This window comes from Amphiura filiformis, chromosome 20 (genome assembly GCF_039555335.1).
Source record: "Amphiura filiformis chromosome 20, Afil_fr2py, whole genome shotgun sequence".
In the NCBI taxonomy this organism is placed as follows: Eukaryota; Metazoa; Echinodermata; class Ophiuroidea; order Amphilepidida; family Amphiuridae; genus Amphiura; species Amphiura filiformis.
Window position 1 is genome coordinate 14712267 of NC_092647.1, and position 105435 is coordinate 14817701.

The 105435-nt window shown below is 37.6% G+C and overlaps 4 protein-coding genes across 4 annotated transcripts; 2 read left to right on the top strand and 2 right to left on the bottom strand.

The window, feature by feature from the left end:
• Window positions 1–3398: 3398 nt before the first annotated feature.
• On the bottom strand, window positions 3399–19473 carry LOC140142865 (alanyl-tRNA editing protein Aarsd1-like). The gene is given in 13 exon segments (XM_072164887.1): window positions 3399–4374; window positions 6095–6189; window positions 7268–7337; window positions 7339–7412; window positions 7565–7631; window positions 8250–8380; window positions 9363–9479; window positions 10457–10613; window positions 11600–11657; window positions 13114–13255; window positions 14454–14471; window positions 16177–16305; window positions 19375–19473. Coding segments are annotated over 13 exon segments (1254 nt in total). The 5' UTR covers window positions 19432–19473; the 3' UTR covers window positions 3399–4235.
• A 158-nt stretch (window positions 19474–19631) lies between these two features.
• On the top strand, window positions 19632–62253 carry LOC140142139 (uncharacterized). Its single transcript, XM_072164104.1, is given in 11 exon segments — window positions 19632–19771; window positions 33867–34417; window positions 35334–35704; window positions 39204–41192; window positions 41194–43258; window positions 43294–46478; window positions 46529–46855; window positions 49942–50135; window positions 52200–52312; window positions 58294–58369; window positions 58792–62253. Coding segments are annotated over 10 exon segments (8610 nt in total). The 5' UTR covers window positions 19632–19771; window positions 33867–34205; the 3' UTR covers window positions 58870–62253.
• A 9523-nt stretch (window positions 62254–71776) lies between these two features.
• Window positions 71777–79015, bottom strand: LOC140142804 (kelch-like protein 25). Its single transcript, XM_072164809.1, has 4 exons — window positions 78915–79015; window positions 75695–76377; window positions 72387–72647; window positions 71777–71965 (listed from the first exon to the last, which is right to left on the bottom strand). The coding sequence occupies exons 2-4, from the start codon at window positions 76322–76324 to the stop codon at window positions 71777–71779; spliced, it is 1080 nt and encodes a 359-aa protein (XP_072020910.1). The 5' UTR covers window positions 76325–76377; window positions 78915–79015.
• Window positions 79016–79019: 4 nt separating this feature from the next.
• On the top strand, window positions 79020–100717 carry LOC140142805 (enhancer of polycomb homolog 1-like). Its single transcript, XM_072164810.1, is given in 17 exon segments — window positions 79020–79385; window positions 81660–81702; window positions 81705–81815; window positions 82098–82243; window positions 82831–82924; window positions 83264–83304; window positions 83306–83386; window positions 83388–83449; window positions 83947–84027; window positions 84675–84798; window positions 85222–85377; window positions 86583–86666; window positions 87129–87277; window positions 88603–88800; window positions 90529–91067; window positions 91523–91910; window positions 92367–100717. Coding segments are annotated over 17 exon segments (2514 nt in total). The 5' UTR covers window positions 79020–79232; the 3' UTR covers window positions 92431–100717.
• The last annotated feature ends 4718 nt before the right edge of the window (window positions 100718–105435 follow it).

A 105435-nucleotide genomic window follows, 5' to 3' on the forward strand; every position in this document is an offset into this window, starting at 1 on the left:
TTCAAGCCTTCTTCAATGCAGTTGTAGACATCAATAGTAACAAGCTTGTACTTGCTGTGTCTACATTTATCCAATATGACTGGTTCACATGCTGTTCAGATATCTACTCAAAGATGGGTGAGCTGATGATATTTCCGATGATGGAGATACTAGGAATTGACAAGAGGGGTGACGAAAGAAATGCAGATAGAACATGGGCAGGAGTGAAAGGTTTCTTTGACAGCAACTGGTGGACTTGAATGAGTTGATGGTTGAAAGAAATGAACATCCAAGATCAGGGAAAGATAGGCTTGAAGGTGCTGTAAATGAAGAAGTCATTGATGCAGTGAAAAAAGTTAGCGCTGCGCAAGAAGGAGGATCTAAAGAAGAAGAGAGCAAGCAAAACTTTGGCTGTTCTGGAAAAATGCAAAACGCATTGTTGGTCCCATGACTCCCAACAACTTGGAAGCATTATCTGAGCTGAATGAGAATCAGCTATTAGCTGAAATTTCTTATCTGCGACTGACAATTGCCCCAGACATTCGACAAATGAGACGTGTGAAAGCAGATGGCAAGTTCAAAATGGAGAAGTTTAGTATGGATGAGCTGCGAGCTTCAATAAGAAATGCCCTGAGACCAGAGGATAATGTTTCCACTGACATTGACACTCTCTTGATGAATGCATTGTAACTGCTGTGATTTTCATTACACTGTACACTACATACTGTATATTGCCTTGTAGGTAAAACACTTACCAAAAGAGCTTCTTAAATGCTAACTCCATTGTGTGGCTCATGTAGGTCATCATTGTTCTTTTGGTAAATGTTTGCAAAAACCCTTGCTCATATTATTATATTCTGTTTATGTACATGCATATCAATGCTTTGTAAGTACGATTTTGAAGATTTTGTTTTTAACTTTGTGCATATTACTGGCAATTCAAATGCTTGAAACACTCTGGTTAGTTTATATTTGAATTCAGTGACCTCAAAAACCTATAAAAATACTTATTACAAGCTATGGTTGTTCATATTTTGCTATTTTGGGGGCGAAATGTCGAAAAAATGGCGTTTTGGCGGCCATTTTGAATTTTTTTGCAGATTACTGGCAATTTGAATGCTTGAAACACTCTGGTTAGTTTATATTTGAATTCAGTGACCTCAAAAACTTATAAAAAGACTTATTACAAGCTATGGTTGGTCATATTTTGCTATTTTGGGGCGAAATGTCGAAAAAATGGCGTTTTGGCGGCCATTTTGAATTTTTTTGCAGATTACTGGCAATTTGAATGCTTGAAACACTCTGGTTAGTTTATATTTGAATTCGGTGACCTCAAAAACTTATAAAAAGACTTATTACAAGCTATGGTTGTTCATATTTTGGCATTTTGGGGGCGAAATGTCGAAAAAAATGGGGGTTTGGCGGCCATTTTGAAAAAGTCCACTGAACCAACATATATATACATTTTACGCAAAAAAGCTTTCCGGATTCGGTTTCAGCAGCCAAAATGGCCATAGAATCCACTCGTCTTATAAAAGATTTCCAAAAAATGTTCTCATTTGCCCACCCCTACTCTTAGAGTGCACATAATGTTCTGGTCACTTTTGGGTGGGATTCAAGTTGGGAAAGCCACCAAACTTGATCTTGTCCAAAAGTTATTTTTTAAAGTACATTAATAAAAGAAACTGCAGTTTGAAGCTTGGTGTACTTACTCTATAATTTATTTCCAGAATAAATCACAAACATTGATATGTTATCTTATGTTAAGAAAAATAAATACTCATTTTATAAAAACTTGATGGATACTTAAAATTGCATGACATATAATTCATGTCATCTCCTCATTATATAAGGCATACGCCACTTTTACAATTAAAATATATTTCACCTAAAATATTTGTTTGTGAATATAAAGATCCCTTAAAGTATCTAAATATTTCTATGTTGTGAATATCAGCAGAGCGGATCCACAATCAAAGAAAAGTAATGTTGGCACACTCTGGCATAATAACTGTAAATCACTGCCCCTCTCCCCCAATTCAATGTTGATGAGAGCAATTTTGACATTTGTCTCTCCAGTCCCCTCAACATTGGTTGAGGGGGAATGGGGGAGGGAAAGGGGAAGGTTTGTACTTCTCATCAAACATAGTTTTGTATGTCTTCATTGATCAGAAGTGTATGATTTATAGTGTATTAATATCGGATCTGTGCTTGTCATTGGTAACTTACCATGCTTACGCATTGCCAATGGTCGATTAAGAATATTAAAATTACTAAATTTACAGAAACTCTCGCTCTCACATCCCTAGAGTTTATACATCTATTTTTTAAATGTAATTTTAACATATTGAGGCCAAAATTCAAGCATATTCTTATGAAGAATCACGTAAATACATATAAATTGCCATATATGTGTACCCTGGGCCGTTAAACACACATAAGCACACACACAATCTTTCAGGAACACACATCCCAAGCACCCCAACACTCCCCACATACACCCCACTCACAAAACGATGCACACTGAAACCATCCCACACCCCCATACACCCCACTCCAACCCACCCCCACACACCAAAGCAAGTGGTATGGCTTATACCGTTTCACTATTGCCGCACATACCGGCTCCTTCAAGTAAGTAAAATTATAACTTTGACGTGCGAGTGCTAATGTACCCTCTTTCTATACCTATGCAGCCAGGTCTTTAGAGAATAGAATATTGAGAGAATGACAGTCAGACTGATGTTGTATGACTCAATGTGCAAATTCAGGGATGAAAGTCAACTTTTGACAAAAAGCATAACCAGCATAAAAATTACCATAATGGCCCTAAAACGGGCTGAAAATAAAAGAAATTGAGTAAATCTAGACAACAAACAAGCCTGAATTCAGGCAAAAGCATGAAAACTTACATCCCTGAATTTTAACTCCAAATTTGGCAATGAAGCCTCAAAGTAACCATGATGATGGGACAGGGAGCTTGAGTGACAGCATGGCTTCAGCCATGGGACATTTCTGATTTCAGTGAATTTTGGTGTTAAAAATCTCTATTCAAAGCATACTGGATTGGTTAGATGGCGGCCAAGAGCCTATACTTTATAATAGAGTTGGTGTATTAGCTAGCCACCTGTCCGTCGTTTTAGATGGGGAATTTGCTCCTGGGATGGACAAAATGAATGCCTTTGACAGATGCAACATTATAATTATAGGTGTTGAGAAAGACTATTGACCTTTTTAGTAGACCAGATTTGCAAAACAATGCCATAGCAACACATATTTGAACTCTTTGAACCCCCAATGGACTGTAGAAGTCTGGTAAATGTTTTAAAGGTCAAATTAGGACAGGCAATTTTATTCAAATGATGGGCAAACCTCAATTTCTAGATAAGACCCTGCCTATTTTGTGTCTTGTCTCAAATCGTAAGAGTTAACCTACTCCTGCGGGGCGAAATACACATGTGATTTGTCAGTAAGCCACCGATGCAACCACATATAAACGCACTGATTCAAATCTTGAGATGAGACACACATTTGTGGAAGATATCCTATATGAGGAGGTACAGATGTTATTGGTAATACATTTTTTCCCCTTCATCATTATTTACAATTTTTTGTATACATCCGATTTTGCCAGAAAAAAAATGGTTGAGCAATTACTAATTCTAACAAATATCCCTTTGGCTACACCACTCTGTACGCTTTTCTGATTTTCATGCTTGAATTGTACACATCAAGTGTGACTGAAGCTAAAGAAAGAGTAAGGATGGGCAAGATCAGAGTCTAAGCTAGGATTTTGATAAGTGCCCATCATTATCAAGGAAACTGCCTGTCCAAAATTTGACCCTAAAAACATCAAACAGATCCCTACCCTTTCTGGGGGTTCAGTCAGTTCAAATAGCTGCCTTGATTTATTTGTCTGGTCTTGTTTTGAGTTCACAGAACTTATTCAAGCATTATTTTTAAAATTTAGCATAATATCCCAGGCATTAATTTTGCCTGTGTCGCAGGAGCAAAAAAACTGGCCAAAATGATGGGTGGCTAGCTAACACCCTGGCAAGAGCCTATTGTGCTCTGAGAAGGTCATAATGTTAAAAATGCTTATCAAATGAGTTAAATAATAAATAATAATAATTACTCTTGCATTGATGAAGTTGACCATGTTATAAGCATTCTTCATTTTGTCTTCGAATTAAAATTAATAAATAAAATGTAACACCATTGTTACCATTTTATGGAATGTCATTGTTCTAAGATTGTTATTGTTCTGAGGTTTGCATTCTGTTGACATATTCTCGGAGTATTTCTTCCGCTTTGGGTCGTTTTGCCATCTTGCATGCTTTCCCTTGGTATCGTCCATTCTTGCATGCGCCTTTCCCTTCCAACTCCGCTGCAATTCTGTATCATAGGAGAAAAAGTCAGATTAGAAAATGATCATTTTTTAAGGCATCAGTTATGTGCTACCAGTGCTAAATCAAAAAATCTAAAAAAATTGTCTAAAATCAGATTGATGTATTTTTGTAAGCAAGATAGGCCCATCATGTTGAAGTATACGGGATGTGCCAGCCAAATGGGGATCTTTTTCACAAATCCCTAATTACAGAAAATCCACAGACATGTTTGAAAAACCATCCAAAAAAACTGCAAAAATGGGGTTGATTTTTACCAAAGGTCCATACAAATGCTGAAATGGGTCCATGTTTTGCCCAAAAAGAGCACAATTTAGCAATTTTTTGAGGAAAAACTACCATTCTCGATAGGGTTTTGAATCTGCCTGTCAAAAATAATTCAAGTATCCCCTCCTGAATATTTGTATTCTTTCAGAAGGATCACTGATATGATGGTGCCTTGCCAGACTTTTTTTACTCCCTTAAGGGAAGGGGTATGAACGTTTGGACAGTATTTATTGTGGAACATTAGAGCATATCAGACATATCAAATTGCATTCTGAATACGAAGAATGTCCTTCTGATATCAAATAATTTTAATTTTTGAAATTAGCAATGTAATACACATTTTATGGCAAATCATTAAAATTGATATTTTTGATATTTAACAGTACTTGAAGTAAACTCTATAAATCTGATGATTTATACTTAAAGTGTATGTAGGTGGGATGAAAAGCCGACGATCAATTGAAAATTTTGACCTTTTCGTATTGAAGATATGGATTTTTTCCCAAAACACCAACAAAAAAAGGTCTTTTGGGGAAAAAATCCATATCTCCAATATAAAAGGTCAACATTTTCAATTGATCGTCGGCTTTTCCTCCCAGCTACATACACTTTAAGAATATATCATTAGATTTATAAAATTTATTTCGAGGACTGTTATATATCAAAAATTTGAAAAATATCAAATTTTAATAATTTGTCATAAAATTTGTATTATATTGTAATTTCAAAAAATGAAAATTATTTGATATCAGAAAGACATGCTTCGTATTCAGAATGCAATTCGATAGGTCTGAGGTGCTCTTATGTCCCACAAAAAATACTGTCGAAACGCCATAAACGCTTATTCTAGATCCCTTAAACATGTGCATTTACTTTGTATAATTATGTATCCTATACTATATAGTAGTGTAACGTTTGATGCTACTCCATTGCAGTAGTGACATAGCTGCGTATTTCTCTGGTCGCAGTATCAAATGCAGCTAGAGTTAATTGGGCAGATAGTACATGCACGCTATATGGCGATTTATCGGGACGCTTGTGGCACAAATGTAAAAAAAGAAGCATTGACGTCACGACCGAACTTGAGGGCCAACCAAAATATAAGCATTCAGTATATTTTACTGAAGGTTGAAATATTATTCTAAATTGAACTCTTTTGTCATCCCTTTAATTATTTGGTAATAAAAGAGGGCAAGACACAGGCTTTCCAAAAATCACACATTTACTGACATATTGAACCCAAACGTTCAAAAACTCACTCAAAATACATGTTTCTGGCCCTTCTTTACAAACATTACTTTATTATTGCATTTGATTACAATTGAAATCTTACTTACCTGTATGGTAGGTTTCATCTAGGAACACAGAATAAAATTATTTATCATAATAAATAATAACTTTTATTAATACTTTATATTGGAATTGAGATTAGCCTTACTCACCTAGGTGCAGCCTCTTCCACTATTTCCTTGGGACCACCTATGAGAAAGAGACCAGCTCCTTTCTCATCTCCCGTTGTTAACAACATCAATGCATTCTGCAATTTGGGGGAAAAAAGAAGAATGGATTCAAATAACTATGCCTTAACATATTATTATGGAGCATACATGTTGGCAACTATTCCATCTGCAGTATTTCCTCTATACGCCGGGGGATTGCATTTTCCAAAAGGAGTCGATTTTGGATGTTTGTTCACTGAAATTCACTTTTAATAAATGCCCCCATCTGGAAAAATGCAATGCCCCGGGGTGATTATACAAACAAATTAACAATATGGTATTCTCTATTACTTTTTATATACTGCATCTAAAGATTCCCGTCATCTGATTGGTTAAAAGAGCGGGCATAGTTTTGACTATGCCCGCAAAAGTAACTATTCCCGGGGCATAGTTTTGCGTGTGCGTTGTTCCCAGCGTAAAATGATATTACGACGCGTGTTAATGTTTTCGCGCTATAATTACGCAGATATCGCAGATTGTAATGATCTGTGCCGTTCGCCTTGAAACTATTAATTTCTCTTCCCAAAATCGATGCTTTTAACCAAACAGATGGCAAGAATCTCAAGATTTGGTATATAAAACAAATATTGACTGCTTAATATTCGGGACACAGTTAAAATTATAGGCCCTCGATGATGTCAAAACCATGACTATGCCCTCAGCTTCGCTTCGGGCATAGTCATGGTTTTGACATCACCTCGGGCCTATAATTTTAACTGTGCCCCTCATAGCAGTCAATATTTGTATACTGTTTAACAGAAAGCATATGAGAACATACTATACTTTGGACCTCGGAATATCCTTCGGGGCTGCGCCCCTCAGGATATTCCTCAGTTCCAAAGGCAAAATGTTTAGATTTTCTCACAACGCCCTCCATATAACCAATGCGCAGTTATTAACCTCTAATTGGTCAACTTCAACCTTCTACACTCGATATTGGCCGTTATGAATATGGTGGAAAATAAATAGCTTTACTTTTAATACATATATATCGAACTTTAAAAAAAGTACTTTAGGAGAAAAATCTATACTCTCGTATTCTTTACTGATTCCCATACAAAATATGAGAAAACCATACCAGTTGGCAACCCTTGGATAATCATTATTATTACATACCTCTGTTCCAATCTCATTGGCTACCATGTTAATGAATTCTGAATCTGCTTCTTTTTATGTAAACACAATACTGGTCTCTATTAGGCTGAGTCTTGTACCTATATGCTTCCAAGACAGCCAGCTCACGCAGTAGTAAGGTCTTTTCCTGTATGACAAAGAACATGATTATTGATCCAGATACTAAAGCGGCAAAAGAAACATGTATCGCGTACTTAATAGACCTTGGAAATATCCTGCTATATCAACAAATGCCAGGGTTTGAACCCAGGACCATGTGCTTGGTTTTCATTATCTTACCTTGTTGGTTTGTTTCAGTGTTTTCTGTATTCTTTCAACAGCTTGGGGATGTTCATCAGGACCACACCTGAAAGGGCAAAAGGGACAGATGAGCAGATGCAGTAGGTGCAGTCAGGACAGTTACCATAGGGTACTAAATAAAAGACACTAAATTTAATGCCCATGTGACCCATGGGCGCCACCATACCAAGACCACCAAGTGACCAAGTAGATGTGCTACAATGCTAAGAGATAGGAATTTTTCAGACAAATATCATCAAAATCATCCAATAATCATGAAAATTTAATAAGCAACTTAATTATACATGGGGATTCTGTTTATTTAGTATGTTTTCAAGAACTAAATTTTGTTTTGGTCGACGGAAAAAAAAGTTATCAACGGAAACTCTTACAATAATACTACAAAGTTGCAAAAAAATGACAAATTTGGACATGCATCCCGTGTTTCCAATTGAAATACACAGGAAGACCACCCGCTGTGCCAAAGGTCCCTTTTCCAGACATCCTGTCTAGACGCTGTAATGTCAGCGCCCATCTGGTCACGTGGGCATTAAATTAAGTGCCTTTATTTAAATGCGACTGCAGGAGGGTGCACGTGAGATTTCATACGGGCAATGAACATTTAGCTTTATTTTAAGCCCTTGGTATAACTATAAGAAACTTTAAAACCCTATTGAGCACTTACTTAAGGTAACTTGTCAACTGCTTTTCATTGTTGTAACTCTTGGCCAAGTAGTTGAGTAATCTGTCACCAGCAAGAAAGTACAGGTTCGTCTTACCCTTCTTCCCCTTTTCTGCACCTAGCAGCTTGATTGCCTGCAAAATTGATTACACATTAGGCCATCTTAATTTGATAGTTCTTCTCAAAACCCCCGCATGCATTAGTAGAATCGCCCCGCTTTTTGCGCATTATTCATTTTTTCCGCTATTTATTTGTCTAAATCCACCACACAAAAATCTCAAAATAACCTAAATCGTAAATCTCAATAAAATTCTTCACCTTGACCACAGTGTGACCTCCTTGAGAGATGAAAAGGTTGTCTATTCTTGTCAAAAAGCTCATCCCACAGATAAAAAAAAAATTAAGTAAAAAAAAACAACACATTCCGCATTAGGTTTTTAACTTAAGGGCTTTGAGACGAACTATTAAATTAAGACCGCCTTATACAAGTACACTGCTATGAGATGTGCCGTTTCTAACTATAGGCCCAAGGCCCAAGGTGACATCAATGGTGCTATTTTCCCGACAGTGTCCACCTAAATTGAAATTGGGCAAGGAATTAACTGCTCATTGTCTTTGCACATTACCCCATTGTACTTTCAATTATTCAATAATAAATCCCCGTGTTTTGTTGACTCAGATAGTTATGTATTTCGGGGATTTAAAAAATTTGGTGGGTATGTTTCACCTGAATTTTGAGGTGGGTCTTTGGGAGCTGATGGCGTATCGGTAAAAGGGGGTCTTTTGGAGCTGCGAACAAGTAAAATGGGGACTTTTAGAGCTGCGAACAGTCAAAATCAAAGGTCTTTATTGGCTTTCTGGTTGAAAATCACCTGGAAAAAACCAGAAATATGAGGAATGATCAGTTTTGGAGTCTTTTAGCGCTGAAATGATCAAAATCAACAGTCTTTCTGAGTTCTATTTTGGTCAAGGTCTTTCGGAGCTGCGAAATCCAAAAAGAGGGGTCTCTCCGAGGGAACATACCTGTATGGTCATTTGTGTTAAGTGCCCCCCCCCCCACCCAGGTGTATTTTCTGTCAACAACAACACACCAGTCACATCTATTATTTTTCTCACCTGTAAATGACTAAGGTTTGAGACATGAGTTCCGCAGCACATATTGGCTTCTATACCTTCTATATCAACGATTCTAACCAGACCTACATGGTCATCTGGTAAACCTCTGGTTCTCACCTGCACGTGAAGATGGCAAATCGAACAAATAAAGTTTAAGATGCAAAAATTAGAATAAAAGATCCGAGACATAAATCCTACAGCAAATACTACTCGAAGACTAAAATGATTCTTGTAAGATAGTTGGTGAGCATCAATTTTGTTTCACACATAATTTGACAAAATTACACCCCTGCACAGGCCCTTACGCAGGATTTCATTTTGGTGGGGGGGGTGCTGATTTTGAAAAAGTGGACTTTTTTCGGGGCAAGGGGGCAATTTTGTGAAAAGTGGATTTTCTTCCCAAAATGTGGACCTTTTTTGTCCAAAAAAGTGTAAAAAACGTGCGTACAGGTCTACCCCTGCACATAATCTTCTGGTAATCCGTCGTTCTAACCTGCAGGAGAAGATGGGAAATTCAATAGCACATATTTTTGAATCCATACATTGTACTGTCACAAACCCCTCACGGAAATATCCTGCGCCTCTCAAGCCACTACCGGTCCTGCCGGGACTCGAACCCACGACCCTGGGTTTAAGAGGCGAGCGCGCTAGCGTATAGACCAAAAGAGGACTTCCCCGTCAGGTCTATAACACTAACGCACTTATACCTCCGTGACATGCTCCCCCCTCCTCGTAAGGCGCGTCCTCGCCGCCTTACTTCCTCTCTGTTTAAACTGGTCGTCCTTGATACAAGGCATACTCGGCCAGACTGGTCGTCCTTGATACAAGGCATACTCGGCCAGCCATTTTGTGAACGCCTAACCCTTTCCGATGGGTGGATCCCCCCCACCATTTTTGTCACAAACCCCTCACGGAATATCCTGCGCCTCCTCAAGCCACTTCCGGTCCTGCCGGGACTCGAACCCACGACCCTGGGTTTAAGAGGCGAGCGCGCTAGTGTATAGACCAAAAGAGGACTTCCCCGTCAGGTCTATAACACTAACGCACTTATACCTCCGTGACAGTACTTTCAAACTTTATTAGTACATTCCTACCTCAGCCAGTTCAGGTGAGCCAACTTCAACCCATCTTGGAGTCATTGGTATGGCTTTACGTATCGCCTCGTTCACTTCAGGTTCAAGCTCACCAAGCTGCTTGCTGTCAATTTTGGCTGTGTCTAATTCAATAAAAGACTTATCTTTTCCTAAATCCCTGGTAGAATTATGAAAAGGCAGATAACACAATATTTAAGAAATAAAGGGTAATGCTTTATCCTTTACACCCAAATAATGTGTCCGAGGCAGTAAAAGCGTAAATAATGGGTGAGGCGCGGCCGAACCCATTATTTAAACGCTTATACTGCCGAGACACATTATTTATGTAAAGGATAATGCTGCACCCTTTATTTCTATTCTATTACCATAAAATAGTGCGATTTATAGAGAAAATATCATTTTTTGGCACAAATATTTTAAGTTGTTTACTTCAAGGTGGAGCGCGTGCTCGTAAGTGACAGCGCGTGTCGCTGAAATATTGCACGCGTAACCAAAGCGTGATGCTGTGCGTAGAATGTGTTCGGCGCTTTCGACCCATTATTGCAGAATAATGGGCTCTCACGTGACGCGTTCAACAAATCACAGTGCGCGATTTTGAATAATGGGTCGTGGAGGTAATAGAATAAAAATTAAAATCCCCAATAATGATTAACTTTCATGTATATGTCAGCTCTAATTCAGTTATGTCTGAAAAGTCGAACATTGTTCTGATACTGAGAGAAGAAATTAGCTCTATCAGTGTTTTTACACAAATTCAACAAGAGGCTTGGGGATGGCTTTAAAATCCAACTCCCAGTTGACTACCATTACCGGGCCATCACCTTGGCAGAATTGGTGGTAGAACTCCAAACAATAGAAACCAGGAACAACAATAGAAACAAGGCTCAATTATCAGTTCTGTCAGGGTGCTGGTGAGTGACTGGTGGTTGGGGTCTTGCTGCATTGAGATGGTCTAGTTGTGTCCAAATTGACCCTTTTGATCGCATATGTTATTTTAAAAACTTCAGAGCGCGATCTTGCCACAACGGGCCGGTAGGCAGTCGCACTACGGCACAGAACCAAAGTTACGTGAGAACCACAGTCGCCACAACAAGCATAACACCAATACATGCGCAGTATTATAGACAAACTGATGACACTTACCATGATGTTGTTTTCCATCCATATTTGTTATATGCAATAGCTGTGATGAGATGTTGACCTGCAAAACACATAGCAATTCAAAAGCATAGCATTTTATTTGTTATTTATCTTTGTGTCTATTATACAATTTATGATACGCATCGGGAAGTAGTCAAATCACCCAACACATCGTGGCTAGTAGTTTTGACTACCTGGTACTTCCCCTCAAAACATGTTGTATTTTATATACTATCCCCAGTTGGCTTGCAAATGTTCTCACTTTGGCGTGAACTTTATCAAATTTTGTCTGACAATTTAATAGGGATGTTTTGACAGACACATGCAACTGGGGAATCACACTTGACAGGTGTAATAGGTCAGGGGTGGGTATGTAGGTGTGAGGGGTGTGTGTGGGGTGCACAAGCAGGGGGGAGGTGCGTTTGTAAATGCCGTCAAACGAGGACCTACATATGGATACACACCGTAAAAAACGAGGACACACCTCCAAGCGAGGGGCGTCCTCGGTTTGAAACTATGTCCAGGATGACGTAAATGATGCAAATATGCATATAAGATAGCATATAAGATAGGTCCCCCATAGCGGGTATAGGACAGGTCTCAGTTGGATAGTAAGTTGTCTGGTGTGTTTGCGTGGTCCTCGTTTGAACGCATTTACAAACAGGGGTGCGTGTGTAGGGCTGTACCTGGACATTGAGGGTATTCAGTACAAATGACCATGATACAATGATATGCTGCTGCCATTGCAATTTCTGCAAACATGGAGAGGGGAGGCATTCTCAGCCATTTGGTTTATCAATGTCCCTTCTTTCAAGGTCATTTAGTGGTGTATGGATGGGTCATTTTTCAAAAATGTTTAGACCAATAGCCCAAATTTGCTTCATTGTAGCCAATATTTTCAAAATTTATCAACAATTCCTGGACATTTTATCAAAACTAGACATTACCTTTAAAATTTGTTATGATTTGGGCTCCAGGTATACTGATGTGTCCTATTGCCCCCTCACCCTGACCTGCCCGCTTGCACCCCAATGGTGGATTATTTTGCATTTGGCAAAACAGGAATTTTTTTAATCCAAAAAAATTAGTGCTGTATTTTTCTGGAATCGGGAGTGATGAGTGTCCAACCCCACCTCCCTGGTGATGGAGAATTACAAATAAAACACTGGTGGTGGTTAACCAGTTTTTCTGGTACAAAAGGTTATAATTATGTGGCATGATCTGGTCCATGGAGGCCAAATGATGCATTTTTGAAAATTGAGTTACTATAATTACTTCCATATAAACATTATGCTATCATATACTGAAAAAACTTGGTTTTTAAGTTTTTAAGTTGTGTGATGTCTATTTTCTTATGTATTCTATTGTTTTTTTAATCCTTTATTATAATAATAATAATATTTTTGCCTTTATCTCAATTTCAAATTTGCCGCCTTTGGCCTCCATGGACCAGATCGTGTCACATATTAACAGTTTTAAAGTTTTCTTCTGTTATGTACAAAATTAGCAATATTTACCTGAGTGTTGCTGCATGTGATCAAATCGTCTCTGCCAATCTAAAACCTGCTTGACTGTGGTACCTGCTTCAAGTGGTGTTTGCATGAAAAAGATAGCATCACTCCCACGCCTTGTTATACGCAATACTTCAATGTCATTTACCTGTTGTTTAAAGAAATATGAAGAGCTTGGTTCTAAAACGTGTTAAGTCCACAAACACATGTTTCTGATTTACCTGTGCGATATTGCAATGGGTTGTGATGCTAAATGTACAGTAATTTCAGTTGGATACACCATTTCAAAGCAAACAGTGGAAGGATGCACGGTAACAATACTGTGTGAGGCCTTTGGTTCTCAAATGACAACAATTATAGTCTGCATATTGTTAAGCAGAATTGTTGTGGTAAATATAAATGGCTTGCTGATAGTACAACTCATTGTTGCTAATGTCAAACTTAATTGTCAAAGTAATTGTGATTGTATCACACAAGTAAATGAGAAACATGTGGTTGTGGACTTAACATGGTTTGGAAACAATCTTTTGATATTAAATACAGATTATAAATCACCTCACACCAACATACAAACATACATGTATACCATGCACAAAAATTATCTGAAAGTTTAAAGATTAAAATTTGTTCACAAAAAGTATGTACACAAAACAAAAGCAATATCTTAAAGACATAAAACTAAATTACCAAATAAAGTACATGTAGTTGATAGATGGAGAATTGTGTTCTATTCCCAGGCATTTAAAGCCATATTATAACATTTCCATTAAAAATAGAATTGTATTTTTTTGGTATAAAATGTAAGTTTTCACTGTCAGATATGTCCTCTTTTAATTTGGCCCAAACAGAGAAGGCAAATACAAAGAAAATTGTTATTTAATACCAGCTCATTTGAACGTGAGACGTGTCAGTTCTTTTGATATGTCACGACTGCCCGCACAGCATGTATGTGCTGTGTTATGCACATTGTGTACGCGTTCAACTGATATTTCCATCGTAATAATAAACCGTCTTATTAAGACAGTTTATTCAAAATCTTGGATTTTGACAAAACTACAGCAAAAGTCTTGATTTTTGCAGGGTATGTTAGTTTACTAAAGTACATAACAATTGTGTAAAAAAAACCCAGAATTTTGAATGTTATAATAGCAAATGTTATAATATGGCTTTAAATGTTTAGTATTGCCAGCTTTATAAATGAATCAAGCCCCTGGATCAAGCCCACTTTAATAATTCCATAGGAAGCCAACATAATTCTTTCAGTTTGACATTGACTGAAATAATTCAAGTTAATAATAACAATATTGAATGTTTAATTGTACTGAAATAATAAAAATGTTACTCACAGTGCCTCTGTCATCTGGCTGCATTTTCCGATGTTTATGCAAAAGATAAACAAGAAATGAAGTTTTAAAATAATTGATAATAATTGATATTTCATGTTGAAATATTAAAATATATTAAACTATTATTATATGCAAATATAAACAGGTTAGTTTGTACTGATTTTGCAGTAGCATAGCCAGCAAGGGGCAAGGGGCCCTATAGACCCTGGTCATAGGCCAAAATAGTGTAAAATACAGAAATATTGGGCGTGTAGTCCCAATAAAACCCTTATCACCGCAATCATGGTCCAAATTGTGTGAAATACATGTACAAAATATTTGCATGCACATTGCCCCAATTGCCCCTCTCTAAAAACAATGGTATGTGTGTATATCCCACCGATAATTCTAGGTAAATTTTTTTTCATCTCTGGTTCCGAAAATTTTATTATCCCTCCCCCCCCCCAAAAGAGAACTAGCTACACCCCTGTTTTGCACAATGTTACATCACCAATATTCCCCAAAATTAATCCTTTTTGCTATTCTGTTCTGCACTTCAAAGTTGAACATCTCACTACCTGCAGACTTTTTTCTTGTCATTTTGCACCTAATTAAGCTAATTGGTTGAATTTTACTTTCCAAGAAAAGAAGGGCATCATTTTTTGAATGTCCCACCTAATTTTTCCATGGGGGACATCCCTTTTAAAAATCCTATAGAAGAGGAAAATAAGCAATAATGCCTGTGCATCTTCCTTTTTAGCCCAGAAAACACCCATGTTTTGGGCATTGGGCCAAAATAGGGAAAATAAAATAGTAAAGATTTTGGGCTGTTTGTAAGCACTAGCCCATCAAATAACAAAACTCAACTTCATATGGTCTAAAATAGCATTAATTAACATAGGCTTCAATCTAGGAAAATTCATGTTATCTAACCCTAACACCCAACCCTGCTTTTTGCTATCAGAAAATAAAGAAGAAACGAAAAATGGGAGAAGATGAAGAAAGTTAGAAGTCACATGGCGGGACCGGGATTCAAACCTAAGACCCCCCCCCCCATGCCACACACACGATCACGGATCATGACGGATGTGTTAGGGTTAATTAATGAGGAAAAACAATGGAGTTTATTCTTCAAATAATAAAAAATTATTTTTATTTATAAATGAATATCTGTCGAGAGAATTCTTTAACATTACAACAAAAAAGAATCCATTGGAAAATGAAACAAAAAACGCATGAAACGAAGGCTGGCATTAGGCTAATGAAATGAAATGATTCGTTTCCTGTCACAATTTTTTTAGTGAAATATGAGGTCATGGTTTCATTATTCATTATTTTGGAAAATTTCATTATTGTCAAAACTTTCATCAATATTGTTGATGAAAGACCACCTCAAAAACAGGTATTAATGCTTATTGCTTAAGAAAAGATTTAAATTCGTTTTTATTAAAATGAAAAGAAATTTGCAATCTTTGTAATCACTAGAAACATGATGAAGTAATCCTCTACCCCTACAACTAAGATAAATGGCTGAATGATCAGCAGGGGATCTCAGACATTTTGAGAGTTTCAATTTTTATTATTTCCATCTCAATTTTCAGATATTTTTTTAATGAAAATAATGAAAGTTTTGGTCAAATTGAAAAAGGGGTGTGGGAGGAGGATGGGAAACTAAGAATCAACTTTCAGTAGTCTTATCTTTATCAATACCGGTACTCAAATCTTTTCATCATGATATACTTACCTGGCCTCCCCCTTCTGGGAATAGTACTGTATCTTCTAATATAATTTCAAACCCTTTGATGATTTCTTTCTTGCCATTTGTAACTATCTTCAGCTCGGATGGTGTACATGATACAACTTTTGTAGTGAACTATGAAAAAATAAACATGCTGTTCTTTAACTTTATATATTATAATTAAATTTTAAAATTGTGATTGCGCCAAAAAAGAAATGTCTCAAAGTAGTCCAGTCAATCTAAACAAATTAATGGTGTCACCCACCACTAATTGCAACAGAATTTTTTTCACTTTTATACAAATTTAAGAGATGTCCCCTGAACATCATACCAAAAATATACTGAAATATACTTGGTGGAAAGGTAGTTTTTGGCGGGAAAAGGTCATACAGGGTCAAATTTCAAAATTGCTTTAATCTTTTTTAAAAACTATACCAAAGCATTCCTCTAGTCATAAGGATTCAGAAAAAGTATAGTTTGTCATATCTGCGATGTACCATTCTCCAGTTATAAGCGAAAAGGTCAAAGGTCAAATTTTGGGCTCCACGTGGGTCAACTTTGAAAAAATGTTCCGATCTCCTTAAAAATGGTCTCAATGTGTTCGTCCTTTAAAAACACTCCAAAATAAGAATAGTTTGCCATATCTTGGATGTTTCGTTACCTAGGTAGCAAGGTAAAAGAGGTCATTGACCATTGAACTCTATTGACCCCGACCTAGTTTTCGATGTTACGCATGTAATTAAACAACCTAAACAGTGCAAATATTCTTTAAATGAATTATGTTTGCAAGCCGAACAATTTGAGACCATTTTGGTTAAAATCAGACAATTTTTAGTTTTTTGACCTCTGTTGACCCCAACATAATTTGACTTTGACCTTTTCGGTTATAACTCAAAAACCGTACATCACAGGTATGGCAAACTATACTTTTTCTGAATCCTTATGACTAGAGGAATAATTTGGTATAGTTTTTAAATGATTAGAGCGATTTTGAAATTTGAATCCTGTATGACCTTTTCCCGCCAAAAACTACCTTTCCACCAAGTATATTTTAGTATACTTTTTGTATGCTGTTCAGGGGCCATCTCTGACATTTATATCAGTGAAAAAATTTCTGTTGCAATTAGTGGTGAATCAAAACCCACTTTGACTGGACTAAAGCCTGCACGCGGATTTATAAAATTGTAAGATTTGAAAAAAATAGAACTTCAACCCACAAAAGACTGCTACAAATACTCATTTATCCCAAGAACCGTCATAGACTGGATTGGAATAATCTAGTGCCGTACGGTAGGCCTACTATTACGCTGACTTTCGTATTCGGCGAGGAGGACATTTTCGACCTCCTCGTTTGTTTACAAACAGAGAGGTAGACAAAGGGCCTGTCAAAACTGTTCCGCTTGTCCAAATACTCAAGTATCTAAAGGATGGTCCACAATAGAGTGATTCACGCAACATGAATACCGGTAGGGGATTAAAAAACTGTGAAGTAGGACCATGTGCTTCTTTTGTCAAATTTGCCATCAAGATTTCGGATGAAAACAGTTCAGACCCAGAACACGATTATGTCAGAAATTAATATTTTGTTCTGGGTCTGATTATTCGGACTAGGAATAATCTACCTCAAGAAATAACCAACATCGAAGATCCCAAAGTATTCAAGAACCAGCTAAAAGACCACTTCACCTTTTACACTGGGTTTCTGAAGAACGACAGTCCCTTGCTCAGATTGACGCAAGCGCCCACTGCGCCCTGAATGAGTGACATACGCGAAGAGCGCCGACCAACGATTTGACGCAAAATCGGCCAATCAGATTATCGGTCTGTTCACTGTTGTTATTATGATTGTCAGACGATTGATTCAGCCAATCAAAACCCCACTTCTGTGTTTACGCTCTGCACGCTCTCAAAATGTAAACAAGTGCCGTTCTTCTTTGACAAAAACTAAGCGAACTATAGTGGGAATTCCAATTGAATGAACGCAGCTTTTAATAGTGTGACGAATTTTTGCGTACACTGCGTGATGTACGCCAGCGTGTGTGACTGTGCGTGAGCATGGTGAGTAACGCGAAAGTGAATCCAACCATGCCAACGCACTCATGATTGGTTAGCATTGTATCCAAGGTTGTGCGTTCGCGTTGTAGTTTGAAATACGCGATATACGATCGCGGTTGGATCGAGTGCAGCTGTTGAAAGCTGCGTTCATTCAATTGGAATTCTTACTATAGCAGACACCACACCCGATTTCGTCTTTCCCCGGCACGGGTGTTGAATCATACCCAACTAGAACTAGATCCCGGGTCTATAGAGCTAGGGACTTTTGTCCAGCCATTTTAATAAACACGGAAGTATGAAAATTCCAACACACTCACGATTGGATAGTATTGTGTTGTATACTATTCACTTCAGGTAAGTTTTATGCGTTTTAACCATCTAGTAAATCGTAATCGTATAAGGCCAAGTAAAAAATAAAACATGTTTCACGTCCGGGTTTTCGAAAAAAAGGAGGAGGAGGGGGCTTTTTATTTTCTATTTTTTATCGCAAAATTGATGTAAATACCCATATTTAGAGCTGTTTTAGCGTATGCAATAATGCCTGGAAAAAGGAGGAGGCCCTTTTTTATTTGTTGTTCTGAGAGTTACACCCCTCCAATTGGCAATGATCACAAAACCTTCCTAAAATGTTTCTTGTATCTTAACAAGGCTATAGAAAGCATTCCAACTTCCTAGACATATTTTTTGAAAAGTTATAACTGAATTTCAAAAAATAAAAATATATTTGAGGAAACCTCAAAAAGGAAGCGGAGGGGCGTGAAACATGTTTATTTTTTATTTTGCCTAATGCTTGCTGCTGACTTCAATCAAGCGTGGAATACCTTGACTTGTCAAAATAATACGCGCTGAACAAGTCGAAAACTTTATCTTGAGATCACGTACAGCTGATGGCAGCTGTGTTCAATCAAATGAAATTATTTACTGTAAACAGCAGAAGTTCTGGGATAATACTTCCGAATTCTGCACTACAAGGAAGTATACACGGCGTCTGCTTTTTATTTATGTTTGTTTTAACCTCTCACAGTATATATATTGTGCAGTTAGAGTAAGGTCTGCCACAGAATTTAAAATAATAAGTATTAGTAAAAATTCTGGGTAGATTTTGTGGGCCTTTCATGAGCTAAAACATGTTAAATCGTAGGATTTTACCTCTGTTTCGTAGCTGCGCTTCTGACAGTAGAACGCCATTTTGGAAAAGTGCATCATGGGTAAACCTATTTTTACTAAATTTTAAGAATAAAATTTAAAGAATAACAGGTTATTGTAAAGAAAATTATACATAAAGAAATTTTATTCAAGATGAAGAAATTAAAGATGACTCAATCAAATATAATATGATTTATATCTGCAAAATGAACAGTGCATTGTGGGTGTCAATCTCATTTGCATAATGTTTTATTTTCAGCCCTGGATATGAATATGGTGAAGACCACGAACTTGTGGCCAAAGATTTAGCCAAAGTTAGCCTTATTTGGATCAGCAATATAAATCGGGAGATTCCTTGGTATTTCAAGTATATTGTGGACATATTTATGTATTAATCTAGGTAAGTGTGCTCTTGTTCTGAATTTATAATGATGGGTCATTTCGCTCATTTTGTCATGTACACACACAATTGCAATACAATTTCCCATTTGATCATGTTGTACATGTACAGTCATAACATAGCAATGATAGCATGTTGTTCTTGTGTTAAGCAGCCCATTCATTGATTCAGAAATCATGTAGTTGAAAATAAACACGATTATGATGAACTTCAAAGACTAGAATATACAGGGATGTTGTTGTTGTTAATAATGTATTTTTTGTATTTGATCATGATGATGACACTGCACTGCACTGACAAGACTCGGCCGGCTATTCTGTCGGTCCAACATCCGGGCTATCTCTAGTCTCGGGCCCAAACTGCATGTGGCTCACGGTTTGTTATGAACAACAGAAACCGGCTGTGAAGGAGGCTACATAGCGATGTTGTTGGAGTGACATTCAATTTCGGGAAAAACAACACTCGACCATGGAATTTAATTTAAAGTTTGTCAGTACGGTATCTAAACGGTAAATCAAGTAAGTTTCTTCCACTCTGAAGACTTAGAAAAGGTTGTTTGATTCCACTGACTATTTGCGATCGAAATTTACATAACACCAATGACAGAAATCATCAACAAAAATCGAATCGGGGACTTGTTTTCACTCGACCTTGAGTCGCATCATCAACCGGAAGTGACGTGGCACGGACCGACAGAATTCTGTCGGTCCAACATCCGTGCTATCTCTATTCTCGGGCCCAACCTGCATGTGGCTCACGGTTTGTTATGAACAACAGAAACCGGCTGTGAAGGAGGCTACATAGCGATGTTGTTGGAGTGACATTCAATTTCGGAAAATAGGAATTACCTTGAAAAATGTCAAAAATACAAGATGCCAGTTATATTCCGGTCTGAAAGTATCAGACAATATTTTTAACATTAATAGCATCACAAATTCGCAACAAACCCAAATTGTGAAAAAATCACTCGGGCAGATTTTTGGCTATATACGCGCTATTTCTCCATATTACGATCCTGCCCCAAAGTGTTTCCTTTTGACATGACACGGATATTATTAATGCTGGTACTGCACATGAAAATTTAATTGCATGGTACCGTATGTCATTTATTTTAGCACATAATTTGTGCGGTACAACATTTATGATTTACTTAAGATTAAATTGATTGAAACATTAAATTTGACCAAGCGATTCTCAAGTTATGACTTTTTAAAGATTTTCCTAAATTCTGGTTCAAATTTGGGCCATTCTTCAGAAAATGAAACTAATTTGAAAAAAATCAAATTGTAGTAGGCCATGCGTTTTGAGTTGGGCCTGTAAATAGGTGGAGATGTTACTTACATGCGCGCGACATTTTAGGGTTCATCTTTTTAATTTTCTCAGTTAATATGCATCCTATGTAGTTAAATTTGGTGTCAAATTAAAGCTTGTGATGAGACCAATACAGTAAACCTTAAAAAAGTTATAAAAAGTTATTAACATTTGAATAATTTGCATCTAATTAGCATAATATGCGGGGTGGAGGAGAATCAGGAGGAGGAGGATCAGGAGGAGCAAATTTAATAAAAGTGACCTCAGGTCCATTTCTTTTTTTCACATTTTTACAATTCACTTTAAACTGCATACTACATGTATAACACCATACAATCATATTCCAGGTATTTTAATTTGCTTTGAGAAGCAATTTTGCATATTTTATTTTCCGTTCTGGTTACACATTGAAGTCAATGGGAAAATATGCCTTGAAAGAGGCTGGCGCAAAATCATTATAATTGTATTGAACCCTATGATGTTATATATGTATTTAAAGCTCTGACTGAGAGGAATTCAAATATGGAACTTTTAAATATGTGGGGTGAAGCTAACTTTTTTTTTAATTTGTCAAATTTTACATTTTTTCCCAAAAATATTTGGTATTTTCAGTTTCATAACTCCTTAGTGTTACACCCTGTGTCATTTTAAAGTGCATTTTTGGATTCCTTGGTTCATTTGCAGCCAGAAAATGTATACTTTTATATATGTTGGGTATAATATGTGAAAGATATTCATATCTAAACGAAAAAACATGCAATTTTCATCTCGCGAAAACATGTAACACATTACCCGCCCAACTTAAAACGCATGGCCAGTAGGTATCATTTATTTTCAAACATTTTTGTGAGAGGTACATTTGTAGGCCTACAGTTAGTTTTAAGAACTGTAATTTTCATGAAAAATTAATCGCCGAATGCCCTAATTTGAATAAATTAACATAATCGTTAGTTTTTGGTCTAATGTAAGGTTTTTAAGGCCATTTTAACACTTGCTGTAGTTTTAACTTTGTATTTTATGTTTTTTAATTTCATGACAAATATGCTGTTATGACTCCACTAAAACAAATCAGAACTGTTGAATTTTTTTTTCAAACAACAACAATAGCGTAATTAAAACAAATGAATTGTTTTTGTATGTCACACATGTGACCAAAAACATGCATTTTGTTTTTACCATCAGAAAAGATTTTATTAACTGAACTTCATATTTTATGTCAAAATGTAGACTGATTATACTAACCCTCCATTCCAGCTTCCTAAATGGAAATTATTATTGTTAGTTTTTACGTAATTCATAGGGCTGGTGTCGGCACCAATTTTTAATGTCGATATAACATATGAAGTCGAGTTTTTGCGAGTTTAAACCAGACAAAAACTGGCAAAAACAGGTTTTTGCCAGTTTGATCAGGTTTTTGCCACCGGCAATGACAAAAGCCGAACCCTGAAAAACACAAAGTTTTAGCTCAACATCACCTGAAATATTCTTATAAGAGCAAAAACTGACCTGTTTTACCCCTACCCCTAAGATTAGAATATGGATTTCTGTGTCACCATCCATTTATTTCAGTTTTAACGGAGGGTTTGTATGAAGTGATTGGTGACATTGACACCATTGTTTTTCCCTAAAAATACATGTAGTTGGTTATAGGGCATATAATAAATACATTTGGAAACAAATTTACCTTTATAAAATACGTTTATTGTTCACCCAAAAGTTTGGTAACATGTGTGACATTCAGACGAACAAAACCAAATGTCACACATGTTTATTATACAATAACAATTAACACAGCTACTGTCTGTTCAATTAGCTTAGATTCTTGAATTTTTAAGATATTTGAAAAAATAAATAATTGTGGCCAAAGTCATCAAAGAAAAGTGTTAGCACAGCCTTAGACCTAACGTGGTTTATACTTTTCAAATTCCAAAGTTCAATTTAAAGCCCCATTTCTTTTCAATTTTGCCTCATTTTAGGCAGTTACTTGGGTCCACCATAAGGGTTCGCGACCTTTTTACAAATCGAGTGGGACGGTCCATTCTCAACTTAGGGCATAGACCCTATCCAATTTGGCAAAACAATCTGTCCACCAATCTGTCCTGCCATTCCAATTGTTATATCCAGCGTTCGAAATTTTGGTTGTCCGGTTGCCCGGGACAACTAAAAAAAGTCGCCGGACAACCAAAAATACTGATTCGGTTGTCCGCCGGACAACCATAAATCGAGCCAAAAGTCACATTTGTAGGCCTACAGACAACCAAAAACTTAGACGGACAACCAGAAATTGTAATCTGGTTGTCCGTGGGACAACCATTTATTTTTCCTAACTTCGAACACTGGTTATATCGTTCCGGTTATTGGATAGGTTCTATAGGTGATGATGGTCCACCGGTTTTTGTTACACGAAACTATAATTATGGCGCGATTACGTTTTATGCATAACATTATTCTGAGCATTATGTTTTCCTAAACAATGACATTAAAATTATGGATTTCGTTCTTATTTCAACTGGTTTACAATGTAACTTGAGTTTTGTTTAATACCATCATTCCTTCCCAAGAATATCAGCTTTAAACTTGACATTTTCAGATACAGTGACTTTACAAGAATTGTTTTCTGTAACCTGATTGTTTTAAATAATATTTTCTGATGCAAAAATTCTTTTGTTTCCAAAATGTCCTTCTCATACAAAAAAACAACAACCCGGAATAACAAATTGAAAATAAATGTGTAATTTTATAGTAGGCCTATACCTTCTCAGACCAATTCGTAAAATAAATAAATAAATAAATAAATAAATAAATAAATAAATAAATAAATAAATAAATAAATAAATAAATAAATAAATAAATAAATAAATAAATAAATAAATAAATAAATAAATAAATAAATAAATAAATAAATAAATAAATAAATAAATAAATAAATAAATAAATAAATAAATAAATAAATAAATAAATACACAAGGAATGTATTTATATATATAAGCTGGGCATATTTTAGAACAGCTTAGTTCATAAATAATAACGTAATGTTTCAACAGTAGGGTTTCAACACAAATTATGCATACTGGCAAATATAATAGCTATTTTGCTGGACAATACTTCCTGATACGGATGGTCGAATAAATATATACTATCTCAGCGCATTATGACATTCGTCCCCATTGCTCTAAATGGATTGATTCAAAAAAGTTTATGGTACCCGACGTTCTACGGCTTTTTATAAAAATATCGCGGGAAAAGACCAAAATTGAAAAGAAATGAGGTTCTAAACTGAACTTTAGAATTTGAAAAGTATAAATCATGTTAGGTCTAAGGCTGTGCTAACACTTTTCTTTGATGACTTTGACCACAATTTTCTATTTTTTCAAATATCTTAAAAATTCAAGAATCTAAGCTAATTGAACAGACAGTAGGCATGAATGTTTCTTGTCAATGTTGGTATCATTGTAATTGCAAGATATCAATGCTTAACTCTAGGGCTGCTAAGAATACGCAATTGCATTTGCGGCACAATTTGCATATTTTGTGTATGTGAAGTGTGTGTGGGTCTATACGTCACATTAGTGGGTATAAGATGCCTTCAATGTATCCGGGGTGGGGAAAGTCATTAATTTAATGTAACCGTACAAAAGATGATCTCCCGGCTCCCTCCTCACATATCTGAGGGTAGGGGTCATAATTGAGCTCCCTTAATAGTGCACCGTAATGCATAAATTAATACTCTACATTGTATATGTTCTGTCATTCTGTGCCATTTAATGATCACGATTAAGACCCCTACCCTCAGAGAAACAAGGAGGGGGCCGGGTGGTCATCTTTTGTACGGTTACGTTAATGACTTTCCCCACCCCGGGGATACATTGAGGGCATCTTATACCCACTAATGTGACGTAATAGACCCACACACACGTCACATACACAAACCCACCCCAATATGTGACTTGACCTTGACCGTGGTGACGTTTGAAAAATGGCTTCAAAATCGAAATTTTAGCCTCCATTCTTCCCCCCCCCCTCCACTCACGATGTGAATGATGGCGGATATTTGTAAAATGGCGGTATTAGTACTGGGCCAGTGCCAAAATTCCTGCTTGTGGCAGGACGGAATTTTGATAGACCTTTTGATTTGTAGCTCTGTGCCTGTCTATTTTATGGATAATTCATGTTCTTTATTATGGCCACGCGTTTTGAACTCGCCACCCAAAAATGGTGGTTTTGTTACGCTTTTCCAAATCGAGACTCCTTCAAATTGTTATATCTCTGCTTAAACAAAAGGTATTGAAGTGTGTTTGGTGTCATTTTATAGCTATATCAGTGCCCTAACAGACCTCCAAAGGAGAATTGTTTATCAGCTAAGATAGTTGAGTTACAGTTGTTTGAGTTCAGAATGGCCGAGGTGGTTGTTGAGGCGGTGGCGGTTGAGGCGGTGGCGGTATGTGCAAAGTCTATGGGAAATAAAGATTTTGTGTGTGCGCGTTGAATCAACTGATCATATCTTTGCATCTATATGGGCTACAGACATGGTTAAGAGCTCTTTTGAAAGATTATTCATTCTGCTAATTGTTTTAAATCATTTTGAACTCATTATGATTGGTTTAGTCTATAAAATGCAAACTTTTATGTACAAAACTACCCGTTTTCACATTAAACACTGTAGTAAGCAATGCAGATGTCTTCAAAATCTAAAAGTTGCTGTAAATTTTTAATTACTTATCCTATCATAGTCAAAGTTTACATTTTCTGAGAGGAAATTTGATGAGGAATCTAAATATGGACTTACTTTTTCTGTATGGGTTAGGGGTAAAATGTTTCAGTTCAAAATATGTTGAATTGTAAAAAAATTTGAACATATTTTGGGACACCCTGTATTCGAGATTACCAAACAGCTGTGATTTTTTTTCTTCCAAAGTCAGTAGGCTCCCCCTAACCTCTAACCAAATCAATGTTGTTTACTTTCAGTTTATAACTGCAAGTTAGTAATAAGCAATGCATTCAGTGACCCATTTTTTATTTGGATTTTTTTTATTCCACCCTGTATAACTTCAAGGTCACCCTGTACAATGAGTTGAAATGTGTATATTTAAATTGCTTTTACCTTCAGCTTTCCAAAAATGTATACTTTTGCTGGTTTAGGGTTGATAGTTGTGCCAATATTCTAATTTGAAACTTGATTGGTGTAAAAATTCATAATATTTGTGATGTAACGCTAAGGGTGGCGAGTTCAAAACACACGGCCACATAGAAACAAGTTAAGTTTGTGAAGATGTGGTAACCTGGCGAAGTATTTCCTATCCTTTTTCTACGATCGACAATAGAAATCTTTTATGGCAAATCAATAGGCGTAATTGCAAATTGATCGCATCATCACTCAGTGACTCTGTTTTAGGGGGCACACCACTAAATCAATGCGCCATTTGTGCAACCCTACTAAGTTCCGGTAAAATACGGAAAGTTTTTGAGGTATTTTGGGCTGGTCTTTAGACTAATTAACCAGAAAGAGTGGCGAATTATAGCTTAAATAAAAGTGTGAAGCCTATACATAAATTTGAGTCGCCAAAAAAATCGCATTTTATAATTATTGAGAAAATAGGTCCATAAATTAAAAAATGGCAGAATCGGGTTTGCAGTCTTGAGAGCATGTCAAAAACAGTGAGGCGCTGTTCACGACCTCCTAAGCGGGAAAAACGAGGTGGAAGAACCCCATACATTGAAACATATGTTAAACTTTCATCGATTTGCAATCGACTGGTCATCATAAAATATTTTAAAACGAGCCCAAAAGGCCTCAAAATGAGCAAAGAAAACCGGTGTTTTTACACGTATTTCAATGGGAAGATTATTTAGTAGTGTGCGCCCTTTTACAGCATAACATTAAGGGCACACTCCACTAACTGATGATTAGCTACATTTTGTATAATTCATAACATAATAAACATATACGATATTTGGATGAAAACAGTAAAAAAAATTTGATTTATCACTTCTCATCACATCCCCCCAGCAATAAGAGTGTGTCACTGTTTTCAAAGCTAGCAAAAGACAAATACGGTACTTCAAATCCATGAAACAAGATGTTTGAATAGAGACAATCCGTTTTTAAATTTCCAAAATTTGAATTTTCTCCAAAATTTCTTTAGGATTGAAAAAAAAATGATTTACAAAATTTTGACACATGATTGAGTTGTGAACTGATTAACAATGTGTATAATTTTGTTTTGATACATTTTCCCTTTTTTTAAAAACATGTTAAGTTTTCTTGAACTTTACTAATTCTACAGTTCTTGTCCATTCATTATGCTTTGGTGCACAGGCCTAGAAATCAGTTGCAGTGCGGGCGAATCCATTCGGATTTTCGCAAGAGAATTTTGCGAGAATCCCTGATTCGTGCAAAACTAAATCCCGCTCCCGCTGCACTATGATTGAAAAAATACTGCCCTCATACGGTCATAACAGTCTGATTTAGTCATCCAAGATGGCGGCTCTGGCGAACGACACATCGGCACGCAACCGATGCAGGGGTGGAATTTACGTTAAGTGTCACGGGGAGTCCAAGTGGATTCTCGCAGGAGATTTTTGCAAGAGTCCATGGATTCCTGCAAACGGATTCTCGTAGTACAATCTTGCGGGAGTCAAAAATAAATTTTGTTCACCAAAGCGTCTTAAGGTTTTATGTAAAATGCATTCATAAATGTATTACTATAACTAGGGTGTACAGAATGCAAATAAAATGATTGTCAAATAACACACTCTGATTGTATTTGTACCAACTCTTAATTAGCCAATGTCATTATCAGTCACCATTTTATTTTAGGTTTATAGGTACTAATGATACGCCCCACATGATTGGCTGATTATCAGGTTGTGGGTGGGTACTACTGGGTAGATATCCACTCACTGCATTGGTTAGAAATTTGTATTGATTAATCGGTTGTAAGTATTGATTTAAATTAGGCTAAAAAAAAAAATTGTTTGTTTGTCCTCCACAACCATTTGAAAATTGGTGCGGGCGGGCGGATTTTTTTTTTTTTTTTTTTTTTTTTTTGAAATGCACATATCTGAACTGCAAATCGGCAATGGTAGCCACTGTTTCAGTAGGAGAAACAGTACTCCACGGTCCATTTCTTTTCTCCCCCACCGCTCTCTCCAGGCCGGTAAATTGATCATCAGCAGTAGCGGAACATCTGACATTACATTATTAAATAATTCCCGTAAATTTAGGGATATAGGGGCACTTACAAGGCGATCTACAATCACTTTCCTTTCACAAGCAAAAACACATACGCAAACTGCGTGAGGTCGCCATGTTTGGACTGCATCACTTGAACGTTGTTATGCAGACAATATAAATCACCACGTGAAAATATAAAAAAAAAAAAAAAAACTATTACATATATCATTCAAATATGTATTTCAAATGTATAAAAAATATTATAATACAATGTATTTAGTAAATATATTAAAACTTGTGAGAAAAATCGGTATATTTACACATTTTCACCCTGCGTTTTTGTCCACAAACAACGCTAGCTATAAGATATAAATTCAGTTCTTTTAATAGTACGATCGCCGAGTACAAAGTTCACAACGAAATATAGATTTGTATAGTGAGTTTGGACATGCGGCCACATGTATGATATGGTCTGCGTAAATGCCTAAATCAAGACGTAAAAGTCGTAGAAAGGTAGAAAATCCAACAAAATCGATGTTTTTAAATTACAGTTTTGGGGAAAATGTTAAAAAAAAAAAAATAGAAAAAAAAAAAAGTTGTAGGCGCTGGGCGTAAAAATAGGTGCGGGCAGTCGAGGAAAAACAAACAATTTTTTTTTTTTAGCCTTAGTTAAAAATCAGTGGAGCTGAGAGCTGGTCAAGTTTTCGCGATGGCGAGTGTTGAACTTGAACGTAAGTCCACAAGGACTCGCGCAATAGGACTTTTACGGGAGTCTCTGCGAGAGTAGACTCTCGGACCCTCGTCGAAATTCCACCCCTGCCGATGGCTGTTTTTGCTGTTAAAATGCCCTCAGTATTACAAATACAAACTAGTGGCAAATGGTGGTCATAGACCACAAACCTAGCTGGGGATGTTGGTGTTGTGGAGGTATCTGACCCCTGCAAAATGTTCCAAAAATGTTCCCCTGGTCATGAGGTTTGTTGTCACCGAGTTTGAGTCCCGTATTCCTTACAGATGTCCAGAAAATGCAATTTTGATATTTAACCCCAGATGACCTTTGACCTGACCCCTGCAAAATGTTCCTAATATGTTCCCCTGGTCATCAAGTTTGTTGTCACTAAGTTTGAGCCCCATACCCCTTACAGATGTCCAGAAAATAAATTTATAAGATTTGACATCTGCATGACCTTTGACCTGACCCCTGCAAAATGTTCCCCTGATCATGAGATATGTTGTCACAGAGTTTGGGCCCCATAACCCTTACAGATATCCAGAAAAAGAAATTATAAAATTTGACCCCAGATAACCTTTGACCTGACTCCTGAGGGCGCTGTTCGAAATGTAAATGAGTTGTGACCTCAATTTTTTGGATATGCATTGTATTTATCCTATAGCATCAGTGATAACAAAAAATAATTAGCCTGACAAAAAATGTGAATTTAGGGGGCTAAACTTGCCAGTTTACAAAACATTACATTTTTTCTTGCATATTTAATGACCCCGTGACACAACGCGCAATTTGGTCGCATGTCACAAATAGGTCACCCAAAAATGGAGGAGCCGTAACATGAAAATGCTTTCTTCACACTTCAAGTTTGGTTTATTCTAAAAGTATAGTACCTATTGTGGAAAGTTTGGTGTCATTTTGTAGATAATTATGTTCTTTATCAAATACAAAAAAACCCAAGTCAATTGGACAACTACTTTGAGATTTATACTTCAATATGTAAGATTTGTCAATGGGGGAGCCGGGGCGGGGGAGCCCCATAGAGTTGTACACAAAATTGTGAAAATATGGCAAACTTCAAACCTTTGTATCTTAAAAAGTACAACTGGCATGGACCACAAATTGCATATCATCCTGGATTGTAGATCTACCTCATAGTAGATCAACTTTAACAAAAGATGTAACTAATTAATTGCCTAATTAAATGCTAATTAAGACAGTTTTTCCTACATGTTACTGTACAAAGTGTACACGTAATGCTCTGACATTTCTAAATGGCCTATCTTTGGCCGAATCATCCTGCTTATTCAAAAGTACACATATTTTTAAGGAAATTTGATGAGGAATTCAATTATGCTATTAGTTTTAGTGCCAGAAAAGGAGGAAAAAAGTTTTGATTGATAAATGTCATAAAAATTGTAAAATTATTTTACAATTTTGACCACCTGTATGTTTAACACAAGGGATACCAAACTCTTTCTTCCTAATTTGTTTGATGGGCCCATGAAATGTCTTTCTGAATCCATATTTATTTTGAGCTACATAGCTTTCAGAAAAGAAAAATATGGGGTTCACTGTGACAAGAAAGACACTAATTTTGTTGATGTTCCACCCTGTATATTTCTTACCCACCCTGTATTATGATGTTATATTTTGTTGATTTGGCATATAAGCTTTCCAGAAATATATACTTATATAATGGTCTAAAATGTATTTATTAAAAGTTGTGTTGAAGTGAATCACAATTGGTGATATTTTCCTCATTTTACATTATGTTACACAAAAGATGACCAATTCATGACATGCGACCAATTACAGAAATTTTTTATTTTTTATTTTTTGACAAATTGGGCGTGCAGTTAGTGTGTATACAAAGTTTCAGACCTCTCTCTCGTTTTATAAAGAAGGCACAGACTCCCAAAGATGAAATTTATTTAAAGGGCAACTTTTGGGTCCAAATTTAGGCCCCCCTACTCCAACTTTAAATGGCTGCCACAGAAAATCCGTAAGAGCTACAGACCTCAAATTTGCAGGTTTTTAATATTTTTACAGGTACATGTACAACATGTTTTAAAGTATAACTTCTGCAAAAAAAGTCCTGTGTTGTATTGCCTTAAAAATCAGTATCTTGACACCTTGAAATCTTGTATAGAAATTCACACAGTCACTAAATGCACAAATTTCAAATTCAAAAATTGCACCAGGTGAAACCAAATGATGTTGTGTAATTGTTATATTTTTAAGATAAATGTTTATAAATTTCACATACATTGTTTCATCTAGCATGACTACTGAGGATTAAGATTATGTAGATTGTTATGCATTCATGCATGTAAAATTGTGGATGACAAGCCGAGTGTGTTTACCAATATGCATGCCTAGCGTAATTTACTGTCGGTAATCAGATACATCACATTGAATTATGTGTGAACAAAGTGATTTTGGACCCTCTAAGGGGTCCAGGGGCCTGCGTTAGGGCCCCTGGTGGGGTCCTGTCCTGGTGGAGCCCCCAGAAGCTCCTGGATTTTAGCCTTTTCTATAGTTTGATCAGCTCGTAATCGGCGGGAATTGTTAGGCTTTTATCAATACGCCGAAAAGTAGACCCACATTAAAAGTGTCATAGTTGACCTGTGTATTCTCTATTGTGCGTGTTAAAGAAAACAGACAACGTATCGGACTTGAATGAATAATTTGTGATGCTTCTGGCAAGATGTCACAAGACATTCTCGAAATAAAATATATAGATATTAATCCGCGATGTTATAAGGTCCACCGATTATGAGCTGATCAAAGTATAGGCCTTTTGGAAGTCCCCCCAGCCAGGTTTTAGGGCCAAAATCAGACATGCTGTTTCATCATGGCCTAATCCATTTAAAACGACTCCATGTCTCTTCAAGGTAAATTTGACTACAAACAACAGGTTTAATCTAGGGCTGCTAAGAATACGCAATTGCGTTACTTGCGCCGCAATTTAAATATTCGGCTCCAATTGCGTTTTTTTTTTTTTCGATTTTTAATTATTTTTTTTTTCAAAAAAATTTGTTGTGTCTCTGGACCTAACATCAAGTGCTACCATCATTAAAAAAAAAATTGGAAAAAAATTGGAAAAAAGATACAAAAAAATTACAAGTTTGTATCCAAATGGGACCAATTTCATTTGTAACTTGTGTTCACTTCAAAATCTATCTAAGATATAGACTTGTGTACAAAACCAATGCATTTTTCAGAGATGTCACATTTCGGATTTATCCGGATTTCCGATTTTGGGGATTAAAAAAAAATTCGGATTTTCAACAACAAAAAAAAAAAAAATTTTTTAATTTTTTTTTTAATTTTTTTTTTTTACTTGGAGTGGCCCTATTGTCTTATCTTTCTGCTTCACATATATCAACATCAGCCATATTGTCCATGTAATAAAGCACAAAAACTTTTAAAGCATGTTTTCTGGAAGAAGGAAGCACTTTTTATTAAAAGTGTAGAACAAGCCAGGAGCTTTGAACTGTTCTTTTTACCCTCTGAAATGGCCTTTACTGTGGTGCTAAATGTGCAGAAACCATCTGGCTTTGGGGGCTTCGCCCCTCCACCCCCTACCGGGCTTCGCCCATGGACCCCACAGGGGCCCTTAACGGCCCCGGACCCCCCGGCCGTGTTACGCGAGAGCTTCGCTTCGCAAGTTCAGGATTTTTTGGGTCAGCCTGTGACATCTCTGATTTTTATATCTTCAATAGACTATGCAGTGAACACAATTTAGAAATTGGTCCCATTTGGATACAAACTTGTAATTTTTTTGTATCTTTTTTCCGAATTTTTTTAAAATCAACCACAAATGATTTACTTTCTAGGTCAAGGGACTCTCTAAATCCGCAGTTTTTTTTTTTTTAAAATCTATTTTATTTTTTTTTTTTTTTTTTTTTTCTTTATTTTTTTTATATTTTTTAATTTGTTTCAAAATTTTTTTTTTTTTTTTTTTTTTTTTTAGATTTTATGCGTTTTTTGGCGGAAATCGCGTTTTGCTTTTTTTTTTGAAAATCGGGTGCGTTTTTGGCCTCCAAAATCGCGTATTCTTAGCAGGCCTAGTTTAATCTAATGATTTGGCATTTTTTCAATGCATATATATAGTACCGTGTGAACGTTGTAGCACAGGGCGATATATATTCAAAAATTGCTATGGTAGTTAATCCGATTATTACATCACTTGTAAATAATGAATAATGGGTACATACTAGCATTAGACGGATTAGCAATCCTTTGGCTTTTATCCATTCTTCGGGATCTGGAGATGTGCTGTAAACTTGTTGTATTGTTTTTTGTGTAATATGCCCAACTGTTTCACCGTAGATTTGCTATTAATTATATCTGTCAATTTATATTTCAAATTTGGTGTCAAAATAATTGCACAAGTTTTCTCTGTGCAAAGATACCTTCATGTTTATGGACAGTTGCTGTATGCTAGAGTTATGATTATGAACATTTAAAATGGTAATTGGTATAGATACTTTTGGGACGCCCTGTACATGAGAGGATGTTTTATTTAAAAATATATATCTCAGAATTTGAAAAAAAAAGCGAATTCATTGCTTTTGGAACTGCATCGGGACCATAAGTCACTGTTTTTGATTGGCAACCTTGATCAATATAAATAAAACCCATTTCTGGGTCGTGCATTGCATTATGGGCTGAGGACTTCAGAAATATTAAAAACCATGTTGTAGGCATATCGTTGACCCCCGGGATCGTTGACAGCATATTACAAGCGGGCGAGATTGTACAAATGCAGGTATAAATTCAAATTGTATACCATACTCACACTGTACAGGTAGGAACTGTATTTAAAAAAATCAATAATTTTAATCAGATTTTTTTTTGCAATTTTTCAATTTTAGATTTCCTACAACTGGATAGCCATCAAACCATTGGAGGCAGAGACAGGGAATCATGGAGAAGTACACCTTCATTGGCATCCATTGTGTCAAGCAAAATCTGGATCTCATACTGGACGTCAAATACCACAAACCTGTTGTGCTTTTGGCAATATAGATCTGAGGAGATGTACAAAATCAGGGGGAAATGCCAAAGTGTACTAAGTGAGGAGTGCTGTGTGTTGCTGCCGCATTCCTATCGTGTGGTACGGATTTTATCGGCAATTTTACTGAAGCCCTAATTAACTCACGGGGAATTTATTTGTGGATGGATCAGGTGATCTTACCATTATAAGAGACAATATGGCTGACAAAGCATCTCCTTCAGCTCAGAACTCTGCCAGTCCCTCGTCGGTGATAACTGTATCTTGTGCGGTGGCTGCTCCCCCTGTGACAACAGTGACCATGACTACAGCTGCGCTAGCTGCCACTGGTGTTAGTGAAGCTGTGGACAATACCATTGTGCCTGTGGGGTGGAAAAGGAGTGTCCAAGGAGGGGTAGTTGTTTACATAAGGTAAATTGCACAGTGGATTTATCATAATTCATAATTTAATCTACTTCTTAATATATAGTACTGGTTGATTAATATAGGGCTGTTGTCGAATGTCGACATGACTGTTGTCGACAAAGCAACGTTCCTGATTGTCAACAAGCATGGACTAATTGCCGACAAAGACGAGTCATTAAAAATATTTGAGATGCGCATAAGATCACAATTATTTACCATGAAATAACTTCTAGGTATATAAAAGTAATAATTGAGCACAAGATGACAATGATAGGGTGGAATAGACTTCATGTTGTAACTGTAAGGGAAAGTTAATGATATGATTATATGCGTAATTGACAGTAATATTTTGATGTAAATAAACAATGCATAACATATGTGGTCTCTCCAAACTTAATATTTGGACTTCATTGATGTATTGCTTTGTTGACAACTTGCCGACGTCGGATCTTGAGATTTGACAAATGTTGACAATGAAAATTCTACTAGACAACAGCCCTATTGATTATTAAAGTAAATCCATTTACATATACAAATTCTTGTTGCATTAAATTTATGTAATGTATGCACAAATGTACTTTGTTTGTAATACAAATGATGAAGTATAACATGTACAGTTTGGAAACAGATGGTTGACAAAAACACATACTTATACTGGATCTATGTAGATACACTCCTGTGAAGTAAAATCAAAACAAAACAAATGGAGATGGGAAACAGTTTATACTTATGATGCAAATTTCCGGTACCAAGTGTACCTTCTTCAGGCTTTATTACAAAATGACACAAGAAATACAATCTAAAAACAAACAAAAATAATAATCAGTTGCATTTCACCAAATTGAATTTGAAAGTATTGAAAATATGTTTTTGTTAACATTGAATTTTAATTATTTCTCCACAAATGTTTGTTTTACTGCAGCCCTAGTAACTGTATGCTGCACAGTGAAGTCGAAGTGCGCCAGTACCTTCTCAAGGATGGCACCTGCAAATGCGGATTAGAATGCCCACTAATTGTGCCCCGTGTCTTCAACTTTGACCCCAAAGTGCCTTCTCGATCACGCACTGTTCAAGAGGCCATGAGCGATGGCGCATTGACTAAACTCTGTAATCACAAGAGGAAAGTCATCGCCATGGCTGCGTTGCAACAAAGTGGTATGGAGATGCATCATGCACGGCCAGCACGACCTACAGCGCCACCAACGTCCCCACATGGATGTGCTTTTCACGGTGCCATACTACCTCCTCAAGTTACTCCAACACATGTACCACATAAAGCTGCTGCAAAACAAGGTACAGTCATTAACTCTGGTATTTAATGATAAAATTCCACATACAAACTGCAGTCAATGAATTTTAAAAAAAGCAGGTGTGCTACAAATCGCACTCCTGGAAATAGTCAGGCGAGCTACATGTGTGCTGTTAATTGCACTCCGTAAGGATTTTAGGTGTGCTATCATTTGCACTCGGTAAGAAGTTTAGGTGGGCTATTTGAATTATTGCACTTGATATTCAGATAAGAAGCATTTTATGCAAATTTCCCAGCACTGCCCCACACACCCACTGCATGACATCACGTGCACAGAACTGACGAATCGTAATGCGTAGGATCGGTGAAATTTTGTAAATTTTGGTAAGAAACACCTCGTGCATATTGTCTGTGTCTCCGTTGAAAAACTGGATCCTCCGCAGTAAAATCCACCATGACCACTTGAAATAAGCTTCCAGCAAAGTCAGAAAAAATATACCATGTCCAACAAAAAATTATAACTAGGCCGGTAAAAAACACAATTTTTGTCTCGCCTGATAAGGCAGGAGACTATATAATCACTTTTCCGTATGTAGGGGTGTGTGTGTGGGGGGGTGTGTGTGTGTGTGCGTGTGTGACAAATTTGATTAAAGTTTTGGTTTTCGCCTATTTTCTCGGAGACTAGGAGTCGCACGTTTCTCAAACTTGGTGGGTGGGTGCATCTTGACCCGAGACATAACCGGTTTGTATTGGTTAGTGGGTCAAGGTCACTGAGGACCTCTAGAGGTCATCTGAGGTCAAATTAGTAAAAACTGTCGTATGGGCATGAAACTTGGTAGGTACAGTCAACATTTCAAGACAAATTTTTATGAAGGTCATTTCAAGGTCACCAGGGGTCATCTGAGGTCAAATTAGTATAAACTGTCGGATGGGCATGAAACTTGGTGGGTACAGTCAACATTTAAAGCCAAATTTTTGGAAGGTCATTTCGGGTTCACCAGGGGTCATCTGAGGTCAAATTAGTAAAAACTATCGGATGTGCATGAAACTTGGTGGGTACAGTCAACATTTAAAGCCACATTTTTGGAAGGTCATTTCGAGGTCACCAGGGGTCATCTGAGGTCAAATTCGTAAAAACTGTCGATGGACATGAAACTTGGTGGGTACAGTCAACATTTAAAGCCAAATTTTGGAAGATCATTTCGAGGCCACCAGGGGTCATCTGAGGTCAAATTAGTAAAACTGTCGTGTGGGTATGAAACTTAGTGGATACAGTCAACATTTAGAGCCAACGTTTTGGAAGGTCATTTCAGGGTCACCAGGGGTCAAATTAGTAAAAACTGTTGCATGGGCATGAAACTTGGTGGGCACAGTCACCATCAGTCAGATAATCGTGCCTAGCCGATAACCGCCAAATTCATTTACCTCGACCAAAAGTAATCACAAAAGCAGGCGGTTGCGAAAGCAGGCGAGACTCGTGGTTCGAGAACCGCCTTGTTTGAAGTAAAAAACGAGATCCTAAATTTTGAAAAGCTAGATTTCCCCCGAAAAATGGCACAAGAAGCTTTAAAAACGCCCGAAAATACGAAAATGCAAAAAAAAAAAATCCAAAAGGTTGCCTGCCCTCTGTTGTTCAGATTAGGTCAGTTTAAATATAAACAAGACTCACTGAACTGCCGGCGTGAGTCGAAGAAAAAGTGACCAAAATTTGACCTTGAATTATGTTTTATAGCCAAAATATTACAGTAATTCGATAAATATAATGATATTTGGCCTAAACTTGAACTCATTTGAAATGAAATAATGAGTAAAGTATGACTTTTCCACTCGTCCATTAAAGCTTGCAATGCTGCTGAATTCTGCACTTTGGCGAAAATGGACGAACTTTTATGGCATAAAGCAACATTTTTACAGTAAGTGCACTGCTTGGAAACAAGGTGCGCTATAAATCGCCTTTCGGTAAAGTGATTTAAGGTGAGCTCTATGCGCGCGATCGCACTCGCGCGCCTTAAAATGCATTGACTGAAACTGCCATTTTATATATCTTCAAATTTCTCCTGAATACAAAGATATTGCTTTTTGCCATCAACTGCATGATTTGTAATGCAAACCCCATTAAATCAGGATTTTGAAAGTGTAAAAGAGATGGGCATTTCAGCCTGTGAGTATTGCTCCAGCATGACCTTTCAGTTTAATTAATAGAGTGTCCCATATTAGGGTAAAAATGGATGCAAAACTGCGTTAAGTTCAATGACCATAGTGATCATTCATTAGCTTTTAATATTTCCATATTCCAGTCAGGTGGTTGTCCTGTACAGTTGCAGTCAGTCAGTGAGCACATCAAGGCACACTGTACTAGCTGTACAAGGGTGATCTAAACAAAAGTATGACTATAAGATTGTGTGAAATAAAGAAATTTTGTCAAAACACTGCAAGGGGTTGCACTACAGGCATTGGGGGGGGGGGATATAATGTAAGTGCGCTGAAATGTTATGCAGATTATTGAAATCTGAAATGCCAGGGCAATCCTTTATTATCTTTATAATATGTACAGGTTCTATATGTGTACCTATATGACTATAGTGCTGTTGTCAACATGGGTTATGTCAGAAAAAGGTCTAGTTACTGGCCAAAGAAAACTTCAGCCTGCAGTGCTGTATGATATTCGTACTATAACGGTAGGCCTATGTTGCGGATTAATTGTTGGTATGTCTAGCTTTGAATCTACACTGGATGTTCAACCAAATTACAGTGGATTTCTTTCATTTTGTGAATAATGAAGTGGACCAATTTGAACGCCTTCAGTCCAACTACCGATCCCAAATTTATGTAGACATCAGGATCTCATTATTCCGACATTTCAACAACATAAAAAAATCAACTTGATAACAGCACTATATGACTGTGTGCATTTACATGTAAAAGACATTCAAATATAAAACCACTTGGAGGGCTAAAATTTCGGCGTGCATCTAATAATCAATTTTTGCAGAGATTAACAGAACTAAATTTGTGTGAATCAAACTTGATTCTTAAACTTTGACACTTCCACAGCAAAGATTTGGTGAATATCAAACAGTTATAAGTTTCTCGCACTGTGCAACGAAATACAACTCCTGCTGTTGCATTTATGAGTGTTATCCCAAAGTTTTATTTAGGCCAATCCTTTTATGTTTTATAATTGCGCTATCTTTACAGCTCCATCAGCCTCCATGTATTTTGAAACATTTTCCCAGTGTTTTCTGGAGTTTGATGTAATTTCTGCACATAATTAGCTTATTGTCAAGACTTGGTTGAGGTATTAAACAGCTTTATTCCATAAGCTTTATAATCCCTCAATAAAGACTTAATATTATGTTAAGACTACTTATGTGCAGAATTACATGAAGCAACCACCTCTATCTGGTAATTTGGCTGCAATTTTTGTATTGTGTATTTGCATCTATAGTTAAATAACTTATGCTCAACAGTTACTACTGTATGTTGAAAGACACAATTTCTGATCTGCCCTCATGTCTTGTCTTTTCTTGTCTTGTATTTCAGGCACAAAGCGTCCACGAGGCAGACCTAAGGCCAAGACTCAGGATAAAATGATGGAGTTACAACACCACCAGAATCTTTCGGTCTCTCAGCTTCTCGCATTACGAGGTGCCGCTGACAGTAATAATAGGCAAGCAATGGCTTTCAATCCAATGGGCCCTCCGTATCCACCTCCAGCAGAGCATATGCATAACATGGACTTACATCAACAGCAGCAGCAACTACAGCTGCATATTATGAGATTACAGCAACAGCAGCATATGCAGCAGCAGTTACACCTACAGCTTCAAATGCAACATCAGCAACATTTACAGCAGCAGCAGCATCATCAAGGTGACATGATACCACCTTCTGGTATGCTATCACCAAATAGTATGGCACCACCTATTAAGTCGCCTTTGAACTGTAGCCCACCCCCAATGCCCATGATGCACAGTCCGACAATGCCCCCACATAGAAGTCCCTTATCACGACATGGCACCCCAAGTCCTGCACATTCAGCAAACTTTTGCAGAAGTCCAGCGCACAGTGACTTGAGTTCACCGAGCCCAGGTATAGCCACACCCAAAGAAGGTTTCTTTCCACCAGCAGGTATACCTTATGCACAACAATTAGGTGAGGTGTCTCCCGAATTTATGGGTCATACACCAATGGTGGTGCCATTAGCAAGCAATGTATTGCATTCGTCGCATAGAGGTAATAAGACCACTACACAGACTGTAAGCAGCTCCCATACCTCGCCTCATTCACACGGGACATTATCCGTCGAACAGGTGCAAAGTCGACTCGCGGATGGCAGCGTAGCAACGACAGCGACTCATTCTTCCCAGCAGATGTCAATGGGTCACATTCCAGATCCACAAGCAAGACATCTACCAGAAGATGTTCGGGCAATGCTTGCTGTCAGCAGACTAGCAGGTTTGCCGGAACAACAAGTGAGAAATGAATACATCCTTCAAAAAGAACACCTTGATGCTGTTGTTGCGCAGTCCCAACAACAACAAAAAGCTGCCCAAAAGGAGGTAGCAAAGACTAATAAGGAACAAATTCGTGAAAAAATGCCTTCAATAGAGCAGATATTGGGTCCACCTGATGCGGGTGCCTTTCCTGCAAGTACTTTACTCACAGCAGCTGCCAAGGCTCAATTGGCTAATCAAGCTCAGCAACAGCAGCAAAACCCAAAAAGTTCAGCAGCTCAAAGTATGATGGCAAACCAAGAGCCGGTTTTGTCCAAGATGGGATTGCTGACGGATAATAACAATAGCAGTTCTGTTTCTGTTGGAGGAATGATGGGTGATTTCAACCCTATGTTGCATCTCAGTCAAGTTGCTGCTGGTCTCTCCCCTTGTGCAATACCTAACAAACGAACTACCAGTAGAAAGAGAAAGAGCCCGGCTTCGAAATCGGGCAAGACGAAATCTGTTCGTGATTTGTACGAAGAAATATCGACGCCAGAAAGTACTAGTCAAAATGCTGTAGTCGAGGATGAGGGGAGCACGTCTCCTCACCCGGCTAAGAGGAAAGCTAGCAGCTCCTCGCCAGTGAAATCTCCTATTGAGTGCCTTGAAAATGCAGTGCAGAGCATAGAGACAAACCAAGATGTGCAGAAAAGGGAGCAAACTTTGTCGCCATCTGTGCAAACATCACCAAATCCAGCTCATGAAAATGTGGACAAATCATTGGCTGAACAACACAAGGGTGCTGATTCTGCCCATCAGACATCACAAAGCAAAGTTCACAAGGCAGGGGAAGGAGAGCAAGGCTCACATACAGAGGCAATTACGTCCCCTGCTGTTGTGCCGTCATGTGTGGCTACCACGACAGTTTCCACTAGCACTACCGCACACGCCAACCCAATGCTGCAAATCCAACAAGCAGTACTACCGGTGGCGGAATTGACGGAAGAAGAAAAAGCAAAACAAGAGCAAAAGTGGTACTTGTCAATGATTAAAAACACAGCTCATTTTACGAATGTGGCAGGCGTTGATCCGTGATTTACACCACATGGGTCTGGCAGCATTTCCACCCGGGGCTGTTCCGGCCGGTGGTGTCCCGCCAAATGTGGCGCAGTACAGGCAAGCTTTGCTTGGTATTGGGGCTGGTATCGGAGGACCTGGAATGGTACAAGGAAACCCAGCCCTAGAACAATTAAATACCGGTGGTCCTGCCGCACAGGGTGAAGTTCATCCACCAGGTCACGGTATTCATGCATTAGCACAAGCAGCGACTAATCTAGAAGGGCGGCATCCTAAGAGAAGTAGGGTGGAAGCATTGGCACAGGCACAGACTGCTTTAGGCTTACAGCATAGAATAGACCTCCTTAAAAACCCGGATGCTATCATGCAGGGCTTCCACATAGCTCAACATCAACAGCAAGATGCTGCTATGTTACAAATGCTGCTACAGCAGCAGCAGCAGCAACAGCATCTTCAACAGCAGATGGCAAACTTCCATGCCCAGAACCCTCTTCATGGTGTAGCACCCAATCAAGTCAACATGCCCAACAGCATGGATACGTTAGCAGCAGTAGCTGCTGCGCAACAGGCGGCTCATATCACGAGAACATCGCAGCAAAAACGAAAACGGGGTAAATCAAACGATTCTGGACACAAGAAAAGTGCCTCAAAGTCCAAATCTCCATCAAGATCAAGTGGTGTGAAGAAAGTCAAGGACATTCTTGCCGAAGCAAGAACAGCAAGAGAGCAGTCAGAATCAAGTGGTCAGGTTGATGCCATCTATAAGGCAGTTGTTGATTCAGCGTCAGGTGGCGGTGTCAATGTCATGATAACAGCTGATGAATCAACCAAGGCTAGGACAGCATCATTGACTGATGATAAAAATAGTGCAATGACTTCACAAGGTTCTACTGTTCAGAACATAGCAAAAATACCTCCAGTTGTGTCCTTACCATCAGCACTGCCTAGTTCAACTGTGACATTGGGAGATCGTGTACAAGTAGCACTGACAGACCAGGCATCCAAACCAGGTCGAGATTCAGAGCAACACCTTGCGCACGTTTGGCCACTCAGTGAAGTTGAAGCTATCAAATCTGCCCCTGTAAATGTTACAAATCAAAGCACTTCCAATACCAATGTTGTTACTGAAGCTGGTCACGATGAACCGTCTCAGGGTAGTTCACAACATTTGCTTGGTAGTAATAATGCTCCGCAAGTACCTGCAAATCAACAACTCAATCCATCACCTCTCGCTACTGCCTCACCTTGTCCGCCACCTCCACCCCCTCCAGTCGTTGTTTGTCAGGCATCTGAAACAGGTGACCAAAATCCAGGAAATGATGGTGCTATGCAGGATACTCAGGGAAATGTCGACAAAGAATCCGTTGTATTACCATCTCATAACCAGCTGCAAGATTCAAGTAGTAACCAAGCAGTGTGTGATTCAGAGAAGCAATCAAAACTTAGCCAAGAAGATGAAATACTATCAGGTATTCCTCCAAATGAGGAGACGAGCAGAGATAATACAGAAACATCGATTCCTGTGATGAACAAAAACATTGATCATATCTTGAAAGTTGTACATGCTGATATCACCTCTGTTAATGAGGGAGAAGGCACAGTTAAGTGCGAGGAATCGGTTTCAGATGAAACAAGGACGAAAGATTCCCAGGGAGAAAATCAATGTGAAAGTGATTCACCAGCTACAAGCAATTCACAAAGTCTACAAACTGAAGCCAAAGATACTGAACAAAGTACTGTCCCTGAAACCACGTTATCAAATGTCAGCAATTCTAACTCGAAGCAACCGGAACAAAACTTACCCCATGATGATGACGATGATGATATGAGCAAAGAACATGTTCAAGATGATTTACAATCTGAGAGTGAATGTCTGCAGTCAAAAATAACCACAGGGAGTGATCGAGTAGTAGATGAAGTATCGGCAAATCAGGAAGCACAACAGCACAGCGGTGAAGATAGGAGTGACTGTGATGGTCAAGTCCAAACGTCATTGAGACCGGATTTGGCATCAAAAATGATGATATTAAATGTGAAGAAAGCAAGCCTCTTCAGACAGAAAGCACAGATTATGATCAACAGGTAGTGTCTGCTGAGTTAGACATTGTTTCAAATAGAGAATCTGTCCCTTTGGAAGAAGGGGCTAGTCCAGACCCAGTTCCAGTTGGTGAAAGTGTCTTAATGACACTCAAAGAATCAACTGAGTTGTCAAGGGAAGGGGATGTTGAGGAATCATCAAGAGACAAGCATGAGGAAGTAGCTCTTACAAAGTCAGATGCAGGAGGAGAACTAGCAGGACATGGACAGACTGATGATGGTAATCATGTTAACATTGCAAAGGAATCAAAAGAAGAAGCAGATACAAATATTGAAAACATTGGACTTGAATCGAGTGACAGTGGAAACATGATGAAGTCCCCTGGACCTGCTCTGCCATCGGACAAACTCTCAGAGTCTATAGTTCCACACGAGGAGGAACGCAAAGAAGATTTAACAACAGATACGGTTAGCTGTAAGTCGCCAAAGACACAAGAAACGGATGGAATAGATAATACTTCTTCATCAAACTTGCATGCTACCCCGGAAGCAATTGCAGTGCCATCTTCAAATCCTACAACTCCAGAGACACTCCCATCTGAGGAACCAAGTGCAAATGATGTCATAACTGAACAATTAGATGATGAATCACAGACATTGCAGAGTACAAGTACTGAAAGCAATGTGAATGATTCATCTGTAGTTGAACAGGTCTCGTTTGAAAGAAATACAACGGTGGCAGTGTCAGATACAAAACAGGAGATGTGTGGTGTCGATGGTGAAATTCCTTCGACATCTAACTCTGTCTTGCAAAACGAAATTCCTCCAGAACCACCAGATAATTTAATACCAATGGACAAAGAGCTTGAACAAAGGGATGAAATGGATGTTTCCAATGATGTAACTCAGCCAAGAGAAGATGAGGTGAACGCCACAGATGCTGCACCTATTCATATGAACAACTCAAATTCAAATAGCCCAGATTCAGCAGCTACACATTTGGAAACGACTGAAACAGTTCGACTGAATGAATCTGTTTTACAAGTAAGAACTAGCCTCACAAGTGAGGAGTCAAATCCTAGCGATGGCGATCAGCAGACGCAAGGGGAATCGAGACCTCTAGTAGTTGAAAGCAAAGCTTGTGAGGGTGTATTTTCTACTGAAATCTCAGATTCTGTGGATTTAACTGCCAATGAGACGGCCACAGCTGAATCACAAATGGAAATGGATGATATACCACATTCGTCATCTCAGTCAAGTGCTCCCAGTGAAAATACATCGGAAGAGCATGGATGCCAACCTGTTGTCGAGACATCCAGTAGTATTAATTCTCAGCCGGCCTTGGAGACAGCCTGTAGTACTGAATCTCAGTCTGCCTCAGAAACCAGTACAACATTGTCATTAGCTAATGCAAAAGACTTGGATATGCTTTGTGAAAGAACTAAAGCTGAAGATAATGTTCAAGGCGGGTCATTACAAAAATGTAATGACAAAGCCGAAGGATTTCGCATTACACCACAAGAAACTAAGCCTAGTGGTGACAGTGTTTCTAAGAATATGAGTGAGGAAGTATGTTCAGCTGAGCATTGCTCGAGTGAGAACGCAAGTACGTCTGAGAGTAAAGAAACTGTGCCTGATTCTCAGGCTCGGGAACCTGAGAATCAATTGTTGGAGAAACTAGACTTCAAAATATCAAAAGATACTACTACTGAAACCCACACTGCAATAGAAATAGAATTAAGAACTAAGAAATCAATACAAGAGGTACCAGAAATGGTTGCCAGGAACACCACAGATGGTGTCCCTTCTTCGGATTCATCTTTCGAAACAAAGAAAATTACTCCGGATGACAAAGAGAACCAAGAAACATCCGGAATTGCTGATGTTGATTCAAACGAAGAGTCAGTCGAAGGATTTGACACTGTGAAATTACCTCAATTTGTTTGCGAGGATAGAACTATTTCACCCAAGAGTGGTTGTGTGTTGGATACTCACAGTATTTCATCATCGGTAAGTGACCAATGTACTTCGGCTTCTGGTAAGTCTTCCACAGAGGCTGTTCAAGCCAGTGTTTGCTTAAATGTCGGTGTTGAAGTGCCTTGCGAGCCAATGCCAGGGGATCTTAAGGAAGATTATAGTCAGAGTGAAATGGATAGAACATCAATAGAAACCGGTGGTTCTTCAAACTCGGAAATAATTGATGCAGCAAAAAGTGCGGATGATTCGCAACTGTCCACAGATCATGATAGAATGGGAGAAATTGAAGAAACAACACAATGTGCAAATACAAACTCAACTGAACTGACAGGTTCTCAAGTGTGCGATGCCAGTTCTAAAAAATGTGACACTGTTGGTACAACTGGTACGGAAGCCAATAAGGACATGCCATGTCATCCATGTGATGAAAAAGAACATGACCATGCAGAGGAACAGGCTGATAGCAGCACAGGGGTTTCATCACCGTCAAAGAAACAAGATGCATCTGAAAATCTTGATTTTTGTGATAAACAGGACGAAAACATTCTCACAGAGGGAAATAGCAGCAGTGTAAGAAGCCCAGAAAAAAATAGCGAAACAAGTTCACATGAGACACGTAAAAAATGTGACGAGTTGGAAATAGATAGACCAGTGAAAGATAAAGAGGGTGTTGTAATTGAATCCGAGCCTCCGCAGAATGAAGAATTAACTGCTGACCGAAAGTTGGAGGATACTACAGCAAATAAGCGGACTGAAGCACCAAGTTATCACAAGACAGAAGAGGGGTCTTTGGAGAAAGATCAAAGCTTCACTTCAGCAGAAATTTCCAGTGAGGAGCATGAAAGTGGCAGTCTTTCAGAAAGCAAGGGTCTTGAGATGCAAAATTCAACATCTGCAGCTACATCTCCCTGTGAAAATGACGCAGGCGAGTGTTTTGGTCAGAATTGTGCATCCGACAGTAAGTGTGAGAATTCTGTTGATGCGGAGGTGCCAGAGCCGGTTTCACATGATGGTGATGGAAGAGATTATGGATCATTGGAACCAACTGATCCTCCTATTGAGGAAGCTCAGTTCAATCATGATGAGCAGACTGATTATGACGAAGAATCGGATCATTCTTGTTCGAAGCCACTTTTGCTTGGGAAATCTACAGAGCCATTGTTTCTGGACACATCTGAATTTGCCGTCAAAAAGAGGTATGAAGCCGATGATCATGAGATTACAGAAAATGGCATGGATATGTTCCATGACGGGAGCGATACCCCGGATGTGGAAAGTTTTTCACAAAGTGATGAATCCGATGACAGGATAGAAATGTCTTTCGATGCTGAAAACAATGACGAATCAACTCCGGTGCTCTTCCAGAACTGCAGTCGGTGCCCAGTCCAGAAGGGGTAGGAACATCGATACCATCTACCAACGATGAACATGGTGAACTGGAAATGACCAATAACATTGACCACAATGCTTGCACCACATCACGAGGACCAACTCTACGAAGTGAATCAAAAGAAAACATCACTCCGGACAAAAAGGGTGATGATGATGACGAGGAGGAGGATGAAGGGGTGAGAGGTGAGATGGATGGTTGCCATGGTAGTCATGATAATGATGTTCTGGAGGAGATGGCTGACAACAGTGATATACAGGATGGGTCTTGTCAAGGTAAGAAGAATACTTAATGACAATGTACAATCTGTTACAAATAATATTTCCAAAAGTTTAAACTGACTTTCAGCACAAAAATTCACTAACCTTGAATTTTCAATGTGTGACACACATCTTCATCAGAAGAATTCCTAAGATGTTGTGAATGGACTTGCCCTTTTGTTGACCATTGGCAACTTTTGGTCGAATGAGGGCGTTGTATAAGGTTGACAATTCCAGTCCTTGATCGCGATTTAGTTATGGCGATTTCTTCTTGATCTGGACAGCAGAGGGTTTGCGGCTGGGGGCAGTTAACTTGTGCTCCTTCAGTCTATCTCCGAGTTGTGTACCTGTCTGGCCGATGTATGAACTTGTACAATCGCTGCAGGGAATCTCATAAACCACAACTGATTTTTTCTCAGTTGGCCTAGGATCCTTAGGTGAGACTAATAGTTTTCTCAGCATATTGTGCGGTTTGAAACTTGTGGCGACACCGTATTGTAGCAGAGCACAAAACAGAATCTCACCACAACATTGACTGGGAATCCACAAAGGTGTTAGCCAAGGATGATATAGTATACCCCCATTTACTGCAGGAGGCCATCCAGAGCAAGAAGAAATCACCAGAACTAAATCGCAATCAAGGACTGGAATTGCCAACCTTATACAACGACCTCGGTCGACCAAATGTTGCCAATTGCACAACAAAAGGGCAAGTCCATCACAACATCTTAGGACTTCTTCTGATGAAGATGTGTGTCACACATCGGAAATTCAAGGTTAGTGAATTTTTGTGTTAAAAGTCAGTTTAAACTTTTGGAAATTGTTTATTACCAGCACGTATGAACTTACATTCGAATATTATTGTACACATTGAAAATTAATTGTCCTATTTGGGAAATTCAAATGAAAATTATGCCTAATGTATGTCCTTGAGAAACTATCAGGGTGCACCCTATGAGTTTGTCCAGAGAGGTTAAGATTAGACACATTTTCACCAACGAAATGGTGAAGTGTCGAGGAGGGTAGGCTCAAGACTCATGTAATTCAATCACTCAATCCATCACCTGTCACTACTGCCTTACCATGTCCACCTCCTCCTTTACCACCTCTCGTATCAACCTGGTTGGCACCCCTCTGGAAGCTACAATCAATGTCATTGGTTCCAGGGGTGTGAAATCTCCGCTACAGAGCGGAAATCCGCTTTTTTCATTTTTCTGACCGATTTCAATTTCAGCTTTTTTAAAACATCAAAATCAAAATAGTGTCTGTGCACTTCTGATAGCATTACGTGTTGCAATAAAACGACTGGAAATAAGATTAACTATGCTTGAAAGGTTTTGAATCCGGGTCATGAAACGCAGGTCATATATAACATCATCGCGATATTCTTTGATTCCTCATTGTGTAATACGTTTGTTTTGGAACTGCGCCCATCGGATGATGTTAAAAATGGCGCCATGGTCGCTGTGGGGAAATACGAAATAGTGATTTACAATCCAAACCATCCATCGGAAGTTTCACATTGGATTTCATAAAAAGCATATGGACTTAAGAGAAGATATAACATGGCTACCATACAATGTAATTTTGTCGAAGCGACACTCGCGTGGTGAAATCGCTGAATAGCATTGAATTTGTACTGTAGTTTGGTAGGTAAATTTTCCGATTTTTTTTCGAAACCCACTGGTTGGTAAATTTTCCGATTTAAAAAAAAAGCCATTTCACACCCCTGTGGTTCCTGATCATGTTATGTTAGATGTGATGCACATTATGGAAACAATCATTTTTGGCACATTCCCTTTCACAAATTGTTTGTGACAAAGACTTATGTCTATCAGATACCAGACCTTCCCCAGCAAGGCAGACATTCCATTGTATTGTTACAGTAACTCTTCACTTCGTTTTTGAGTCCTATGTTACCTATGATACCTGTCAATCTTAAGCCTGCTTTGTAAATTGTTATCCTTTCCAAGTTGGCAACAGATTTTGTCACTCACAATATGCTTCATGCTTCGTCATCAATTTGCTGTAGACGAAGTGTTGTAACAGGATAAATTACCATAGCAAAGTGTCTACACAAACCTTGTGGCTGTTTGAATTCTCCGGCAAAGTGAATTTCGGGGCAAAATTGGAAAATTGGGGGGGGCAAGAAAAATATTTGGGGACCCCCTAGCGCCGCCACTGATCCCATCAGGTGCGAAGCGAAACATGGACTCGCATAATGTGAAATTTCTGTAGAATAACAATCCAGATTTTTATCCCTGTTCTTTGATAATCTACATTGTAAAGGAACAATATGGTATGATGACATCAAGGCAGTTAAGCGAATGCCCTGTGTCATTACTCCTTCAGTTCTCAGACACCACCGAACCACACTATCTGAAATAAATGGGAACCTCAAAAAAAAAAAAAAAGCGCTGGTGGCATTGAAGTTCACTTTCAAAGGGTGCAGTTAGGATAAAATGTTTTCCTAATATTTAAATGGGACTAACACGACAGCTTTATGTTATTCACAATATTACGGTAATGGAAGAAAAAGTGCAAATGTTCATCGTTTTTTTGGCACAAATAATTTTGACAAATAGTGAAGTCACAAATATAAACATCAATCTCCTAATGTGCATATGGCTGCCATTCCTCCAACTAACAAATTACTAAAACAAGCGTATACTACAAATGGAGTAACTACAGAATACCCCGCTCAGGGTGCCTAACCCTAACCCTAACCTAACCCTAAGCCTAACCCTAACGCTGTGTTGGGAGGTGAGGTGGGTATTCTGTAGTTATGCCCTACAAATATTATTGTAAGACCAATGTATTGTATTAATGTAGCTTTCATCAAAAACACACTATATGCTTGTAGGGGTGGTTTTACGGTATGACGTCTATGGATGATGAAATGTCTAGTGCAGGGCAATACATTCAAATATGTCTGTGAATAGTACAAACACACTGCTATGGTAATTAACCCTGTTACATCACTACCTACACGATGAACAGTTAGTGACCCATCCTTTTCAATACTGTGTCATTTCAATACTGTAGCCAATAAGCCAATACTGTAGTCATGCAACGAGATTCTTTGCATCTTTCTATGACAGACCCTGATGAACCAGAGTCTCCAGAACCAGTGGTAGCAGCACCACCAATCTCAAGAGAGTTAGAAACAGGTGACCTAGTGTGGGGTCAAATCAGGGGGTACCCCTCATGGCCAGGGAAGTTAGTCAGCGATGCGGATGTGAGAAGCACAACAAGAAGGGAAACTGGAAGGGGCACCAGGCGAGAAGAAGGAAAGGTAAGATCGGGAAATTCTAGAAGCTCAAGAAATGTGAAAAAAATCAATGATACCCATTGAACCCTTCCTGTAACTTGTTCCCAGATGGAATAAACATTGGACACGCAAGTGCTCGGCCACCTTGGCCAATATTCAGGAAGTGAGTCTTGCTGTTACCCAGTTACATGTCTGTTAACCCCATGAGAACTACCTGCCGATTGGCCAAAAGGAAGTTTTCATTATTGATTGGACCAATCAGCACCATTGTTCGAATAATTTCACCAACCAAAAAAATTGGGGTGAATTATTGGCAAAGCTCCATTCTGATTGGTGATTAAATTGAAGATGCCACGTAATTGACCAATCAGAGGCAATGTTAGATCGGCAGGTAGTGCTCAGGGGGTTAAAAGGGCCTCTATGTGATCCACAGCCTCATCCCTCCAACATACTCCAAAACAGCTGAGATTTTTACACCATTGGAAACCTTGGACTACGTAATGTTTGTACATAAACGTTCTTGCAGACTTGGTTGTTTGCAGTGGCGGTGCCAGGAATTTTTTCAGGGGGGCGGGGATTGAGGGAGCATAGTGAATTTCAGGGGGCAAAATCAACAAATTTTATAAATTACCAAATTACAAAAAGTGAAAATGTTTGTAATTTCGGTTTTTACTGGGGGACAACAGGGGCTAAGAGTTCTGACTGGGGAATTTGCATTTGCCCTCCCGTGGTGCCGCCTCTGGTTGTTTGGCAAAGATATTATTCCATTATATATTTTCCGGCTGTCAACAGCCGATAGCCCAAAATACAACACAGTGGACAATGTGGCACTGTATTATATGTAATCATTAGGCTTGTTATCGTTTCATTTTTCTTTGGCGACATGTCGCCAAAACTCTGAATCCGATGTTGAATCTTTGTCGACAAACAAGTGAAAAATATAGTCTTTATAAAGCTTCCGAATTTAGCACTCAATGCGTTATTTGTGCATCCATGACGGCCGACGATGGCGAATTCTATGACCCTAAAATAGCACTTGTTACCTGTACGAGCGGTGCCGAACTTTATCCTACCATATTTCCCTTGAATGAATTGACTTCTTCCAAACATTATTCTTGTTGGATGGCTTCATTTATTTGCTTTTTCTCCTTATTTTGAGGATTTATTACGATGATTTACAAGGTCAAATTAATTAAACAGTGAAAGCATGCAGCGATGATGTAATGACGTGTGCAGGGGACTCCCCAAAAAGCAGTTCAAAAGTGGAAGGAAGGACTTCGCTACAATATGACTATATTATCATGAACCCAATCAACTCATTGCCGTATCATCTCACTTTTTAATTTATATTTAAATAAAACAGCTAAATAATAATCCAGAAGCTGGCCAAGAAATATAATTACATCTTTACAAGCAGTATTAAAACATCAGCTTGCCCTCCCAGTGCCTACACGGTAATAATGGACTGACCCATGAGTTACGACATGACGAGTTCGCTATTAATAGCTCAGTGGTTGCACCACATATACGTGGGTTTCACTCAGGGCCAATCGCCATGTACAGTACATCGTACATGCACCTCATTATAAATGAACGGCATTTTAACTCGGATCATGGCAATTCTATTGGCGTTATCATGGACATGGTATGCCTATACCCGTCCAAGTGTAAATATATTAATTGGCTTCCCTTTGTTTTTTGTAGGGTCATTTTGTCTAGATTGTGAAGCTCTTGGTTTTATATTTTTACTACTAATTACTAGCCGTGCATGATTTATTATTGATTACTATTTTGTCGACAGTGACATGGTGATAGCCTCTACTTATCGACTGTCGGAAAAATCTCAAAAAAATTCATTGTTGACAATATTGGCGACAGTAGCTCTGTCGATAACAAGCCTAGTAATCATGCATAACTTGCAAAACAATCATGTCTGAATCAACAGATATTTTGGAAATCATTTTTTTGTTTGTAGATATCTATTGAAGCATACCTTAAAATATGGATGCAAATATCACAAAATAAACCCCGTTAAAGAATTTCTCCCACTTGCAGCAAATTAAACATGTGAGTTTTGATTTCTTTCAGGTGTGGGTGATGTGGTTTGGAGACCATAGTTATACTCAGGTAGAAACAGGCAAACTGAAGACACTCTCAGAAGGTCTTGAAGCACACCACAGAGCAAGGAAAAGAAATAGAAGGTACGTATTATTGAGTTTTTGTAGTCATAACTTTCTCTCAGTTTGCTTTAGTGTTGGCATTGGGAAATATTAGGCAATTTTCCTGATTTCTTATTTTGATGAGTTGGGGAAAAGACCAAGAATGGGAAATGTCTTCCCCCCCCCCCAAAAAAAAACCCAAGCAAACAAACTTATTTGGTCAATGGAAACATACATTCTCAATCATAAGCCAGCTAATACTATAGTAGGTGTGAAGAATTTTTGCTGGAAGTCATGCTTCTGAAGGAAAAGCGTGACTTAATGGTTTGAAACAAAAAAAGTCTAAACGTTTGGATGCAAGGTCATTCACAAATACCAGATGATCATTAGGCCAAAAAAAAAAAGATTGTTTGCTTGTCCTCCACTGACTGACCCTAATCTGGAAAATCTAGAAAAAAGGGTTTTTTTGTTTTGTTTATGGTACAAATGAATACCGACCCTAATTTTGGAAATTCCAGAAAAAGGTGGTGTTTTTTTTCAACACTTTTGACATGTTTTTTTTTACAGTTTCTACACACTTCAAAACTGTTTTAAAAACATGAATGAAGTGGTATATAGTTGAGAAATATCACAATTCACAATTATTTGGGCTAATTAAAGGCATACAGTCATACTATGACCTTTAAAAATAAGGAAATCCCAACAAACTGACCCAATTCTGAAAAAGTTCTGGAGGACAAGCAACTTTTTTTGTCTTATGTCATGTATGAGGACATCTAAATTATGTGAGCACATTTTGTAGTGTCCTCATATTTTTTACAGAATAAAGTGTGTAAAATATGCTAATGTATGCAAATTTATGGTAACTAGTATGGAATAAACACAAACATTCATATATTTAGGGTTTTTATTCCATAAAAATGAATATTTAAAAAATGAGGACACTATTTTAGAATCAACATGTCTAACACCCTCTACTACAATAATTGCCTAAGTCATTTTTGTAATTTTGAGAATAGAGTACAAAATATGGTTCAAGCATGCATCAGTTACGTAATCGCTATTTCTGATCCCTTTCGTTTGTCTCATCATTTGTTCTTGTGCAAATATTGGTGAATAAATATGTTAAAATGCATGCTTGAACCATATTTTGTACTTTATTCTCAAAATTATAGAAAATTACTTGGGCAATTAGCGTTGGCTGATGATATATAACATAAAGCACAGCATGTGGGTGGCATACCTATTGTGAAATATTGTACCAAAATGAATAGTTAAATCCAGATGGTATTTCATAAGTGTGAACCAAAATCACATTATTTATTATTTGACCCCGCTTGCAAATGACCCATTTACAGGCATCTACACCTTGTGAGGACATTTTAAGTGCCCTCAGATTTTATATTTGTTATGAAATAAAGTGTATTAAGGGCAGAGTAATGGGAGAGAACATGGACCTTTTCGAGCTTCATTATTTCTGAATTGTATGTCCAAAGTATATAAAACTATACATTTTTGGAAAGGAAATGAGTCAAGGAATCCCATGGTGACGTCAGATTTGTTCAAAAATCTCACGCTTTTGAAAAAATCACAAAAATTCACTTTTTACCCCAATTTTTTGTGACAACTTAGAAAAAAATCCGTTAGAGTAAAAAAAAATTCAGTTAGCTTTTCATGAAGAAGAGACATGAACTTAGGGAAGGTTTTTTTATTTTTTTGAAATTCGTCTCTTTTTTTGTAATATTGAATAAAACATGTGAAAAAAAGCCATTTTGTCAATCTTTTAAGCTAAAAATTGCACATAATGGTGTATATTTTTGTTTAAAACAAATATTTTGAAAAAATGAAAAAAACCTTCCCTAGACTTTGATGTACTCTAAAGAATAGTGCAAAAAGTTTACCCTTTGCTTGCATATTTTTCGAGTTATCTTGTCACAAAAAATCGCGAAATAATGAAAAAAGTGAACTCTGAGAAATCGACGTTTTAGTAAAAAATGTCAAAATTATGCACAAAAGCGTCCTTAAATTTTAAAACGGTAAGACTTTCACACTTGTAAAAGCTGTATCTGGTGCATGGTCTAAATATGCATCTTTTGCACCAATGAATCTATAATCTCTGCTTTCAGTGCGCCAAAATTCAAAATAATTAAAAAATCTAAGTGGCATTTTGAGTGCATGTGACTTTTTAGAGTTGAAAAGAGTGAAATAAATCAAGCAAAAATACGAATAAATATTAGCAAGTTGTATTTTATCAGTTTCAAGTGAAAGAATACATCTTAGTGTTGATAAATATCAAAAAATCTCAAATTCGGTCGTGGACGAATGTGTCTTCCATTTCTCTGGCCTTAAGTTGTTATCTTAATTGATCTCCAAACTGATCTTGTATACTTGTGTGTTATATGTTGTTTGTACTGTTTACATGAGATTTAAGTCATGTTTATCAGGGACAGTCTGTGTAGCTCAGTGGTTAGAGCTGTTGCCCTACCATTTGTAATGTCATGTTTAATTGTGCTAGTGTGCCATGCATGAATCTTCTTTCTCCTGTATGAAGGGTGCTAATTTGTGATAATTATTATGAATATTTGAAAAATTAATAGTTTAACCCTGATGACAAGTCTATAAAAGAGTGAACCAATATGACACAAGGTAATTATTATGGAGCCAAGCTAAATATTCATATTTTATAGCTTTATTCTGTAAAAATTAATATTTATAAAATTATTAGTTGAACCCAGATTACTGTCCAAAAGAATGGACCAAAATGACATGAGCTTTATTCTGTAAAAATTAATATTTATAAAATTATTAGTTGAATCCAGATTACTGTCCAAAAGAATGGACCAAAATGACATGATGTAAATATTATGGAATAAAGCTAAATTATTCCTATATTTAGCTTCATTCTGTGAAAATGAATATTTAAAAAATGAATAAAACCTGTTTAACCCTGCAAATGACGGACTAAAAGAGTGAACCAAAATGATGTATTGTAATTATTATGAAATATAGATAAGTATTCACATAATCTTATTCAACTTTATTCTGTAAAAAATGAAACTTAAAAAAAGGAATAATTAAACCCTGATGATGTGGTGTAATTATTATGGAATAGAGCTAAGTTTTCATGTAGGCCCTATTTAACTTTATTCTGAAAAAAATTAATATTTAAAAAATAAATGCACTTGTAATCAGGTTTAAAAAATTGGACGTCAATTTGGTTCACTTTTTTGGACAGCCTTCAGAGTTAAACTATTTAAAGGTCATCAAAACTGAGATTTTGGTATCAAATGAAAGCTCATATTTTTCTCATTACCTCGGTGAAATGTAACGCCGAGCAAAATATGTTTCTGACAAAACAGTGATTTGTGGTACCACACCGAAAGTGTATGTAATATCTTATGGGGCATTGTTATACACGTTTTATCTAAAACGCTTCAGCAATGCAACTCAAAATTGGGAAGCAAATTGTTTTAATACCAGGCATAAATCTAAGGTAGAAAAGAGAACATGAAAAATTGGACCACGCCTCTGTAATTCTTTAAATATTAATTCGTACAGAATAAAGCTATAAATATATGAATATATAGCTTTATTCAATAATAATTACAAGATGTTATTTTGGTTCACTCTTTGGGACTGTCACAGGGTTACATTACCATAATTTTGTTTAATATTATTTTTACAGAATAAAGCTAAATACACAAATATTTAGCTTTGGGTTAACTATTGATTTTTAGAATATTAATTTTTACAGAATAAAGTTGAATATGAATATTTAGCTTCATTCCATAATAATTATATCATGTCATTTTGGTTCACTTTTTTTGACAGTTATCAGGGTTAAACTATTAATTCTTAAAAATTTAATTTTTACAGAATAAAGCTATAAATATATGAATATTTACCTTATATGTCATTTTGGTTCAATCTTCGGGACTGTCACAGGGTTACATTACTATAATTTTTTTAATATTATTTTTTATGGAATAAAGCTAATTTTTAAATTTTTATTTTTTACAAAATAAAATTAAATATGAATATTTAGCTTCATTCCATAATAACTACTTCATGTCATTTTGGTTCACTTTTTTGGATAGTCATCAGGGTTAAATTCTCATTCCAGATCCCTTAAGCTAAATAAAATATGAATTTTTAGCTTCAATTACATCATGTCATGTTGGTACACTCTTTTGGACAGTCATCAGGGTTAAATCTAGGCACCGGAGTTTTGCGCGGTTCGCGCAAAAGCGCACATTTTCGCGCATTTGGGTGTCCAAAGCGCATTTTGGGTTCCATCAAGAATGTTCACGATTTTGACCCATCGATAAGCTTAAAGTTAAAACTTACGATTTTATGCCCCAAATCGGCAGCATTTACAAGAAAATTCACGCAATATTGGTTCTAACTTCACTTATGTACATCAAAATACAAATAACGATCATTAAACCAAGCATAATGTGGGGAAATTTGCCCTTGCTTTCGACATTTCGATCGACGATTTGTGATGGTCGCCATCTTTATTTTTGAAAACAGGGGATCGCGCATTTTAGCGCATTTTGACCTATTTTAGCGCATTTTGCCGTTTTAAATCGCGCGAAACTCCGGTGCCTAGTTAAATCTAATTTTGTCAATATTTATTTTTAAAGAATAAAGCTATGAATATTTAGCTTTATAAATTCAATACTATTTGCATCATGTTATTTTGGTTTGGAGCATAAATGTGATGGATATTGATGCAACTTCAGTGGACGGTGATCCTTGAGTGAGGGTTTCTCAAGAAGTTGGGATCAAAGGTCATCTAAGGGTCATTTGTGTTCATTGTTAACAATTGCAGGTGATGAGTCTCATTTATGAATAGGGTGTTCACAACAGTGGAGCAATATCATTGATCATGGTGCACCCAAAATGTTGGGTCCACAGACTAATACAGACTATTCACCACTAGCCAAAGTCCTTGTGCTTTGTATGCTGTGAATTCTTGCATATTCATGAGGGCTGACAGCTTAATTGTGTGTGTCTCACAAATCATGCCAGCGTTATGTGCCTTTGCATTGCGCTTGCGTTATGTGATAGTCTAGAGTGTTGTGTGTCTACGCGTAAAATGTGAAAGACTAAAAAAAGGCGGTATGTGGGTAACAGTTTCATCTGTCGCACGTCATGGACTGATTGACCTTCATTAAGGGTGGTCTTAACCCTGGAATTATGGAAACTTTCGGGCTTCATAACTGCTAAATTATTAGTCTAAAGAATATAAAAGTATACATTTTTAGACTGGAAATGACTTGCTGAATTCATCTGTGAGGTCAATTTGGGCCAAAATGCTCATTTTGGAGAAAATCCCAAAAAGCGGGTTTTTGGCCCAAATTTTATTAAGCGTAACAAAAAAATTGTTAAACCAAAATTTTTTTTATTAATTTTTAAAAACTAGATAAAAATATTTAGGGAGCGTTTTTTCATTTTTTTGAATTTTGACCAACTTTGAGAAATTTGCCCAAAAATGGTGATTTTCCCAAATTTCAAATATTTTTGGTGAAGTTGGTCAAAATTCAAAAAATGAAAAACGCCCCCCTAGATATTTTTATCTAGTTTTTAAAATTAATAAAAAAATTTTTAACCAAACAATTTTTTTGTTACGCTGCACGAAAAATTTGGGCCAAAAACCCGCTTTTTGGGATTTTTCCAAAATGAGCATTTTGGCCCAAATTGACCTCACAGATGAATTCATCAAGTCATTTCCATTCTAAAAATGTATACTTTTATATTCTTTAGACTAATAATTTAGCAGTTATGAGGCCCGAAAGTTTTCATAATTCCAGGGTTCAGACCAACCTTAACGGGTGATGCTAGGACTTAGCCTATTGGAGAATAGTCTTTATTTGTCTGAGGTTGGGTCCCATTCATTGGGTCAAAGATCATGTAGAATTTGAGGGAAATGTGCAGTGATCATATTAGAGTGTATAACAGTTTGATAGATTTGTATAAACCTTTGAAATTGATGGATCTGAAATTCTTTACATTTACAGAGGGCGGAAGATGAACAGTGGCCTTGAGGCAGCTATCCAGGAAGCTATGTTAGAATTGGACAAGCAAACAGAACTGGTAAGTGCAAAAAAACCCCAACCTATTGAGGGTTTAGTGCAGGCATTCTCAACTGGAACTTCCGAAAGCCCCGATAAAGCACCACTGCACCTTACCCGCTATGCATACGCGCTACCTCGCTAAGTTCTCCCTTAATGCCATGTTGGCACTTCAAGCTCACTAAAATATTCCAGTTGGCACTTCGAATAAACTAGTTGAGAAGGCCTGGTTTAGTGGCCCTATCTGCAATAGCTGCCCTATAGACATTCAACAATTTCTGCATTTTGATATTGTACACCAGAAAATATGACACCTGGCAGCTATTGCAGATAGGCCTTCTTGCACTAGCCCTCAATATAAGGCAACACATTGTTATGAACAGGTCAACGGTGACAAGATACATAATAGCTAATTGTATTGTGTATATGTGTGTAATATTGCAGGCTGCAGAAAAAGGACATCCAGCTGCTTCCATACCATCAGGATACAAACCGAAAGCAAAGCGAAAACGCCTCAGGTGACCTCTTGACTCGGACGTTCCCTCAATTGGCGACCGTATCAATACCCACTAATTCGAAGGATGGAAAATCTATGTAACTGTGAATTGTATGGTCCGAAGACGATTCTATGGAATGCTCTAAGTTTGGTTATCCATCCAGCACTGTTTCCCGAGTATACAACCGATATTCTTCACCCCATTATGTACTATCCATTAAAAGTAAACAAAGGCACCAAAATAAATTTCCAATAGTGCAGTAGGGTTTTGCTTTGGTGCTGTAGGTCACAGGTAACTGTTGCCTCGGATTAGCTGCCCTCTCCAATATGAAGGTCTGCTCTGTTACTCCACTCAACGATCACATTACTGGTTTAACTATACTATTCAGCAAATTACTTCTGCGGTGTCTGTGTGCGCTGTCAGATTATCACGTAAAAAGAACTAGGTCACATGATGCTACGCATCTCGACCAGCGACTGAGGTGCCAATGTGATGATGACTTGATTCAATTAGCCAATCAGAACCCCATTTTCGTATACGCCATAAAGTGCGCCAAATTGCCAGACCGCTGAAGTACTGTGCTGAAAACTATCGTTGATGTATTTTTATCATAGTTCCTTCACACTATTTTGCCGATGTAGGGCGTGTATGTGGAAATGGGGTCATGTTTGGCTAATTGAATCACATTGTGCATTATCATCATCTCATAGGTTGAATAAGCCATGTAGCATCACATGACCAGGTTCTTTTTGTGCGATAAACGGGACACGCTGCATTAGAAGATGCAAAGTGACCTTGCTGAGGACAATATGCCATCATGTAGTCTCCTCTGCCATACAGATAACATCATCCTGATGAGAACGGGAGGATATTTCAAAGGTTGTTTCTGTGACCACGAACGCACTATTCTTGAGATGTCTCCATCCAAGTCAGAAATATTTTTGTTCCTAATGTTGGTTTCATACTTTCCTGCCACTCTGATGATGATTCTGCTTCACTGAGCAGGCACACCAGAAACACTAGTGGTGACCAGCGGCAAGTCGATATGTCAATCACTCCACCGCTTTGCCCAAAGCTGCAGATCGCTAGGCGTTGAATTAAGAGTCAACTCGGGAGTGGTGCCACTCTGATATATGTGAACAGAATGCGATTTTTTGCCAATGAGCACAGAACGGTGCTTAGCGGCAACATTGGCTTTCAGAGTCATGCCGCTGCAGCTCTGCGATGTGCCACCCTGCATGCAGAAAACTCAGCGGCAAACGGCAGAAAGTATGAAACCAGCATTAAGGCCTGCGGGGTCTTGATTTTGATTTGGGTGAGGAGTCTCTGATTCTCAAATAATACAAAAATTTAACAAAAAATAATGCAGAAATATAAAGTCTGACATTAAGCTAAAGTAGTACATTTTCCAGATTAAAAACAATAAAAAATGAAACGGTACCTCTTCTCTAAACCAACTGTGCAATTATCTTTGTAGAGCCTGAAAGTGCACCCCCTGTACCTACATTTCCACATGACCACCCTAGTTTTGATTCTTCAAATATCATAAAAACCCTTAGAAGGAACAAAACTACAGAGAAAAAATCTTTCCACCAAGGGACGGAAGAATCAAGAATACCTAAGGTGTTCCACTTATAGTGACCTTTGTGTTAAATTAAAAAGAGCATCATCTTGCCCAGATACAAATTTAATCCCAATCTGCAAAATACTGCAGTGCGGTATCGTAATTAAGTTAAATACATTGCGAGTTGCATTGAGTTGCGGGAAAAAATAATCAATATATCGGCATAGCACCGCAAAGCAATAGCGACGTGGTAAGAACAGACCTTTACTCAAGTGGAAACTGAATTAGATCAAATTATCTAGCTTGGGTATATGCCATTAATTATCATACATTATACTATAATGCACATTGTTGCCTCTGCTATCAAAACAGACTATATTATCAGCATGAAACTGCTGATGGGTACAGGGCTAAGCAATCATGGTGAAAATGGAAGGGCATGATGAAATAGGTCATCCTGTGCCTACAAACTGTGTGAATTCTCTTTAGTCCGAAGGGTCGCTAGTCCGAAGGTTCTCTAGTCCGAAGGGTCGCTAGTCCGAAAACCAAATTAAGTTCGCTAATCCGAAGGTTCTCTAATCTGAATATAGAATAAGGGTTAAGGTTTAGGGTTAGCGAGCCTTATTCTATATTCGGACTAGGGGGAACCTCGGACCAAAGAACCCGATATTCGGACTATGGTAATAGTAAATCACGTGTTCGGACTAGCGAACCTTCAAACTAAGGAGCCTTTGGACTAGGGAACCTTCGGACTAGAGAGTTGTCGCCACAAATTGAACTACACACTGTCACATTCACTAGAGACGAAATAATACCTTGTAATTGAATAAAGATGATTTGTAGTCTAATTACTTTTGGGTAAAGTACATGGACTGCACCATTGACTCGGTAGAATAGTGGTGTACCACATTGACTACTCTTTGTCTTCTCAAAAATATCCCAATTTTGGCACAACTTTACAATATTTTCTTTGAAAATAGAAAGTCTTTTGTGCCAAATGAACCTCATATTTACTGCATCAAAATCCTGACATGCGTCAGAATGAACACAATGCGAGTATGGCAAGTTCATGTGAGTTCGGAATCGGACTTTGATGCAATCATTAATAAACCCCGGTTTATTTAGAGTTGAACAAAGTAGGAAATTACAATGATTGTATGCATATGATTACCACAGTACCGGCAGTTTTCACTCAGAAAAAGACTATGTTCCGATGGTAAAATTGTGAGCGAGGTGGGATCATCAGATTTGAATTGCCTAAAATCACGGGGTGTTAACCTACATGCTCGTGAGTTCATCGTCAAAGTACAAATCGCACAAAATATTATGTAAACATGTAAATAAGTGCAAGTTAGTGGGGATGGGTGAGATCATAGATGAGATTTTTGTTTGTTGGGTTTTGAAGAAATGTTTTGATACTAACAAATTGCGGCAGCGAGAGAGGCTAAAGAGTGCAAAGTTCATAGTTGTGTATCATAGTGTTTATCAGTGAAATGAAATCCAAAATAATAACAGTTGGAATTATATTAATATTATTAATGATATCACACAATAAATACAAGAAAATAATGCCTTGTATGATATTCATTCTAGTTTTCAGTTGAATTGTGTATATACATTCACATTTTTTGCAGATATATGTACAAATGTACAAAGAGTATTTTCTATTTATGTACTAAAGTATCGGTTATGTTGAATTCTTTCAAAGTGGTTGCCAGGGAAACCAGTTAATCTGTTTAATCAGTGCTCAAGTTAATTTCCATTTTGTTTTTCTTCCTTCTTTTGCACCACCATATTGATATTATTCGAGTGGGCAGTCATATGTGTATTTCAAAAGGCACTATTTATCAGCAAAAGTGTGAACAAGATTTAACTTTTTTTTTTATAAAATTCAGTTTTGTGTTTTTCATATGAAAAATTGGCACAAAGGAAGGAAACAGCTGTGCAGAAAATGCTGAAAAATGTTTAAGTGCCATTCAATTTTCAACACAATCAATAACCTCTAACATTGACTAAAGTTTTATTCAGATTTCCTTTGACAGCTTAACCATCGCGTATACGTGCGCGACATCAAGCGTGTGCATTGGAACTTGTGCAAATAATACGCGCCTGGACGGCTAGCAGTACGCGTAATTTGTAAAAGGAAATCTGAATAACAGTTTAAGATGTCCCTTGTAGAATATGATGTTATGACATTCATCAGGAGGCTTTAGAGTACAGCATTGTTAGCAAGATATGGCTTGTTTCATTTTAAGTCGAGGATTGAGTCTTCTAAAAATCAGTGTCCACTTGGCTGCCTGGAGGTTTGACCATCCATTGGATACACCCTGGTATGCAAGTTTAGTTTGGGTAGGAATGTGCTGCTGAGAATTTAAAAGTGAATGTCAATTTTCCAAGAAATTTTTGGAGCCATTGCTATACCAAAAGTCAAATGTTTGTCCTATGTTTTTACAACTTTTCCCATAATTGTTGGCAAATTTAGAAAATGTTAGGCAAAATTGTGTCTATTTGGGGGAAAAAATTGGGAAAATTTTAAAAAAATTACCCATCCATATATATATACTAAAATTGGCCTAGAAAAGGGGTCATTGATATATCAAAAGGCCAAAAATGTGGTCCATGTCTGCGGCACATCCCCATGTGGACATTTGTACTGTGTACCCCCCTGGGAAATATAGTTAGTATACATTGCAACAATTAAAAGACATATTGATAAAGGACTGATGAAGGGGTAAACTGGTGTTGCTGGTGGACATTTTGAAAACTTGCTATGAAATAGCAACCAATTTTGGTCATTTGTTGTATATATTTGTAACTATTTATGTTATTTTAATTACTGTACAGAAAGTGATGATAAAACATATTGTATATTGTGATAATTATGTCATTTGAAGAAAAGGGAATGAGTAAGTATGGTGAACTTGAAAATCATTTTTTTCTCTCCTTTTTTAAGTTCAGCAACTCAATTTACATTTAAAATGCAAAATGATAAATTTGCATTTCACTTTAGTTATCGCTGTTGAAATTCACGAGGTAGAAGTCGACACTTGCATTTTATTTTTAATTCATACCATGTATTATTATAAAGTATTTTAATAATAAAATGCTTTGATTTAATTGCTTCTCATTTATATGTAGATGATATGGACAATTTTACAAGCAGCAAGGCGACTTGTTTTGAGATCTTAACCACACCCATATAAAGTGGTACTGATTTTTGTGCGGTTTAAATTTGAGTGCTTCAAACATATTTCTGACTTGTTTGCAAATTTACAAATTTTTGGTTTATTACAGTTCTACAAACTCTATTAAAAAATTGCACATTTTATTTTTGCACAAACTTGCAAAGATATGAATGAAACTTGACATTGCATAAAAGTCACTATTGCAGTACATGTATGTGTGTTCTCCTGGCTTTTACCACCAGTAAACGAGAGACCAAAGTTTTTCATTTTATAGAAACTGGAAATATGACAGGATCAAGATTAGAATACAGGATTGGTATAATCCAGATATTCACAAAAGGCACAAATTTGCAAATAAATGCTGACCATTTTTGACACCAACTATTTAAGGGCCAATCGCAGGGGCAAGAGCCTCGGGGGCTCATTGACAAGGAGCAGTGCAGGGCCCTTTTAGCATCTCCTTTTTATCAGCCCTTATTTAATTTTTAATTTTCTCGGGCCCCTGGATTTTGTCCACCCGCTTGCTATGCCCTGGCCAATAGACAATTGTTATTTAGTTTGTTTGACAAAAGAGCCTCAAAGTAAAGGATGATGGTTTAGGGTGTTTCTAGAATATTTAATGTGTTCTGGAATAAACAAAAATCTTAAAACTTTTTAAATACTGAACAGAATGGGGTACAGAATTTTATACATGGATAATGGTAAACTTTGGTCTCTGCAGAATTACTTGCTGGGAGTATAAAGTGAAAGCCACCTCTTTATCCAGTAGCTTCTTGATAGTATGCAGGGACTGCCTTTTGAGGAGAGTGAGAGCAATTGCTCTCTACTGCTCTCCTTAAATCTGATATACATTCTATTGTGCTCTAAACAGCTCTCCTTGAAGGTTCCAGAAAAGCTATTTAATGCTCTCCTGCAAATTCCAAAAGACAGTCCCTGAGTATGTAAAGATATGACCGTAATCTTCCACACAGGGTGTGTGAATTTCAAATGGGGTTACATGAATGAGTGCCTCCATTTGAAATCCACATTCTCTCTGTGGGAGATTAAGGTCATGTCTTCCACAGGGATGGATTTTTATGTCATTTATGACACAAGGCCACGTTACAATTTGATATTTTGTGGGCACTTTTCCATTGCAACAACCATAGCAGCAATTTTGAATTTAAAAGTGGATGAAATAATGTCACATACATGTACAATCATTTTGGATGTTTTCAGGTCGTGGTTGGTATGTCAAGAATCAGATGAAGGTATCCACTAATTTACGCCAAAAAACATTCTGGATAGCAGGGCTCAAAATAAATGGAGCTAACAGTGATTACCATCCATGACAAATATTTGTCAATGGCAAAATGTACACAGTGGCTACTTTTCTGTTCAAAATAGCCCTAAAGCAGTATACAGACTTTTTATTAGACGTACAATATTGTATGTACAATATGTACGTTATTTAATCTATTGCCATTCTATTTCCAGTAATGTTTAAGTTCTAACGAATGTTTGATGATGCAAAATCGATAATATATTTCTACCAGATATAGTACGTAACATATTATCGATTTTACGTCATCAAACATTCGTTACAACTTAAACATTACTGGAAATAGGATGGAAATAGATTAAATAACGTACATATTGTACATACAATATTGTACGTCTAATACTCGGGAGTCTGTGGAGCGCTTTAAAGGTATCTTGGGCGTGTTATCAAGGAACTTATTGGGCTGTTATTCCACTTGAAATCCATACACCAAGACATGACCTTAATCTCCCACACAGGGGGTTTAGATTTCAAATGGAGTCACTCATTCAGGTAACCCCATTTGAAATTCACACTCCCTGTGTGTGAGATTAAGGTCATGTCTTCCATGAATTTCAACAGGAAAAGTGCAATGCTTTGGAAAATCTGCACTGACAGTTTTGAGAGGTTATTTCTATTTTGTTGGATAATTTAACAGGGTAATGTTATGTTACGCAAGTGTATGTGCAGCTGAGTATGTGGAATAAATTGTATGATGATTTACATCATAATTATTATATTGAATGATTGAGAAAACTTGAAGTGTGTTATATGTATTATTGAGTCCTGGTGTGCAACTTAAACAAATTTGGCATTTGTTGGAAATTAAAAAAAAAAGAAGTTAATAATAAGGAATTTACAGTTAATTCTACATCGGATATCAATATGTGAGATGCCATTTTGAAGCAAAAAGCAGGTCTTTTTCTTGGTTAAGAAATCCACTCTTACAGTAAGCCAAAGGCAAAGAATTAAGGTACCAGTTATGTTCACCCCTGTATATCCTAACCAAAGACAGATATGTCAGAATTGGAATCGGCAGCCAATAGCTGAATCTTTTAGCTCCAATTCAAGACCTCATTTGTTAAAATTGTTCAAGAAATAAAGACACAACGATCCAAAAACCCAAGGAAGATGCCAATTTAAAAGTTGCAGTTTGCTCCATTGCATGCCCTATTTGTACACAATGCGTTCGCGAACAAGAGAACTAACGCCATGCTTCCATTGATTAGCACATTAAAACTAGCGTCATGCTTTCATTGATTAGAACTTTTAAGTCAAAAGTTGCACTTAAAAGTGCAACTTTTGATTTTGTTTCTTCATTAGTTCCACCGTTTCTTTAATTCTCAACCAATTTCAACAAATAAGGAGTACAGGCATTGGCTGCTTGTTTTAATTTTGACATATTTGTCTTTCCTTACAGGCATGAATACTGGTCTTGGGGAAAAAACACTGAAAATCATGTTTTTTCACTATTTTCTGTGAATTTGATTTAGAAATAGGCTGAAAAACACTGAAAACAGTAAAAAAAAAAAACCCTCTGAAATCAACTAAAATGCTGACAATTTTCATGCCTGTACTTAGGATATACAGGGATGAACACAACTGGTACCTTAATTCTTTGGCTTACTGTATAGGCCTACATTTTCAAAGACAATGGTAGTGCTTTGATTTGATGGGAACTTACAAATAAATCATTTGTGATTTAAAGATGCTTTTCACAAACATTTTGAATTTAAAAAAAACTGGTTTTGATCAGGTGTCTCATCAGAAGAAAACTAATGTTTGCATTCAATGAACATTTCGGGCCTCAACTGGCCATAATGTACGCTTTCAGTCAAATTTTAATTTGTTCATCTATATCCACAGTTCTGTACTCAAAATGCTGAAATAATATTAGTTTGAACTGCTGGAAGGGTTTCTATCCATTTGAAACCAAAATAACAAGGTAAAGTGAATGAAACCCCACTGGTTACATGTATTGGCCTGTTTAACATGGGAGTCTTATGGGGGAATTAATGGGTTATTCCAGTTTAAATCCACACTACTCCTGTGGAAGATTTTGGAAATATCTTCCACAGGGGGAGTGTGTTTTTCAAATGTAATTGGTCAGGGTTAATCATTCTGAAACCCATACTCCCTCTGTATTGTGGTTTTACCTATATCTTCCACAACTGGAGTGAGTATTTCATATGTAAGTTGCCTAACTGTCTATTCTATTTGAAACTCATACTACCTCTGTGGATGACTTAAGCTAAATCGTCCACAGGGGTAGTGTGGATTTTAAATGGAATAGCCCAATGTGTGAATTACGACATTATGTGGCAACATTGCCCTGTTGACCTGTAAAGATAACCAAAAATAAGGATTGAAAAAAATTTCATATTATTAGATCGTACATAATCAATGAACCCGTTTACACAGCTCAGGGAAGTCGACTTCAGTTGCGACATCGAATTCAGATTGCGATACACGGTAGTCGACTTCAAAACAAATTGTGAATTCCATTTTTATGCCATTACTTGCTCATGCTTCAAATAACCATTATGAAGTAGACTTCTAATTACATGGTCGTACATTTACATTGCAAAAGTTGACTTTAATTCGGCAAATGTTGCTTTGGGTCATCATTTGGAGTCGACTTCTGAAGTCGAGTTCAAATTACGACAACCCTGTTTACACACAAATGAAGTCAAGTTCAAAGTCAAAGTCGACTTCAGGCTTTCTGAAAACGGGGTCAATGTCTTCAAGTACTTTTCAGAACAAGAAAATATCCACATGCAACTGTTTTTCTTTTCCACTTAACAAAAAAATGCTAGTGCTTTTATTTCTTTTTTATCACAACTTTGGGGCCAACAATATGAACCACCTTCTCTGGTCCGCAAGGTCACCATACCTTTCACTAATAGAGCATTTGTGGGGGAGAAGAGTCCATGACAAGGAAGTTTATCCTCTGCCTCCTGCAACACTGGATGAATTGACCACAAGGCTTTATAGAGAATGGGCATGTATACCTCAGACTGACATCCAGCATGGGTGACAGAGTGCATTGCCAAAAGACACACGCTATCAGGTAAGTGCTATACACAACATGATAATTATGTGATCTGCTCCCACAAAATGAGCGTGATTTAGTTGCAAGTTGGGCAAGTTCGAGGATGTTCCAACTGTTGAGTTGCTGTTGTTTGCATTGGCAGTGAAGGACATAGAATACAGCATAGCATGTCCCCATCCACAAAGACATACCACTGACTATACATTGGTTCGCTTCAATTTCTGTAGTCACATCAATGCTTTTAAGTGGTTGCACTGCACGCGTGCAGACAACGGCACTTGTTGGCATACGCTCTGTGCGTTTATTTTTACGTGCACGATTTGGTATTGCAACAAGGAAAACATGCACGTACGTCACTACCAAACAATGTGTCTTCAAACAAAGAATAACAACAATTAGGTCTCAAAACCACAAACTACTTGTGACTTTACAGTTATGCTGGTTTCATACTTTCCTGCCGCTTTGCAGGAAATGCCTTTTGAGGAGAGCAAGAGCAATCGCTCTCTACTGCTCTCCTTAAATCTGATCTAGGAGAGTGATTTTTAGTTTTAGATTTTTAGCTCTCCTTAGTTGACAATTCTCTCCTTACATTCTATTGTTTAATGCTCTAAACGGCTCTCCTTGAAGGCTCCAGAAGAGCTATTTAATGCTCTCCTGCACATTCCAAAAGACATTCCCTGGCTTTGAGGATGATTTTGCTTCACTATAAAGCAGTCGCACCAGAAACTCTAGCAGTGACCAGCGGCAAGCCGATATATCGATCACTTCACCGCTTTACCAAAGCAGCATCAGCATTGCTGGTAGTTGAATTCAAGTCAACTCGGAGCGGTGAAGCTCTGATGTATGAGAACAAAATACGATTTTGGAGTGGTGCTGAGCGGCAACAGTGGCTTGCAGAGTCGTGCCGCTGCTGCTCAGCGGTGTGCCACTCCGCTTGCAGATATTTAGTGCAAGCGGCATGATGAAGCATCACACCGTTCAGCAGCAAGCAGCAGAAAGTATGAAATCAGCATTACACTCATTTCCTGGGAATAGTTCACATATATGACCATTTTACTTACCCTTCCTTTTTATGACCATTTTAACAAACATTAATCATTATGCATTGTCAATGCACACGACAAAAGCTTTGATGGAACACCTCAATTACTTTCATATGGAAAACCAGGTAGTGCATTTAATGGACAGATCTAATAGACCTGTGACGTATGTGTGACGTCACAGGTCTATCCATGTACAGGTCCAGCCAGGTATAGCCCCCTTCATCTGGCCAGACGCCACCAACGGCATCTATCTCTAGTTCCGAAAAACTCTGGATATTTTACATGAAGTGTATATAGTACAGTGCACAGTGTGCAATAAGAGCTGCCCCTCTTGTACTGCACTCCAACTGTAGCAGGGCCATAAAATATTATTCTCAATGACCTAAATTGTCCAACTGACAGGTACTTTTGAAATTGTTACCCACCTGCAAGGTTACCTGCCACACCAAGCTGGTGGGTAAAGAGGACAGGCAGGCAATTATCAGAGATGCCACTCAGTTTCACTCCAAAAACCTGAAACTGGTGAGAAAAACCTTAAAAAGCATGTGAATGGAGGCCAAAAAAGCCCCAAAACAGTCTGAAATAAATAAAACGCGGGAATTTGGACTCACAAAAAGTTTGAATTCAGGCCAAAACCTGAAAAGTGACATCTCTGAATAAGGTACAGTCCTGTGCTCCTCCCTCATAAAAATCTTTTAAAAAAAAGGTACAGCCTAAAAAAATTGTTGTCTCAATATTTGTTTGGTTTTCGTTAATATTGCTGTTTTGTTGTATATATATATATTTTGTAATTTTTGTTAAGTGCTTTATTTATATTCTAGAAACACTATGTGCTGTTTATATATAGATAAGTTGACTTCTGACGTCATTGCCTGGCAGTATGCGCACGTATCATCTAAATTTCCATTGTTTTTGCCTGGCAGTATGCGCGCGCATCATATTTTGTTCAGGGCCCTTGGTTTTAAAACTCCCGTCAAATAGCTACTGAACAGTGTAGTGGTTATTATGCAGTTCGTTCGAGCATTCGTTCAACTCATCTATAGAAAATGAAAAACCATTGGTGAAAAAAAGCATACTAATACATGTATGTACAGCTACATACGCTGTCGTCTGAGACAAACATCCCCCCTAATATTACTACTTTTTAGTTTCGGACCAAGGGAACAAACCAAGAGTTCAATGACCTCCTACACATTTGTAAATGTAAGTCTTTTTGTTGGGGAGGAAGGTCAAAAAGTCAATAAAAAATTAGTTAAAATATCAGTCAAATTGTGGGATATGCTTTTACGACGGGAATTCATAACAATTAGTGGGTTTTTAGCAGGTTCGCCGTCGGACAAGTTTAGAACTGTCAAGCTTTCGTCAGGAGTAGCTCTGACTTCTTCAGGACAAAGTACCTAAGAATGAGACATGTAGACCGCCCTTGCCTACTGATGACTCTGAAAAGAGCCGTTCACTGAAGACTGCCCCTTGTCAACAGAGAACAAGCAGATTTCGCCTAAAGGTTTTGGTGGCTCTGAAAAGAGCCGTTCACTGAAGACTGCCCCTTGTCTACAGAAACAAGCAGACCATGCCTATCTGCTAAATTTAAAGGTTTGGTGGCTCTAAAAAGAGCCGTTCACTGAAAGCTTGACAGAACTTTCTAACCTTGTCCGACGGCGAACCCGCTAAAAACCCACTAATTTATATCAGTCAAAGTTGGTCTTTCAGGTTTTAATTTTCAACATTTCACACTTATGGAGGGGTTAGCCTCCTAACTATAACTTACGGAGTTTTGTTCATAGGATGTCATCAAATTTTTGGTTTGTTCCCTGCAATTGTTTGTGTTATCAACCCTGGAATTGCCTAGCATTAGGCGATATGTCACTGGTGAATCTCTCATAAGCAACACTCTATTCAACTTCAACCTCCCCATTCATTATTCTTTTGTCAAATGTAAGTGTCACTATGGTAGAACTGGTCCCATCCCAGGGGGAACCACCAGGCTCTCTTACTGCAGCTTCCACCTTACACAAATCCACATCAGTGCTTTGCTCATCATCAATTTTGATCCCTGTGTTAAAAACACTCTCAATTTCTGTTGCGAATACCTCGTCATGAATCCTAAATGCAAATGCTTTGTTATCTGGGATGTAATCTTGCTTGATATCTTCCCCTACGTTGACAGTTACTTTACGTCTGCGATGCTCGAATTCAAGGACGTTGACAACAGGGCGACTCAGTAGAAGGGACTCCCCAGGTGTATGATGGTGTACAATTCTATAACAGATATCATTGTGAACCAAAAGTGATGGTGGTCGCCTGAACACCGGACTATCACATGGGTGCTCTTCAGTTAGAACAGTTTGCCATTTATTTACTCCAGGAAGGTAAATCTTCAACGTGAGCTGAAACCTGGGATCAGAGTCAAAAGAAGATCTATCAAGCCCTAAAATTCCTACCGGACAAGATGATGATATTCCATACACCAGTAGCTTTCCTTCATGTCCAACAGCGGTGAGTAGTTCATAATCACTACCACCTGTGTCAATAGGCGCAACTGATTCCCACCTACTGGCTTTCAAATCATATCGTTCTACGTCATGAATGGAATGTCCATCTGGACCTGATCCACCAATGGCATATATCCAGCCATCCAAATGCACTAATGGGAAGCGGTATCGAGCAGAGATCATTGATGGCAACTCGCTCCTGGTCCACTGGTTTATCTCAGGGTCATAACAGAAGAAATTTTGCCTGTGGTTTCTGCTATCAGTCTTCTTACCCCCTGCCATGTAGAGTTTAAAATCTACTTCCACCAGTGCATGAAACTGGAGGCCACCAGGAAAAACTTGTCTTCAGGGCGAGCATGAAAGGTAAAGGGAAATAAATCAAGACCAGCCATCTTCTCCCACACTTGTTTCTTTGCGTTGTAATAACGGAAATATGTTTTCTCATACGATAGGCTATACTTCCTCGTTTCTATGGAAACTGGTGCCTGAAAAAGAAACCAAAGAAATAAATTAAGTTGAAGTAGAATGGCCGCAGTAAATAATTGTCATCACCCTTAAATGTTCGTCAAAAAGAATGAAATTTAGACTATTGCCAGGCCTTAGATACTGTACCAAGATATCTTTTTTCTTTTGTTAGATGAGGATAAATTCTGCATCAATTCAGACTCTGAAATGGACAATGGCAGGTGCAGATCGTGAGAACCGGAAGTGACTATGTAAATGCGATAGCGACGAAGCTTCCAAATTTGACAACTACAATGTTGAAAGCATTGGTCACAAAAGGGTGGGGGTTCAATTTCTGTTAAAAAGGGTGTATGACTAAAAGGTGTGATGGAAAAGTAAAAAGGGTGGGGTTCAACTCCCAGACAAACAGTGATATTATGAGTATTATTAGCAAGCCCTTACCGTGACAGTACTCCTAGTAGCAAACAACTCGGGCTTGCGTAGCGCCATGACTTGTTCGGAGACCGTATCATCATCCATAAGTTGATCCACTTTGTCGATCAATATCTTGCATTCTGGGATAGCCAAGATAGAATCATCAAGAAGCTCATTACAGCGATCTTCTGGTACAAGGCCAAGACGAACCTTCTGGAGAAGTCGATAAGTGTGAGGGCGCCTGTTATCCCAGTCAAACTTTAGCCATTCAAGGACCAGCATAAGAACCTGCATCAATATAGTCATAGAGCAAAGGGAAAAATTAACAAATGCTTATTTTACACAGACTGCTTAAATTCTTTTTTCCTGGCACTCTCCTTTTTATTACAGTGGCACTTTCACTATCAACTATATTTTGCACATGGTACATGTCGTGTCAGAAATAAGGTGCGACCAGAGATGTCACTGGAAACAATTCTGAAAATAAACAGACAATTGGGCTTAGGGGGTCCAGGGCCCGTATACACCAGGGACTACCTTTTGAGGAGAGCAAGAGCAATTGCTCTCTACTGCTCTCTTTAAATCTGATATAGGAGAGTGATTTTTAGCTCTCCTTAGTTGACCATTCTCTCCTTACATTCTATTGTAAATGGTCTAAACAGCTCTCCTTGAAGACTCCAGAAGAGCTATTTAATGCTCTCCTGCAAATTCCAAAAGACAGTCCCTGCATACACAAACAAAGTCTGCTATCTTCATTTGCAAAGGATTTTCCAAATGGTTTAATAAAAGGTGTGAAAATACCGAAATTAACTTTTTTGATCACCCATTCAGAAATTGGAAGACCATTTCATTGGTTTTACTTTTAATCTCAGAAATTTGATTTTTGTTGATTAATTTGTCTGCTATCTTCAGTAAACAGCAAGGGATTTTCCAACTGAAGGTGTGAAAATGCCATAATAAACTTAATTGAAAGACCATTTTATTGGTTTTACTTTTAATCTAAGAAATGATAGGAAACTGATTTTTGTTGATTAATTTGTCTGCTATCTTCAGTAGACAGCAAGGGATTTTCCAACTGAAGGTATGAAAATGCCAAAATAAACTTAATTGAAAGACCATTTTATCAGTTTTACTTTTAATCTAAGAAATGATAGGAAACTGATTTTTGTTGATTAATTTGTCTGCTATCTTCAGTAGACAGCAAGGGATTTTCCAACTGAAGGTATGAAAATGCCAAAATAAACTTAATTGAAAGACCATTTTATCAGTTTTACTTTTAATCTAAGAAATGATAGGAAACTGATTTTTGTTGATTAATTTTTCTGCTATCTTCAGTAGACAGCAAGGGATTTTCCAACTGAAGGTATGAAAATGCCAAAATAAACTTAATTGAAAGACCATTTTATCAGTTTTACTTTTAATCTAAGAAATGATAGGAAACTGATTTTTGTTGATTAATTTTTCTGCTATCTTCAGTAGACAGCAAGGGATTTTCCAACTGAAGGTATGAAAATGCCAAAATAAACTTAATTGAAAGACCATTTTATCAGTTTTACTTTTAATCTAAGAAATGGGAGGAAAATGATTTTTGTTGATTAATTTTTCTGCTATCTTCAGTAGACAGCAAGGGATTTTCCAACTGAAGGTGTGAAAATGCCAAAATAAACTTAATTGAAAGACCATTTTATCAGTTTCACTTTTAATCTAAGAAATGGGAGGAAAATGATTTTTGTTGATTAATTTTTCTGCTATCTTCAGTAGACAGCAAGGGATTTTCCAACTGAAGGTGTGAAAATGCCAAAATAAACTTAATTGAAAGACCATTTTATTGGTTTTACTTTTAATTTAAAAAATGTGAGGAAACTAATTTGTGTTGATTAATTTGTCTGCTATCTTCAGTAGACAGCAAGGGATTTTCCAACTGAAGGTGTGAAAATGCCAAAATAAACTTAATTGAAAGACCATTTTATTGGTTTTACTTTTAATTTAAGAAATGGGAGGAAACTTAATTTTGTTGATTAATTTGTCTGCTATCTTCAGTAGACAGCAAGGGATTTTCCAACTGAAGGTGTGAAAATGGCAAAATAAACTTAATTGAAAGACTATTTTATTGGTTTTACTTTTAATTTAAGAAATGGGAGGAAACTTAATTTTGTTGATTAATTTGTTTGCTATCTTCAGTAGACAGCAAGGGATTTTCCAACTGGTTTAATAATACGTGTGAAAATACCAAAATAAACTTTCTCAATCACCCTCTATTCAGAAATTGAAAGACCATTTCATCGGTTTTACTTTTAATCAAAGACATGGGAGGAAAATGATTTTTGCTGATTAATTTGTCTGCTATCTTCAGTAGACAGCAAGGGATTTTCCAACTGGTTTAATAATACGTGTGAAAATGCCAAAATAAACTTAATTGAAAAACCATTTTATCCGTTTTACTTTTAATTTAAAAAAATGGGAGGAAACTGATTTTTGTTGATTAATTTGTCTGCTATCTTCAGTAGACAGCAATGGATTTTCCAACCGGTTTAATAAAAGGTGTGAAAATGCCTGCTAACACCCATCCCCCGGCCCCCAACTCAACACAAAAGTTGACAACCATGAGAGTTACCAAAAAAGGGGTTATTTTTTTGCCAGTAGCAAGGACCGCGAAATTGGCAAATTAGCATGAATAGGGGGTATTTAATTTGCACTGTCCATAAAATTTGACAGTGAAATCAGCAAAATAGGGGTATTTAATTTGCACTGTCCACGAAATTTGGATAAAAGGGGTAGGCCTACTTTAGAAAATCAAGAAATTTTATGTCAATATTTAGTGTCATTGATAAGGGTGTTTGAAATTCTAATCATTGAAAAGGGGTGTTTGAAAACCACAAAAAAAAGGTTGTTTTGGTTGTTTTTGGCCAAGTTTTGTCCTCAAATTTGCATGAAAAAGGGGGGTAAATTTGATGAAAAAGGGGCCTTTGAAAGATTTGGTAACTCTCATGGTTGTCAACTTTTGTGTTGAGTTGGGGGGGCCATCCCTCTCTTTTTTTGAGCAATCGAAAAGACAACACACAAATGGCCTATTCTGTATTTAGTCCAACTTCAATCATTCAAAAGGGACCTTTTCTCTTTCATAGGAACTTTATCCATTTCAAAATTTGAAAATGATCTGTTTCCTTTTAAAGGGAACTGTTTTTTTAAAGAACAGAATAAAGTTCAAAATATCTTTAATCCATCCCAGAATAAAGTGTACTCCGCAAAGGTAAAAAGGTATGAAAATACCAAAAAGACTCAATATTCCCTGCATCTTTTATCATGTTCATTCCCGTCTCATTCTACTCCCTTACCTCTTCCTCCTCATCAGCAGTTGCTAGATTGTCCCCACTTAGAAACTCCTCCATGAACTCCACACTAGCATCTTCCAAGAACACCTTGCATTTCTTGAGCATCATCAAATTGTCTTGCAAGCGACGCTCTGAGCTCTTAACAAGATCCATCAAATCATTAGCCTTAGCAACCAAGAGATATTTAAAGGCAACTTTAATTGGCATTTGCTCCACTGTGAAATTTTCATACAAGTCTTGAATGAGGGATGTACAATTAGATACCGCATCCATCAGCAGCAAGTAGTTGGCCATCTGAAGTATACCGCAGATATCGTCTTGACTGGTTGTCCACGACACATCCAACTTCCCTGTGTATATATATTGCAGTAACATTTCAAAGTGCTCTGCTTTCCCATCGATGGTTATTACATCCTGGTTCGCTTCTGTAAACCCAGACGTTAGCATCGCCTTGAAGTAGCTACTCGATGCGGCAAGCACGCCCCTGTGTGCATTGAAAGCTCTCTCACCAACGTTGATGACAATGTCACAAAGCTGATTCTCTTTACGTAAGTCATTTAATGCCTTGGTGAGTTCTTTTACATATCTGATGCTGATTGCATCGCCCCTTACAGCTTCATCAAACTGAGACATTGTGACTCAAGTATCCTCGTTCCTCAAGCTACACGTAGTTCATGCTACATAACCTAGAAGAAATAAAATAGACATGTACTTGATAATATTACCGTATTTCCTAGAATAAATGCCAGGGGGGTATTAGAGGTCATTTTTAGAACAATAATTCCCATTCTTCATTAGCATTGAAGAATGAAAAATTGAAGGTTAAAAATGACTTAAAAGTGTACAAGTCTATCGCAATTGCAAAACATTTAATGGATCATGCGTGTGTCTAACGCTACATGCGTTTAAAGTTCCCATCCCCATTTTAGAACGGATACAAAAAGTTTTGTGCTGACAAATAAATATTTTTCCTACCAATTGACTCTCTTTTTTCCAGCATGTTACAAGAAACAAAGCATTACTTTTGTTAGGCCTAATTTGACATCTCCCGGCGGTGTCTCATATGAGATATCACCTGGTACACTTTAACCATTCAACTGGACCAAAGTAGTTTTGTGTGTGAAGTGTCACATTATAAGGTATACAGGAATGTGCCGCTCTAATGGCACAAGGTCAAAAACTGTCAAATCAGCCACATTTAGGTAAAAAAATTGTCCCGATTTGAGAAAAAAAATCCCTAAACATGGGTCCCGATTTGAGAAAAATTTTGGTCAAAAGCTGTCAAATCCACTGCTTTTTTTAGGTGAAAAATCCCTACGTGGGTAGGGGTTTCAGAGTTCTTTATGATATTTATATATTTTTTTTTTATATAACTATATAAAGCCTGGACAAACCCAAGTACATGTATAGTGAAAACACTAAATTAAAGGGATGCCCATTACATCAAAACAAAAACAAACAAAATAAATAAACAAGGGACAGGTGGGATGGAGAAGTAAAAGCAGACCAAACGAAATGGAAGAAAATAAAAAAGGTGATCTGGTTTGGTCAATCGCTACTTTTTTTGCGCACTTCGCTGGAAATGAACCCAATGTGTAAGTGTGTATCAACTTTCACTTCAAATAGTATGAAACTAAACATTTTTGTATGCTTCACACGCATCCCAGCAAAATTGGGCTCATTCAGTGGCGGCGTCACAGGGGCATGAGGGGGCAAATTCCCCCAGTCAGAACTCCAGTAAAAATCCAAAATCACAAAAATGTCACCTTTTTGCGGTAATTTTGCACAAAATTTGTTGATTTTGCTCCCCCCACCTGAAATTCACTTTGCCCACTCCCCCTGGAAAAAAATTCAAAATTCCTGGTGCCACCACTGGCCAATTTGTTCCCTTTGCACCCACCACGACAAAAGTTTTTCCAAGTACAATTTACACAATCAATAATTGTGTAAAAAGTGTCCACCAAATGCCTTCAATTGGCGGCTCATTTTGTAAAATTTTCCAGGCACCCCTCTGCATCGCGCGAAATACCCGCTTCCGGATTAAATTTCACAAACATTGTGTCCCCCCCCCCCACTTCAGATTGATGCCCCGGTGTTGTCACTGCCTATTCAAAGGTGTAACGCATGATCGTTCCCAAAGTAAAAAATATGCTGCGCGTTTCAAGAACATTTTCAGCATTTGTTTACCCCAATTTTACACAATAACAGGTACAAGTCGGCCTTAAAAATTACCCCAATTTTTTGCATTTCAAGTATACTTTTATAAAAGCACCCTTTTTTAACATTTCAAGAACCACACCAAAGAACATAGCGGCCAAACTGGGAAGTCCCTATAGTGACGTAATCGGTGTAAACAAACCCAGAAACAAACTGAGTGAGTTGCTGAATATTAGGAAGAAAATAGGATTTGTACATACATGCACTCTCTGTGTGTGATTTAGAGGAAGTTGAAGATGAAATACACTTCATGATAAAGATGCTCTTTTAGTCTTTTTATTCCAATTTCAGAGCAATTTGCCATAAAGATTTCAAATGGAAATAGTTCAGACCCAGAACATGATCATGTCAGTAAATGATTTTTGTTCTGGGTCTGATTATTCAGACTAAAAATGTCAATAAACAGAAACAGAACTTCTGTAAAGTAAAAGTGATAGACTAAAGTCTTATTCAGATTCCCTTTTACAAATTAAGCGTACTGCTAGCCGTCCAGCGCGTATTATTTGCACAAGGTCTTATGCACACGCTTGACGTCGCGCGCGTATACGCGATCAGTACGCGATGGACGATGGTTAAGCTGTCAAATGAAATCTGAATATTAGTATTAAAACTATTTAAAATTTTCATAATTTAAAAAACAAAAACAAGACACTAACATAACAATGACATTAAATTATGCAAAATGACGTTCTTGTTGCCATGTATTTGATGCCTGTATATTGAGCAAGCACTGTCTGACTCTGATGTGTATTGACAGTGCTTGCTCGAGCTCGATATACAGTACACGCATGCACGTGCATCGTTAAGCTTACGCAAATTCAATTACGTTCGCTGCAGCAGCGCTGGCTGGCGCTTGATTTTATTCAGTTGCACGAACTCGACAGCAACTTATAATTTCATGGCGACCTTTTACGACTTCAAACTTCTTTGAAAAATTCTAGACAAATAAATCAGTCATCGTTTTCTGCAAATATCGTAGATTTTTATTGGGGAACTTGACACTGACCTGCATGCACTTCCACGATCGGTCCAGTGTAAAAATAAATGAAAACAAAACGATGCGCGCGCATCCAGGTGGGTCCTCTCGCATTGCATTGTGGGAGCGTGGCAAAAAAGTGTCCGCCATGTTTTTGTGTCGAAATGGGGAGTTTTGACCCATTAGACGCAATATTTTCCGAATTCTAGCGTTGTTGATAATTCAAAAACCGTATGAAAAGGCAAAGGAACGCGTCAGCTCGAACTTTGGTTGGGAATATTCCGCCATTAAAGCCTGTAAAGGCATTTTTATCGGCATCATAGGTCTGGTTATTTGTGCCTGATCAAGATGAGCAAGTTATCGTTCAGGGCGAGAGCCCTGGACGCAACAAAACCGATGCCAATTTACATGGCAGATGAGGTTCCTGATCTTCCAGATTTTTCAGCTATCAATAGGGCTGTTCCCCAGATGCCAACTGGGATGGAAAAAGAGGAAGAATCGGTGAGTTGCAGTGTTTTTTGGAATTATGAATACGTAATGAGCTGGGAAAGCGGCCATTTTGTTATGATTTTATTTGGCGGGGTGTGTGTGAGCCAGCCTGCACAGTAGTAAAATGTGTTTATATTTTCAAATTAACATTTTTGCATCCGACGCCATGCGTCTGATTTTACCGATCGGTGTCAGTGATGTTGCACAGTCATTTAATATTGAAGTGCGAATGAATGAAAACGGATCGGGTCACGTGATCATGAATCCGAAGTCGGCCATTTTGAATATATAATTAGATTACCCAGTGCGCGAAAATCTGGTGTTGTGTATTTTGAAATGTGACAGTGTATGTGACCTATTTGTAAACATTGTCAGTTTGTTTTAATTGTGCTTTCATATGCTGTAATTGGATCCCAACTAAAATACCTGAAACAAATGCAGTCTTGCCGCAAATATCAACCTTAAATCTGGAATTTGTTTACTTAAATTTTAGTTAAGCTTAAGTTAAACATACATTTTTACATGGCAATTGAGATGACATAGTTACAGGTTTGGGGAATTAAGCTTTGACTGTTAACATTTACTGGGGCCCGACTTGAATGAACTTGTACTGGTTGTAAAATAACATTTAAGGAATCTGATCGGGATCGGATCGGCCCGATCTGCTAATTTTCAGATTGGAGATCGGCAGATCCGATCTTGGGTTGGATCGGCCAACACTAAAAATTCTGCATTTTTCTGCAGCCATCATTGACAATGCCTTGCAATGACTTACTGTACAAAAAAGTAATGCATCATTTTTAACCACAGCGATCCGTTTCACACAAAGGTAGATAGATTCACATCTTTGACTATAGAGGGTGCCCTTTATAGCATACTAAAATTTATCATCATGGCATGCCATGTGAGCAGAAATGGGCAGTGTACTTTACTGTGTAAGCGTATGGGGGAAAATTCAAAATTCATTTTTATTCTTTAGAAATCCAATGTTGTAAAATCTCTTTATGTAGGGTGTATTCCCAGATGCCTATTAAACCACACACAAGCAACTGGACATCATGAAAGTAAAAAGCGGATTTTAGCTAAAATGGTTTAAAATTTAGCACAGGTTTCAATGGGAAAATGTCGAATCATGCTAAATGGCAAGCCATGATTAGAGGTGAACAAACTTTTTGTGATCCAAAAAATTGCAATTGCCAATGCAAATTCGGGCAATGAAAAGGCGACATACTTTTGGTCATAACTTCGTAATTATTTAATCTGCAGACATGGTTGAACCATCATTTTTTAAAGAAAATTGTCATCTTTCATTTAATTTCATTTTGAAGGAGATATTTTAAACTTCAAAATTTTATGATTCTACCTAAAAAGGCGACTTTATTATTTAAATGAAATCCTAAAGTCTATCACTGCATGGCCGGCCGCTTTTCATCAAATAAAGCAGCTTCAGAGCTCAGAGTTTGTACACAGATTGCACCTGAGAATTATATTATTGTTATACAAAAAATGTATGTGCATATGAGCCCCATATGTCACATACGGTAATATGGGCCCCAGGGCCCCAAAAGCTAAAACATAGGGCCGGTCGTTACTCGGTAAATAAAGCAGTTACAGTGCCCAGCTTGAGTCTACTGATAGCACTTGAGAATTATGCTTCAACATGAGCCTCATAAGTCAAATATTATGGGCCCCATGGCCCCAAATGTTGAAAAAGGGCCGTCCGTTTCTCATCAAACAAAGCAGCTTCAGGGCTCGAGTTTGTACACGGATTGCACCTGAGAATTATATTGTTGATAACACCCATCCCACCCCACACACGTAGGACTAAACAGACAGATTCACAGAGAAGAGCATGATTATAATATAGATGACATAAATGTTAAGGCTGTTCCGGTTAAATTACATATCCAATGGCTGTTCTATTTCATTTAGAACTCCCTCTGAAATGGCCACAAAATAGGCTGTTCCATTTAATTTACATACTCCCTCTGAAATGGTTCCATTTAATTTACATACTCCCTCTGGAATAGCTTTCCCTAAATCAAATTGCATGTTGTGAATTTCAATCTATCAAATTGCATAGCTTCACTGTGAATTAGACTGACAACAGCAACCTAAGTCCTCAGCAAATAAGGACTGTAAGTTTGTGTACACCGATAACATGCGGGTATATAGTTGTATTTGTGTACAAATATAAGGCCTTCTAGTTTTTATCTTCATTCTATCTTCATGAATTAAAGAATTTCTCTTGACAGTTTTATTTTTATCTCCAACTTTGTAACACAGGAACATCATTTGCAGAGGGCAATATCAGCACAGCAAGTTTATGGCTCGCTAACCATCTTGTCATCCCTACTCCTGAGTTTGAGTCTTGTTCAAATGAGTACGAGAAACTGTACGACAACAGCTGCAAGCAGAACAAACAATACATCCATATGCAACGTAAGTATCATGCACTACAGCCTACACACACACCCCCACACACACACCCCCACACACACACATTTCATGTAGGTATTGCTGTCATCGACATGCAATTATGTCAGCATGGACTCTTTTGGAATTTGTAGGAGAGATTTAAGGAGAGCAGTCACTCTCCTCAAAATAAGAACTGCAACATAAGAAAAAGTTCTGATATCAACATAAAATTTGGATTACAACATTTATCAACATTGTAAAATATTTTAAACAGCTTTTAACATTTTCTGTTGCTTTCCTGTGTAGCTCTCATTATGGGACAGGACATTCCAGACTATAACATGGATTCAGAGGATGAAATATGGGTGAGGAAGCAAGCCAAGACATTTGACATCACCCCTCTCAAATTTGAGGTCATGATGGACAGATTGGAGAAAGGCAGTGGCCAGCAGGTACAGTTGTTTAAATTCCTCCTGAATAATGTAGTAAAGTAGTCAAGATTGTGAGATCTATTTGGGGCTTGAAGCAAGCTTTTATAAAGATCTAGAAGTCTACTCTGCCCATGAGAATTAATTTTTTGCTGCACATCAGTTAATATTTCCTCGATTGTGAAGCATGGCCGTCACACTAAAAAAGAGTTCAATGGTTGCTACACCTGTATGCTGAGAACTGTTCTAAATGAAAAGGAGCACACTATAACTGCTGAATTATGTGGAGATCGCCCAAAAATTATTAGTAAGATCAGGGAGAGAAGAACTGTTGTATGCTTGACATTGTTCTAGGATTGAGGAGCCTGCATCGTGCATCCTGATTCCAAACTAGCCCACTGGATACCTGAAGCATGTAAGAGAGAGACCTGGGGGAGTGTGACCAGCTGGTGACCTACATTGACATCCTCAAGAAATATACCAGTGTAGCAATTCTAACCCTGGCCATGTAAATGTTTTTAAAGGCAATTTCCAATTTTCCTGTGTAGGGTGTCTTCAATTATTCCTGTACATGCGCAGAGATAGTCATGATGATTTTTTTTTCATTTCAGGTTGTGTCATTGAAGGAAGCCAAACTTCTGTTAAAAGAAGATGACGATTTGATCATAGCTGTGTATGATTACTGGCTCAACAAGCGGCTACGAATTATGCAGCTGGGTGATGCCATTCCTGGAACTGCAGCGTTGCTTCAGGTATTGGCACTTATTATGTAGTAATATGTTTTTTTGATAAATTGTAGTTTAAGAATTTTCTAAAAATGATTATTTAGAAATGTTAAAACATTTTTGACTATCCATAACACCTTTGTGATGAACAGTCCTGAGGATGTATGTAAGGGGTGAGGGTCTGTAATTGTACCAAGTTTCATCAGAGATTTCTTGGTACAATAATAAAAATGTACCGTTTAAGGTTCATCTTTCTTTGAATGCACATTTTGCAACTTATTAAACTGTATTAATGTGGAACATTTTATCCTACTTTTCTGCTTGCAGGGATGTGGTCTTATTCCTCAGGTCAAACAGGAGAAAGCGGGATGGTTCGACGAGTAACAATCCATATGTAGCCTTCAGGAGAAGAACGGAGAAAATGCAAACACGAAAGAACCGCAAAAAACGATGAAGCTTCATATGAGAAGATGCTCAAACTAAAGAGGGATCTTTCAAGGGCTGTGTAAGTTTGTGACAAATCCAGGAGCAAACTCTTGAATATATGCAAATGTGTAGGTGTGCTGTGAGGAATGTAACAAATCACACACCCTACCCTGTTTTTAACTTAGCATGCTGATAGTCGTACTTGCATCGCATCAAAGTCCACTACTGTTGATTCCAACTGACATCATATCATACCCATTTAAGAAGGTTCTTAGTGATTGAGATTTGAGGTGGATGCTTTCAGAAAATTGTTGTGTGTTCATGAATTGATGTAAAAATTAATCTCAGGAGGGAAAATAGTAATTTTGATTTCCAATATCCTTTTGGATGACAATGGCAATTGGAGCATAAGTGATGCATCATCAGGGAAACGTGGGAAAAATAACTCAAATTAATCAAAGCCTGAAATAATTTCTGCCTCAAATTATAAAACCTGATAAAGTTTACCTCTATTATTTGTTGTTCATATCATTTTTGTTAATCTGAATATATCCTCATGTTGTGACATTTTTACAGGACCCTTTTGGAAATGGTCAAGAGGAGAGAGAAGAGCAAAAGAGAGGCACTCCATCTAACACTAGAAGTTTTTGAGAAGAGGTAAGGTTATAGTAGGTGCCAGTTGATTGATATTTAAAGGTTAGCACATATTACACCCAACCATTACTCCAAATACGGAACAGCAGTGATGTAACAGATTGGTTGTAGTAATAATAATAATAATAATAATACTTATAAAGCTGGTTTTACTTTTTTTTTTTTAAAGAGTGTGTGAGAAAACACGGGTAGCATTCATTGTACAGTGTGAGAATCAAACTTAACTCTGGCAATAATTGCTTGCAAGAATCTCGCCCAATCTTTGTTGGGTAAACATACAAATTTAATGAGAATCAAGTTTGATTTACGAAAATGTAATTTGCTAGAATCTATTTGAGGATTCTTGCCAAAATGCTTGCCGTGGGATTGGCGCGGGTGTCTATGATGGACATCTATAGACAAAACTGATTTTTGTTTACAAAACATGGTATTAATTTTTAAACACATTTGAAGTGTCATAAGTACAATTGTTCAGTTTGAGCAGTAGTATACTCTCTGTCAGTGTTACGAAAAACAAGTGAATAAATAATAATAAATTATTGTGTATACATTTGATAGTTTGTGTAATTTGTCCCTAGATATTCTTGTTTGGTGTGTTGATTTGGGGGCGTATCTCGAGTAACATCGTGTTTATCCTGTTGTTGCTTTAGGTATCAAATGAATGACTATAGTGGTGAAGTGCTGGCAGAATGCGAAGAGTTGAGCAAACGTCAGCCGTCGTTCACAATTCCTGCCATCCCAAATGGAACATCCTATGGATCCTGGGTAGGCAAAGTAAGTCTGGACATGGCTGGCCGCATCTGTTATTAGTAGTACTACCAGTTGCATATATCATTATTTCGCAAAGTGAACTTTCATTCACAGAACCGAAGTATAAATGATGAGTTGTCTGTTGGGAATTTGTGATGGTATTTTTAAATTGTTAGTCAATGCTGTATGGGTATCTTTGAGGAAAATAAATAAATAATAACACTGAATTTGCACTTCAATGATAGCTCATTTATAATCAGATTTGTAGTATTAGACACCAAAGCTAATATAAATTAATAAACTAATAATCATATTAATGCTATTCTACAAAGTTTTGAAAAAAATATATGCTAGTCTTGAAAGTTTTGAAAAAAAATGAGAGTAATTGCAAGTGGCAATAAGTTAATGGTGTTGAGATCATCGTTCATTTTTGTTGTATTGTCGCAGGAGGAAACCATCAAGAAAAAACGGGAATACAAGAAGAGGAAACACAAGGCTACAGACCCGACTGCGAGGCAGAAAACAATATCCACTTCATCGTACAGTGCGGAGCCGCAGCCACAATTCCCTGAAATCCGCAGTTCAGATGAGGACCTTTCCCCAGTAAGTACTCTATAAAGAAGAGCAATGAGCAAGATATCACCATATAAAAGCAACATTATATGACTTAAGACATGATGCTGACATAATAACACTGAAGATACTATATAGAACCAGGCGTTCATTTCCTCACAATAATCAGGGGTGTGAAATCTCCTCTTTCAAGCTGAATTCCTCTTTTTTGGACATTTCTTTGAGGCAAATTTTAGCTTCTTCTTTCATTTTTAACCCATTTTGAGCTTATTTCAGTGCTTTTTCTCTTTTTTTGAACAAAGTTCCTCTTTTTTCAATAGAGGGCACTTACACCCCTGAATAATGCACAAAAATGTTGGGCCACTATATTTATTGCACACGTCCCTGCTCCCCCTTAAGGGGACCTGTTTTCAGGTTAGTCGCTGTTTAAAAGTAAACATGACCTACGCCAACTGGTTAGCACAGCATTACAGTTAATCAGGAGTTGGTATTCTTGTGTTGACTTGGACTATTCTTATAATTTGGGTGATGTCATTAGATTTTATGATGTTTGCAAAAGCAGAAAACAAGTTGCTCTGATGATAAAGAGATCAAGTTTTCTACTTGTTGTCACTGGCGATAAATTCTAAGTTGGATTAGGGACTAAGTAGTGAGCTCCGTTTGCCATGTGGGAGGGCGTTGCTTACCTTTTGTGTTAAATTTTTTCAACACTGGCCTTCTGTTGATGATTTTTCTCCCACATGCTTTGATTGATTTTAATGGAGCCTGGGAACAAGATTCATTGACATGTGTAATGTAAGGTCATCAAGGGGTCATTTGAGGACATTTTACAAATACGTTCAAAAAGCTTCACTGTGCACAGAAGTATGAACTTTCATGGTACTTGCCCCTGCCTTTGGTCAGGGGCAATGTAGGGTGGTATGGAATTTGGAGAGTAAGGTCATTTAGGGGTCAAGCGAGGTCATTGATAATTTAGGAAGCCAAAGGTAAACAGTTTGTCATTTCTCCCACATGCTTTGATGAATTTCAATAGGACTTTGACATAATGAACCTTTGGTACCGTGGCATGTGTGATGTCAATGGATATGAGGTCAAACTCAAAGGTCATTTGAGGTCACTCTACAAATATGTTCATTCTTCTCAAACATTTTTTTTCCTTTCTGATGTCATAATTCAGCGTGGATATGTTTTACGCACCATGTAATTTACTAATCTACTTATCAATGTGATTTCAGGTGCAATCTCCAGCTACTGAAGAAGAGCAAGATCCAGATGGTATCTTTGCATTCAGGAGAACAAAAGGCTGTCAATATCAAGCAGTAAGTCACCAATACTTAAAACTTCACATTGCATATGTCCGTTTCCTTTTACAAGTATACAATATTAATGATTTGCTCAACATGGTGAGACTGACAAACAACAAATTACTTCTCATATACAAGTTACATTACAAGATTTGTTAACGCCAAAACATTTCCCAGAAATTGATAGGGTGATAGGATGTAGAAAGCGTGCTGGCCGCTGGTGATATGTACTTCAGTCGGTTAAACTGGGTAACAATTTTAGGCTAAACCACAAATGTGCCACTTGGTTAATTGCAAGATAGTTAATAAAACAGAAAAACAAATGGCTGTCACAAGTATGCATGTAATCATGCGCCCGGAAGCAAGGTGCTTGAATTGACACTTTTTTCTGACAACAAAGAAATTCATATCAATCGGCCTGATTGAAGTACAGTAGTATACTGATCATTGCTAATGATTACTTTTATGTTATTGCAGCCTAATCCTGAGTTGGTATCCAACTGGCCGTGGTCTGATAGCTTCAAGAAAGGTGTATCTGACAAGAGGTACCGCTATTCCTGTACCTCGCTAAGAACGCCCAAGAGATGTATAGGTTTTGCAAGAAGGAGAATAGGAAGAGGTGGGAGGTAAGCTGATGCATGGTTTTGCAGTTTTTATACCAAGTCATAACCTTGTCATATGGAAAGGAATACTATTTCATTACGTTGACAAGCTGTTTTAAGCTCTTCTGGAGCTCAGTAGAGATGCTATTTGTTCACAGGGTCCACATTAAGCAATTTTATTTGTGTAGCAAAAATACTAACCAATTTTGGGAGCAAATGCCTATGAATGGTACAAAATTGCTACACATTCCAAAATTGCATTTTGCTACTGCTATGCACTTATTGCAGACATTGTTTGTTCAGTGTGGCTATGTAATCAAGAATGTGAATGACCAATAATATATTGCTCTCATAGATAAACCGGAAGCATTTAAACATTTAAACTTTACCAAGAGCGATGTAGCATGAAGAAAGTATGATCAATGAAATTTACAACTACATTCAATTCAGCAAGTGTCAAATTTAGTAGTAGTTGCACAGTGCAGCAGGAGATGCAGTTATGGTGTACCTCTAACCTAGAAAGAGGCATCAAAAGACCTTGAATGCAGATTCAAAGGCTGCCACCACCACAAATTGCTCTCATAGATAAAACACCAAGAATTTTAACATGGATCTAACCTTACGAAGAGCGATGTAGCATGAAGAAAGCATGATCAATGAAATTTACAACTACATTCAATTCAGCAAGTGTCAAATTTAGTAGTAGTTGCACAGTGCAACAGGAGATGCTGTTATAGTGTACCTCTAACCTAGAAAGAGGCATCAAAAGACCTAGAACGCAACTTGAAAGGCTGCCACCACCACAAATTGCTCTCATAGATAAAACAGCAAGAATTTTAACATGGATCTAACCTTACCAGAGTGATGTAGCATGAAGAAAGCATGAACAATGAAATTCACAACTACATTCCCTTCAGCTTGCGTCATATTAGTTGCACAATGCAACAGGAGATACAGTTAGTGCACCTCTAACCTAGAAAGAGGCTTCAAAAGACCAAGAAAGAGGCTTCAAAAGCTGCCACCACAAATCATACATTATCATTGTATTGTGTGAGCAAATGAGTCCATTCACTAGGATCCACAACATGCTCATCAATCAGGGGCACAGTTCTTTAACCCCAATATATTTACACGTTCAGTGAATGACCTTCGTTTAGATTGGGTACAAAAACTCATACTCTGCAACTTGAGGTCAAATTTTGTACTGTGATCATTTAATTGAGCTTATTGAATTATGCCATTAGGATGAGGCCATTGTGGTCCATAGCGATTTACTGATTGAATCTGATTCTGTGTATATTATGTATGTCTCTCGTTCTCAACAAGTTCTGTTTTGTTTTACCTGGCAGAGTCCTGTTGGACCGAGCATGGACTCCTAATGATGATTGTTTTCAATACGTGGAGGAGACAGAGCCTAGTTTATCTCCTATGAGTCCCTCATCGTCCTCTTTGTCACATCCTCCTTCATCTTCGTTGTCATCTGTAAGACCGCAATCTACAAGTCTTCCACTTAGTCAAATTCTTGAGGATATTAAGTCGAAAAGACTGTGAGTATGAACAGAGCTTTAGCTTTGAATACACTGAACGTCATGTGTTGTTACTGTTGTACACTGTAAATAGCAAACAAATCGAGAGAATGGATGCTTGGTCTAACTTCCAGATTTACAGAATAATTAACTTTCCATCAAACTTGTTACGTAATAATGTGCCTTGATTGAGTCTAAAACACAAAGTGTGAAACATTTTACGCAGAGCATTACGTATGGTTACAGGTTCAATGTTCTGTGATACATGTTGCTGTGGATACACATATGGTCTATCCATATCAAAACGATACACTTGTCGGCTGACGGCTGATACATGTGTCTCATTTCAAATGATAGCTAGGAATAAATACCAGACTCAACTCAAGTGGAGGTCACTTGAAATCATCCCGAAGTCACATGGTTATGGAATTTTCTCTGTATGCCTAATCCATGTGACTTGCGGATGATTTGAAGTGACCTCCACTTGAGATGAATCTGGTATTTATTCCTAGCTATTATGTGAAATGAGACACATGTAGCAGCCGGCAAGTGCATCGTTTTGATATGGACGGACACATACATGCAGTCTAGCTTGATGTAACAACTTAAAATACTTGGGCAAAAAAGTGAAATTTTCTCTTTATAAATATGTCATAATATTTGGGGGTTTGTTTAAATAACCCCATTATTATCTTTTTACTGCCTTGGACACATTATTCAAATGTAAAGGAATAGGGTATTACTCTTTATTTCTTAACTGCCACCACACCAAGATATTCAATATGGTTAAGGTTTAAGTTGCACCCAAATGTTAAACCAACCAACAATATGTCTATCTCCTTTGTGAATGGGGGGCACAGTGGGCCATTCGCGAAGGACATAGTGGCTTGTTACTGGCTGGCGCAGCACACTGTTACAAAAAACATCAACTCCACAGCTAGGATGTCTCGAATCTACCAACATGCGACTTAATGCTCATTTCATGTTATCAACTAACAGATCACATATGTGACCATCCACCACAAACTGGTCGTAAAGTCGGCATTCTCCATTTTGAGATACAATCAAAAACAGTATATGGATTTCTATGTAAAATATACTAGGAATTTGACCTTTGATGAACCATAACTTCACTTCCAGATGTCCGATGAAGCTGGTTGAGGTGTCATTTTAAAGCTGAAAGTGCATTCTTTCAAAATCTGCAATGGAAAATGACCTAGAGCCGACTTTACTACCACTTTGTGGTGGATGGTCACATATGGACTTTTAAAATTGTGCAAGTAAAAAAAATGATATATGTGATCAAGGGGAATGAGTCACATGTCGACCTTAGTCGAAAATGAGTTTTACATATGTTTCTAAAGAGGACATTTAGAGCTTTCAGAAACTGAAAACCCCAAGTCGATACGATTTTTCTTTGCGAAGTTACATCACTTTATCAATCGCTGAAAACAACAGAATTTTAACACTTTCTTTGCCAATATCTCAAAATCAATGTTAGCGACATCCGACTCATTCCCCTTGATCGTGTCACATATGCAGATCTTTCTACAAGGTCAATTTAGGGATTCATACCTAAATTCAAACATGGATGAAAGTGAAAATTCAGATTAACAACAGTATGCTGCCTTTGTTGGTATTTTATGCATGAAATGTGCCTTTACAACTTTTGTGAGGTAACAAAATGAATGAATCCATCAACAACACCATTTACTTAAGATATTTGTGTAACATTTGTTTGATTCCCAGGCTGCACTTCAGGCCAAAGACCCCACCACCTCAAGACCCAGAACCAATGCTGGCAGACCAAGCACCATCGCAAATCTGTGTAACTTATCCTACGTTTGCACTACAATCGGCATCATCTGGTACTCAACTTTTATCTGATGTAATGGCTATGGATGTCCCTAGTACTAGTGGAACAAGCTTATTAGACTCGTCACAAACAACTGTGCAAAATAAACAATCAAATGTGTTGCAACAGCAGCAGCAGCAGCAATCCCAACAGCAGCAGCAAGATACTCAGGATTCTCAATTAGTGGAGGTGGACGTGGTGGGCGCAGATGGCGGCACCACAGAACTGAGCACCTCTTTTGGCTCATTGCCAACTTCACAATTTACATTAGGAACTAGTGACAGTTCAGGCGCCGCTAGGGCGCCATCTGTCAATGTGTTAATGGATCAGCCGCCGTCATTGGTTCAGCCGACAGTTGTGGCAGTTAACCATACCGGAGGATCAGGATCCAAAAATGTTGTCTCCAATCATAGTCTTTTAGATGTAACCAAAGGTGAGATTGCATGAAGGAAATGTAAAAAAAATTAGCAGTTGATTGTCATAACACAAAATTGTATTCGTAGGCTTTGACTCCAAGGTTAGCATGTGCAATCACTCTCCTAAAAGCTCTCCTAAACTTTCTTTGGAGAGTGACGCATAACTCACCTGCCATTTCTAACCCCCTCTCCAAAGTCACCAAAAACTTTTTTACCGATATCCGATCCGCTCTTCTAAATATCCTAAGGACAGCAATCTGTAGCCCCTTGTAATCTGTAGAAGTCATCAGAAGTGTGGTTTGCCTCGAAGTTATTTGCAATGTTGTATCAAATAAGCACGAGCTATTATAATCATATTGTATTAGGTTTGATAATCATTTGGTACAGATGTTTAATAGGCAAATTATTCCGTACAGAAAATCTCTTGTCAAGTCGCCATCTCAATAAAATTTATTATATTTTTTTCCGACAGCTCCCTCAGGTCATTCCACAGCACCTGCAGCTACAGTACTACAATTAAACTACCCTATCACAAAACCCAAGCCAGCTACCAGTGTATCACTACTGTCATCATCATCATCATCATCGTCTACATCCAAATCATCCACAATACTAACAGACTCTCAAAAATCTGGTGCAATGCGTACCATTGCGAACTCTTTAGAGACCAAAACCACCGGCGCCACCAATTTACTGTCGACGTCCGTGGCGACGACACTTAAGGTGCCTGCACTAAGTGACGGGCGACAGTCGAAACTAGGTAGCGGGAATGCAGCAGGAAATAGCAAGTCTGAGCAATCTTCATCGTCAGCTGTAGTCAAAAGAATAGCACAAGCTAATAATTTAGCTGTTATAGCAGGGTAAGAAATAGCAACTACTGTAGCAACAGAATATTATACCATATTTCACCCTGATGTGGCAGTGATATCAATGCGTTGAGGTAGTTGTTTCGTGCGGCGGATCTATGCGGCATCTTTCAGTGTGTTGTGTACGCAAGTGCTCTGACCGAACACTAGCGATATGAAGATGCACAGCACCGACGTCACTGCCACATCAGGGTGAAAAACAGTTTAGTTTAACTTCTAGTTTTTTAGTTGTCATAAAAAATAGCAAAAAGATTTACTGTCCAACTAAAGGAGTTAACCAGCTTGGCCACCTCAATGCATTCGCCTGAAATTGTGTGTGTTTTTGTTGTTCTTTTTTGTTTTGTTTTTTTCAGTTCATTTGCTATGAGTAGATCAGATTGTGTAACAAGATTTGTTTTGTTTTTGTTGCTAGGTAGCAATTTCTCATCCACTCTTGATTTTCTTCAACAGGGATAGGCATGATGATGGTGCTCCACATATCAATAACCAATCTGTTGCCATGGAAGTTACGTGACAACCACAGACATCCTAAGCGCCATCGTCGGGTGCCATCTGCTACAGATTGAGGGAGGCCATTTGGGTGTTGCACACTACACCACATCGCCAGTGAGAGAGAGACCACAGCGAGTCAAACTTGGGGTCTGTGAAGGAGAGAGAAGAGCAATGACTTGTCAGGCGGGCGGGCAGACAGAAAAGCAACTCAGCATCTTCTGTATGTTGCTGCTGCTCTTATGTGTTTGAGTACTAGTGAGTGTATTCTACTACAGCAGTTCACCTGACTGTTCTCAGTATATCGGTGTAATAATAAGTCCAAATTTAGTTGGTTCCATTGCTGTCCAACTGGCAGTGTATTAAAGAGAGAGAGTCTTTTTCCATTCCTCGTCATCAGTGTTTGTATCCTAGCAACGGCATCATCCATAGGCTTCCGTTCTCGGAAGCAGTTGTGGATTTTGTTAAACACCACTTTTTTTTCCCGACATCTTGTCCTCTTTCCCAAAAATCCTTTTGGAGCTTGAAGCTTTTTATATTGATTGGTATTGTCATAATAAACAGGTGAAATTTCTTGTATTTCAGTCAAACATAACTTGTGCTCTCAATGTTTTAATATCAAAAACTTGAAAAACGAAATAAAAAAGAATAAAATATAATGCAATTTGAAGATGGTTATCATAGTCAAACAGAACTTGCTGCTGTGTGAATGACAGTTTGAAAGTGTTCTTTGCAATTTTTGTGTTACAAATTCAATAGTATTTACTTTTTGGTTAATTTTATTTCATATTTTTATATTCGTATACCATATTTTCTTGATCAGTTAAAAGGAAAAAAATTGTAGTAATTTTCAAGTATGTTTTTCTTTCTGTGTAAGTTTGTAATTACCGTAATATCCTGCTCATTGTGAGTTAGTGATGAGTTTCAGTTATGAGGCGTAAGCAGATGCTTTCTGCGGATGAATGCCTGGTCCTATTCAGCTTATGCTGGCAAGTCCTCTCGATCGAGTGGGACATTACCTTGCCATCCGAATAGTGCATTCACTTGCACCTCTTAACTGAAACTCATAAATGATATAAGAGGAGAAACTGCATGTCTCGTTTTAGTAACTTGGCAATGAACTTGCTGTCACAAACCGCTGTGTGTTCACAAATTGCCGGCTCATGAATTCCTGAATCGGGAAAAACTTGATATATCGCACATATTTTTGCTTAATAGGCGCCACTTGCAGTCCTGTCGCATCATTTTACTGATGTATAACAAATTGGAGCTCACAGTGCCCACAAGTCGTGAAATGTTGGCATCTCGCAAAACAAGGAAAGGCATTGTGTGACCCCTACTTATTTCTGCGCAATAATTGGGGCATGTACGCACATCAGCAAGTGTGATAGGATTGTGATGGGTGCTGTTAGGAGCACAAAGTAAGTTCTGTATGGCTGATATTTGTAGTGATCCAGTTTGAAGTGAATTGGTTAGTGTTTAAGAGAAGTCAGTTAGAAAACAACAAACACATACAAAAAAGAAAAAAATAAGAAGTATAAGTGCTGCACCAGTCCAGTGAAATAACAGGGTATGTTAGGGTAGAACTTGGTAGGATATCAATGGTATCCATAACAAATTACTTGCCTTAAAATGTTCCCACCTTTGCTGTAGAAAGCTAAGATGGAATTCAAGTGATGTGGTTTCAGCCAAATGGGTAGAAATCACATGTGTTTTAACCATTACCTAATCTGTCTGTGAAAATGCATTATCGTCATCATCATCATCATTTTGAATGCACAAGAGCAGACTGCTGGACAAGAGCATTCCAATCCGCACTGTGAAAAGCTTGGCAACACATGGAATTTTGAGTAAGAATTTATTTTGTTAACAACTTTGCACTGTGACTACATTCTGTCATTTTGTGTGCTAGCTAGGCTTCGTTCTTGAACGTGTCCATTGGATTCTTGTCATTTGCAGTGGGGTAACTAGCATGTCACGATCAAGGTGTGCAAACACCAATCGCTGCTCAGGGACAAAAGTAGGACGCACCTATGTAATAAACTTGGCTCATTTGAGGGGCAGCAGGGGGTAACCCCGTTGGTTACGCGACTGCATTATTAACAAGACTTCACTCACCATTTGTGACACTCCGAAAGTCGACTATCATGTATTTATACTATAATAGTCTACAGTCAAGTCCCAATCCAATGTCATTTCCTGGTTGTACATCGGGATACTGTAAGTGAAGTACCAACATGTTAGCATTATATCAATATGTGCCTTGTTCAGTTCCTATTGTAAGCTATATTTTTACGAGTATCTGCGGTGTTATCGCAATGTCTCCTCACGATGAAGAGACTTTGTGGGTTTTAGAACAGTAGCATTGGTTGAGATGGGACTTAAAAACATGTATTTTACTTGGTATGTAACTAAGAATATCTAAGTAATAATCAATTTACATAAAGAGATATATATTACAGCTTTGTACCGTCTAATTACATGTTAATGCTGGTGGCTACTGCTAGATTATGGTGTCATGATGCACATTTTCTTCTTCCATACAGTTATGCTATTGAGTAGCACAGGTTTGCAGAATCGTAAAGTATAGCTCACATTTACTTGAACTACCTTCTGATGATGATGCACACTGCCCAGAGTTTCAGGAATGTCACCAAGTCGTGGTGGTATTGACACATACACACATCCAAACTGTGTTATTTAATCGTGCAAATTATGTTGGGGAAAAAGACTGAAGTGTGATAACTTCCATGATGCGAAAAGGCAGTGTATGGCATGATCAGTGGGATAGTGGTACAAGATATTCTACGTACAGGTTATTAAAAAAACTTCTCACATTCCAGTGTAAAAATATGCTAATATAGAATTTGTTTAAGGGTGCTAAAAGTCACACACCTCAGGGGCTGTCTTTTTGAATTTGCAGGAGAGCATTAAATAGCTCTTCTGAAGTCTTCAAGGAGAGCTGTTAAGAGCATTTACCATAGAATGTAAGGAGAGAATGGTCAACTAAGGAGAGCAAAAAATCACTCTCCTATATCAGATTTTAGGAGAGCAGTAGAGAGCGATTGCTCTCGCTCTCCTCAAAAGGCAGTCCCTGCACACCTCTGATAGAATTTTGTCGCCTTCTGCATAAATGAACACTTGTGGTTCTCACAAATTCACTGTAATGGGGTAAACTAGAAAGCAAATACTAAATGCAGATTAATTGTGATCCACACAAATCCATATGTATGAAAATCTGTGCTAGAAACAATATGTGCCAAAATTCTAACTCTGCACAGCACTTCCATGTGCACTACTGACCAAATTATCGGCCTCTAAGAACTAATTTGATTGGTTACAAAGAGGGCTGTATCATATATTGAGCCAATCAGAGATATGGTAAGAATAGGCAGGGCTGAAGGGGATTAAGCTTAAAGAGGAAGCCCCACCAGAGCAGTTCTTCTGGGGTGAACCAAACCTGCCCGGTTATCAAATTAATCAGTGAAAAGGTCATCTCTGAATTTGACAGGTGCTAATTGATGTTTTAATGTTATTGCATCAATTAGCACCTGTCAAATTCAGAGATCACCGGTCACTGATAAATTTGACAACCAGGCAGGTTTGGTTCACCCCAGAAGAACTGCTCTGGTGGGCCTTCCTCTTTTAAAAGTGCCAAGAGATCAGAAAGCTATATTTTGATTAGTTGGTTATATGATTATATGAAGTAATTAACCAATCAGAGACTCTGTATGAAAGGCAGTAGTGCCCATGGGGTTTAATGGTAAATGAAGATGTTTTTTCTGATCACCTCTATTATTATTTTAAAATGTTGAGAAGCATTTGTTGACCAGACAGGTACCATGGTTCAATCCTTGGCAGTTATTTATCCTTGGCAATTATTTTGGCAATTATTTTGTTAAAAAGATTCACTCGCCTCCTTGCATTCACACAGCTTGTATTGATCTAACAAGCCAGTCAATGGAAGGGGTGAAAAATTATGTCAGATGGGGTGGTCTGGCAAAAGAGTGAATACTATTATAATTTTTACCCAGATACTTGGTTAGTATTTTCCATTCATTTATAGCAACTATGCATTTTGTATTTATTTGCCAAAATTAAGCCATCTCCTGTCCAATTCTTGTGGACGTACAAAAGGAGAACTCATTTGTTGTCGGCTTTGAACTAAATTTGAGATTAGCTGCACATGAAAGGTACACCTGTTAGTTATTTATATCATCTATGTGTTGATGTCTAACCATAATAGGGCTATCCCTGGTGACTCATTTAATGTATTCAGGGTTATGTATCCCCGTAGAATTGTAATCAGGTTTAAGCCTTAGAGGAATCAAGCCATGCTTGGCATCATGTCTTTAGCGACTCACCCCATTTATTATCTTTAGTTACTCATTTTACCACATCTCTGGAACTAACTGAGATGGGCAAAATTAATGATTGTAATAAACATTAAATTTAAACATTTTGGTTTAAAAGAATTGTAATTTCTCTGGCCCGCAAAACCAATGCACACGGTAGCTATGAGACATACTTTTTTCTTTCTTTTTTTGCCGTCTGTAAGAAGTGCCAAACTTAACATTGACTCAATTAAGTAATTCTTGAAATAATGGAATTTAAGTAGTCGGGAACAATGCTCATTTACTTAGGTTCACTATAGGGATAATTCATTAACCATTTGAGACCCGTTCTCACAAAATGAGCAGAAAGTTGCCAGGGAAGAAAAGAAGATATGCTGCCTTGAACACCAAGTGAGGGAACAATCCTTGCAAGTAAAGCTTATGATCTAGAGATTATAAATCTGGCTGTAACTAAAAAATATAGATTTGCAACTTTCCTCTTATTTTATGGGAACAGGTCCCATTTAGTTATGTTCTGATACACAAAATGCAGTTGAACACAAATGACAGAATGAAAGGGCGTTGCTGGCAAATCCTCTACATTTTGTTCATTTATGTAAAAAAGAGAAAGGCAGTTCGCAAGTGATGTTTCATGTTGAAAACACCAGCCTGAATGCCACCGGTTAAAGGAGGGAGGACAGGTTTTTATTTGCTGTTTAATAGTGACAAGCACCAACCAGTGTAGTGACATTGTGACATCCCTGTTCACACAACATTGAAAAGAATTGAGAGGTCAGCATGGATGTGTTCATTTTTAACCCCATGAGAACTACCTGCCGATTGGCCAAACAGAAGTTTTCATTATCATTTGGACCAATCAGCAACATTGTTAGAATAATTTCACCACACACAAAAATTGGGGTGAATTTATTTACAAAGCTCCATTCTGATTGGTGATTAAAGTAAAGATATCATGCAATTGACCAATCAGAGGCAATGTAAGATTGGCGGGTAGTATTCAAGGGGTTAAGAGTGACAATGTTTACAGTACAAAATTGCTGACAAATTGGGTGCTTTTAAATCTCGCAATGGGCTATTCCATCTACACTCACCCTGTGGAAGATTTTTGGAAATACTTTCCATGGGGGGAGTACGAATTTCAGAAGGAAAGACCACATTAGGCAGCTCCATTTGTATTTCACACACCCTCTGAGATAGATTCAACTTTAATCTTCCAAAGAGGAAGGGCGATTTTCAGTTACCTTCCACAGGGGGAGTGTGGACTTTGAATGGATTAGCCTAATTGCAGGTACAAGTGAATTGATAGTGTGAAACTGTTACAGTTGCCTACTGTTTTGCCTGGTAATGTGAAAGTGATGTGTTTATAATGGAAGCCCGTAATGAACATAAATGTTCTCAATGTTTTCATACAGTCTGAATACTTACAAAATACTATTTTTTTACGGTCGTAACATGGTCCTTACAGTGTAAATTGCATCTAAAGTATTTCCCCCCCTGACGTCAGTGCGCATTTCATTGGGCGCTGTTACAAATCACTAGTGTTCGCACAAAGTGCTGACGTACACGCACGCATATAGATGCTGCCACATCGGGGTGGAAAATGCTTTAACAGGAGGTGATTATTAGTCATTTGCATTCTATGAATGATGGCACATATTAAGCAGGGGTAGAAGTTACGGTGTATCATTAGTGTAAGGTATTCATGAGTTAGACTAGTGTAAAGACTCTATTGAGGAATAAAGCAGCTTATGGAATAAAGCTGTATTATCCTTCAATAGAAGATTTTTGTGCTAGCTTAATTCTGTGCTCTTTTGCATGAAGGATAAACCAAATTTTGTCACACAGTGCAAGAATCAAATCCGATTCTTGCAAAGGTTGCGAGAATCACTTGAAAAAATTGTCAAAAAGTTACAGGAATCTGGTTTGATTCACTCGATTAGCTGTTGTGTTGCCGAAATTCTAGCCCTGCGAAATAAAAAGTGAAAGTGACTAATTTCAAAAATTGTTATCTATCAAGCTAACGATAAGAGTGGCATCTGGATGAGGAATTTATCAAGTTGATTGATTCTCACCTCAAATCGATATTTAGTTGTGGACACGGGTACTTGTGATTCATCATTAATTAATCAATATGTAGCCTGAAATTTGGATCAGCAGATCAACCTTGTATTTTAACCCATAAAGTACATTTTTGAATCATAAGTAAGGAACAAAAATATGCATCCAGTATAAAACGTGTATACATCCAAATCTGATGCTTTTTAATCACCTATATCAAATTGCCCATCACTGACGTAGTACATGTAACAATGAAACCAATAATACTCTTGACTAACTTGGGATTTTTATCTGCCGACAGATATATCGAACGCATGGCTTTTTCTGCTCGTTTTAAGTCTGGTATCAGAGTAATGAAGTGGTGTATTTGGCAAAGCGATTAGCCGCAATGGCAAATTACAATTATTCAAAGATTTAACATCTTTTACTTGACACCCAAACAGATTTGGATCAACTCGGTCCTGTTGTTTACGTTAATATTTTGGTACAATTGGGTAACTTCCCACAAAACATTTCTCTGTGTAATTAAGTAACAAAATAATAGGTGTATAATTTGTAGAAATTTTATATTTGAAATATGCATTTGAAAGACAAATTGTGTCTCCAATTGTAAATAGGTTTATAAAGAGCTTTATAATATGTATGCCCATTTCCAGAAAATTTCATTACTGCAGTGATGTAATTTTCTGGAATTGGGTGTAGTTTGAGAAATGTTTTTTTGTGGTGTATGCTACCAGAATTGTACTTTAATGTCAACGTGACAAAGCGGACTCGCAATCTGAATCTGATTGGGTTTATATGAAAATAATCAACAGATTATTGAATGTGATCATTATAATAGTCAATTGAAATATATAAAAGATTTTTGTTGAGCTCTCTACTGAGTAGGGAAGTTTAGAGATTGAGAAAGTGTCAAAGTATACTTTTGTGGCAAAGTCAGTTCAATTTCAATTATTTATGTACTTAAGTCACCTGTTTCTAGGAGTAATATGCGGTACTGCAATGATATGCTACAGCACAATATGACAAGACGTTGCCTACAAAATAATTATTTGGCTTACGGTTCATTTAAACGGAGGTTGCGTTCTTCATACACATTTTGTCATTTTGAACATGCTTCAGAAAGTCTGCAACAGCTTCATCACAAAGCCTGATGTGGATAACAAAATATGTGGAATTTGTAAGGAGATTTCAAAAGAATTTTTTTTTACCAGTTTCAGTGCCGTCTCCTACTTTAGTGGGAGTGACTGTCTTTGTCACCATTCATATAGGTGTGACAAGCTGACACAACCCACTGATGAAGACAGATGTTAACTGGTATAGAAAACCAATTTTATTTTGAAATTTGCTTGTGAACTTAACTTTTCCAATGATTTCTTGAATGACTTTGCATTATCTCAATATTGTAATAGTAATTTTGAAATCAAAAGGATTGTACTAACTTGAAATGCAATGTAAAATGCTATGTTTGCGATTACTTTTTTTGTCAAAGTTGAATCAGGGTGCTTAAGATATTAATTAAGTCTAGGACTACATGAAGACCAAGATAACCCGTTATTGTCCACCATTTGCAAGAGAATTAAAACAATGGTGAGCAACTATAGGAGCAAAACTGCAGTCCATCTGCATAATTTGAATAATAATGTCAATGCACAAAGTTGGTTTCCCTCAATTTCGATGTGTTGGAAGTTTTAGAAAATGGCATTGGCTTGGCAACTGCAAAAGTTAATTTATTTTGTGTCAGTAGTGAAGTGGGCCAAGCAAAGCATAGTGGTAAATTTCCTTACTTGATAGCTAGTTATTGCTACACAGATACGGTGTTTCTAGTTTTTCTATGTTTAAAAAGATAATAATAGAAACACTGTTTTTTACAGAAAATGTTCAATGGGTTAAAAAAGACAGTGGAAACCAATGAATTTGAAAGATAACTAATTGTATGGAAGGACTTGCACTGGAAGTCTGGATTTAATACAAGTGTGCAATAAAATTCCATTACAAAATGACATGCTTTAAATATTATGCGAGTGTTGTGTGTTTATTTGGTCCTAGTATAAAACAGGGTTCCCACTGTCCTTGGAAGTCCTTGAATTTGAAAACACCTTTTCAAGGCCTTGAAAATTGGAATTTTACCTTAAGTATAATTTTGACAAAATATGGAGTGGAGAGGAGCTGTCACTTTCGTTAATACATGCCGCATGGACGGCCGCATCATGATTTTTGTGTTGTGGTAAATCCTTGAAAATCATGCTTTTGGACCTTGAATTTTAAACGCTTCAAGCCTGAAAAACTCAAATAGCGACTGAAAGTACATAAACATTTCTCAGCAGTATTTGATATATGACTGAGGATTCCCACATAGCCCTTGGAACTTGAGTGTTTGGGTTTATTGACGCTTCTTTTAAATTGCAGGAGTAAACAAGAGCACACAGGAAAACCGGCAAGATGCACATAAATGTGTCTGGGAATGACCAGGCTGCACCAGTGAAAGAAAGTGACCTTGGGAATTTGAAAATACTTACTAAAACCAACCAAAACAAAGCCAATACTTCCCCCAGATGCCCCCAATAAAAATGCACATCTTGAAAATGTTCACTTTTTGTGCTAAATTTGTTGATTTTTGACCTCCTTCCCTTCCCGGGCAAAGTATAGGCCTACTGATCAATATGGAGCGTATCGGACAAACATTTTTCAACATGTTTTTGGGTCCAAGGAACCTAAAAGTGGGCTTGGTTCAGGATGATGCAAAGAGGGTGGTGCTAGCTGAGCTCCCAGTTTATATCGTTATGAATTCAGCAGACGGCCAAATCCGGATTCTGCTTTTGGTAAATTCATTTTTGGCATGCATTACTTTTGAATTGGAGAACAAGGGATCAATGCTTTACCTATAGAGGGCGGCATATCGCTTTTTTAACGGTTATCGTCTTTGACCGTACTGTGAGTCACCGTTGGCTAACCCTGTGTGCCGCCCTCTTTTGAATACTTATCATCTGATCTCCGTTAAAAAATTGACATGCTGCCCTCTATCATGTATAGCATTGATCCCTTATTCTCAAATTCGAAAGTAATGAATGCGTAAAATGAATTTACCAAAAAGCCGAATCCAGATTCGGCCGTCTGCCGAATTCATAACGATATATAGACCACTTGACATTGTTTATCAACAAAGGCAAGGGACTGGTCTATCGATATGCTTGAACGAACTGCTACACTGTTTAATGGCTTTCTTGTACTATATAAATTATAAAATGCATCTGCCCTGAGCAAACTGGGATGCATGCGCACACTGCAGGGCAAAGACCAGTGGAAATTGCCATAATTCGCACATATCATTATGAATACGGCAGAGTGCCGAATACGCAAAATTGCTGTTCTGAATAAACGGCGTTTGAAAATCTTGGTACCATTCCATTGAGCCTTCTAAAAATTTAGAACATTCGTGAGCACTCATTTGAAATGTATATTATAGAAGTGAATGTACACAAATTATTTACAATACTTACATGTTCTGAAACAATCGATATATCCCTCAAAACGCATTTTAACAGCTATTCGGCTTTATGCTGTAGCCAAAATGTCTCTACCACTGCGCAGAGAGAGGTCGAATACGCATTCAATTATGTGTAAACCATAGCACGCATTTTTGATTTGGGGCTTTTGTGTAGAAATTACTGGTTGTCCTAAGGCTTATGTAGACTTAACCATGTTAACTTGCTATAAGTTAAAACTAGTCATCCCTGTAATATTTAACAAAAGCTCAAGGATTTTAAAGCAGAAATAACAACATTGGCCTATATTTTGCGTATGATTTTCCAGAATTTTCCAATTTCATGGGGGCGCACTCACATTATTAAACCACAGCAATAGCATCAGCATGTGGGGAATGTTTGTACTTATTTTGGTATCACTGGATAGAAGATACATACAGCTATACATTGGTATCAATTTTTGGTGGAAATAAAAGATAACCTGAAACATAATCATAAGCATACAAAAACTCAATTTGCTCAAAACTCTTGATTCGTCACTCTGCCGAATTCATAACGATATACTGCCAGGCAATGGTGTCACGTGTCATGTGGTCTATAATTTGGAAAAGATTTGTGCATTCACTTGGGATATAAAAAGGTAGGTAAAAAGGTCGTACTAAGTATTTTACAATCATAATGACTATTATACGTCAGCAATCTGATCAGCATGTCCCACAAAATTCAAAATGTCTGCACACAGGTCAAACAGTATGTCATACTCCTCATTCCACAAAAGTAAGGAGCTGTTTGCATAGAACACAGATGCATGATGAATCACTCAAAATGGAGGACAAGAGAAATAAATGAGAGTAGTAAACTTGTGGTGTTTTCTTCACCTTGTAAATTTTATTATCATCATTACATGCTCATTCAGCCACAGATTAGATGCACACAAAACTGTAATAAATGTGATTTGTTCAAGCAAAATGAGTCGTCTGGCGTTTAAAAATTGATTTTGAATTAAATGGTCAAATTGTTTATTATGTTCTGTTTTCTGCAGCATGAGAATATCTGTTTCACCGGAACCATTTTGACAGGATTTTAGCATAATTATACCTGTTAAAGGGGCAATCAATTTTGGAACCAGTGCCAGGGGCATGTGGCATCCTCCATCATTGGGTTTTCCCCCTTGCCTTCCCAGTCAGAATATCAAATTGAAAATGTTTTGATTTTTTAGACAAAATTTTCAGATTTGCCCCCCGTCTAAAACTTCCTTGAACCCCCCACCTCCCGCCTAAAAAAATCCTAGTGCCACCACTGTTTAGAACAGACAACAACATGGTAATAAACCTGGAAACAAACTAATGAAAACAGGATATGACAATAAATCTGAAGGTAGAATGTACCTTCATTCTCACACAAGTGAGGCTGTAGAATTCAGCAACTACGGTTAACATACGAACTTGAGCAGACGACACTAGGGATAGTCATAAATACTATAGTATTCACAACTATTTGCAATGTCAAGTATGAGCTTTTAATGACCAAATTGATTTGCTAATCCTTGATAATAATTTGATTATTCCTTTAAAAGGGCGTAAAAATTGAGCGAAAATTGGGACAATTTGCTTGAGACTCATTAGGCTTTAATATATCACATTCTGTGCATAGTGTGTAAATAAATACAAACCAACAAACTTTGTAACTATCAATAGAGTACACCCAAGTATAAATATAGCAACTAGTTTGGTCAGGCTTAATAAACTTAGTATATAACTTATTTTTATCCCATGAAAATGATACAAGCAAAATCGCCAACAGATTTTTTTACATATACAATGTTTCAAAAGTTTAAAGAAATTTGCCTGTAGTGGCTTTACATCTTATGGGCCAATTGTATTGGGCAATATTCAATACCAATTCACCTCTTTATCTTATCTTTTATAAAACTTCAGCCCAAGTTTTGTTTATTTCTCATTATTTGCTACAATATTTGCATAATTATACAATTTAGACACAATTTGATTATTTGTGTGATTCTGAATAGAGAATTCTATATATTTTTGTAATAACTTTGCAGTTTAAATTTCAGTAGTTTTTGCATTGTAAACATTGACACTGTTTGACATTGCTTTTCAGCATAAGACCAGCTTTCCATACCACATGTGGGGATCTCCCAGTCTCTAGTCTTTAGCCCCATTTAGGCAATAAAGGCCTATTCCAATTTAAATCAATACATCCCCTCTGGAAGATATGGCTTTAATAATATTCCACACAGGGAGTGAGAATTTCAAAATGAGTCACCTGAGTTGTTAACTATATTTGAAATCTACACCCCCTGGTCATGTCTTCCATAGGGGGTGTATGAATTTTAACCGGAATAGTGAGCTTTTATTCAGATTTTGTCTCTAAAATAGACATCATAGTCATTGTAGTCACACAGATAGTCATAGTCACAATTACTTGTGATCACTGATGACTAATTGAAAAATTACTGAAGTCATGCAGTCCTAGTAGTAGTACAACAAAATCCAGATAAAATCTACATACCCCTATGGAAGACATGACCTTAACGCCTACACAGGGGGTGTAGATTTCAAATAGAGTCACCTATTCAGGTAACCCTATTTGAAATTCACACTCCTCTGTGTGGAAGATTAAGGTCATTATTGATGAGATGGGAACTAAAATATATCGAGTAAGGACTTCATATCTTTTGGATTTGTTACCAGAACTTCTCTATTTAATTAGCCTAATGTCATGTCTTCCATAGAAGGTGTATGGACCAAAGCATCAACATCAGCAACGCATCAACAAAAGCATCAACAAAAGGCATGAAGCAACTGAAAGTTTGGAAAGCATTTGTGCAAGGCAAGACTCTATAATTACAGAAATCCGTCTCAAATGGAATATCTGCATTAGAAACATTCTGATAGCAATCTATTGTAGTTAAACATTTTGAATTTTTGTTTGACAAAACCAAGTGAATTTTACCCACTTCTGAAGTCTGCAAAAGAGACTAAGAAACACCGGAAACCACTTTAATTTGTTTACCTGGAAAGTGTATGACCAACTCAGTCATACCAGTCAGTCCTCCGACGTGTAGGACAAAATATTGTAGCGAGTAAAAATTCACTTGGGTTTTGTCAA

Bases quoted from the DNA above. Each gene is read 5' to 3' on its own strand.
- LOC140142804 (XM_072164809.1), bottom strand. From the start codon at position 76,324: ATGTCTCAGTTTGATGAAGCTGTAAGGGGCGATGCAATCAGCATCAGA. The intron at 72,648-75,694 runs GTAAGGGAGTAG...ATATTGATGCAG, and splicing joins CTGCTGATGAGGAGGAAGAG to GTTCTTATGCTGGTCCTTGA. The intron at 71,966-72,386 runs GTAAGGGCTTGC...TTTCTTTTTCAG, and splicing joins CTACTAGGAGTACTGTCACG to GCACCAGTTTCCATAGAAAC.